Source organism: Phaethon aethereus (assembly GCF_964289735.1).
Source record: "Phaethon aethereus genome assembly, chromosome: 2".
NCBI lineage: Eukaryota > Metazoa > Chordata > Aves > Phaethontiformes > Phaethontidae > Phaethon > Phaethon aethereus.
In genome coordinates, this window is record NC_138582.1 from 95,607,734 (window position 1) to 95,751,912 (window position 144,179).

The following is a 144,179-nucleotide window of genomic DNA, read 5'->3' on the forward strand; positions in this document are numbered from 1 at the left end:
TAACGGCTTACTACAAGGCACGTTATTTGCACAGTTTCCTGTGGAGCACCCCCAGATGACACATGAGGTGACAAGAACAAGTTGCATGGTGTAACTAACACCATGGACTCATAGGAGAGCCAACAACTCAGTTACTTGCTGTTGACCCACCACACCAGGGAGGCCTGGGTGCGGTTTTCCCGATTTTGCCAACACGGTTGGTTGGGAGATGTAAGCCACGTCTGTGCCGTTGGCAGCCATCGTCAAGGGCTGCTCAGTTCCCGTGTGGGTTTGCCCACGTCCTTCACTCTCTGATGGCAAAGGCGTTCAACAAAGTAAGTTCGGAAAAGCGTGTGCCGGCAGCTTACAACGTTGCTCACGCGTGAGGTGGTGGCAGAGCGGGGCAACGGACTGGAACTGGCCGGAGGCCACGGAGGAGCGGGGCTCGGAGGGCCGTGGGGTCGGGACGAGGCGTGGTCGGGCGAGGAGACGGACGAGGGCGGCGGGGGGGGTGCCGAGGGAAGCGACGAGGGCTCCGCACGTGCGCGGGCCCCGTGTCCCCCCGCCCCCGCCCTCCACGCCCGCCTCTCCAAACTCCGCGGCCGTCCCGCGGCCCCCCGTTCCCCCTGGGCGCGGCCCCTCCCGCGCCCTGCGCCCGGGCGCGCGCCCCACCGCCCCCCGCGCGCCGCCGGGCTCAGCTGAGCAGACAATGGGAGATCAAAGAGGGGGGGGGGGGGGCGGGAGGAGGAGGATGGTGCCGGGGGCGGCTGGAGCCGAGGCGGAGTGGTTGCGTGTGGCTCTCTCTCTGCGCTCGATTAGTGTTCCTGGGGAGGGAGCGAGCGAGCGAGCGAGCGAGCCGGGGACGGAGGGGTGGGGGTGCGGGGCGCCGCCGCTGCCGTGCGCGAGTGCGTGTGTGAGTGAGTGTGTGTGTGTGCGTGTGTGCGCGCGCGAGTGCGTGCGTGCCTGCCTGCCGGGCCGTGCGAGAGGCAGCGCGAGGGCGAGGGAGCGAGCGCGAGCGAGCGAGTTGCGCAGCTGCCGTGCGCGCAGCCCCGCCGCCGCCGCCGCCGCCAGCAGCAGCAGCAGCAGCAGCAGCAGCAGCAGCGGCAGCACCTCACTGGCATTTAGCGAGCGGGGCTGCTAGTTGCGCTGGAGAGAGACGCGCAGGGAGGAGGAAGAAGAAGAGGAGGAGAAGAAGGAGGAGGAGGAGGAGGAGGAGGAGGAGGGGAAGAGGAGGAGGAGGGAGGGGGAGGAGGAGAAGAAGAAGAAGAAGAAGAAGACGAAGACGAGGAAGGAGAAGAGGAGGAGGCCACACGGACACCAACTGAAACAAAGTATTTCCAAACCAGCACCCAACTCCACCTTGTGAGGCTCCCCAGCATGGCTTCCGAGGAACTCTACGAGGTAACAGCCCCCGAGCGCCGGCCCTGCCCCCGGCCCCGCCGGCCACCCCACCCCACCCCACCCGCCTTTTTGTTGCTCTCGGGAGAGCCGGCGGTCTTGTCACCCACACTTGCTGCGGCTGCCCCTTCCCGCTGGGCCCAGCGCCTGCCTGTGGGCCCCCCCCCGCCCCGCCTGGCCCCCCGCCCCCCCTTCCCTCCCCAGTTTTGCTGGAGGAGGACGGAAATGTGACTGAAAGGAGGAGACGGCAAAGTGTTACCCGTGGCCTGCGCTCCCCCCACCCCCCCGCCCCACGTTCACACAACACTTTGACTCCAGAAGGAGAAGGGGGGGTGCTGGATGGCGGGGAGCGGCGCTGACAGCCGCGGCTCGCCCCGGGAGTGAGCCCGGCGGAGTGCGAGCCCGGCGGTGTGCAAAAATGTGTGCAAAGCCGAGTTATTGCATGTGTCCGGAGCGGCGCGGGGGGGGGGGGCGGGCAGAGGGGCTTTCCTCCTGGATTCTTGTCTCTACCAAAGTCCTGTGCGACCATTCTGTGCCTTGGCCATGCAGCAAGCTGCAGTGATGCAAAATATTAAAATTTAAACTCCTCGGCTCTTCGTGCTCTACCGATACGGTTAAGGTTGCGAGGGAAGCCAAAAAGATTCAAAGTTAAGGCTCTGACACACCATCCTTCACTCGGTGCTCGGGAGGTGGTCAGAGGGTGTGCTGACGGGAGAGGAAGGTTTTGGGGTGAAGAAGGGAATGAGGTGACAGCCTAACTTTGAATTTCCTGTCTTATGTGTGGCGATTTCACATCCTTGCCCTTAATTGAAAAGCATTATGGTTCTCTTGGATTTAACTTCCTTGTTTTTATTTTTACAAGAAGTCATCCCTGGGAGTGAAAAGCCGTTGTTGTTTTGGAGCCATTCTTGTCTTTTGGGTAGAGAAGCGGCCACCCAAAACCAAAAATGCTTTTATCTCATAGTTAGTATGCATCCAGGCAGTGTTCTATAAAAAAGTATTTATATCCAGAGGCTGGAAGGCTAAGGTCAAAAGGAGGCAGACAGCCTTCAGGACACTTGACAGAAGAAGATATCTTATTGTACTGTTGGTACATGTGTATCTCCCGTTAATGGAGTTACATCTGCACTGCTGTGGGTGAATAGACCCGTGAAAGGTGCCGCGAGTGGGCTTATATTATAAGCAAGTTGACTGCCGAGTGGAGGTGCTGAACCGATAGACTAGAAGACTGAAGGCCTGTATTCCCAAGACAGATAAATCATGGTTAATTGCTTTGGCAAGTTTCCCTATCCTCATAATGTGGCTTAAGCCAATCTTGAAGGGATCATCCGTGGAAGTAGGAGAGAAATTGAGGGGACGGCTCTGCGTGTGAAAGGATTGCCAAAAACTTGCTTTGACTTCGGAAAAAGTTCTGTCAGGTTTGTGGGGTTGAGTCCCTAGACTGTGCTGTGGCCAGTACTTGCTCTTTGTGTGTCGCTGTATTTGATCAAAGATGGACAATGGGATATCGGTTTTGATAGACATAAGAAATGACCAGAAAAATTCTAGTTGCTGAACATTGGACTGAGGTTAGGAGTGACCACTGCTCATTACTCTTCTTGGTTGTCTTAAGTTATGTTCAAAATGTTGACTTCTGCAAAAAGCTTGGTAGTCTGTTGAGCGTGGCCATCCTCACTGGGCGGGAGAGGTGTTCTATCCATTGGGTGAAAGCCTCTTTTGCAAAATGCCTGAAGTGATAAACTACTTTTTTAATTTTAAAAATCAGATACATTCTTTAATTGTGTAGATGCAAAGTTTATTTGAGATGCTGAAATTGTTAATGCTTTTGGACTCGGATGTCATCAAGCTGTCTCTTTTGCAATTTTTTTTTTTTCATAAATTGCTGTTCATTTCTGGCAAGTTTTGTCTTGTAATGAAATTTATAGCCATGCCTAAAAAATAATAAAATAATAATTTAAATATAGTGAACAGTAATTTGGGAACTATGTAACTGCAAGTTGACCTGAAATTTGGAGTATTAGGCAATTTAAACCCTTCTGTGAACTGCCCATGTTATTGACTGGGGATTTGCTTCTGTTTCATGGATATTTTCTTTGTAATTCATGCCATACAATATTATTTAAATCTGGTAATTGAAATCCAGTGCCATTTGTTATACTTTCATTTTTCCTTCTGAATCTTGATCTTGTGTCTTGATCAAAAAAAGTGTATAATCTACTTGAGATTGTTAGACAAAGTATGGATGCTAACTACTCCTGCTGATACGGTTCTTCCAAAATAGAAATGAGAAATCCTCTTATAAACAATAAAAATGAAGGTAAGTTCCATTTTTGGGGTTTTTTTTTAAGAAAAAAAATCTTTATGGATTCACTTGTTTGTGGGATGATTTTTTATTTTTACTCTGGATATCATCTCTGGAGAGAGGGAGCTGAACTGTAGGTCAGTGATTTGGAATTCAAAAATTGAAACCTTGAAATACACTAATGGGCTGGAAGGATGGCTTTGTCAGGCTGGCTGTGTGTCCTCTGTGTCATTTGTTCCCGAGCATTTTAGAGGTTATGGTAATGATTACCTACTTTTTTTGAGGGGGGAGAAGATCTGAAGAAAATATGAAACTTTTGTTGAAAAGTGTTGAAGAGACTCTTGTTTTCTAGATTGAAAGTGAAACAAGTAGTAATGTTGCCAACATAGTTTTTCTGTTTCTAAGTCTGATTCTTCAAGTGACAACATGTTAGTGAGGTGGACAGACTTGGAGAGACTGGTGAACAAGACAGATAAAGGAATACATAATAAAAAGTGCTGTCCAGGTTTTTTTCCCAAAAAATTTGTTTCAATAGGCGTTGACATCTTAACGGGATCTTTCTTTGTGGGTGTCTGCTGCTGTCTGCATTACTGTGACTTTTGGAAAGTCCTTTGTACAGCTGCTTGAACAAACAGTAGGGCTGATTTCTTTTACGCTGTGACAAGTTTGCTTTGCTTTCTTGGCTGATTCCCACCCGTTGGAGGGTTGTTGCTTATTCCCATCATCTTCACTGGAGTAATTAGGAGTAGGGTACCCACCTCATTTAGAAGGTTCATTTGGAAGCAAACTATGGTTGCTCTCTCCGCAGTCAAATCACTCGACCTCCTCTGGCAGACCCTTGCTGTGATGTCTGGTATTGAAGTCATCCTGAATTGTGGTTGGCATGACAGATTTGTTTGCTCAAATGTGGAACCGATCCCATAAAAGTATTCCCCAGGACAACTGTGTGTTAGCCAGCAGGTCAGAATTACCAAATGGTGTTTGCTAGACAAATACTAAAGCTGTGCTGAGTTTGGAAGAGTCTCTTTCTTATAAAATTTAATAACTTTCTTTGTACTAACTGTGGTAGAAATGTATTGAAGTTCTCTGCCTGTTGGAGGTTGCATCTAATCAAATGACCAAATGTTTCCATCTTTCCTCTGAGAATTACTGGTACAGCTGATGGTATACATGGCGCACTGGATCCATTTGGGTAACTCTAGTCAGTCTTGGGCCATGATTGCTACTCATATCAAAACATCTTTACTGGGTTTTACCAAGAAGGAAGCAAAACAGTTTGTATGAACTTTGCAAGTGCACCTGTGCATCAGTGTCTTTTCTTCACTCCGTATTTCACCTTGACATTGCTCGTAAACATAGCATTTTAAGGTGACTTAATCAATTTCCATTAAAATATTACAGGTTAACATATTTAAAGTATTGTAGTCCAAAATTATACATTTTTTGTATGTTTTATAGAATGGAAAATGTCTTTTTTTTTTTAATTCTTCAAGTGTCTTGCAAAATATATATGCATTTTTGTCATCCCAATGTCTAGTATTCTCAAGGTGATACTTCACTTCCAATGATGATTCGGTATTTTTTGTTTTATTTTTAGAACTAAAGCCTTTGACATTAAATTATACAGATACAGTGAAATAACAAACTGAAACTAATTTCAGGAGCTGAAATTCTATGGCCTGGCATTAGACTATACGTCAAGTTTGATCACCTAATATATAAGACCCAATGACACGTATTCCATGAAAATTTAAACTTTGTGTATACAGCAGTGGCCACAAGTCAAAAAAAGTGTTTCTGATCCTGTGGGCTGTTCTTCAACTACTGTGCTAGTTTTTTAAATGATAGAGTATAGAAAACTGAAGGAGAAATGCTGTCATTTCATTGAAAATTTGATACTGCCAGGGAATTACCCACCTAAACCCAAAGTTGTCTCAGAGCTCTAGTAACATTGCAGCGATCAGATCTTCATCATGTTTTGTGTGCATTTACTGGAAAGTTTAAACATTTGTTTTGCTTAAGGTAACTGAAAGGGTAAATCCATTAACTACAGTATGCAGCTTGGAGTGTGTTGTAATTTCTTATGGTATTTGATGAAAAATTCCTATTAACAACAACTCAGAATTGCCTGTTTGGGCAATAGCCATTTTTTCCCCATTGAAATGGGTTATTTTTATTCAACCTGTCTTGCAGGAAGTCCAAAATATCTTGGGATCTGTCTTCTGCTGCTTGTTTCTGATGTGCTGATTCCTAAGATCGTGGTTAAACATCAGTGACACTTGTTCATAAAGGGGGTCTTATGGTCATTGAGCTGTAATGCCTGAATCTTTCCGATTTTATTTTGACAACAAAAAGTGCAAATGTTATTGTCTATTTCAGAAGAGGTAAAAAGACTAAGACTTGCTTGACTGACCCTAGCCAACTACACAAGACTAGGATTTTACATCAGACTTGTTTGCGTTGCTTCCACCCCTTAGGAACTGTACATTTGACTTAAAATAGAGTTGGGGATTAGCTGTTCATCCCCCTTTGGTGACTTTCACTTCTTTAAACCAGAGTGCTAATGCAAGAGCACTGCACGATGGAGCCACCATGTTTAGCATGAGAAACTCGGCTCTTTCCATGTCCCTTGCCATGCTGCTTTTCACCAGCTTGAATTCTCTCTCATCTCCTCTCCCAGAGCTTTAGACAGAACCGAGGGGGCTTGGTGCCCCGTCTTCTGCTGTGGCGGTGGGGAAATGCTGGAGTCCCCAGGGGCTCCTCCGGCAGGCCCTGCCCTCTGCTGTGCCACTGGCCTGCAAGGCTCTGGTGGCTGCTCCTGGAGTTCAGATGCCCACGGCCAAAGGAGTGAAATTCTGCCTGGGTCCTGTGCAGGATAGCAAACGATTCACAGATAAGGAGATGGTTTAGCAGCTTTTATGCACAGAAGTGTTTTGTACATACATGTGCATGTAATAGGTATATTAAGGAAATAGGTTTTTTTGTTGGTGCGTTTTTTTGGGTTTGGGTTTGGTTTTTTTTGGTGTAACTTGCTTTGAATTGCCTGCGTCCATCAGGGGGAGAGATGCCCCATCCACAAAGTATGTGAGGGTCTGATAATTCTTACCTTTACAGTCTCTGTCTTTCACAGCAGACTCTGATTTTATTTCTTGAGTTTTTTGGTCAGTTGAGGATTCGCTAATGTGTTGCCAGCCACATTTAGAGGTACGGAATAATTACTTGCACCTTACAACACCATACTATCACAGAAGGTTGCTTCCACTATGCCAATGTTCAGTACCTCTCGAGTGAGGATAAATTGTTGGACACACAGGACTTAATGAGATACACCATAGCCCCTTGTTCCTCAGGAAGGTTGGTGTAGCTGGAACAGCGTCATTGGTGCTGTGTCCCTCTTTGACTTCTCAGTAGGTGCAGCTTCATTTCTTCCTGACTGCTGCAGCGTGTCTGACCTGTGCCAAAGTGGTGGAAAAAACAAGTTACTAACAGTTACAGTTTCATCTCTCTCTGATAAACACTCCACACTTGCAAAGACTGTAGTTGATACAAAACCTTGACAACCAGAATGACTTCTTAAATATGTTGGTAACTGGATGTGCAGATCTGTTGTATATAACTGATACGCAGGCCTATAGTGCCACTCTTACTCTTCTGTAGAAAACTCCAAATCTGGTGTTACTGGGCAATGTATTATTTTGGGGTATCTGTCGGAAGCATGAGCTCCACAGACTGTATTTGCAAGATGAAAGGGGATGCAAAAGTTAACTTCTGTGCCTTTGAGGTTCTGGATGGCATGTGATAACCTTATTTGTCGATAAATACGGGGTTGTTGTTTTTTTGTTTATTGTTGAATAAAACAATGATAACTTTCATATTAAATGTAGCATATGTTTTCTCTGACAGTATGTGGTTAGTCCAGAAATTATCTTAAAAATGAAAGTTCTGTATTTTTCATTATCAAATGTATTCTCCAAAGCTGTAGTATCTAGGAAGAGCTTTTATTTTTCTAATTTTAATATTTTTACACAAGAATTTTGTGTTCTTTGAAATAATTTCTTTGAACTTCTCTCCATATTACTTAGAGGAAAAGAAAATTGGCATGTTACTGATTCAGTACACTGTGAAGGCAAGAATATTTACTGTTTTCAGACACATCCTCAGAAGATTTACATGTGTCCTCAGTGGTGACCTGCTGTAGATTTTTTTTAAGGAATCTGTGAATACGTATGAATACGTAGAATGGATATAGATAAAAAACATTTTTAACCATAGATTTGCATTTTTTAATTCTTTTGAAGCCATTTTGCTAGCATAAAATGCAAAATAAAGCAACTATTTACTAAATATCTGTTTGTTTGCATTTGTTTTGTTGAATAATGAAACAAAGTAACTACTGTAGCTATCAGTTTTGTTGTGATTCTTCAGTGAGGCTTCACATTTTATAATTGCACTGCATAAAATAAATTAGTACAGCTCTGATCAAATCTTCCTTCTTGGCCATGTTACATCTGATGGTTTGTTTCTTTCTTTTTTTTTGGTGGGGAAAGATAAGGGATGTGTTTTAAGTGGCCTAACCACATTTGTAGTCGTGCCTTTCAAACTCTTCTGCCCCCACAGTTTCTGAAAGTTTCACAGCTTTTCAGTAAATTAAGTCTTAATGTTCAGTCTTTGCTCATTGTCATAGTAGCATCTGAAAAGTCAAAACCCATTTTTTTTTTGAATATGAGTTCCCTGGATGAACAGGGAAGGAAGGAGATGTACTTTTTTGCTTTCTCCTTTTTTTAAAAAAGTGACTTTGTGATTTGCATTTTGCAAAGACATTTAACTACCTCTCTAAGCATCTCCACTTCCTGTAAACCAGTGTTTTATTGAAATTTGCTTGGTGTAGGGAATAATACAGAGCTTGGCTTTAGTTGGAAGATGCCACAGTTTAAAGCAAGTTGTGTTGCGATGTATTTATCACAGAAAAACATTAGATGTGCATTTTGTAAGTATATATGTAGGGGAACTGTTGAGGTACATTCTTAAGAGAGTTGAAATGAATATACCTTAACTCCAAAATCCTTCCCCTACACCGTGATGTGTTGTGTATTGTATTCAGTGGCTATTCAGAAGTCTGTACTTTTTGAAGTTCTTCCCATAAAGTGCAGTTCTTCAGTGAAACAGCGTCTGTATATTGATAACATTTTTTTTACCAGTAACAATGTAGATATATGAAAGGTACAAAACAATTCAAAGTAACTTTGGGGAAGTTGGCTGGATTATAGTTTGGCTAGTTGCTGAATAAGGCTTGTTTGTTGTGATTTCAGCACCTGATTTTCCCCAGGTAAATGTATAAAATAGAGCTCATGCAAGCACAGTGTGACTCTTCCATCATATTTTAGTGGCTACATCACTTACAAGGTTAAAACTAATAGACCTGGGATTGTGTCTCTAAGAAATAATGAGAACGTAAGACTATTCGTACTGACACAAAAGATCCATTCAGTTCAGCATCCTGATTCCTATCACGGGTCCGTAATGTAGAGGGAAAAAATGGGAAAGGTGGCACAGTATCAATCATTGGGAGCTTTCGTGGCTGGTTTTGCTTGGACCAGGGCAGATTTCAGCCTTGGTTATAAAATGCCAGCAGCGTGACGTGAGGTCTCCAGATGCTCAGAGCCCACCTTCATTCCCTGCGCAGGGCTGCCGGCGGGTCGTGGCTGCAGGCGCGGGCAAAGGCGGGCACGTCTGTGGGAAGAGCGATGCCGTGCGCGTTTCTGTTGATCCTGGCAGGGCATGGTGTGAGCGGGAGTGCGGTAGGATTGCCAGCTCGCTCACTCATGTTAGCACAATTGTTCGTGGGGCTAAGCTTTCATCTGTTTCTCTTCAGACAATGTTTCTAAACGCTCGCTGGGGTCTTGTTCAAATGGTAGCGTCTAAGGTGTTTGAACAAGTCTTTTCCGAGTTATAACCGCTGAATACATTGACACCAACTCTGAGTGAAATCTAAAGGCATCGGCAGTGTACGCTCTAAATACCTGCAAAGTCTTCAGTGGAGACTTCATATGCTTAATGTCCGTATCCCAAGATAAGGTCTAGCTAACTGCTTTGTGTGAATTGTCTAATCTTTCCTAGTCTAGAAGATGTAGAGAGAGGAATTCAGCCACAGAATAAAAAAAAAAAAATAGTGCTTGCAATAATAATTCTAGGAATTAATCTCGTTATTTGAAATTAATACTATTTTGTGAGTGTAAGTATAAACCATAGTAGATTGTACTGGAGTATAATCTTTCTAAAATTAGGAAGATTGATAAAAAACTTTTCCTTGAAGAGAAAAAAACCCTGATTTTTTTCTCTGTAGACTTTTTGCTATACAGTAACTATACTGTAACTCTTAGATGGCCCCCTCATGTTTTCAAGGCTGGCACATTTTTTCTGACTTGTTTGGGTCACAGATAAGGACCAGACTTGATCTTTGATTAACAGTGCTTTCTAAGAACAAAGAAACAGAAAGAAAGTAAAAGTGATGATGTTTACATCAGACTGAGAATCTTGAACTTTTGTTCTTAGTGTACCTTTCTGTGGAATTAGATCATAAATATAGTTATTCTATATAGAAGTATTCAAAGCAACTCGACAGTCAGCTGAGTGAACATTTCCACCTAAACGATATCTAACGCTTCCTGAAAGTGATGCTGTAGAGCTGCTTCCCCTGGAAGACTGAGGTGCCCGTAGGAACATCTCACCACCGTCCGCTGCAGCTGAAGGAAAATCTTGATGTCCAAACATTCCCAAGGGCAACGAAAGTTTTAAATTAGTGCAATTTTAGAGGAGTCAATCAATTTTCACTTAACGATACAGTAAGGTCAGAAGTTTCAAAGTTAAAATTTAAACTGTCAGTGCACACCAGGTTGTTTATAGTGTATGTACGTGGCTAAAGAAAGTTAAAGCCCAGCTTACAAATTGTTTTCAAGTTTGTTCTTTCCTTTGTCTGTTCATATGCTCAGTGTTACGTACTTCATGTTTTGATTTGATTGTACAAAAGGGTATGTGTTGAATGGGAGAGTAAAGGACACTTGATCTCTATTTCGTTTTAATTTGGAAAAAACATTCATAAGAGTGCAATACAGGGGTCTAGGATGAGTTTATCATCATATGATCTTTGCAAGGTATGACTTCCAGAGAATTAACATTGGAAAAAGCTGTATTTTTCTCAAGGTCATTAAGGAGTGATGATCAATAACAACAAAGAATTTTTTCCCGGGTGGCGATGGCAAATAAGGTAGCGTCCTGTTTCAGAAGATCCATCAGTGTTTCAGATTCTATTTCACTCTTGTTAGAGGCATCCCTTTTGTATTAGGCAGCTCCTTAATTGATTTGTTTTTCCTCTCTCCTACCTGGTACTCATCAGATCTCCCGAGATTTGTGCTTATTTATGTAAACTGCCCAAGAATAAAATATTAGGTTCTGAATGAGAAGATGGAAATTATTGTATTTAAGGATGCTTCTTTGAGGTATAACATTTGTAGGAGTGTGAAAACTTGGAAGCCAGTGCATTCAAGCAGTTGATGATTTGACAGCTTATGTCCGTGACTACAGAAACCAAATGGATATGAAGGATTACTACTTCAGAAATCTTTAAAACCAGACAAAGATGGGATCTTGCTCATTTTTTCATCGACAGGATACAGGTGTCATAATTGTATGCAAACTGTGCCATGCTTCTCTACTTTCTTATCAGTAAAGATTTAATAACAGGGTTTTTTAGCTTTTATTGGATATTTTTTAAAATGCTTATTGAGATAGATCATTAAAACATCTTTTCTTTAAAACCAGTTCTTTACAAGGATCAATTTCTAGTTTAAGTTCAGTTTTGCCCTGAAACTGGTGCAATGCAGAACAAGCATATTGAATGAGATGGTGTTTTGGAGGTCATCTTTGCTGCCATTAGTGGCAAAACATGGATTTAGTGAGGAGATAGAATGAGTGCTAGGCCATCATATGGCTTCTGTCTCCATGAAGCTTAGGTCTTGATCCACCCATATTGACAGATGAAATTTGACTGTTATTCATTTATACCTATTCCTATGTTATTTTCCTCCATTTATCCAGATAAAATTGTTTGTTATGCTCTAGCTCTTTGTACTTTTGGATACTCATGAAAAGCAATGAATGATGGACAGCTGTCAGTTAAGTTACAGATAAAATAGCGTGGGGTAATTTTTTTTTTCAGTGCAAGTGAAGATCTTAGTTAATCATTCCTTACTGGTATTTGTCTGTAAAATGGGAAGTTACTGTCTTTATTACTGTTTGTTATTTGAATATATTCAACATTAATTGAATTATTCAATGTTAAAGTCCTTACTCAAGTAATGACAACCTAGTTTATTCTAAAGAATTTAGTCCTCTGCACTTGAACATATATATCTCTAAACAAAGCTATTAAATGTAACAAAACTGATTCCTGGCTTGCACACAATATAATTTGCTTTATTATGACATTCTTATTGTCAAGTAAAAATAATGTCCTTTGGCTTTTTTGCTTGTTCATGATGGATGTTTTCATAAATAATGGGAATTAATAAGAGTCATTATTCTAACCTGTATATATGTATATGGTTTTATTATTTCCATTAGTAAAATAATGCTTTAATTTGTCTCTTATTTTTCCTCTGTATACTTTTTATATTCACAAAGCTTGAACTAAGATGTGAATAGAAGTGATTAATTTGGGGGAAGGGATTTTAGATCTTTATATGCTAAATAAAGTCTTAAAGTATACTGAGACATAGTAAATTATGAGAAGGGGAAGAAGAAAGTAGTGATTGGACTGTGGAACCAATTTTATGTTCTGCTTTTCACTAAATTAATGCTTCCTTCTCCTTCATTTGTCCCTTTTGTCAAATGTTTGAGCTCTGCCTTCCTGGTATCTTCACAATACCCATCTCTCTCATCTTCAGTCAAACCACCAGAAAAATCTTTTTCCATCTGACTTGTTCTGAAAAAGGCACTTTCAGTGTGGAATTGGTTGACTATTGTTTGTAAAGTAAGGATGATTTTTATTTTTCTGAGCAAGAGGCTGGAACTTTGTTATGTAGTAGAAGGCAGGCACATCCTGCTAGAACCGCTTTATATTTTGTAGAAAGAAGGGTAGGCAGGGGTTGTTGGGGGAAAACAGAGGATCTCTTCATTAGGACACCTGAATGCTGTCTTCAAAAATGTAGTTCTCTCTTTCCTGTGTCATAGTTAGTCTAGTACTGAGCATATCACTCAGACTGAATATTTCAGATATGATTGCTAATCATTTGCTCATCTCCCTGACAAAGTTTGAATCCCGGAGCCAAAGCACAAGCTGAATAAGGCCTTTTTTCTCCCCGCCCCCCTCTTCCCCCAGGTAAATATTGTCAGAACATCTTAGAATAAAGTAGAGCAGGCTGATTGGGTCTTACAGAGAGAAGCTATGCTACAAGTACAAGCCACAGACAAACCTGTCTCCCTTTTATGTTGGGTTTTGTTTTGGTGGAGCTAACTGCAGAGAGATATTTAACTAGCATGCAGTGTTATCTTTGATATCCTCTGTAATCAGTGATGGGAGTCATCCAGAAGGCCATTCAGACCATCTAAGTGAAATTCCTCTAGAAGGTCATCAGACTTCATCCGCTTTCTCTAGATAGAGAGAAAAAGAAAAGCTAGTCGGGTTAATTTAGTCAGTTAAGTTAAATATACTTAAATGTGACCACCTAAGCACAGAGGGGTTTTTTTTCCTTTTTCTACTGTCTTCTGAACTTAATGCAGGATATGAATTTCATTCATTACAGGCCTTCCTTTGGGACTGTAAACTGTGTTAGTAGGTGAATGTTGTTAAGGGATTGTGCTGTTGAAGTATAAAGTGTTTAGGCACAGCACTGAGCTACTGTGGTGTAAGTTAAGGTTTGTTATCTGAGTGACAGTAGCTGATCAAGTTATGTTTATAAACTGTGATTATTGTATTTTTCTTCATTTTACATTAAATCTCAGAAGGTGTTTTGATGGCAGTACTTTATAATTGACGTCAGCAGGTCCTTCCTCCAACTGCTCAGCTTCCATTGAGCCACAACAGCAGCTTGGCAATGTGTTAAGAGGATTGGAAAATCGATCTGGCATAATCAAAAACAACCAAATAAAAAACCCTGGCTCCAGAAACGTTTATTTGGTTGAATCAGTTCCTCAGTCTGGTTCAGTGCAAGGCCATACACATACTTGCCAGGATGACGAAGCAGGTGTGGAAGGTCCTTGGAGCTGTTGAGCCACCCAATGATGTCCACAGAACAGTCTCAGTGAGCCCTGAGACTGGGGAATGCTGACAGCATTTGTGTCAGTTTTCCTCTCTTTCCCTTAACGTTTCTTTGAGTGGCGTGTTGTTTAAAAGTTAGTTTTGAAACATTGAAATATTAGGGAAGGAGGCTTTCTATTCCTTATCCACTTTCAACTGGGGGTCTAAGGGCTCTGTTCACTACAGCTTAAGCAAATTTAAGTGCTGCAGGCCTTGCTTGCCACCCCTGGCTCCTCCAGCAAGCCACTCGTTCTTCCCCCTGCCTTGCACCGGCACTGGTTTGTGTCGCTGGGTCAGGTGAATGTCCTTTAAGGAAGCCTGTCTAGCTGAAGGCTGTCCACAGCTTTTGTAGAAATAGTTTTCTGGCAGTTTTCTGACTGGCTCGGGTTGAAATCCAAGAGGTGCCACTTGAAGTAAAGGAGCAGGAATACATGGCATGGTTGAAGTGGGGGAGACAGGAGAAAAAATTGGGTGGATGTGGGGGGATGGTTGCAGCAATGGCTTGGCTCTGTTCAAAAAGAGAAAAGAATCCGTCAAATTGCGTGTTTAATCTTCAGCTGGATCTACTCGCTGGACGGACCTGCGGCGTGGCTGCGCAGCTTCTTGCCCTTGGCTTGCGCTGACTCACAGAGCGTGTCACAGAGTGCGTCGCTGGCCTGCACCGTGAGGTCATCCAGCGCCGTGCCGGGACGGGGTGAGCAGCGGCGCCCGGAGAGAGGGGCTGCCCCGAGGGGTGCGGTGCTGGCGTTCCTCTAGAGCAGAAGGCTCCGGGCTGGATAGTTTTAGTGGCTGGTTACACTGCCGTTTTGATGTGAAAATGCAAAAAAAAAAAAAGTGCTTGCAACAATTTGGGTTTCGGGTTGCTTCTTAGTGGAGCATAACTGCTACTTATTAACATTTCTCTGAATTTTACATTAAGCATAGCGCTTACAAAGCTTGCTGAAACTTTTTGTTACTTTTAGTGTGCAACACAAGTAGCGAACCTCCTGCAGCCGTGTAAGGTTGTTTTTCACCCGTCCACCTTGATTATATTATAAATATGCTCTGATGCTGTTCTGCAAGCCTGATCTGAAGACAGGGGTGACGTGCAAGCATAGTTAAAAGTATAATTTATTTCTAAGGATTCTGGTTAATCACTGAGTGGGCGGTGGGCAGGGAGTGGGATGGGACAGGATGTCTCCTCGTAGCTGAGCTCACTTTAAGCTACACTTCATTTAAAATGCTGATATTCGTAAAGATTGTTTTTAGCCCCTCCAATGGAATTAAAGTTCAAAGTATAAGTACCGTCAATACGTTTCGGGTAGAAAAACTTACACTTTAATTACTTTTGGTTTCAGTTTCACCGGCAGGAACAAGTTATTTTCACTTTGAATGTGTTTATGTGAAGGTGGGAAAACTGATAAGGGAAGTAAACTGTGTTGCTCTCTAAGTCCTTCTAATATATAAACAAAAACTGGTTAGGAAAGAATATCTGCTAATACTAAAGGCTACAAGGCTAGTGCAGTATTATGGGAGGATTTGGAAACATAGAGATAGTAATTGAGTGAGAATTTAGAAAACAGCTGAGTAGTTTAAGTGCCTGAAATCCAGTGTTATCAGTTCTGTGTGTGTGTAGGCACCTTATTTTGCTTATATTAAGCAAAAATATTGTCAATTATTTAGGTGTAGCTAATACTTAATTAAGAAATGTATTATTTCTAAATGTTAAATATGATGTAAAAAGGCTAGATTCAGCATTTCAAAGACAGTTTTCTTTTATTAGAAAGATTTAATGTACTTATTACCATTGTAGTCTGCATATGTATGCAGTTTGAAAACATAAAATAGATTAAAATATTTGTTATTTCAGAGGTGTAGCACACAAAAAGTAAGGTTCTGTGAATGTATGTTCAGATGACTCATTGTTTTAACAGGTGCATGTAGCAATAAGTGTAAAAGCTATACTTTGCTTCTAAACCAGTACAATTTAATGGCATTGCCATTGGCATTGATCCCTCATTTAGTTTAAAACAAATACAAATTATTAAATAAATAATTTAAAAGTACAAAACAAGATTATAGTCAGTTTAAAAAATGTGTTGATCACTGTGCCAGTTTTTATTGAGTGCCACACTTACTAATAGTAGAATCAAATTATAAAATCAGGCCATTATTATTGCCCCTTCCATTTTTTCCTCTGTGGTTCAGTTGTGACATTGTTTTAACAGCCAGCCTGGCCTATGCACTGGTTTTTTTTACACCCAGAAAGCAGGGATTAAAACATTGCATTCTATTTGTGATTTTTTGCAAGATAAAAAGCAGCTAAACCAAGTGTACGCTTAAGGATAGAAAGTTGCTTCATAAAGTTCTGTATGGTCTGAACTTTCTTTTTATAGAGATAAAGGCATATCTTCCTGGGATTTATGTGACAGAGGAGTCTTTCTTTAAATGTCTAGATGCAAAGAAACTATGCATTTTTATTTCAGAGTAATTACATTAGGTGATCATTTATAAAATTTTCCTGGAGTTTCTAACGTGTGCAGGTCATTCATCATACTTTTCTGAGAATCAGAAATTCTGTCCTGTTCAATTTTACTCTTCTGGCAAAGATTAAATGAGATATAAGATCACTTAGCTTCCGCCAAAACAGTCATCACAGATAGTCATCGTTACTTATTTGAATCTATTCTATCCAGTACAGGCCTTGCCAATAACAAACACTCACTTTTTCAAAAAGGGTGATTTCCTAAAAATAATGTAATACAGATTTTACTGAAAATATAAAGAAAACAATTTTGTCTGAAAGTCATATTACTTTAAAATAAAAATTACCCAGGGGATTTGTAACTCTTACAATAAACAGTCATTAGGGACAGGTATGAAACTGTCATAGCATAGTAAAGCAGAGGTGAAGATTCCACTGAATGAAGATTCAGAGAAAATGCCATGAGCAGTAGTGACTATTACCTGTCACAATGAAAAGACCGTCATAGTAGATTATATAGACACTAATCATAAATATTCTCTCAATGGGGTTAAGAACAATATGAAAATTGTCTAATTGAGAGTAAAAAATGCTAGTAGTGACATGTGTCTACTAGATAGGGACAACAGTAGTTGAGAAGGGACAGAAATACTACAAAAAATATTATTGTATGATCCTTTAAAAACCATGCTGTGAGTCAAAATATGGTTGTTCTCTGGCCAAAATCTGGATCTTGTGTTAACTGTTTACAGTGACTTACAAAAAATATTTCTTTATTCTAGTAGGAACAAACAAATTTAATTTTTTTATTTAGTCTACAGAGTTAGGATTTAAAACAAACCAACCAACCCAACCAACTGGAGATATCTAAAATATTTGGGTTCGTATTTTGTTTTTCTTTAATTTTAGTTGTTGTAGAAATGTAAATGAGATACAGTAGGCCAGGATATAACATAAATACTAGACTGGACACATTGAAAATGATCACAGAAAGAACTGTGGAAAGGTTGAAATGAGAATTGCTTAGCAGAAAATTGAAGAAAGCAGAGTCACTGCTTGCCCAACTGTTCATGACAATTAGAACTAGTCTGTATTTATTTCTTTATTCTGAGGCTGAAAGTTTGGGGTTGACAAAGATATTAATGTGTGTGTAGTAAGCTTTTGTAAGGCACCTGATGCAGTACTGCACAGTATTCTGATTTTTAACATCTAGCTCTTTGCTAAGTCAACACGGTGCATATTAAATACATATCAAACTGGTTAATTGACAGATCATAAAGTGGTAATAGATGAAGGAAGTTCATGTTGAATTTTATAGAAGATTTTCACAGCCCATTGCTTTGAGGATTTGGATAATGATCTGGAGAAGAATAGAATATAATCTCTGGTAAAATGCATACATGCAAAAAATTGATGGACTCATAACTGTGAAGGATGGTCTGCACTCAGTTAATGGGGATCATTTCAACATATGTTAGTATAGCTAAATATATCTGTCTAGACAGTAAGATCATAGATGTAGGATGGAGAGTACTACTTTGGAAAGTAGCAGTTCGGAGATAGGACACAGAGGCTAAAATGCACAGTGCAATCCCTTGGTGTGGATACAGGGGATCTCAAGTTGAATTAGGTGTGCTTTTATTTTGCTGTATAGCTCTAGTGAGATAATGTTAGAAAATTACAACCTGTTTGAGCTTAAGATGCAAAAGTACCCAAAACCTCGATAAACTTAAGAAGATTCAGAAAAACATGTCAAGGTCAATTAAAAACCTTAAAACAAGTAAGTGAACAAACCCTGGTGTATAGCAAGAGCCTGGAGAAGCTCAGCCTATTTAGTTTAGCAAAGGGAGCTCAAGAAGTAACTGATGGCCTGCAAGTACTTATATGGGGCAAAGATTTCAGAAGGAGCGGTCCTTTAGGTATAGTAGGCAATGGTATGACAAAATATAGAAGCTGAAAGCTGAACTCAGGTGTATTTCTTCTAAAAATATAATAAATTTAAAACTGAAGGCAGTTATCTATCGGAACAGTTTATTTAAGGATGTTCTGGACATGTCAGTGATAAAAAGCTGTGAGTTTTTCCAAAAAGTTGCCTTTAGCTCAAGTACAATATGATGGCCTGATGCAGGAATTTTGGAGTGCAATTATCTGTTATACAGGAAGGCAAGCTAAATGATCGTCGCTCAGTAAAATCTGTGAGTTTGGATAATACACAGGTCATCTACAAAACCTGACAAAGGTGTTTTCAGCATCAAAGGCAGCCTGTATGCAGTCATAATGTGCACCTGTATTTTTGAAGGGAAGGCTGAAAAGAGAGGGGAAGGGGAAGGTTGGGGATGTGTAGAGAGGATATAATAAAGAAGAGTTTGAATTTTATTTTACGCATACAGGGAAATTAAGGATGAGATTTTAAAAATCAAAATATATAATCAGCCAAGCAATACATACATCTTCTATTTAGCATTTTGAAGGCTTTTTACAGGATAATTGTGCGAATTAGCAACCAGCTGGGAACAATACCCTGCTATTTGTTAAAGGAGAGACAATGAAGTTCTTCTAGACAGGAAAGAATCTACATTGTTAACAGATGACCTGAAAGTTCAGCTCATTGAAAAGGCAAATATTTTGACCAGGAGAATAATTCTTCCTGTGGAGCAGTACAAGTTGCCGTGCTTAAGCCGAACAGCTATTTTTAACCATGTCACAGCTATTGGGCTTAGCCTTCAACTTACTTCATAAACAGTGTAAAAAAGACTAAAAAGGTCTTCTCTTTGATGAATGTGGAGGTGAATATGTCAGAAACCCTTTTTGTTGCAGTTTTTGTTTATTTTGTGCAATTTCTGTATTGGTTTTAACAGTTCAGATGTAGGTTTTTGTCTGTTGGTGTCATTATCTGCCACATTCTGTTTTATTAAACTCCAGAAGCACTGTTGCATTGGACTACCTGAGGGCAAAAGCTAGGGTTACAGGTGGAATGAAAGTTGCTATGATCAAGTGGAAAAAAAAGTTAAGGCTCTATATAAAATACTACTTTCTGTGGATGGCACAGATACAGTTTTCCAAAAGTTTGTTCTTAAACATTTCTGTGGTTTAAAAGATTTTATTCCAGTTTAATGTCAGTTTTACAGTAGAATTTGAGTTCAATATGTAGCTTTTCAACTTGTCTGTATTCTTTCAGATGTTGGACTTCAGCATTTAAAATCTTTATCAGAAAATCTTTAATTTGATTTCCTGAATTCTAGGGTTTTCTGGTTTCAATGGTGATTTTGTTTGCTATGATAAAAATCTCTAAATTACTTTAGTGCTTTCGAAGAGTTAAGTTGTGCCTAAATTATGTCTTTTGAGTTAAGATTCTTCAGTTCACAAAATAAGTTAGTAATGTAATTAAGATCTTATTGAAAAATACTTGAAGGAATGAAATGCTGTTTTCAAGACCTATGCTTATCTTAAATTTAACATATCTCCATTTTCAAAGGTGGTATGATAGAAAATGATATATCAAGGAAAATCTATTTTAACTCTAAAAGTGAGCATCCTTTAGTAGACAGGCTTATGTATCTAGGTGGTTCTTTGTTGCAATCTCTGGAGGTTATTTTGTGATATGCCTCTTAAGATTGTGTATCATTTATCTAAATTCCATATGATTTCTTTGGGCCATGCTATAGAGTTTATGCTTACTCTGTGTATGTACATAAGTGTGTACTGCATCCTTTTGGAACAAAACCAGCGTCTGTCTTGTAGTGTGGCTTTAGCTTCTCACAATTTTTGGGAAAGCATGACCAAAATAAGAGAAACAACTATGCATTGCACAGAGTGCAAAGCTCTATGAATTTGGTTTCTTTTCCACTTTTGCAATTCATGAGTATAGTCACTATCAATCTAAATGGTGAAATTTGGTCAGGCCTAATCTTGTCCTTCTTTCCACCACTTCCCAGCGCCCATGCTGATGGGTTTGTGGAAAAATGGAAGGCAGGCATGACGTACTAAATTTTGTGGTAACTTGCTTGATGATTTAATGGCAGGCTGAGAACACACCAGACTACCTTAGAGTATTATTCACAGAAATGAACTACTAACTGCCAAGCACACAAATGTTCCTTATGTTAGGGCACACTTTGGTAGTTCACCATAACTTTTAAAATAATTAATTTGACACTTTTTAGAAAGACTATTTGACTGATGCAAAAGAAGGTTGTACAATATAATTGAAACTATACCCAGTCTGCTCTGTGGTAAAGTTAACTGACAATGCATATGTGTTACCACAAAAAAAAGATATTTCAAGCTCAATTCCCACAAAATAATGAGAATTACTTTTGCTTGCATGATACAGACATGTGCGTATAAACAAACCACATTTAAAGTTAGCCCCTTGTTCATATTTACTTGATAAATCTGATAAAACTTGCACCCCTGCAAGGAAGAGGATTGTGACCTCTCTAGGGCAAGGGCTATATATGAGCATCTTTTCTTTTTTTTTTTTTTTCTTCATAGATTTTATACCACATCATAAAAAGGCTGTTATTTACGTCACAAATTCAAACACGCTAGATTGAGGAAATGCCAGATTTATGGTTGCCTGTGAGTTCTTAATTCTCTTTCTTTGTATGTAATTTGTGCACAGACTGGATCATGGGTCCTGTGGTCAGGGAAGAAACCCATTTGCAGTCGTAACTAAAAGAGAACTAGAAGGTGCACAGCTAATCTACCCTTTCCGATTAATTCAGTGGGAAGGCGTACTTCCCCTTTGGTGCATTGGGAAGCATAAGCCGTGAGCAAAAACCATGGTACTGACATGTTTAGGTTCTCCTCTTTGTCCTTATTCTCACGGACTAGAGATTCCCACGTATTTCCAAGGCAATTTATGTTGACATCCTGCCTTCCCCCCGCCTCCTCAGCTGGGTGTTCCCTCTACCAACACTGGCACTCGGGATTTCACACAGAGTCAGTTTAGGGAGTTTATTCATCTGAAAATTCTTCCCCTTCACAATGCCCCACTTTTTTTTTTTTTTCATCCTGTTTTGCTTAATAGGGTAAGTTTGAGGCCAGATTTGCTTCATGAACAGGTTCAGTTTAAATTTTGGCAACCCCATAAGGATTGCTTTAAGCAACTGTGGAAAAGAATCCTTGGACAGTCCAATCTGCTGAGTTTCAGAAGCTGCTGGCAACTTTGGAGGTGTCATAACTCCTCAAAAAGCCTGCCATTCTAAGGAAACTTTAAGTATAGCATTATTTCACTACCAGCTAACCTATAATGACATCTCTTTGAAGTAGCATGCAAAATTATATTAAAGGTATAATAACTTTGTAGTTGAAATACCAATGTTTTTGTATTTGTAGTTGGAAGCATCTAGATGGAATTGGTTCATTAAGTTGTATCTACTTAAAACAAAAATGCAAAGCTCCAATTCTCAATCTGGAAGGTAAAAACCAAACCTTCTAGAATTTTGTTGACTAAGACTGCCTGTTGTTTTATCAGAAAAGAGAGGGGAGTCAAATTTTGGTTTTCTTATAAAATGTGCTCTTATTCTTTGTTGTTCAATAGTTTTCTTAACCTGGAATGCATATGAGGAGCTGATGATTTTGCTGGGTTTTTTCCCCTTTCAAAAATGAGAAAAATGATGGGGTAGAGGGAGTGCTTCTAATGACCATTTCTCTGTTCCCATCAATAACTCTTCTGATTATCATCATCAGTATAAACATTGTATCCAGCTATATAGGTAAGGAGTCAATATTTTTTTCCATACCAACAGGCTTGTCATGCATAATAACAATTTTATTTTTCTTTGCCTACATGGATTCCAGTTAGTGCGTTCGACTCCATGTGCACAGGATCAATTTTCTGGGCTCTTGCCTACTTCCTAGAAGCCATTGCCCCTTGCCTTTTCCCACTTGAACTTAAGGGTACCAGTTTTTAAGAGAATAATATATTTCCTGTCCTTATAGCTTCTCTTGCTGTCTCTTATCAAGCTTAGAAAACAATAGCAACCTGCCTTCAACATACATATTTAGAGTTCTCCGTCCGCAGTAGCTTTGTCAATGGAAGAGCAAGTCCACCCCAAAGCATTCATCACTGCCCTCTACCTGGGGTTACTGCCCTCTCTGGTCTGCTAGCTGAGCTGCTCATGGGAGCTCTCCCTAATCCAATTCGGTCAAATTGAGCCATGTTAGGAAAGATTTGTTATTTAAATTACTTAAGCTGATCTAGCTTATTTTGACTGACATGTTTAGGGACTTCTTATATACACAGCTCAGGCAGAAGATTTGAGAAGTGGTAACTGTTAGCAAGATGTGATGATAAGCTGGGAATATAGGTGGCAAAGCACAGGTCTTTCCCAGCTATGACCAAACTGGTTGAGGTATGCTCATCTACAGCCTGAAATTTGGGAACCTGCTTTTCTTCATGGAGCACTATCAAGTTTTTTGGGATGTTCAAAAAGAGGAGACTGCTTAACACCAGTCCCTCTCTGAGTGCTCCCGTTAGCCTCAATTTCACCTGGAGCCACCTGGGGTATATTGGCCAGGAAGCTTTGCCTACTTTTGAATGACTCCTGCCAGCATTATTTCATAGTTGAACTGGAGTGCAGGTCTCCCTCTGGTGCCTACTTTGTAAAAGCACAAGATTTTATAATTGGGCTGAGCAATTGAAAACCAACTGTATGAAAAGAGAAAGGTCACTTTGTTGTCCTGGTAAGAACAGTTCTGAGAGTGCTGACAGTAACGTTAGACAGTAGACTACTTTTTTTCTCGTGGTACACAGTGCTAATCTACACATAAATTCAGAACTGTGTATTCACTGTCAGATGCAGCAGTGCTTGTCCTCTACACCTCTTCTAACAGTAAAATCTTCTGTTTGGCAGGTATATTTGTTAGTAGATATGTGGAAATAAAACCAGAGGATTTTTGTCATTTTCTAATCTTTTTCATTTCCTTGCCAATTCCTTTTAGCTGTTCATTTTGGAAATTACTTGACCACAAAAAATTGGTCTTTCTTACACAACTAGAAGTTTTCTGCCTTGATGGATTTCAAATTGTGATGATCAAGACGTTAGACATCAGAACATTTATAGGAACACACCAGCACACATGTCACCAACAAAATGATAAAAACTGGTGTCATCACTGAGGGAGTAATTTTTCATTTAAATCACCTTCCACCTCAGGACCTCTGCCCCCTTCAGAGCGCCACGTTTTACATAATTAGTACTACCATTGACAGCCATCTATGTACAATTTTTTCCATTCATATTCCTAAGAACACACAGCGCAAGTGTTTCTCAGAAATATCCCAGTTATGCCACACGTCAAAAGAACTCCGTGCGTTTTGGACATGGTACCTTTTGGTTGTACCTTGCTGACTTTGAGAATACCTTGACGACTCCTGGTATCAGCAGGTGCTTCTCAAACAACCAGAAGTGATGTGTATGACTCAATCCTGCATGTTGGTATTTCCAGAAATAACCCTGCTTTTAAAATGCCCAAAACAATTGTTTAGAAATACAGTTCCAGAGGAATACTGGTTAATGTTTCAGACACATGATTTTCTCATCCTTTGTTGTGAACCAACAAATATCTGAAAAGCTTCCCTGGTATGAGAAACAAAGCAACACAGAGGACTGATCTGGACTGCCCCAGCATGAGCAAGGTCAGGTTGGTGATTAGAAATGATAAGCTGAAGGCAGCCCCCCATCAGTTTACCTATTTGATACAGTCCTACAGAACAGCAGCCTAATCCTGCATTTGAAGCTTGCCTGGGGGCATCTCTGTGGACAATGTCCAGCACAACAACCTGCTCAGCTGAGGTTCAGGATACTTTGTTCTAAACCAGAGGAACAAGGAACGGTGTGGAACAGGAGTTCATTGTGGGGAGTCCCATCTTCTGGTGATGTCCGTTGCTGTCTGTGTGGGGGAGAAGCTGCTAGCCCTGAAAAGAAGCCAGGTGGTCTTCTGGCTCATTTTGTGCTTTACTGTTCTTTAGAAGACTGCAGAGGACGATGATCTTCAGGTTCTTTTGGGGTTCATATAGGGGTGGCGGGTTGTCGGCCTTTAGCGTCCCTATATTTCTCTACTCCTTTGATACAAAACTAATGTTTCCCCGTCTGAGTGTTAGGCTGTAGTTTTCATATGTATTAAGTAGGTACTGTGGCAGGAATGGTGTGGGGGGAGGCGACATTTGTTTTTTGGGGACTTTTTTCCAGTGAACTCTCTTCCATTGTGTTGGCTCGTCTGTTTTTATGGCTGAACATGAACCAGGTCCAGAAATTCAACTAAAACATAAATATTATCCTGGTCTGCTTCTCAGAAGAATTGGTTCTCCGAATGGGTACAATATGCATCTGCACAACAACTATGCCAGCACAGAGATGGGGGAGAAACAGAAGGGAACTTCAAGAAAAAGGTGTCTTTTTTTTTTTTTCCTCTCTTTTTTAATTTTAAAAAAAATTGTCAAAAAGAAGGCAGCAAGCATGGACAGGTAGCAGGTCACCCAACGGGTAACACTTTCCTGCAAGTTGCCATTAAAGGGCTTCTGTTCATTCTCAGTCAGATGAATTCTCAGCTTGAACATCTGGCTGTAACTGGTCTTTGTGTTGTCCTCTTCTCCCATATTTTTCTTATTTTTTTCATCGAAAACAAAACAAAGTGTTGAAGAAGCTCTTTCACACTCTCCCATTCGGCTTTCAAAAGGAACAAATTGGCTCTAAATGCTTTGTAATTGTGGTGCTGTCCAAAGCAGGTCAGCGACCTCCTCTAAGAGCAAATCAGAGTACTAGATTACCTTTTCACTGCTAGCACTTAGTACCTCCTTTAATTGTGCCCTTGAGTTTAGACATGCTCTCAAAGAAAGACAATCTAGATTCCAGTAGTAATAGATGTACATGGAGAGGTGGCAAAAGATTGCTTGCAAGGCTTTTTTTTTTTTCAGTATAAAAAATTGCTTTGTGCTGGAGGCTCAGTCAGGTGCTTTATAAGTCTTCTGAATCTTACTCCACCATTTGTTTCCCAGGAAAACTTCATTTCTTTGTGTAATTGTTTTGGCTTTAAGAATTTGTTTGCCTATAATCTTCCAAAGTGCCTTGGAATCAGAGAAGCCCTCTCAAGAGTACTGTATTCTCAAAATGCACTTAATGCTGTGGAGGAATATTGCTGTAAAAGGCTTCATCATCTTCATAATAAAATAAAGAAGGCACTAAAGATTACTGGAAGGTACCCAGATCTCTGTCAGTGCCAGATTATAGGAAGGTTTGATTAAATATAGTAGTCCATCTACCTGTTTACACCTGCACTACATCCTGAAGCTGGGAATCACAGCAAGGATTGTACTGCAAGGCAGATAATGAAAAACGTTCTTTTATGTTGAGAGCTCAAGTTCAGACCTTAGACTAGTTGCTGGGGGAGAAGATGTCCAGAAGAATAAGTTGAGCCACCATAAAGATACTTCAAAATATCCAACTGCTTTTCTTGAGAAAACCAATGCCTTTCTGGAAGGCAATACTTAAAGAAAATGATGATTTCAGTGCTGTCCAGTTCCACTTTAGGAATAAATCTTGTTTAGCCTGAGGGAAAAGCTAAATGATGGTGTAGTGCTGTTTTTCAAAATAGCCCTTTTCCTCATTTAATTTTTTCAGAATTGCTTAAATTATTTTTACATACGTCTTGAGCAGCTGAGTTTTGCATAGACGTCAGTGAAATCTGAGTGTTACTTGTAGTCTGAGCTTATCTACTAGACCACAGCCTTCACTGAGGCTTAAGCACATCCTTGATGCTTTGTGAGTCCTGACTGAGTTTAGCCAGGAGCTAGCATCTAGATTCTCAAACCATGGTACTGCTGAGCATCAGCCAGACAACTATCTTAAAAGCTATGCTTGCAGTGCTGTAGCCCACTTCTTCATCTGCAGTGTTTTTCCTGCTTTTCCATTTGGCCATTTTACTCCCACCTTGTACTCCAAGTCATTTTCAAATTTGTTATTACATACAGTGCTAACAAGCCACTTGCTTGTCTTTTTGATTAAACTACTGTCGTACAGTACTTTCTACGTGCAGCCTTTGTATCCTTTGTTCTAACGCTCACCTTCTTCTTGGCTTCTTTTGCAGTGTTCCTTCTTCCATTCTGCTTGAATCTTTATTCTCAAACATTGTTTTCTTAAGCCCTTATTAAAAAAAATACCATCTATTCTTCTGCCTTGAGAACTGAACGCAACGAGGGATGCAGAGTTGTATTTTAAGTAATGCTCTTTTTCAGAGTATACTCTTTATTCTTCCTTTCTTTTGACCCTCATGTCCTCTCTACCCTTTTCCTTCTCTTACTGTATTTTAAGTCTTTTTGGATCAAACTAAGTGCTTACCATGAGGATTTCAAGTTGTTTGGCAGGTGCCAAGCTGAGCATTTTTTTAGATTTCCTCTGGTATCACAGTAAGATCTGTTTCTGCCAGTTTTGATGCATTAGTGTTGCTTGTAGTCAGCAAAATATCTTGCAGACTGTGTTGGTGTGGTTGAACCTCAGCACTGCATGTAAAACTTGGTGGCTAAAACTGAATATATTTACCTTTGACCCTTTGCTCTCACACTAATCTTTAAATAGAAAAGCATATACTGTTGTCATTAGATCCATTGTACCTGGGTCTACCATTAAGGAGAATTTTTTTGGAAACAATTTGGAATAAAGTAAATGCTGGTGCCTTGCTAAGTAGTAGGATATCCACTTCTGTTTTCTAAAAGAATGCAAAACCAATCCTGCAACTTTTACTTACATGGAAAATGCATACTCAGGCAAACTATCCTGTAGACTGTGAAAATTTTTTTGGAAACAATTTTAAGATATATTAAAAATCTTTTTTGTTTATTTTTTCACATCTGAAACACGTATGTATGTAGGTTTTTAGGCCAGAAGCAGTTATAGAGGTGTACATGTATTGGATACACTTCATAATAATAGGTGAAAGGAGCATATGTTGATTCCCAGATCTGAAAATTTTATCTGAACGAATCCTCGTACACTGTACTTAGGGCTTCTCATGTTCCTTAACATACTTCCTTAATTAAGCTGTTTATTTCCTAGATTTAAATAGCTGTCCCCAGCTGTTGTACATTAACAGATCCCCACTGCTAGTCTAAAAAATTGGCTGAAACTGTTTTTTAAATTTAGAATTTGGTCTGAGTTTAATTTAGCCAATGTTTACTATTATAACTTCTTCTCTTCTTCTCTGGAGAGCAAGACTTAGGCAGTGAAGTAATAACATTTAACAGATACAGTAACTCTTGGGTATCTGTAAGAAAAAGAAATCTGAGGAATTTTTAAAAATCTCTTCTTGACAGAACATACAATAACAATATTATGCTAGATAAGCAAGTAAGGTATAGATGAATATAAAATTCTGAATATGTGATGATATGGCCAGATGTATTTTTAAATAAGTAATTAACTTTATTGAAAAACATACTTAAAATATGACACATCTGTTAAAGGCTGAACTTTCTATAACCTGCCAAGGTACAGAAAACTACAGAAAAGTATAAAATGCTGTGTATTTTGCTGCCAGAGAATTACATAACTGAATCAGTCATGGACTTAAGTAAACTTGAGTTTTAAGTACCTATTCCATTCTTAGCAATAGTAGCAAACATTTAATAGATGCACAGAGATACTTTCTTATTTTCAGCTTATTCAATCATCTCAATTAATTGAGGAAAAAAGCTAAGAAAGCATTTTGGATTTCAGAAATCAGTGTCTCATATATTCCTGTCTAAAAAGAATAGGTATGAGTTAAGATATTTTACTTCCAAAATCTTGAAGCATCAAACAAACCCAAGTTTAGCTACTGATTATTTTCTCAAAACAATTTATAATAAAATAATAGTGCATAACCTATTTTTAGTTAAATAATACTAACAAACAATCAGAAAGATAAGCTTCCTGCACTGTAGTTAAATTTTAGTTTACATCTAAATAAAAATTCATGTGAGTTATATATAAAACCCTGGGTATTCAGAGTTTCCTTATTTCTTTTAGGATTAAGAATGGTGCAATTCTTGACTGACTAAAAAATCATCTAAATCTTTTCACACCTTTATCATCACACTAATAAATGTGAGTGATCTATCATCCTGTTCAGCAAAACCCTCCAACTTTGGTTAAAAGATGGTATTTATCCTTTTGACTTAACAATACCAACCAATGAAAATGGGACTTTCTGTAAAATGCAGGATGCAGATTCTGTTAAAATGTAAGATTCAAGCAGGTGGAAAACCTTGAATTAAATCAGGATTAAAATCTGTGGTGTTCTTAGTTTTGTTTGTTCATTTTTTTCTTCCAATGAATTAATTCTGCTGCTCCCATGCCTCAGAGTTTATTCATTCTTGTTAAACCACCTATCTGGTGCAACAGATAGAAGGGTATACCCAGAAAGAAGAACCGAACAAACTGAATCATAAAGAACTTGTTCACAAAATTTAACGAAGGAGAGAAACAAAACTGGACCCTGAATCTTTGGAAGCTGAAGATATGGTTGAAGAGAATTGAGTGAAAATGAAAAGACCATTGAACTGAGCTGGAAAAAGCAACTCTCACTAAATTGATCTGATTCATTTCCGTTTTGTGTGTGTCCAGGGGAGTTAAAAAGAGCAGGAAAGAAGGTGGGAACAAATTGGAGTTAAAGTAAATTTGTTTAGTGGCTAGATGAAGAGAAGGATAGAGTGGGAAAAGTAAATTGAAAAAGCAGGTTGAGCAAGAGCTAGCTGAACTTTGTTCTAGCCCATTTGTAGCACCTGAAACATTCTTTTATTTTCTCCTTTACATTTGGCTTTCTGTTTGGTGTGATTTAGTTTATTTCTTATTCTCTGTGTGCAGTTGTTATTTTTTTCTGATAACCAACACTAAAAAAACCCCACCAAACTCATTCAGCTGACTTGAGAAAGCGAGGGTGGAGTTAACTAGCCAGCAAAGTGTAGGATGACTCACGAGTCAAGGGACTCCTGGTTTGAAAAGGTCCTCAATTACCGGGTGCTGGACCAGACAATCCAGACAATAGGAGATGAACAGCTTCCGAGGTGCATTTCCATTGCAGCTTTTAAGCTGAGCTGAGTGGGCACTCTATCGTTTCCCTTTTGACCCACCCCAAAGCAGTTTCCTGCCTTGTAGGAGTGCTGCTGCTGAGCTGATCTCTTGGTGCGGTAGTGTGGAGAGCTGGTGAGTTTTATACTGGGTGAGGGTACAGGGGGTAAAAGTTCCCTGGCTCTCCCTCTGAGATCAGATGAACCCAAGGGAAGGCTCTGGGACACTTAGGGGTGGGAAGAGTGGGACTGTACAGAAATACTTTAGTTGTGATGAAACTTTTCCTTGTAGGAAAGCCAGCGAAATGGCTAGGTAATGTCATGAAATGATCTTTGTAAGGCTTTGGCTTTATTTGCTGAATGGGTAGGAACGCTGTAGCACTTCATCGTTTAGTTAATCTTCAATGGGCTCGGTTATTAGGAGGCACTTGGTTGTGGGGAGGAGGAGAGGAAAAGAGAAGAGGGAAGATAAAAACCGGCTGTAAGACAGAATATATTGTGACAGTGGGACAAAATGTTCCATGACTCACTACAAGAAGTCTTTGGTCATTTTGGTATCTGCACAAGAACCGTGTGATTGATTATCACTGAGTGGTGCCATTTCTTCTTACAGTCATTGGGTTTATCAAATCTCATCAAGCAGAAGAAAGAGCTAATAATTCCAGGGAAGAACTGTGTTCAGTGGAAACTATCTGATGCCTGCAAAGGCCATCAAACCCAACAACAAGGTCTCCTGAGCTGGACCCAGCTATCGTTTTTGAAGAAGACCTTTCTCTGTTTCGGTTTAATTATCTAGTTACTGCCAAAGTTTTTGGTTTCAAAGTAATTAAAAAAACCTTTCTGATGCCTGATAACTGATAGAAAATAAAACAATAAAAGGAGAATAACCCAGTTATTCCCCAGAATGACTAGCTTTCCGTTGAATAAAGTAGTTAAACCGATTCTTCAGGAGCTGCAAAATCCCTATAATAGATATAAGGGATGGGGAAGAATAATAATGAAATTGTAACTGCCAGTTTCAGTGATAGTTTATCATTTACCTGCAACATAATACCGTACCTGTAAACAGCTGTAGACCTTCATTCTGTTCCATCAGATGGGAGCTAAAATTAATATTACGTTGGCATAAATTAACACTGGTGCCACAAAAAGCAGAAAAGTTCTCTTTCTGTGCCTGGCTGCTCCTTCCTGCCCCTGTGCGTGGCAAAGCTTTTGAGCAATAAGGGCGCAACATGATAGTGGAAACCAATTTAAGGTTAAAATTTTTTTTTTTTCTTTATAGGGACATTTTAAAGCTATCTGGCTCCTAGACTGGTTCATTGCGTAGCTAGAAAACACTGTGCTCATGTTGGGAGGAGGGTTAACGCATGTCCAAAGAGCAGGAACTGCTTAAATTGGCACCAGTGCACATACCAAAAGAAGACTACCTTGCATCATTGTGTTAGACACCACTGTCTCAGTTATGCTTGTATTTTTAATGTATTCTTATGGAAATGTGGGGGTTCTGTGTGGTTTGTTTTGTTTTAATTTAGAAGGCAAGCCTTTTGCGTTATCACATGTCTCTGGCACTGGTATCCTAGCTATGTGATTGCCTAAATATCACCTTGCTGTAGGGTATGGTTGAATTCCACTGCGGGTGTTAAATCTGGAGACTGTAGCAGGCGGTGTATGTATAGAATGTCTCATTTTGGTGTCGGGGATAATCTGGATCTTGCCTGTGTGGTGGCTTTCTGCTCTAAAAGTGTTACACGTTTTCAGGTTTCCTCTGCGTTGCTCTCTTGGAAGCTAAGTAACCTTCGAACATCAGGGGTCCTCACTGAAAGCATTTCTGTGAAGAGCTAGCTGAAACTTAGAGTTTCCAACACAGGGAAATTCTGTCAAACAGGATTTGTTTCGTTTTGGGGGGAACAACAGAGGACGGTGGGCCTTCTTCTTCATGGAAGGCAACTGAAATTAACTTTTTGACAGTAGAAATTCTTTTCTTGTCTTATCTTGTGAACGTCGAAGTTGGGCTGACTTTTGATATTTCAACCTGCATTTTCCCACTGTGGCGTATCGTCTTCAGGGTGTTGTCATTTAGGAACCTCAATATATTATTTACCTGAATGAACCAGGATCTTTGGCCAAGTTATTTCTCTCAAAATGCACCACGTCTCTCTTGTGCTTCCTGCACAGGCAGGTAGGAGGCATGCCTGCATAGTGTGAGGAAGGGCCTGTGATCTGCTGAAAAGAGTGGGGGCCTTAGGAGCTTGGAGAAGAGGCCATCATGTCAACTTTTTTAGGAAAAGGAAGTTAAATTGGTTTTGAATTACACTAAAGCAGAGTGCATTGAGTTGCTTTAAATAACATATTGAGATGTTCCAACTCGGATCAGAAAAAGAATGAAAAAGTATCTTATGATTTTGTTGATTGGAGAAAATAAAACTTTCAGGAGAATTGAAATTTCCCACGGAAACATTGATTTAATGAAAACTGCCTTACCAAGAAGAAAGTATTTCATTTGGAAAAATCCTGAAAACATTTAAATTTAATAAGTAGTTATCTTTATGTTGCCTATACTTTCCAAACTGCCTGTGTAGCCCCGACTCTGAGGTGTCACTAGTCTGAATGAAATAGTACATAAGGGCTGCTACCCCAGTTCAAGCACTTGATCTGCTGGTGGCCTTGGCTTTTCCAAAAAGCTGCTTTAGCCCATGTTGTCACTAAAGTATTAATCTTCATCTTTCTAGTTCTTAAAAATACTGAGTGGCTTTTGACCTAAGAGATGCTCTACTGGACTAGCCCAAAGATCCACCTAGGTAGTGTGCTGTCTTGGAATGACAGTAGTGAACAGCTAAAGAATAGTAAGACAGCACACTGTGATTCTTCCTTTGGCATACTCTTCTGCTTACTAGGAAGGAGCAATTTAAGAGCTTCCTGAGCTACAATTTGTGCTCAGTATTTAATAATCTATAATGGATCTACTGTTCATAAATTTGTCTAGTCCCTCCACTACGTGATGCGGCAGTATGTTCTGCAACTTCTTTTTATTTTTAAATAAAATCTAATATTCTTCCCCCCCCCCCCGCCACTAGGTATCTCCTCCTGTTTGTTGTGTTGTTTTGGGAAGTATAGGAAATATTTCCTATTCATGTTCTTATAATTTCCTAACCTCATTCATCTCTTCCCCAGACTGAAAAGTCAGTCTGTTTAGTTTTTCTTTCTTTAGAAACAGTTACAAGCTTTTGATAGTTCTTGTCACTTGAGATCATCTGATCTAAAAAAAAAAAAAGAGATGGAGACAACCGCACATGTGATGTAGATAGTATTTGGATTTATACCATGCAGTACATTCAAACAAACTTCAAAAAGTTCATTAATTGGGTTTTGGGGTTTTCCAGGTTGGAAAAAAGTCTGCTCCCCAGAGTTCAACATTTTCACGTTTGTGATGAGTTGACCTTAAATTTTAAATACAATCATCAGAATCTTAGTTTCAGTCAGAATCTTAGTTTCAGTTTAGGAAAGTTTTGAAGGATTTCTCATTAATTCTGGATATTCCCAATTTCATTCTTCAGAACTGACTCCAAACACTTTGATCAAGAAAATAACTTTTTTTTTAAACAAAGCTCTCTGAAGATTCTAATCTGGCAGATTAGATTAGATTCTAATCTAATCACATCTCTTGAATGTGAGATGACAAGTTAAAATGACATTGTGCCTACAGAACAAAAATTAAAACTTTTACATAACCCTTCTTGCATTTATGGTTCCTTGCAAAATTTGTTTATTTTGTTTTCTGGACTGGGATGGTTTCATTTTTACTTATCCTCTGTTTTACTTGCTAGAAAGCAAGACTTCTTTAAATAGCAATCAGGGTAGGGAATACATAGAAGAAGAGACAAAGTCCTAATCCTTTGTTTTGACACTTGTTGTACTTGATTACTATTGAAGACTTTGGGTAGAAAAGCTTTTGAAGGTGATGGACTTTTCAAAACTGTGATAGCATCCTCATGTAATTTAAGACATTTCAAAAACAAGGAGTGAAAGACGAACATGCAAGCAAGAAATTGAAGGTTTGAATTCACATACTTTCCAGTATTCTATAAAATGTAATTAATTTAGTTTTTAAGAATTTTTGATCATGCAATTAATTATCTTTAGCATGTATATACAATTTGTAATTATTTTCATGTGTATACACTCATTATTCAGTCTGTAAAGTAATCTCCAAAAATAATACACTCCTTCAGGTAAGATCCTCACCTCTGATTTTTTTTCACATTGAGGGACTTTGGGTTAAATATCCTTTGTGTTCATGATAAACCCATATACTCCCTGTACTACTGAACTGCAGCAATTTTCACCGTAATTCCCCATTCTCCTTATTCCAGAAAAACTCACCACTGCTGTATTTCCACTTACTTTTTTTTTTTGCGCTCTGTCCCACTTCTATCATGTCAGTGTATGATTACACAACAAACCAGCTGAAAACCAAAACATTTTTTGATGTGTTTATTTTTAGACAGATCCATTCACCAATTCATAACATTGCTACTTTCTGGAAAAGGAAGGAATCAGCTCTGTTTTTTACAGTAATAGAGCCAAGTTGTTCCAGATTCAACAGAATATGAAACAAAGGTGTTTGTTGTCATGGATTATAATTATGAGAACACGGAAAGTTTGGTGTGGGTTCTTTTTTGTTTTTTTTTTTATTAAGACCTTCTCTGTTAAGGGGGAAAAAAACCCCTAAATAAATCCTACATTCCCCCAGGGATGTAGTGCATTCATTACTAACATGCCTTTAAAAAAAACCCCAAAAACCAAACAAACCAAAACATTTTAAGAGGAAAGCACTTTTTAAAAGAAAAAAAACTTGAAGGAATTATCAAGGGATATTTAACTTTACCTAATGCTGAACTGTTTGTGTGATTTCAGATAAAAAAAATCTTTCTCACATTGATGGCATGATTAATCTCGCTCAATATAGTGAAAAGCATAGTCTTAAAATCAAAGTCTAAATTAATCAGTGATCTATATCTTGGTGACTGATTAGTAATAATTAAAATAGCAAGGAAAAACTGAACCTTTATGTTACTCAAGTAGCAAAGTCTGGAAGATGCAGGCTCATGAACTATATGACAAAGTACGGCAGTTTGGACAGAGTTTCCAGGAAATCCCTTTATAAAATCATTAGTGCTTTGGATTGCATCTAAATTTGTGCATTTGTTCTAGAGATTCAATTCTGTTCTCTGTAGTACCACTGCAATGGTAACAGTATCAATTAATTTAGTTTCATTTTTGAGTAAGTGTAGAGGTAAGACTGAATTCTGTGCTGAGTAGCATTAATTGTACTTTACTGTGCTAAAGTATTAAAAATGCTATCAAAAGCTATCACAAAAGACATTTAATAAGCAAGCATCTTTTTTAAAGGTATGTTTTAAAACATATTCAAGTTAACCACTAGCTATTTTGAATTTACAGGTGATACTGGACATTGCCAACAGATGACTAGATTAATTACCAGGACCTGAAAAAAGGGAAATTATCTATTTTTAAAGAAGATCCTGAATTCAAAAGATTTTCAAAAAACATGGCTATTTCTAGAAACAGATGGACTCTTGGCAAGGAGCTTGCAGCATAAATTCTTTGGATGCAGTAGAGGTATGCAGTAATAGTGCTAGGTATAAAGAAAATGTGTAGGGAGAAAGGAACTCTCACCTGTCCTCCAAAAGAAAGTGAAATATTTCTCCGAAAGAAAGTGAAATATTTCGATGTTACTGTAACTGTTCTTTGACAAAATAAGTATAATGCCATATTCTTGGAATTTGACGGCTTGCTTCTGAATAAATTATTTCTATTTTACATAGGCAGGGATTACCAAGGCTAGAAGTTTGGAAGACCCAACATGCTAGACCTTGCCTGAGCATTCCCTGAATTTGAGGACTTCTTTGTGCAAAGAAACCAACTGGCATTACTTCTGCAGGAAAGATGTTTTGTGAGGCAGTAACTGTTTTGGAAGGGTAACTCCACACTGTTGACACTGGGCTGTGATGACTGTTTCTCAGTGCAGGCAATCTGTAAATAATGCTTATGTTGCAATGTGAAGATAATGTGATGCGAATTTCTACATTCTTTTTGTGGCATTAGCTTGGATATCAGTTTTTTTCAATGGGGAAAGGGCAATAATGCTAAGATGTTATATATGAAAAAAGCTCTTAAGTAAAAAAGTGTTCACGCTTACAGTGCGTATTTAAACTGACTTTAAATATGAAAAGACATAGTGAAAGGGAAAATAGATGCTTGTATATTACATGCTTAAGTCTTGATTCTCCACGCATACATTGAATTTGTCTACTTCATAAACGAAGAGGTGTGACAGTAATTTATTCTCAACAGCCTATACAGTATAGAAATAATAATTTGAGATCCATCAATGAAATTGTACGTGGAACTAAGGCAAAAAGAAAGGTATGGGCTTCATTTAAAATATTTTCTATATAATAAAAAACCTGTTTATGAATAGTGACTGTACCACAAACAGCTGCATAGATTAAAGTGAACACAATGATTTTTAACAACAGTGTTATTTTGTAGGGTATTTTACCAATTATTTCAGTCTTGAAACTAGAGAAATGAGTAATGAATAATATGCCATTATAGTACAAAATCATGAGGAAAGTAATCCTCAAGGCATTATTTGGAGAGCAAACTACTATGTAGGATTAGGAGAAGAACTGCAAGCAGCAGCATCAGATTCAGACAGGAACAAACACAGGGAAAGGACTAAAAAGCAACTGAGGCTGAAGGAGATGGCATGAGAGATGGCGGTTTTTTTTCTTTTCCAAGAACTGCTTTTAAACAGATGAAGTGTTATCTCAGAAGTGACTATAGTGGGTGGGTGAGGGTGTACTAAAAGCCAATACAGTATCCGTATCTGGTGGAAAACACAGAAAAAGATGTTCTTCCTCTGCAGAACAGCACATGGTAGTTTACTTGCAATATTTTTGTAGTAATAATAGAAATTTGACAGATTATTTTGTCACATCTCTGCAGAGGGAAAGACTTGAATGCAAGTAGAGAAGAAAATTTGTGATAGTAGAAGGTAACTCTTGGTTCCTTTGTTCTTGAAGATGGACTTTAACAAGTTGTAGCACCGTGCCATTTCTGTCTAAATGAAGATTTCAGCCATGGTTCTAATTAGGAAAAAGCTCTGTCTTTCCACAGGCTTTCAAGAGCATTGGCAAAATCTGCAGAACAAATGGTTTAGGTTTCTTTAATACCTGCATGTGACCTTAAAGGCCACAGTTTTTAAGTGTTTTATCAAGAGTGCAATGGCTACTTCATGCTACAGCCAATTTTGAGACAATGTTTTCTGGACAAAAGTAATGGGCAAGAATAAGTGTTTTGACTAACAAATAACTTTTTAAATTTTATTACCTGATTCTGGAAACTGTGTGTAGTGTTCCTTATCTGACTTCATTCCAGAGGACAGTGAATAGAAGATTCTTCTGAAGAAGGTTTATGTATCTATATTACTTCAGAAATTCTTGTTAACCATGTAACAGAGAAGTTGCTGCTACTAAGCTTTTTTAAAAAAATCCGAATTATTCAAAAAAATAGTTTAACTACCTCAACAGAAGCTGCTGATAATGAAGCTGCCATTTTCCAAATCTAAAATACTTCACTTTTCATGCTGTTTGTTGTCAATGCCAAAGCGTGAGGGATTTTTAGATGGGACAATATGTTTTATCAGCCAGCATTAGGGTAATCACATTAATACCTAGTGTCTGTTACTTTTAGTATGCACAGATGAACTGATGGTGGGTAGGATCAGTAAATAACAGAGCTTAAGGCAGTGCATATATTCAAAAGGCAACAGAAGAAAATCTTACAGGCATCAGTCCCTTTGATTCAGGACTTGTAATATCAATACAATGTGTTAGGTTGAATGACTAGTGATTTGATGTTAAAAAGTATGTATTATGCCTAAAGCATTAAATAGGTTTTGGGAATATTTTAATACAAATTATGCCAGCAGGAAGTATATGTATGTTAAAAACAGTGATACATGGAGTCTAGTTTTATTTCTGATTAGCATGTTTGAAGGATGAAAGGGTGAGGCTTAGGAACTCCTTAAAGTTACAAATACTGGTAAAATAAAAAAGTCATTTTAACACATACCTTACTGCAAAACTTGTACTACTAATGTGCCATGTACAGGCCTAGTGAAAAGTTAATTATGTGCCAAAGATCACGAACTTATTTGTATGTACTCTGAAATTTTTTGTTAGGAAGGTACATACTGGAAGAACATTCTAAAACTTCCCTGTTTTTATGAATAAACTTTAAAACCTTGCAAGCTGGAAGAATCTCTGCCAAGCAGAGTTACGAGAAATCCCACAGCTTTATTTGTACCCTACAGCCCAGTTCCAAATGAAAATGGGAGAGTGGAGTCATGGAAGCTGCAGTAGTATGAAATAAGAAACAAGAAATTAGCTTTAGGCTAAAAGCTGGGGAGATGGAGGGACTTGAGACCTAAACCAGAGAAAAGTAGTTCGTCTACTAATAAATCGCATAGAGAAATAGAATGTCAGAACTAAGAGGCAGCTGTGCAGGATTGAGGTTGATTAATTAGGGGAAATTTCCGTATCGCCAGCTTTTTTAGATGGGATTGGATCAAGTATTGAGGGAAGTCATATTGCAGGGGGAGTGACTGGGGACCCATGCTCATACAGCATGTTCTTCTAGGACGTGTTGGAATTGAGGTAAGGAATACAGAAAGAGTAAATAATGTTCTTTACTATGATCTGGAATTATTTAGTGCGTTTTTCTGTATTTGAAAACAGAAATGCAATCATGGTCTTGTATCCAGAAGCTTGAATTATGTCTTGCTGAAATAAGCTTTTGGTGCTAGGGTGAGAGAAGCTTGGTAGGAGGCCGTAAGTGCATATTGTGCTTTCTCAGATGCAGTGATTCGAAAGAAAGGTGTCACTACTATCTTTATTTAGGCCAAGCACCTCAGGACCTCTAAGAGAAAAAAGGAAGAAGAGACTGCTACTAAATAAGCTTCTGAGAGCTTATACGAGGTCTGTGTCCCTTCTTGCTGAGGTTTGGTCAATTGATCTACAGTAGCAGACTCATGTCACTGTTCCCTTCTGCAAGCAGTGGGCTGCTGAAAAGCCTGGTTTGGTGTTGGTAGATAAAAGTGTTATTGTAGAATTAAGTGGAATTTAATAAATTAAGTACAGCATACCAAGTTTATTCTTCAACTGTTCTGTGATTTTCTTGCTCCTCTTTCTTGTTACAGTTCCCGTTTCTGAAGTTTGCTTAGCCATGATGAAGTGTTCTCTTAACACATTTTCTTGTGACCTACTCTCTCCTTACGACACTCTTTTTAGGTAAAATATTTTGAATCTTTATCAGTCACTTGTCTTTACAGAGTCTTTGTGATTGAGCACTGTTGAAGGTTCAGTTTCTCCTGCTTTGAAGGCAAAAGTGTATAGCCTTGATGCTTAATGTTGATGAATTCTTCATCTGCTACTCTCTATTATTCTAGCTGAAGGACAAAGTGACAATATTTCTGTTGGCCTTAGCTTTTAAGTAAATAGTAGTCAAGCTGTTGCAGCTCTTACTGTGAAATAGCTTTAATTTATTACTACATTTTCCCAAATTATCACACACGAAAATATCATCTTTGGGTGAAAGGTTTGTCTTTCATGTTGCTGGAGTTGCCAGTAATAAATATACATTACAGTTTTCTATATTTTTTCTTTGGGATACTGTTGGTTCCTCAAAGTTTGGGACCTGCACTTTTCATGACTGCATTGGAGAGATACCAGCAACAGCTTTTGTGCAAAACAGAAAATGTATAAGTGTGTCTTATCTCTTTGTAAATAAAAGGTTAGAACAGTTATGAACAGTGAGTTGATAAGAGTAAGATATTCTAACCATTTTTGCAATAGCTAGATAACTATAAGTAGGGTAAGGCAGTTGATAAATTCTGCAGTAGGCTGTAACTTGCATTACAACTTGCTATGATTATTTCTATGTAAATCATATCTGTAAATGTCTGTGATGATGACATTTTAGCATCAATCATCAGTAGTGACTTGTGAGGAAATAAATCAAGTAAGAGGCATAAAACTTCCTAAAGTGCCTTTTTAGGAGGTGACTGTGCAGCCAAGCATGCCACACACCACAGCTGTGATCCTCTGGAACTGTTGGCATTGATGAGAATGCGGTAATTAAATTATTTTGTCTATTGTCTTTGTAAGGCTATGGAAGGATAGAAGTCATAAAGTTGATGATAAATTACGAGCTTGACTGAGACAATTGTATTTTTATAGGCAACTTGATTAGAAATTTATACAGAGGGTGAATTAAAACTTTAATTATGACCTGCCGGCCAGTATATTAATTGAATGTTGCTGATAGCCACAAAGTTAGCTCTTGCATGACTTGTGCCCAGGAATCCTAAAAGAATGGACAGTCTTTGGTAGAAATAAAGCTTGGGGAAAAGAGAATTCTTAATATTTGCTTTAGCATGGTTACTTAATTTTTGGAAGGAGGGTTGAGATACACAGTTCTCTATTGCACTGCTAGCATGAAGGACCACCGGAAATGTATTAGCCCTTTACGTGACTCCTGTTCATACACATAAATGTGTTCCAACTTCACTGCACACACTGCTTCCTCAAAAGGAGGATGAGAGCGGCTGCGGGTTGTGAAGCGATGATCCGGTATGAGCTCATCCTGCTGGTCCTGATTGCCAGAAGACAGTTGAGTGGGTGAACTCTATATTGGCAGACCTTGGGCCAGATCAGGTATCATTCCTCATCCTGGAGCTGTCACGAAAGTAACACAAAAGCTGCATCATCTGCTGTAGCTAATTTGACAGAAAGGCAGTAATCTGCCCAGATCTGATCTGTGTTTTATTTTGTACACCTCTGGCTTCCAGAACAATATATATGTAATACAGTCATCACCATAGCGAGAGAGTCCTGTACCATATAGACACTCTGGCCAGTCGTGCCATAAGGATGCAACGGCTCAGTTTACAACAGTTCATCAACTGTTAATCCAATCACTCCGTCCTGCTAATCAAACCAATCCGTACCAGGAGCATGTGGTGGCAAGGTTACGTTTGCTCTCAGGCTAATGCGAATGGAGTACCATGGAGCTGCAGTGAAGATGAGCCGTGGGATTTATATGGTATCCTAGTATAATTTTTTAATGATGTTATTTGGACTTAAAACATACAATACTATGGTTTTGGTAGTCTGAACGTAGGTGTGTTAAGCTATTTTTAAAATTTAGCTCCCGGTGCTAACTGCAGTGAGCAATACTCTGAACTGGTGTTAAGTCATCCTACTGGAAATGGTGTATTTTCTAATAAAATGTGTACACTGAAGATTTTAGTGCACATTTTGCAGACCTTCAGGTGTATTTTGACATCCTTGTCAAATTTGTTTTTGAATAACTCTCTTCCCAAAAATACGTTCTCCTTTTACTTTAAGCAAAACTTGGCACTTTAACTGTTTCCATGTGTTGTATGCTGCTATGTATTTTGCATTTTTTATTTACAATAAGAAGTATTTGAATACTGCTTATCATTGACTTACGCAGTATTTCAATAAATAGAGGATATAGTCATTCATAAACATTGCTGATTGCTTATGGGTGGTCATTTCTGTCCCATTTGTACATGGAACAGTTTCCAAGACTTGCATTTATTCTGGCTTCAGTCTCTGAATCTGGGAATGTCTACAGTAGTAATTTGGGTCAATTGGAGAAAATCAGTAGAGTGAAGCAGTTGGTGCTGTGACCCTCACCTCTACATATTCTGCTCTGCAGCACTTTCATTTTGGACTAGATTTAGTGGAGCCTCTCGGGATCAAATATCCATGCCACAACGTGTGTTGAAACTGTTCATAGCTGTTATTTGCTTGGACCTCTGTGCCCCTTTAGGGGTTGAAGCGTGACAGGTAACACCATTGCATTGGTAGCACCATTTCCAGTTTATATTTCTCCATAAAGAATCCATATCACGTGTACAAAACCTGGTCTGTGAACAAAACCATTGCACAGTAAGCAGAAATTGTGTGGATGGGAGAAGGGTTTGCTTCTAAATTTCACTATTGCTCTGAACCAAAACACTGATGTAAACATAGCCGTCAGCTAACAGAACACGGCCTTCTCCTGTATTTTACAGACAACAGATAGAGTATGAAGTCAAATAGATTCTATTCTGTTAACTTTAAATTAATGTAGCCTGACATGAATGTGAGGACAGAGAGAGACATCATGGGAATGGAAAATGGATTTATGATAAACATGGCAGCACTTATTGAATAATTACATGCCTACTTATGTGTTTATTTTGCTCATTATGGTTTTTGTTCCTACCCTTGACAGCTGTACCTTTAGTTTAATCTCTTAAAATATTCTGTTAAATTAAAGTATGATCTTTTTTATATATGGAGAGAACATACATATATGTGTATATATATATATACACATACACACACAGAGTATGCCTCATATAGAGTTTGCAAATGTGCCCAAATTACAATGCTTTGGATGGAGAACATCCTCTTGAATTTCACCTTTACTTTGACTGACTGGAACTAAAGATCTTTCATCGTGGACTGGGATTGCGTGTCCTTCCTTCTGTCTGTAGCAGAAGGAAGAGGTTACTGTACCTCTCCTGCCCATAGGTGTTTGTTGTCCTCTGCTAGAAGTTGCAGTCCTCTTGGATGTGTCAGAACATGCCACGCATGTGTGGCTGCTCTCCAAACTAGTTATTTCAGGATGCCTACATTAGCTCAGGTATTCTTAATATCTAAACCAGGTCACTTTGGCAGAACTACATCAGGGAATAATTACCCAAGAAGTTGTGCTGACAGATGGGGAGGAGCTGTTGTCTCTGAGCACAGGACAGGGAGGAGCAGTTGCAGGGTTGCTGTTTTCACCTGGCACAGCTGTAGCCAAGCAGCACTTTGGCTTGCAACCTTACCTTGTTCTTGCTCTTTTTAAAAAAAGTGTAAATATGGTATGTTTTCTTAATAAAAGCAATTAAAATCAGAGTATCTGCTTCTTCAGGGAGAGAAAGCAAACATGAACTGATTCTCACCACATTCATGGAAAGAAGGGAAATTTACCATTTTACAGATGGGAAATCTCAGTTATAATTATGGTGTGCAGAATTACAATTTGGGCACTACACTGTTGGATTATACCTCTGAGCAGTGCGTTGTTTTTCTGTCATTTTTTTTCCTGGCTGAGTTTTTGAGTCTTATTGATCAATGCCCCATGTGGGGAAAGTGGTAACTTAGCATGCTAAAATAAACTAGGAGGCATTATCTTTTGCCACCCAGATAGTTTGCCTGGTATCTTTCCCTCACGCTTCTGTTATTTTTCCTTTTTATATAATTTTCCTTTTTCTTTTGTTTCTTGCACAACACTTGGAAACTAAACATTAGCAGAAAATCCTGACAGTAAAGAACCTTTTAATTACTAAAAATAAATATTACCCAGTGGCAGAAGGCATTGGACCCTGTAGAAATGGTAGTTGGCACAAACTAGTTGTCGCCAGCATTTCTGGCATGATCATGGCTAAGGATGTGGTCTTGCTCTTAGCCTGGCGCCTAGGGCCACTCTGCCAGTTTTTAACTCTCTTGACTAACTTGGCATAAGAACAGAAAAGCACCCGCTCAGCTCCAGGGTAACGTAGTGGAGGAGAAGCAGTACGGCCCATGTGGACGTTACCTTGCTGATCCAGCAGGTTAGCTGCATCATCAAAACGCACCGTAACTGATGTGTCAGGAAGTAGGAATGTAGACTTCTTCTCCCCACCCAGTCATGTTCTTTATTCAGTTTAATATTTGGATGTAGGTCATTAGTATCTTATAACATAAGACTTTGAGATTTCTTGCCTTACATTTCATGTCACGTCACCGCTGTGTGTCAAAGTAGAAATGGATGACTTGGGCACGCTTTCTTTTTCAGTAGGAAAAGGGAAGTACAAGTTTGTGGTCTGTTTTTGCTACGAAATCGAGTTTAAATATGTCACTAGTTCAGGATGAATATTCCTATTCCTGTTCTATACCCAAAGCCTCTGTACATTGTGGAAGCATTTCAGTTTCTTCTAACCAAATCTGGATGAGAAACACGTATGTAGCTGTTATCACCAGCAAAAGTATTGAAGCAGAATATTCCTGAGCAGTTTTTCAAGTGGTCCTAGGGGAATTAGACTAATCAAGCTGAGGCAATCCAGAAAGTCCCTCACTAGAGCTGTGATGCCACATGATAAATTGTGTATCACAGGTTAATTGCTATAATTTTTGTGTTGTAAATAAAATAGAAATAAGATGTCTTCAAGAAGTATTAAAGGGTTAGGAAAAAAGTCTCCTTTTAATCAAAAAGAGCAATGTCAAAATAGGCTTTGTTACAGGCTTGGACAATACAGATAAATGTAACGGTTTTCTTTATGCATTTCTGTTTGCTCTATAAATCATCGGGCTGGGAATGGATTTTTGCGTCTGCTGTTCTAGAGTTCATCTGTTATCTCTGCAAGGTATCTGGTTTTTTGGATGAGAGGGATGGCTTCCTACTTGAAAAGGGCATGTCCTTAATGGGTGGCCTTTCAGTATTGAAAGACGTTAGTAGGACTTTGTTGCCAGTAATTGATGCTGTTTGTTTCCTGATAGAAAATAAAAATACCTTGCTCGTAGTGGAGATCTTTCTCTGAGAACCATGTTTTTAAAATCTTTTTTAGAAGGTCAAGAGAGGGAGAGCATAAGCAAGACTAGCAGTAACTGCTTTTTTGACAGTACATCAAGTTTGATTCACGAGTTTGTTTCTATTTTTTAATTTAACATTTCTGGCTCAATACTTGGAGGTCTTTTTACTCAGTCTCTACTAAAAAAATTTCAAAGGCATATTTCTCCATAGTTACTTTCTTATTTGGGGTAGCATTTTTGCTAAGATGTTCTTAAATACAGTTTTGTGGAAAAACAATAACTTCACTTTGCTAGCTGCATGGTTTTTTAAGTCCCGTAACTTTACTAAAAAGTATAATAAGCAGAATAAAAATATTTTTAATGTATTTTGACAATTTAAATAATAATTGGACAATTTTGATTGTGTTGCTGTATAAAATGTATTGAACTGTACAACTGAGTAACAAGGTAACAGGGGAGCTAGTTTGTATTTGGTTTTTATTTGTGTGTTGTTGTTTTGGTTGCGTTTTTTTAACACCTATGCAAACTGAGCTGTGCAACATCCTAATGGCAGGACAGCATAGTACACCACCTGCAGGGTATCACATGAAGTTGTAGGATGTGTACTTATATTGCTGCTGAGATTATAATAATAGTAATCATCTAACCTCACTGTTGAAAACCAGGCAGTACATTATGATAACATGCCACATATAAAACTGAGTTGTGCTCTTAAGAGAATCTGTTGTCAACAGTCATATATTTGGTAATGAATCATATGCCATATATGTGTACCATATATATGTATACCACACATACCCGTATTTTCCTTCCATCCTTCCAAACCGTTCTGTAGATGTTCCATTCAGTTACTGCCACTCCAGTAAATGTTAGCGGTCCTCAGAGGTTCTCCTAGGTACATGTGATCTTAGCTTACACGTGTGGTCTTTGTTCATGAGGGGCTAGAAGTTAAATTAATAAGTGACAGTTCCATCCACCTCCCCACCCCCTGCCTTTTTTTTTTTTTTCTTTTTCTTTTTTTTTTTTAAATACCCAAGAGGAAGATAGAGATGGGGAAGAAAGCTGCACTGGTTCTATAACTGAAATGAAGTGGGCTGGAGGATTTACCAGAAGGATCACCCTGGATAGGAAAAATGAAATAAAAAGGGGAAATCCCGAGACTAGCCCTGCACTTACATCTCTTTTTCTGTAAGAGAATTCCCTTTCTGTAGGACTAGCATGATTAGCATGAGTTTTGGTGTGAGGCATGAGCCACTGTCCCTGCAGCTGCTGCTGTCTGCCCTGTCTGCGTTACCCCAGTGCCTGAATTCCTCTAGCCTGTGGGTCCCACGTGCAGTTGCAGCATGTGCATGCTTAATACTTGTGACATAAATATCATCTCTATTTGCAGTTAAGTGAGGCATGGTAATTTGTTCAAGTATGTGTCAAAGACTCTGGCCAAAACAAGTTCTCTGTTTTCACAAGAAGAACAGCCTCTCAAAAAAATCTTCTGTATTTGCCTCCATTTCTGAGCTGTACCATATTGTCCCTGGTAACTGAAGGATAGCTCACTGGAAGTAAGAAATCACAGAATCATTAAGGTTGGAAAAGACCTTTAAGATCATCAACCCAACCATCAACCCAACACCACCAAGTCCACTAAATCATATCCTGAAGTGCCATGTTGACACATTTTTTGAACACCTCCAGTGATGGTGACTCCACCACCTCCCTGGGCAGCCTGTTCCAATGCCTGGACCACTCTCTCAGTGAAGAAATTTTTCCTAATATCCGGTCTAAACCTCCCGTGGTACAACTTGAGGCCATTTCCTCTCGTCCTATCGCTAGTTACTTGGGAGAAGAGACCAACACCCACCTCACCACAACCCCCTTTCAGGTAGTTGTAGAGAGCAATAAGGTCTCCCCTCAGCCTCCTCTTCTCCAGACTAAACAACCCCAGTTCCCTCAGCCGCTCCTCATAAGACTTGTTCTCCAGACCCCTCACCAGCTTCGTTGCCCTTCTCTGGACACTGTCAAGCACCTCAACGTCCTTCTTGTAGTGAGGGGCCCAAAACTGAACACTGTATTCAAAGTGTAAAGATTCTCGCATATGCCTTATGCTAAGTAAGCAATTATTCAAACAGTGTCAAATTGATAAGTTTTGTAAGGTAAACACACTGTGTTTATACAGCATATTTAAACATGAACTCTATGTTCAGAGAGGGGAATCCTATCCACATTGAAGCTGGTGGTGAAACTTTGCTGGAGTCAGTGCTGATTGTTGACTGTAATGTGTCATATTCAGATTCTTGTGCATGCAAAATACTTACTGAAGAACAATTTTGGTATTTTAGAACATCTTTTATGAGACGGAAGTAACAATCTGAAGTTTAAAGAGAGTAATTTCCAGTCAGCAGTGAAAGACTGTAAGCTACAGAGCTGCAATACAGGATTACAGAACTACAAGAGTATTTTTAAATCTATCTGCTCTTAACAACTTATTTGCATGCAAGTTGCTCACTTGCGTTGTACATCTGCCCATGTCTAATGTTTAATTCTCCTTTTTAACAGGTAGAGAGAATTGTTGACAAGAGGAAAAACAAGAAGGGAAAAACAGAGTATTTGGTGCGATGGAAAGGATATGACAGTGAAGATGATACTTGGGAGCCAGAACAGCACCTTGTTAATTGTGAGGAATATATACATGAATTTAACAGACGCCACAATGAAAAGCAGAAAGAAAGCACATTAACCAGGACAAACAGGACCTCTCCAAATAATGCCAGAAAACAAATTTCTAGATCTACCAATAGTTCTTTTTCAAAGACATCTACTAAATCTTTAGTTATGGGTAAAGACCATGAGTCAAAAAATAATCAACTCTTTTCTGCGACCCAGAAGTTCCGGAAAAACAATTCACCGTCTCTTTCTGGAAGGAAAAATATGGACCTTGCGAAATCAGGTATTAAAATCCTAGTGCCCAAAAGTCCAATTAAGAGCCGGACAACAGTTGATGGCTTCCAGAATGAAAGCCCGGATAAAATGGACCATATAGAGCAGGATCAAGAAGACTCTGTAGCACCAGAAGTAGCAGCAGAAAAACCGGTGGGAGCTTTATTAGGACCTGGTGCAGAGCGTGCTAGGATGGGGAGCCGACCAAGGATACATCCATTAGTGCCACAATTACCAGTGCCAGTAACAGCCACAATTGCATCAGCATTAACAATAAATGGAAAAGGTATGTATACGAGTTGGTCATTTTTGTGTAGATTTTTTCATTTGACTGATCTTTTTCGCCGTTTAGAAGCACACAAATTACCCACTCTGTTTCAGCCATGTTGAATCAAGTCTGGGGAACTTCACAACTTTATTTTACATAACTATATGACTACAAAGCCATTTAGAATTTTGCCAGCTTTTGCTTTCCTCACAGAAATTCATTGGTATTTGTGTTTTCAGCATCACCATAAGATACATCTGTGTTGGCCTTGACATTGTGTGGTACACATATTCAGTGTACCATTTCCAGAGATTACATCTTTGCTTTAAGTTTATTTAAATAGGTGAAATTTCGTATGAGTATTAGAAACATAAATTATGGGAATAGATGAATGATGCGAGCAGGGATTCTTCATAACAGCTTACATACCTATTTTGTTACAAATATTGCCTGGAAAAAAAGCTGGGAGAATGATGTTGCTTAAAAAAACCCGAAGTTGATCAATTTTGTTTCAGTGAAAATTTGAGCCAGTTGTGGAGATACATATGCCTTCTGCTTGGATTGAATTCTGTCTTCATTATATTTTATCAATATTTTGTTGTTTATACCTCATTTGATACTGAACGCTTATTTAGGTTTGATGCCTGGCTCGCTAGTATCTCAGGAGATGACAGTTTATTCAACTTGTACTGTAAAATTTGTGATACCAAAGAAACCCAAACTGCTTTTGTGGGAGGAAGCTGTTTGTTCCCCTCACCCAGCTGCGACACTCGTTTAAGACTTCATGGTCCTCATTCTTGTGCCCCAAACCTTTGTTTTTCCCTGACAGACCCAGGTTGTGTAGTCAGAGGTGCTTTCATAAGCATGCTTTTGAGGCTAAATTTGCAAGTGTGATACTGCGTCCTCAAATAAAATGCAGCGGGTGAAATCTGCAGGTATGCTATTGATGACGGCTTGCTGGAAAAATTGCTTGAAATCCAAGGACAGGGCCTGCAGAAAAACACACTTAGAGACAAACTATATAGGCAAAAAAATGTGTTGAAGACTTTGGGAGAGTTTGTATTGGGTGCCCCACTGTTGCTTGCATTCTGATTTTTCTGGGGGGAGAAAAAAAAAATACAGCTGCAGTGAGAAAGGTTGAAAAGCAGTGGACAAGGGAGGAGTATGCTCCTGGAGCTGCGGTGTCAGGTCATGGACCAACCCATTTTGCTGCAGATGAACTAGGTAACCATGGTAATGTGCACACGGATGCCCGGAATATCTCCTCCTTTGCATGGGCTAAAGAAAGAATGTAAATCTCAGAGGATGTAAACACAGCTGGAGGGGAAAATGCAAGAGATGCCAGTATGTGATCTTTCTGAATAGGTGAGGTAGAGGAGTGTGTGTGCACGTGTGATGCTTTTGTGATATTTAGTATGTGTTTTGGAGTATGGTGTTCCTAGTGAAGTGATTGATAAGCGTTGCCTTCGGTGTCCTGGTTTTTTGCTTCACGGAGTTCAGAAAAAAGATTGGGACACAAAGGACCTTCTTGGTAGATCAGTAACCACAAATGATTAAGTAATTCTGGTAATAGTGGTACAGCTAGGGCCCAGTTACAGGGCATCAAGCGAACGTGGAAAGACCTGCACAGGAATGGTAGTGACACGTAAAATATTACCTGAGGTGCACTTATCTGTTTCTTTGAGGCGTTAAAATTTCCTCAACTGCCACCACCTCCTTCAGCTCTTCTTAGACATTTGTCTGGGCAACTGACATTGAAAGCTGCCAACTGCCCCTAGGGACGATGGCAGTAGGAGATTTTCCTCACACTTAACGTTTCCACAAGATCTGAAGGTGTAGATCAAAAAAAGGAGAGCCAAGGAGATAGTCACAAAATGTCTTTGTCCAAAAATACACAATGTGTTCCCACCTTCTGTCTGCTGCTGGAGGGATGTCGGTACAAGTGCATTAACTGAGGCTTTCCCTCTCTGTCCTGATCACCAATCCCCAGGCTGAGCTGTGCAGTCTGCTGGGCAAGAGATGCTGAATACCCACGCGTGTTGTGGCGTTGCCGGCAGCTGCGCTCACCTGCAACGATTTCGGGGGTAACACCCAAATCGTGCAGTAGTTCTCTGATTACAAAACTTGGAAACAGAGTTACAAAAGAAAAAATACTTTGCATTTATATCTGACGTCGGTCTCTTTTCCTAGCTTTTTAGGATTTCTTGGACAGATGTCGTTCTCACGGAAGCCCAGGCTGCAGCTCAGCCATTCTGCATGGCCAGAGTGGACCGATATTTAGAGACACGCCAAGAGAGGCAGCCCTGTCTCCTAGAGCTAGCCCGGCCTTGGAGCTTCCTCAGCTGACACATTCTCTGTCTCTTCATTAAAGCTGCGCTCTTCTCCTTGCTGTTTTTATTTTTAACTTCACACTGCCGTTCATTAAAGAAGGAGTGAATTGATGCTTCCCTCCCTCCCCTGCATGGGGCTGCCGCAGTTCAGGATCCCGTTTCGCTCCTTACTCAGGAAATTCCTTGTGTCTTAAATGGACACCTCATCACGTTTTCAACACCACCTCGGGAATCGCATATCATGACGGGTATTCATTGCACAGACACGCCGTCAAATTCGTACCCTCGTCTTCATATGCACCAGACCTGACGTATTAATAATACAGATGATAGCTCTGGCATTTGGAGCACTCTTTCCAAACTTCCCACCTCCTCCACATATACCTTCTGTTAATTTTAAGAGTTCCTACTTCCACATGGAAGATGCTGTCAGGAAGACAAAAGTGTGTTTTGAAAAATAATTTTTCCACTTGAGTTGGTTTAGGAATTTTTTATCAAAACATTTTTGTCGGAAGAACCCAGTTAGTCAAAACAGAAATCACTAATTGGAAAGCGTAATTTTGAAAGATTGTCGAAAAATACATATTCCACTTCAAAAAAATTTTAGACAACTTTTTAAATTAAAGCTGATTTAAATTTTGATTTTTTTAAGTAATATTGGTAAAATAATTTAAAATTTTAATATGAAAACAGTGTTCCTAATTTTGAGATTATTGCTATGACTACTTTTGAATTGTGTGGCTCGTGTTGGTTTTTTAGTCCTAGTTCAGGATGATGAAACTCTTCAGCGCTTGGTCTCTTCTTTTTTTTCCCCAGCCTTGAATTTTTTTTTTTTTTTTCAAATTTCATTTATAATATCAGTATATACCAGGAAGAAACCTTGTATGCATAGGAAAATCCCATGACTGCAATTACTAGGAAACACTGGTATTTTGTAGTACCTAGTCCTGCTTTTCATGAGACAAACTGCCATGATGCAGTTCTTGTTCTAAAGTTCCTACAGTCTCAAAAAAGGCAACTAGCAAATATTTATACAAATATGCAGGGGTACCAGGGGAATAAAAGAACAGTAATGTTTGCTCTGGGAGTTGGTGGTTTCAGCACACTAAAATCTAGTTCCTATCCAAAGTATATTTTTTAACAAAGGAAACCATTGTATTGAATGCTCATATTTTAAAGGCTTGGCCTTGAAAACAGACTTGATGGAGTAATATACTACTGTAAGTGTAAGAAGGGTGATATATGGAAGAAGTGGGAATGGGTCACTGAATGAATGTTGCTATGGTTCTGGTTTTTGAAATATTTTTCAAAATATTTCAAATATTTTCTGGAAATATGTGGTGGTCATCAGTTGTTACTAAAAGTTAACAGAAGTGATCCTAAAATGGATGAATGAAACAGAAAAATGCCACCAAAGAATTGAAATGTAGAAAAGATGTTAATGGCACCTCCAAGCAATGCATATTGCTCAAAACTAGGCAAGACAAAAGGTGGCCTCATGTCTAACAATAGGTTCTGATACCTTTAAAGTTTTTGAAAGCTTCCTTTATCAAAATTGAGCTAAAGAATAGCTTTGAAATTTTATTGCAAATCTTTTTAGGCATAGTACACTCATAATATCCAGGGAAGTTCTATTTAATAGAGTACACAAAAAGTGAAACTGTAAAAGGAGTCTAATCTGTCAGTCACGCAAGGCTAGAGAGTTGTCTTGCAATTTCGGAAAGGACTAAAAGACTGGATTGATTGTTAACCTACTGCACAACTTGACCGTAAACCAGATGAATACCATTGCTTGTCAAACTCTAGTTTTTGTTTGTTTTTTTCTGGGTTACGCTATAGTTACTACAGTTTTGATTCAGGTAACAATGTCCAACATGTGGATATAATTGATAATTAATGCCACAAGAAGGGAGATTTTGGGCAGAAGGGCGTGCAAAGCTCTAAGTATTAAATGAGGAAGAAAAGCACATATAACTGCATATGTTGTTAGAATAAGGCAGGCTGGTGGCTGGCGTACGGGAAGTGAAAAAATACAAGAAATAACAGTGAATCACATCGCTTGATAGACAGACAAGCACCACCAGTGTGCACAGTGGCATTAGCATCTCCCTCCTTGCACATATTAGTTCAGACTAATAACTTGCAGGAGCAGCAGGCTCTCTGACAATACAAAGATCATTGCACTATATCACCCTACAAGGAACAAGGGTGTCAGCTGATTTTTCAGTTGGATAACGGTGCTGGTTTTATCTCCAAACAATGGTATAGGCACCAAAGAAAAGCCAGGCATCAGGAAAAAAAATCATAGAAGAGTTTGTGTTGGAAGGGACCTTTAAAGGGCATCTAGTCCAACCCCCTTGAATTGAGCAGGGACATTTTCAAGTAGACCAGGTTGCTCAGAGCCCCGTCCAACCTGACCTTGAATGCTTCCAGGGATGAGGCATCAACCACCTCCCTGGGCAAGCTGTGCCAGGGTATCACCACCCTCCCTGTGAACAATTTCATCCTTAGATCTAGTCTAAATCTGCCCTCTTTTAGTTTAAAACCATTACCCCTTGTCCTATTGCAACAAGCCTTGCATCTTTCTTGTAAGCCCCCTTTAAGTACTGGAAGGCTGCAGTAAGGTCTCCTTGGAGCCTTCAGGCTGAACAACCCCAACTCCCTCAGCCTGTCCTCATAGGAAAGGTGTTCCATCCCTCTGATCATTTTGATGGCCCTCCTCTGAGTCCTCTCCAACAGGTCCATGTATTTCCTGTGCTGATGGCTCCAGAGCTGGATGCAAAACTCCAGGTGGGGTCTCGCCAGAGCAGAGTAGAGGGGCTAAATCCCCTCCCTTGACCTGCTGGCCACACTACTTTGGATGCAGCCCAGGATACGGTTGGCCTTCTGGGCTGCGAGCGCACGTTGCCGGCTCATGTCCAGCTTTTCATCCCCCAGTACCCCCAAGTCCTTCTTGGCAGGGCTGCTCTCAATCCTTTCATTCCCTGGCTGGTGTTGATACCAGGGGTTGCCCTGACCCAGGTGCAGGACCCTGCACTTGGCCTTGTTGAACCTCATGAGGTTCACATGGGCCCATTCCTCAAGCTTGTCCAGATCCTTCTGGATGGCATCCTGTCCCTCAGGTGTGTCGATGGCACCACTCAGCTTGGTGTCATCTGCAAACTTGCTGAGGGTGCACTTGATCCCACTGTCTGTCATTGGTGAAGATATTAGAGAGTACTGGTCCCAGTACGGACCCCTGAGGGACACCACTCATCACCGATCTCCATCTGGACATTGAGTCATTGACCACTACCCTCTGGATGCGACCATAAAACCAATTCCTCATCCACCAAACAGTCCACCCATCAAATCCGTATCTCTACAATTTAGAGAGGAGGATGTTGTGGGGGACCGTGTCAAGGGCCTTACAAAAGTCCAGATAGATGACATCTGTATCTCTTCCCTTGCCCACTGTTGTAGTCACTCCATCATAGAAGGCCACTAGGTTGGTCAGGTAGGACTTGCCATTGCTGAAGCCATGCTGGCTGTCTCGAATCACTTCCTTGTCCTTCATGTGCCTTAGCATAACTTCTAGGAGGATCTGCTCCATGATCTTCCCAGGCACTGAGGTGAGGCTAATAGGTTGGTAGTTCCCAGGGTCCTCCTTTCTATGTTTTTTTAAAAGGGTGCAACGTTTCACTTTTTCCAGTCACCAGGGACTTCACCTGACTGCCATGACTTTTCAAATATCATGGAGAGGGGCTTGGCAGCTACATCAGCCAGTTCCCTCAGGACTCTGGGATGCATCTTAACATGTCTCATAGACTTGTGCATGTTCAGATTCCTCAGGTGGTCTTGAACCTGATGTTCTCTTACAGTGGGAGGAACTTTGCTCCTCCAGTCCCTGTCTTGCAGTCCATCCACTCGAGCGGTGTGGGAAGAGACACTGCCAGTGAAGACTGAGGCAAAGAAGTGATTGAATACCTCAGCCTTCTCCTCATCCGTTGTTGCCAGTTTGCCAGTCTTGCTCATCAGGGAGGTTATGCTTTCTTTGAATTTCCTTTTCTGGCTGACATACCTGTAGAGGCCCTTCCTATTATTCTTTGCATCCCTTGCCAAGTTCAGCTCCAGCCGCGCCTTGGCCTTCCTGACCCCATCCCTACACAACTGGGCAGCATCCCTGTACTCATCACGGGATACCTGTCCCTGCTTCCACTGCCTGTGCGTTTCCTTCTTGCCTTTTAGTTTGCCCAGCAGGTCTCCACTCAGCCATGCTGGTCTCTTGCCTCCCTTTCCTCATTTCTTATACCTGGGGATCGAGAGCTCTTGCACTCTGTGGAAAGCATCCTTAAAGATCTGCCAGCTCTGTTCTGCTCCCTTGTCCCCGAGGGCAGTTTCCCAGGGGGTCCTATTGACTAAGTCCTTGAAGAGCTGGAATTTTGCTTTCGTAAAATCAGGGTCCTGACTTTACTCTTCAGCTGCCCCATATCCCTCAGGACTGCGAACTCCACCAGTGCATGATCACTGCAGCCCAGGCTGCCTCCAATCTTGACTTCACCAATTAGCTCACATGCACTGGTGACCAACAGGTCCAGTATGGCATCCCCTACTGGTAGGGCTGTCTGTTACCTGGCACAGGAAGTTATCCTCCATGCACTCCAGGCGTCTTCTGGATTGCCTACAGCTTGATGTGCTACTTTTCCAGCAGATACCAGGATGGTTGAAGTCCCCCAACAGGACAAGAGTCTGCTGAAATTGAGTTCTGTTCGTTACCTATTCTCTCCCTTGCCCAAAGCAGCTTATGTGGTTAAAAACCACATATTTAGAAAACCAAAAATCCACGCTAGCACCCAAGAAAAACGGTGTCCGTTGTTTGGTTAAGTGTCTTGATAGCTTTAGGCTCAAGAGGAGCCAAGCAGGCATAGAAGTGCTTATGGAGGCAACCGGAACTGGGGAGAAATGTACGTTCTCAATACCATACCAAGCCAAGCTGAAAGTTCAGCTGCTCCCTGTTCCTTAGGGTGAGGGGAGCTCACTCAGTTCCCTCCCAAATTTTCCCAGTTACTTTCTTACCTCTCCCGCTGTGTGCCTGGGTGTTAGGCTTTACATGAGGAACAGCCCACTGTCACCAGCACAACTCATTAGGCCACCCTCAGAGTCCCATGGGAACAGCATAGCAGTTGACAGAGGTGTGTTGGTGTGAACCATGTTAATTGTCCAGGTGGACCACAAGCTATGCATATAACCTTCTCAAAAAGAATAAGAGGAGAGTTGCAGAAGTTCATTCCTGTGTGAATTAGAATGGACAGTACAACTGAAGGAAAGCTGGGGTGTTGTGTTACAGCTTTTTGGATTTCTTTTTAAGCATCCTGGAAGGATAGAAGCAGCTTTGAGCCCTCCTTTTGTTTGTTTTTGTTTTGATTAAGTAGTAAATTGTGGTTCCAAAAAAAGCCGTAAGACAGGAACTTCCTTTTTCAGTGTCCATTGCATTTGGACGGTGGCTTGATCTCTGCTGAGTGATCTGGAAAACAACCAAGTATTTTATTAGTGCAAACAAAAGCCTATGAAATGGGTTAAAGTCCTTTATAAAGCCTGCCTAACTTCTGAAATTACTGGTTAAACTTCTTTGTCAAATGCAGCAGTGTGTAATTTTGTATCTTCTATTGTGTAGAAGAGGAAAGAATGAAACAGTTTTCATTTAGCCAATATTAAAGACACCTTTGTTGATTTTTTCTTCAAAAGTTGTATTGCATTTAGATCTTATTCCTTAAGAGTTCACATTATTACTTCCCTTATGCACTGTATTGCAACATTTTAACCTACCATCAAATTTTCCATCTGTATTACGAAGTCATTTTCAAGTTCTTCAGCTTCTTTACTCTTGACTAAAACAATATTCTGAATTGTTGCAAGTGTCTTGTTTATCTGTATTTTCTGGCATAGTATAAATGCAAGTGTTAAGTAATGTGGTAGACTAGATGGTCTGTATTATGTGGAAATTGGTCTGTTATCCCGTGCTGTTCTGGTTTTTGTCTCCCCCCTGGCCCGTTGCTTGTACAGTTTCTGGTACAGATTATTGTTACTTTAACGTGGTGCTTCAGGATTGAGAATTCCTTGTGAAAATCTCTCCTCTTCAGGGCCGTATTGGTTTGTGTCAATAGATTATCGTAATAATAAATTGGGATTTAAGTGCAGGGTTTGCTTGAGTTTTAAGGCTGTTTTCCTGAGAACATAAGGCATAAGTGACTGGTTTCTTCCTTTTTCTGCCTTCTGCCATCCTCCACTGCTTAGAACCGAGATGCCTCAGTTGGATGCTACATTGGTGTAGACTTTTGATTCAGCTAAGCTGGTGTAAAAGGTAGCTACATTGAAAAGTGTGGTCCCATTCCTTTCCCCGGCTTCCCCAACCCCCGGTTATAAATATGGCCTAACCAACTGCTCCTTTATGGACAGGCTTATTTTATCAGCCTTCTGGAAGTGACAGTGAGGGAGAGGATGTTTCCCTGGGGAGAGAGAGAAGAGACATGCTTTTTCCTTGTTTTAATTCTGTCCCTGAAAAACCTTTAATGGGAACTCTGGATAAAATTTATTTAAAAAGAAAGGGGCGTGTGGGGAAGAAAGCTCTCAAGAAATACTCAGTTTGGACATAAAATCCTCAACCTAAGTGGATAGAAAAACTCCTGTTGTTTTCACTGAATTTGGTATTACACCTGCAGGCCCACTGGTAAACATAAAGCTCTTAGCTGTGCAGTCCTTCTGACGTTGCATCAGTTTACATGGACTGAGGATCTGGAGTCTAAGTCTGTCTTGACTACTCAGATGGGGTCAATAGTGATCAGCCATTACGTCCTCCTACAGTACTTGTACCAACATGAGACAAAAGTAATTTCTGAGGACACGTTTGTCATATCTGCTGTGTCAAAACTTAGGAAAAATCAAGCACAATGAAGCAAAGGCTCTGTTTACACGGCTCACTTTCAACCTACTTTGCATACGTCTACGCAGAGAAAATGTGGTGAAGATCAGACTGAATGATAGAACAAAAGTGTTGAGTTCCAATTTTTTTTTTCTTCCACCATTGCCAAAATTACAGAACTTCAGAACAGCTTTTGATAATACAGCAGCAATGTGAATCGCAATCAGAAATACTCAGGCAGTGCCTTTTGCAGTTGTGCCTGGCAGAGTCACCAGCAACTTCTGTTGTCTCTTGCTGTTCCACCTTTTGAAAAGTTACATCTCCTGTCTCTGATAAAGCTGTGAAGTGGATAGAATGTATGTTTGCTAAGGAAACTGTCATTATGAATCTGTGTTGTCTTGGAAAGAAGATTAATCTTAATAGGCTGATACAAAAATCCATCAAAACCAGACCAAAACAATGGTAATATGGTTCAGGGAAGATTTGCCTAAATCACATTATCTACTTAAAATAAAAAGTCAACAAAACATCCTCATAGGGAGGCTGTTACAGGTGGGATAAAATATCATAGAATTAGTAGAGAAACTGTTTCAGTTTTTTTCCATCAATGCTTGTGAAAGAGAGAAAATTGTTAGTTTCAAGGACGTGCAAACCTGAGATGATTTTTTTTTTTTAAGCCAGCTGCTTGGCTAACAGCTGGAAGCAGCTTTACATTTTACAGGTGATTGCAAAAATTTCCTTTTTTATACTGAGAACTAATGAAATAGCCAGATCTTATATTTCCATGGGATAGCTATACTTCCTACCCAGCCAGAGAAGCTGCAGTACTCAAACTGGCATAATCATGATCCAAAATTACTGCTGTGAATTATTGGTAATAAGACAGCAAAGTACTATTATTTAAAAGAAAATAAATACAGAAGCCGTGTATTTGTGATACTGTATGCATTTTTCAAATAAAAAACATCTAAATTATCTGCTGTACATACCATTTATATTGTAAACATATTTAAGAACACAGACTACAATGCATTAGGCCACAAATTATGAAACAGTTAATTCTGCTCTAGTAATTGTTTTCTTAATTTTGCAATCTTAGAATGCATAAAAAAGCTGTTGTTTTTTATTTAGTAAGTATTTTTAATTTACAATGCTCTAAAGTTTATTATATTTTAGATGCCTTTAAGAAACAAAGGCAAATCACAAACTTTAGTGCTTTGAACTAGAATATTCTATATTTGAACACATCTGAAAACTGGGAAGTTCTGAGATTTAATGTGGATGAACAGGAGGAAAGAGAGCATCTTACTATTATATTGCATTCTTTGAACATCTCAGTGAAACATGGATAAAGGAGTACAGATTGTCATTTATTTTCTTTGAAAATATTCCTTGAAAGAGGCAAGTAAAGAAAGTAAGTAGTTGTGCTTCAAAGTGCTGCTAAGAAACTGGCTGGGAAGATGGAACAGAGAGTAGGCTTAATGGGTCATTGTAGTTGTGTCAGAAGTTAAACAGTGGGTTGTCATAAGATTCTGTAGTAGGATCGCTGCTTGTTTATATTTATTAGTGATCTTTTAAAAAAATGCAGTGAGCAGAAAAGGTACAAAACTTGCAGAGAAACACTTAGTTATTTATTCCTTAAGACAGAAGAAAATAGAAACTTCAGAGGGACATATCTAAAGCGGGAGGCTAACTCCAGGAAGACTTGGCCAAATATAGGACTAAAGCAGCTCTCAAGGTTCCTCTGTCACACACTTTTCTCATTATTTTTCAGTCAAGCTTGGTGTATAATGAATCTGTAGGTAGTATGTGCTGGCTGGCATAGTGTCTTCCATGCGTTAGCACTGCTGTCCCTCAGATTTCAACTCGGATTGCTGTATCATTTTTAAGACAGGCTAGAATGAGAGGGAGTGCAGACATTGCCTGGCTGCCTTCTCAGGCTAGTTCCATGTGAAAGGTGTCCAAGTGGACCTCCAATGTATACACATTGAATCTAGACCAAGCCATTGATGAAAGCCGGTACAAGAAGAACAAAGAGGATACAAAATAATAATAATTAAAAAATCGTGTATCTGAAGGGAATACTGAAAAGATTTTAGAGAAGAAATGCATTATAGACATGATGAAATAATGACTGATGTAGTTGGAAATTTCTATTCTGGAATTGAATGAATAAGACAAGGGGACATCTAAAGAAATCAAAGGGTGTCAAATTCAAAACAAAAAGATAATAGCTTTTGATATAGCTTCCATTTATTCCTGAGAACTGTTTGCTAAAACATATTTGAGTCCAAGAGAAAAAGAGATAATGACCATTTAAAAGAATTATAGGCATTTATAAGGATAATGGGAATAAACTGTATTTATAGGAATGGTATAGTTTTACAAACAATGTAAGGTCTCTTGCTTTAGAAGTAAGGAAACGTTTTGTGACATACCTGAAAATTGTAATTCATGGATTTTTATACCTCTTTCTGCATTTTTAGCCATTATTACTTATGGAATATTTCACTCAACTATTTATAAAATTACTTTTATACTGTGCAGACATTCAGAGATTCTGATTGTTGCCCTGTTAGGATATTAGGATAGCCATTGGAAAAGCAGTAAGAAAGTAGAGGTCTGATCTGGTTCCTGCTGAGGTCCTTACTGTGAAGCACCTTTCTCTATTCTAGATCCATCTATGACATCCTTTAAAAAATGTTTAGAGAACTGTATAAAACAATCATTTGGGAAAAAAAAAAACAACTCACAAAGTTTAGATGCTTTAAGTAAAGAATACTGATTTTCATTCCCCTTTTTTTGTTTTGGGATTGTTGGCTCAAAACCCCCGCCAGTGTAAACAGATTTGTTATGTTGTAGTCTCCCCTCATTTCTTGGTTTTCTGGACAGATTTCACATTCAGTGGGCACTTTTGAGAAATACAGAAATGAGTTGAAACCGACTGTAAATGCAAAGGTAATTCTTATTTACCAGGCATAACATTTCATTGACATACGTAATTTAAAAATAATTTTCAGCGTACAGAAAGAATATCCTGCTGGGGCTTCTCTTAAAGGCGGTGATTGTGTGAAGATGTATTTGTGGTAGTGCAGTGCAACACCCTTTCACCAAGGAATTAAAAGATAGGGTTTTTTTCTTATATTAACACAAGCAGAAAAACTTAATGGGGTAATAATGGGTATTTCAAACAATTTACTGTGTGTTTTGTGTTTTTCTGTTTTAATTTCTGAATACAAAGGATGATGTATTATTCTGTGTTCTTTAGAGAATCATCTATTTTTACTGTGGTTTTACTTGTGCATGTGTAGGCAATTAGCTTGAAAACCTGTTTTATATATTTAAAAGTTTATACAAAACACAAGTTACATCTTTGATTACTATTATTGAAAGTGAGTGTGACATTTTGTTTTCTTGTTTCTTTTCTTTGCATGTTGACAGTGCCTTTTGTTCCATTAGCTTTATTGGGTCCTGTATAGTCAGTTAGACTGGGGGGATGTTTTTAGAAATGACCTTTCTGGGCACAAACAGTGGAGCAGCACAAAAAACTTTTTAAATTCGTGAGAGGGAGAAAAAAGAAATTTAGACATATTGCTTATCTCATGTCCTTGTAGGAAGTGGAAAATTTTCCTTTAAAAATAAAGGTAAAAATAAATAAAAAATCTTACCATTAATTAAAAAATGTATATTTTGTAATAACTATACAGTGTGAGAATGTGTTTTCTCAAATGAACATGTAGTGTAAGATAGTGATGATAGTAAATGGAGTGGCTGCCCAAGCTATGGGTCAGGATCCAGGACCTATTCTGGAATAATTACTTGGAAAAGAGGGTTTTCTGAACTTGATTTAGTTCTACTTGATGTTTCTGCTGTTAAGAATCAGAGGAAATGTTTATTTCAAAGGTTTTATTTCTCTTTCTGAAATGCTAGATTCAACAACCCTTTAGATGCTGTAAAGTAAAAAAAAATTAACAAGCATAGTATGTTCAATCAGCTTTGAAAGCAATGGGTAAAATTTGTCAAGCATTAGTGCCTTTAAGACACATGACAAATCAATGGTGTGCTTTTTTTTTCCCAGCTGATAGTTTAGATACCTATTGTGTTTACTGATTTCATGGGGAAGTGCTGATGCTCTACATTTTTGGAAATCAGATTTCTTTTGATTTGCATTTCCACATAGAGATGTAGCTAGCTAACATTACAGGTTGAGCTCTAAGTCTTCTGGTAAAGTAATCCAAGCTGAAACAATCAGTGTCCCTCACTGATCTTTATTTTTCAGCTTGCTGTGAAACTTTGAGGAAGGAAACAGACTTGTTAACAATGGTGTGTTAAGATATTTTCTCCTTTCTTTCCGTCACCGGAAGTATTTAAAAACCATGTGGACGTGGCACTTCAGAACATGGTTTAGTGGCCATGGTGGTGTTGGGTTGGTGGTTGGACTTGGTGATCTTAAAGGTCTTTTCCAAACTTAATGATTCTGTGTAATTCTGTGGTTTTTCTCATCTTCAGTTTTACTGTGGCACAGTGGTCATCTTCAAGAAAGCATTATTCCTCTTGTTATATTGTGTCATAGTTAAGGGTTCCCTGTTACTGTTTTGTTGGCCTAGTCCAGTTTGAAATGTCGTGTTATAATTGAATAAGGTATATTAGCAGATTAGTGATTGATGCATGAAATGTTAAGGAGCACTCTTATGCATATCAATCATGCACAATTTTTTAAACAATAATAAACAAATAATAAAAGACATAATTGCGATTGTGTGAGCTTACTTTGGAGAAGACAGTGAATTCTTATAATAGAGTTGCACCTATTCCCAGCTTTTAAAAACTTATTTTGTTTTTCTATTTTCAAATTCCTTGTATGAAGTCTGGTACCAAATTAATTTATGTCATATTCGTTTTAGATTGTGGCAGATGATATTTAGGCCCCAGTGAAAGTAATACATCTCTCTAGATTCTTTTCAGTTAAAGTGTAATATGAAGAAAGTATTACTGCACTATTGTGTATTATAAATTACAAACCCAGTAGGGTAATGTAATACAAATAGGCCATATGCTTACATATGTTCAGGTTAGAAAGGGTGGGGGTAATACGAAATAAAATTTATTTCAGGATGAACCTGTATAGAAGTCACTTAGTGGGTCTGTTGTTGACCTGGCATTAACATCTCTATACTTCTGTAATTTTGTGTAATATTTTAATATTTAGCCAGCGTGAGAATTAGCTATGCTATGATCTTCTAACAACTTAGCTAAACTCGATGATCACATTTTCAAAGGTTTCATCCTTTTATGTGTTGATTTTTTTAAAGATTTTTTTAATACACTTAAATATTAGCTTGTCTTCCTACTATATGTACTTCATGTGTTCTTTGGATAGGCCTCATATTCTTTGAAGACTCCAAAAAGAAAAATCCATTATACTGAGGCAATTTTTGATGGGTTGTAATTACAGTTTGACTGTGTATTTTTATCTCTAAAGCACTTGCCCCCCCCCCCCCCCCCCAGTTGTATGTGTCGTTGGTGTCTCTGTCCCCAGGCTGAGCCCTGCTGTGGTCCTCGCCCCCTCGCTAAGGTGCCGTACCTGCTCTGCCCCTCCCCAGGGAGGAGGGAGCTGCACAGCAGTGAGTTTTGGCAGCACCGTGACAGGGTTAGGGAGGGCTCTTGGGGAGACTGTTGGAGCCTTTGGATGAAAACTGAGATACTCCAGCATCCCTGGCAATCCTCAGCAGTTAAAGAGGGTTTCTGTTGGTTGCAGGGTGATCGTTGTGTGGTTTTACAGACCTTGTTTGGAGGTCAGTAAGGTCCTTGGTATATGTCCAGTTTTCACAGATACTCTTGTAATTCTGCTCTAATTGTACTGTGGCTTCACTTCGGAGGAGTAAAAACTCTTCATAGGTTGGTGAGGTTAGGTGGGTAAATTGGTTTGGTGCTTGGGTTTTTTTACATTTAGATTTTGTGGAAATTGCCATGAGATCCTGGAACTGCTCTGCCCAATGTTTGTTGTACCTCAAATCAGTCTCCTTTACATCAGTTAGATAATGTGGAATGACTGTTTTGATCAAATCAACAAATTAAATACAGTACCATTGAAGTGATAAAATTGGTATCGTTTAGGCATTTAGTTGATTGGCATAAAATGAATTCATGTAGTTCAAAAATGTGGTGTAACAAGCGGAAGAATTATGAAGAAAAACACACAATTGAAATTTTGTTCACAATACATCTACATTCATAGAAAGAAACTTTTGTCTAGAGTTAGTTAGGTAAAGCCCATCAAGAGGAAAGGATGAGAATGGGAGTGTACTCTGTTCTTCTCTTAATGGGCAAAGTGAAGCCTTCTTCCACATCTGAATTTTCATAACCATGGTGAATTGTAAGCTCCCTAGTTTGCACAGGCTTCCTAGCTAGCTTTTATTCTCATCAGGGAGCAACTAAAAGACTAAAGCCAAAAAGTGGCTACCTTCATTTCAGTATTTCTCAGATATAGCAGGTAAGGGGGTGAGGGAGTAAATGATTTTTAAAAGTATTAGTATCTCATGAGATGCACATTCAGAATTCGGCGTTTTTTAGGAAAAAGGTAAGAGAGGTGCAGAGAGGTTCTTTCTTGCTAGCTAGTTTGCTAGGTTTTCACCTAGTGTTGAGCTGCTAGTTGGCTGGATTTCCATAGGGTTAGTTGTGGGAGAACCAGGCAAAGGAGGAAGACTGAAGCTTGGCAGCTCCTTCATATCAAGCTATCAGAGCTTAGGTTTCTCAGTCATCATCTCAGCTACACACTCCCAAAAGGGGAAAGAGAACACAAAATCAGACTGGCTGGCAATGATTGGAATTCGTCTGGGCATCCACTTCAGTATGAAAAACTGAACAGGAAAAACTACACAAACATGAAAAATTGAAGTTTCAACTTTGCTCGGCAGCCTCAAATGATATTTCCGTACCTGTTAAGTCTTTTCAGCATCCTGGATGGAACAGAGAGGGGAAAAGTAGTGATGCAGGCTAATCTCCAGGGCACTTGAGTTAAGCAAAATCATCCAAATAATAATGGCCCAGATTCTTCTAAAATAATAATTACACATTTAAACAAAACCTAAGTTTTGCTTTTTTACTCTTATCCATGTTCAGGCACAACAAAGTAAAGTGAGAGTAAGTAATTCATAAGAAATGGAGTATTCACATTTACCTACTCAATTTACCTTTATAAATATAAGAAGAGAAAGAGGATATAATAATTTTTTCCGAATAAAACTATGATTTTTTTATACTTTTATCATTCTTTATCATGAGAACTTTGGGTACAAGTCTCCCTGAGATGCAGTTAATTTGGCAAAAGATACGATTTCTTTTTTCTTCCAGCATCTTTAACTGCACATAGTAGTTGATCCCAACAAGCAGGTCATGGGTGGAGTTGGGATCCAGAAGGATCCATCTCTGAAGTCTGCTGTCCTTTCCCAAAGGAGATGGAGAACCATGTAGGCGGCAAGTGCGGTCCAAGTCCTGGAGTCCTTCCCTTCCCCTGCCTCCCAGGGGTGCAGGCTTGCAGCCCCTACCCGTGCTCCCTGCGGCAGCGGTGTGCCCTGCCTCGCAGCAGCAGCTCTCCCAGACCCGTCCCCTCTCCAGCAACGCTTTAGCGGTCTCGGGTGGTGTGTGCAGGAGCAGCTGTTACCGGTGGAAGATATAGGCAGGGCTATTTATGTGGAGAGGGAGAGGAGGGGGAAGGACCTGCTTACACAGCGTGGAAGGCTGATCTTGGGTGGGGGTGCGTTGAAAAGCAGCTGGAAACACTGGCAGGAGGGGAAGGGACCTTAAAAGTTGGATGTGAATGCAGTGACTGCTGAATTTGGACCACCCTGGTACAGTGCATAACATACAAATTCCTTGAGTTAGTTACTAGTATTCTTTCAGCGTGCTCTTAAGTTAAAAACAATAGCAGTAAATTGTTAAATTATTGGAAAATACTAGGACCATCCACGTTCTTCATGCAGAAAATTCTAAAATGGCTTTAGTTTGTGGGAGTTCTTTAAATTTTAATTATGTGTTGTATAAGGCTGTAATGAGAGGATGACTCAGTTTTGGTGTACTGCATTGTACTATTGTGTGCTAAATGAACCTCTGTACTTCAACAGACTTGGATATATATGACTTCCCTATTAAAAGGAAACCCTGTAGTGTCTATTAAAGGTGGCACACAGTGGTCTCAGAGTTGAGGTGCGGAGTAGGAAGGGTCAGGGGAGGGGATTGGTAGTATTTGGCTTCCTTCTAAATTATGTTTTGTCTGTATGTAGTGACAACGTTTTCTTGAATATGATATCCTTCCACGAGTCTTTGTAGTGGTTGCTTAGGTTTTGCAGTGAATGGAGATTAAAGGTCATGATTCAGGAGGAATTGCATAAAAACATAATATGAAAGCTATCAGCAATGCCATGCAGAATCCTACAACACAGTGACTGCATGGCAGTATTACTAATGTACTTTATGACAGCATTTCTTGCCTCTTGTTTTCCTTTGTATAAGTAAAAAAAGTTGCATTAGGCACTTCTGATTAACCTTAGGTCATGAAGTTTGTTCATCAGCATGGAGACTGCAATTTGTAATTTTTTTCCCCCACAGTTGGAATGGGGTTTTTTGGGTGTATTTTTATAACATTTAAGTCAAAAGACACTGAGGTCATCTAGTCTGCGCTCCAGTGTATTACAAGTCATTACATTTCATCACTTACTGCTATATCCTGAGTTAGCTTGAGTTAGCCTAGGGTATTACCAGACTCTGGAGACTAAATTTTTGTTTGTCATTTAATGCTGAATAGCAGGGAGTTGATTAGAAAAAATATGCTCAAATGAAAATACTTGTTTTGTGTGTCATGTTCTGCATAACGTCTTGAGAGGATGCCATCTGCTTCTGAATAAATAAATAAACTGGATTCCTATTAAAAGAGCTTGCTTGCAGAAAAGCAGCTTATGTTTCAGCCATGTACACATAGCCTAGCCCTGGTAATGTGCCCTCCAAACACTTCCTTCTGGCAACCTCTGCTCTTCCCACCAAGACCCATGCAGATTGTTATGCCTCCCTGATCGCCTGAGTGTGCTGACAATGAAAAACTGTGTAAACTGGTTATTAAAACTTCTCTTGAAGTCATCCTGCTAAAGGACTTGCTTTCACTATTAGCAATTTCTCTTCCTCGGTTGAGAAGGGTGCTAAAGGAAGAATAGAGATGGGCTCAGATGATTCCTTGCTAAACCTCTGCAGCGTAAGCTCTGGACTTTCTCTTGCATGTGAAAGTTGAGTTGACATAAGGGGCTTTAGGAATACGAGAGAAGTACAGAGGGGGTTTTTTTGTTGTTCCTCTTCTTAACAAAAAAGGGTTGGGGTTGTTTTGTTTTGCTGTGGTCTTTTTGTGGGTTTTTTTGTTTGGGTTTGGGGTTTTTTTTTTTTGGTTGGTTGGGTTTTTTGGGGTTTTTTGTTTGTTTGTTTGTTTGTTTTTTCCAATTGCCCATAGAGTACCATATGACAAGAGAGACTTTTGAATTTTCTATGTGTCAAGCTGAGCTGTAGCCTGGAAAAATTCAATGTGAATAGATTTTTAAGATAGAAGGTCTCACAAACACATGATGTTCTTTTTCTTGCATTGTCTATGAAGTTCTGCAAAAGTAAGGAAAATATTTTAGAGTTAAAATTTTTGGAAGTTGGTTTCAGGAACGCCCTCAGGTTCCCTGTTCCGAACCCTTGCAACGATGCGAAAAGTCCTGTCAAAAAGAATGGATTTTTCTCTGTAAAAAGTGTTTCGTTTGTTTTTCCTGTGTCTTGCTATATAGTGCCTTCTGCCTTCTCCAGTTTCATTCTGTCTGTTGAATGCAGCAGCTTCAAAATCTTCAGTCTATGCTGCTTTTTTGAGGGGAAGGAGGAGTACAGCCACAGGTGTCTGGCAGGCAACCTAGCCCAAGCCATTCCCCCCATTTACTACTGTGGTTAAACATTAAGTAGAAGTGCTTCCTACACCTGCTTGCACAATGTCTTTTTTCCCTTCTGTCTTGTCCCTCTTATCACTCCATGGTTTTGGCTGCTTGTCCTGTCCATATCCTTTGCTTTATGCCAGCCCACTTACAGGGATTGAGCAGGGGCTGAAACCAGCAGGCATCGGGCAGAGTAGGGTCTTTAAACTGGCACTGCTACTTACAGAAGCTTGCCCTAGACATATTTTTGAAAGACTTTTTTTCGGCTTTTTTTCACTGCTAAAAACGTCTGGTAAAGTAGTGGAGAGTAGTAAAGAGCTGGTTTCTTCACTGAACAAAAGCCCTTATTATAATGAGTAGCGATGCAGAGGTAACTCTGAGGTCCCCTAATTAATGATCTCTTGGGTGCTTATAACTCCTACGCTATATACCAATCTGCTACCCCCCTCATAGGAAGCAGGCAGTGTCACTAAGCAGCTTCAAATACAGGCAGTATGTAATCTGTGAACATAAAAACCTCTGAACCAAGTTTTATACCCGTAGAAAGATTGCTTTATGTCTCAACTAAGCTAATACGGAGTCATCTTCACTCTTCGCGTTGGCAGCTATGTCCCTGTGCATGCTACGAATGGAAGTAACTGACTCGAAACTTTGCTTCAGCCAGGAAGTTTATAATTCAGAGCCAGCAAAATGTGGCCTGTGCCATTAGTTAGTATGACTTTTTGGAACTGCCTGATGAAGAAAGATGCCTTTTGACTTCATTAGACTAATGTGATAGTAGGTCACAGAAAGCTAGAAGCTAAACAAAATTTAAAAGGTAGAATTTAACAGAAAAATATACCCCTATTCTTTACTCAGCTCTACAATAAGAATGATTACCAAGATCTAGCAGGTAGTCCAATGAATAGAATACACTGGGTTATATTTAGTTATTCCAAAAAATTGTGTGATTCAGTCTTGTGCTTAAAGTCCTATTTTTTTTCTTCTTCTCATCAGATGTTCAGATATCCTCTTGAAGGTTGCTCAGGGCTTGTTTAGAGTATCTCCAAGGATGGAGATTCCACACCTTTTGGGGATGCTTGTTCCAGTGCTTGCATTGTGAACATTTTTTTTTACCTAATAACTAAACTGAATTTCCCTCGTTACAACCTGTTTCCATTGCCCCTCATCCTTTAGCGTGCACCTAATCTGGCTCTGCTTCTGGCTCTGCTTCTGTACAGCCACACATCAGGTAGTTAAACACAACACAAGTAGGATCATTAGCTCTCATTAGGTGCTTCTGTCTAATGTGTCAGGCCAGCCTTCGTAGAATGTGGGAACTAAAATCTGAATAGTTTTTGCTTTTCTTGTTGACTTGCATCACTGGAAATCTGATTCTGGGGGAAGAGGGAATTTCTCCCATCGACCTCATCAAATAGTCAAATCAAGTTTGTAAACTGTATTCAACCTTGTTGTTGTTCAGTAATAGTTAGTTTGAATAATTTGATTTATTTGGACCTGTAGCCTCGTTGTTACAAACTTGGAGAATTTGAGAGATCAATAGGGGTCCTCAAGTAGACACTGTTACAGCTGGGAATGCTGTGGTGTGTGTTCATAGAATCATAGAGTCTCTGGGTTGAAAGGGACTTTTTCAGGTCATCTAGTCCAACCTCCCCGCAATGAGCAGGAGTTGCTTTAAATCTCTTGGAAAGTTAAGGTCCCCATTGGCTCTGTCTTTAGTAGTATGGATTTCTATCAACAGCTTCAAACTAGCAACTTGGTATGTGTTTATAGTAAGCCTGTTACTCGAACACTTTTTCTTCATTTAGAAATACCTAACATCTTAAGCTTAAGAGCTGTGTAGAATAGCATGTCACTGAAGCAATAAATATTGGCCTTTGTTCAAATTACAATAGCACTGAAACCAGGACTATGTGTGTGGAAAGCAGATTTTTTTTTTTTTAAACCTCAGGGATGTTGTTAGGGCTACAGCCTAGACTAAAAGAGATGTTGATCAGCTTAGTCTATCCTTGTACTGAGGAAGAATTGAGAAAGTGTTTGTTTTCCCTGACAGGGATTGTATAACTTGTTCTTAAAATACAGCTGTAATGGAGATTAAACCATCTCTAACTCACCTGTCATGCTGCTTTGATTAGAAAAGTCCCTTCCTTTTCCTTCCCCTGTGTATTTTAATTGATACAGGTTAAGCTGATGCCATTCAGTAGTGATTCTTCCAATGACCAATTCATATTTGACTTGCACATACTGCAGAACAGCTGTCATCTCTGTACTTACTTCTTCTTACAGACTGAAAAGACCCTATTCCTTTCATGTTTCTTCATATGTCTTGTTTTTAAATCACTTCTTGTTATTGATCAACCGTGGCTAGTCCAAAGTAATTCTCTTTAGGTACGGTACCCAAACCTGGATTTTTTCAGCAGATACTTCTCAAGTACTTACTAGACTGTATCATCTCTTTGCACATGTAAAGTTTCCTTACCAGTTTGCCTCAGAATTGGGCTTTGCCCTTCTTTCTGACATCACGTGTTGTATACTGTATACTGTATAACTGTTGTATACTTAGTGATTGATTGTAACCCAATTAACTTTTCTGTGTTCTGCTTCATAGCCTGTTATTCCACATTTTTAGTGCATGTTTTATTTTTCTTCCATACAAGTAAAAATTCACTTTTCTGTGTCTGCTGTCTTCCAAATTCAGCAATGTGGTTTAGAAATGTGATCCTCCCCTTCTGAAAGCTTGCAGTCCTTTCCGTTTGATGTAATCTGTTCATTTCAGAAGTATAATGTCTCTTCCATTATCCAAGTCTTGAACAAAAATACTGACTAGAATTGGGCCCAAGGCAGACCTTTGTACTTGAAAAGTATTTTTAGTTTGATAGCGTACGAATAATATATTTCTGGATTTTTTTTCCAACTATTCATATGCCTTGCTTCTCTCATCTCTGAGTGGTTATTACCCTTAGACAATAATTTCTTATCTTGTTATGCCATCAGTGCCAAGAGCATTTACTCCATCTTTTTTTTTTTTTTCCCCTCCCTATCACTAAGTCATCTACTTGATTTCAAGCAACTTGTAGAGCAGGAGCCAAAATTTTGTTGAAAAAATAACAGCAGTGGTCCAAGTATATTTACAGGTGGAAGTGTAATACTTAAGTGTTGGGGTTCTTTTTGCTTCAGCTCTCCCCACCATCTATTCATACAACCTCTGCCCCAGTAACCCTCATGATCTGTCATAGCATACGTTTTTCCGCTTGTTTAGCTATGGTTATCTTCTGAGATTTCCTAACCTTGTTTTGCTGTTTCTCAAACTTAGAGGTGATGTTAGCACCCATGAGACTTTCTCGATCCTGCAGTCTTCCTTATTTTACCCTTGTGAAACTAGAAAGGTGCGGTGAGATTGCTGGGTTGTGGTTTTGGTTTTTCTGATTGGCACCAGAAAGGCCCAGCGTTCCACTGCCTCGGTGCGAGATCGGGCTGCGCTCGCTGTCCAACCTTCGTCTTCTGTAGGGAGGAGTAGTGCCTGTGGGCTGTTAAGTTGTGGCCCCCTCTCCCAGAGAAGATCTTCTCTGCATGTCCTCTAGGTGGGCTGCCTGTGGTTGCACCCTCTGAACTGCCCCAGGTAAGATTTGTCCATCCCGCTATCAAGCGTGACCTTGGGCTGCTTTAATGTGACTGCCTTGCGTGTGCATCAGGTTTTGTAAATCAAAGTGTGCGCTGTTCCTGAATCAGTTACAAATTTGAAATGTTTTGCCTATCAGATTTTAAAGATCACTCTGGGGATTAGCAGCCCAAGTATGTGTGTAGATGTTTTCTTTACAATGTATTTGCTGCTCCGTCTGGTCTATTTGCAACACAGCAAATTCACTTCTATCTTCCTTTTAAACAATCTTTCTCCACCTTTTTTTTTTTTTTTTTTCCTGATTTTCCTTTTGGTAGCATTAGCTACATGTTTTGACCAAGGAACCTCTGTAATTATAGTTACTTTAAGTATTGATTCTGGAGGAGGAGTGATTTGCAGTGCATTTCTTTTCCATGGGAATCCTTCCCGGTGTTTATAGTGCACCGGCTCTTTTATTGCACAGTGACTTGCAGTTTCAGTAGTTGACACTGCTGAATCAGTTGCACTTTCTGTTTCATTTTTAGCTCCAGACTTTCCAAAAAGTTATGCACTACTTGTTTGAATAATTTGGGTTTATGCTTGTTCCTGCTCATACCACAGTCTCATTGCTTTATTTTCCCACGTCTTTCCCATTCTTTGGGTTGTGACTTTGTAGGAGAAAACAGGCGGTTTCTCATGTTTTGTGTTTGTTTCGGGTAGTGATCCTCATCCTTTTTTTAAAACAGTGCCATAGTTATTTTAATCTCTTTTTCTCTGTCAAGGTAGATTATTTAAAAGTGCATAAGAGGTGAAGTCACTAATTATAAATTGGCAGAGCTTCAACAAAGTGAATTTCTGCTGAGAACTTTTCCTGTCTGGGCTCTGTCTTTCTGTTGCAGATATAAGAAACAGCATGTGTTTCCTAAAAACCAACCTGTCTTTACATGCTTTTCACTTTAAGGCTGTTACAGTGATTTTTGCTGTAAGCAATGAAGCATTGAGACTTCCTTGAAAACCTTTGACTCTTACTGGTTTTAAACATACTCTAGAAAGCTGACAAATCTAGCCTGTGTTGGGTTTTTCTTGTTTGCAAGGTAAATATGACCTTGACCTTTTTAAGAACCAACTTCACAGGGTCACCACTCAGAAGGATTAGAATATTTTAGTTAAATTTAATGACAAATTATCTGTGTTTAAGAAAAGTAGTTAGTAGGTTTTGTCCTGTACTTTTCATTTTCTTTTCATCAAGATACCAGTGAAGACCACCTGATTTCAAATGTTTGTGCAACAGCGTGGCAAAGAAAAATGCACACTCCAAATTTAAATACAGTCTGCAGTTCATGGGTTATCACAGTATATTTACAAGGATCTTTTTAGTTCTCGAAGAGGTAACATTTTGCCAGAAGAAAGAGGCAATATACCTTCAAGAACAATATATCTTTCTAAGGGATAGCAGTTGCTGTAGTCTGGAAAGTCTGGAGTGTAGAGTAATACCTTTGATATCAGACAGTGACAGGAAAGGTATCCTGGCTCACTGTGCCAAGGAGAAACTTAGTGTACAGACTGACCAGAAATACTTAATTTAGGACCTTTTGCGGTTGCACGCAATTGCAGCTTTGCTTTTGCTTTTGCCAGTGGCAAATCATAACTACTGCTGTGTGACGGCTGTAGTGGGATAGCTCCCTCCTAGCGCACCTGTGAGGGAATGGCATAACCTAATTCTCAAATGCGGATTTTCTAAGGAGAAGTCTTTGTATATTTATTTGATAGTGTAATTTGTGGTGATGTGTACATAGAGCGCTGGAAGTGTGTTATGGATGATGCGGAGAATGAACTTCAGTGTGTCTAACATGAAGTTTGTCTAATATTACCTGCCCCATAAAACTCCCAACACTGATGCCCAATTCTGTAACCACTCCGGTGCATCAGAGACTCCTGCCTTGTAAATTCACAGATCAGCATTGCTACTTAGGTAATACATATCCAAACTAGTTGGGAATTTTTGTGGTGTATAAGTAATTAATAATTGGGGGTTGGCGTGTTATTATGTCTGAGTTAGACGAAATCCTTGTCAAGGTTTTTGGTTTGGTTTTTTTTTTCGTTTTTTTATTGTCAGTACAACAGGCTTTTGCCCACAGAAGGTACTGGTCAGACTCTAGGCTCAAGTGTTTTCTTTTTTTGCCTAAATTAGGGAGAATTCATATTTTGTTCCTGGAGTTTGCTGCTCTGAATTAATAACATGACTAAATCTAAGAGGTAATAATCTCCATAGCTCTACCTTAAATTTAAGACTCTACAGAATTTGATAAATTTGTTTTGTTTTGTTTTGTTTTGTTTTTCTGCATGTTATTAAAGGTCAGGATAATAAGATCCCCCGGAGACTGTGTTTGTAAGTACATGGAAAATCTCTGCTTCTCAACTACTCTGCTGTCTGGTCATGGCAGAGACCTAAGCTCAGTGTGAAGTCATTAAGGCAGCTCTTTAGGCTGGTAGGACATGCTGCAAAAGTACCAGGTTGAGCTAAATCCTTAAGTTTTATGAAGACAGTTATGCTTGGTGAAGAGTAATTTTGTTTGTGCACATTAAAGGGTTCTTGCTGCCTCTTCTAGTCTTCTCATGGTTTTCTCATGTGATTCTTGCAAAATTCAGTCCGGTGGGAGAAAGGCTCAGCAGCAAATCATTGAATGATTTGTGGGCTACAAAATGTAGAGTGTTCTAAAAAGGGATTCTGACCACTGTTTTTGAGAGCATCTCATCAATGCTTTCTCATGATACATCTGAAATTACTTTTCTAGACCTAGTTCCAGTATGTAATATAAATAAAATAGATGGGTCCAGCTGGGAGGTAGAGCTGTCTTGTTTGTATTACAGAATATAAAGTTGGTAATTTTATAAACTTCTTCCAGTGACCTGCAATAATGGGTGATTAATTGTGGCATTCCTGAGATTCAGATTTTTGGCTTAAAAGAACCAAATGCCAAGGCCATGGTGCTCTTTCAGTATCACATAGCTTATCTTCTGTTATGGGGACATATGGATTTGTTCTTTCTTACAGAGGTTTTTGCTCATTTCCAGTATAAGCATTTATTAAATTCACTGGCAGGTGTTTGATTTTTTTATAATTAAAGTTGGCATAATTCTGGTCGTTAATTGCTTTATAACTGTTTGGATAGTTTACCATACACCGATCTTTCCGTGAAGGAGCTAATATATCTTCAAAGCTCTATTTTGTGTTTTTAATAAAAAGTTGCATTTCACTTGTGAAGACATGCAGATGTGTTTTAAGGGCTTTTGGGAATATTTTTTTTCTTTAAAGTCAGTTTATTTTTTTGCAGTAGAGGCAGATACCACGATACTGTCCTATGCTATTGCTACTGAAACAAAAAAGCCCTTACCCAGCACCTCAACACTAAGTTCAGATTTATACTTTTTATTTCTCTCTATGTTATCTTTACTCTTTCTGTCCTCTTGTTTTAGCTTTTCAGTGCAAATCCCATAGAAGGTTTTGGTTTTTTTGATACTAATAGGTTTCTTAGCTTATTGGTTGCTTTATTGGTTGCTTTCCTGGTTCTTGCCCTCACTGTGTAACACACTTTTTCAGTTGCTGTGAGGTGAAAAGGCATAGGAAACAGTAGCAATAAAAATTAAATCCACAAAAAACTTGTTACTCTTTAATTTCTAGCTTACTTGAAAGGTTTTAAACAGTAAAATCTGTAAGATGACAAGGAGCATTTAATAAGAGCGCCACAGGCTTCAGCGAGTAGAAATTCAGTAAAATGTCTCCTACTTTGAAAGCTTATTCTCCCAAATCTACTCAAGTTTGCTCAGCAGAAGATACTTGGGTTTCACCTGATGATTGCTGTTCCACAGCCTCCTTTTTTTGCAAGTTAATTTTAGCACGAAGTCCTACAGAAGGATGTAATTTTAGCGTGAAGTCCTACAGAAGGATGTTCTTCACTTTGCTTGTTTGGTCGTGGTTCCATCTTTAAAATATTTAGATTTCTGTAGGATGTCAGTATTTGTGGTTGGTTTAGGGACTATATCTGTTTTTTTCCTCCTACAACTATTGTTAGACATTTTAAATTGTGAAACAGATTAACAGCTAAAAGACAAATATTTTAAAGTTTAGAGGGTATTTATTTTCTTTGTCTGTGTATCTTTCTCTCAAAACATTGTACGTTGTTATAAACCAAAGGAATTCCATAGACAAACACTCCGACCAAATGTGTTTGCCTGAAATACCCTCGATTCTGTTACATTAATTTTATTGCAGTTGTTACAAGCACACCAGAAGTAATATTTCATCTATTCTCCACTGCTGTAGTGGTTAGGACTGCCATAATGTTGATGCTGCCATGATGTTGATATTCTTACTCTCTCACCTCATAAGGTTACGGTCTGGCTAGAGAGTTCCAAGTTGCACTGGCCTTTTTTGCTCTAAGTTTCATGTTGATGTTCATGGACTACTCTTAAATGTGGGGGGGGGTTTAATTATTATTTTATTTATTTATGAAACTTCAGCACTTGGAACTTTCAACAGGGATGCGAATACTTGCTTTGAATGACTGATTTTCACAATATGTCAGGTTTGGGATAAATGTATATTTGCAGAGAAATGTCTTGTGTGCTTCTGGTGGTTTATGTCCGATTATATTTCACTTTTGCTATTTTATGGTAATACTCAAGAGTATGTACTTTGTCACATTTTTTAAAAGAAAATAGGTCTTAATGTGGTTACACTGGTAAATTAACCAAGAAGTGAGTCTTTGCCAAGTGATAAAAGCAACTTTTGAAATATAGGTTATAGATATAAATTAGATAAGCCAATGTTAAATTCTTTTGATGACATTTAATACTAAAATCCACACAGTAAAAGAATCAATTACACTGGCAAAAAAATAACAAAAACGGAATTAAACAATAATTGATTCTCTTGAATGATAAATGCAGCTTTCCTAAGCAGATGAGATTTTCTAAGAACGATTTTCTGTGCAAATTAACCTCTTTTACTACGATAGGGAAAGAAATTTTAAACCAAAAAAAAAAAAAAAGAGTGTAGATGGAATTTTTGGTGTGTGTATGTTCACACAGGCTACCTTTCACTGGACAGCAATATCTAACAGGTAGATTTCCATTGAAAATGTAACAGGGAGTCATTGTTATATGCCACATTTGTGGGTGTTGGATTTGGTTTTAGCCATCTTTCTTGAAGCATTTATGCTTTGGGACAGTGGTGAGACTTTTATTGGCTTGAGATTTTAGGCTTTTGGGAAAAGGAGGGGCAAAAACCTCAGGCTCTCCACCTATCGTGCAAACTTAAACACATTACCAGAAGAATAAAGGAAAGGAAAAGTAAAGGAAAAAGTCAACAGCAGAAAGTTCTGTGGTGAATATGGGGCTTGCATCAGAGGGAATTGTAGGGAAGGTATGTCTGGGGTGTCAGGGGTTCCCGTATCCCGGCAAGGTCATACCTTGTTCAGCAGTTTGCTTTCTGAATACCTTAATGGTCAAAGAAAGCGAGCGATCACTTGCTTCTCACATGAGCCTTTGCGCAACGAGTTGCAGCTTAACGCGGCTTTGGCCTTTGTGTCAGAGAGGTGCTTTTGCCTTCACCTTAAAATCCGCTCAGCCCTGGCCACCTTGTAACTCTTCCTTAAAATGTTTGACTGTGTGCATACTTGGCTCCGTTCTTTCTCCGTTGCATTCCCTGAAGATCGCCTACATTGAGCGTAGCCCGGCTTGGGAGCGAAGGGAACCGCGCCTGCAGATGTTCCCTACGCACGAAATGCTAGCAGCCGAGGAAGCAGTCTCCTCGGCGTAGAAGTATGGCACTCGCTAGCTAGACTTCTTTAAAAAGACTTTTTTTTTTTTTTTTTTTTAATTTTTGAGGGGACTGGGTTTTGTGGCCGGCTCCCCTTGTGCCGGGCGGGCTGTGCCGGCTGGAGCAGGGGCAGCCGAGGCTCTCTCCGAGCAGCCTAGGTGGGGAAGGGGCTGCTCGCCAAACTACAACCAGCTGTGGCTGCCTCTGGTGGCACGCTGCTAGGGACTTGCTGCTTCAACTCCCCCCACACACACACCTTCTTCCTTCTTGATGAATTTCATCAGCCTTTTCTACCTTGCTGTGACGTAACCCTGTGCCTCGCTGCCACAGAGCGACGCCGTGCCCTTGCCGCATCCTTGCTGTGGCTGTTGGGCGAGGAACCCACCACCAGCAGCTGCAATCCGGCAGCAAGCCAGAAGCACTGCCAGGGTGGAAGACCCTCCTGCAACTCTTGTTCAGCTGCTGAGCGCTCGTTTGGCTCACTGTGATGTTTCCCTGACAAAGTATTGCTTGATTTAGGTGGGGGGGGGAGGAGGAACCTGAAGCCTGTCAAGAGGGAACTGGCTCTGCTTTGGCTGAGACTTACAGAAAACTTAGTTTCCCCTTCCCACCCAACCCCCCAATATGCTTTGGATGATCAGGTAACTTTTTCAGCATTCAGAAGTAATATAATAACACTGGGCAATGCTGGACAAAACAGGCAGTCGCTAAACCATTGTAAGTCCAAGAAAGGGAAAAAATCTCCTCCTAAAGTAACTGCTGTCATCCCCCCTCAATAAAAGCAGTACGCCAGGGAAACATGGTACTCTTGAACTCTTTATGTCCACTCTTGCTATTGTTTTATCAGATATTCCTGGCTTCCCTACATCAGGAGAAAGGTGATTTTACTATGATCCGCACTTAAATGCCAATAATATCGGAGAAGTCAGGCTGGCTTTACTTCTCCTGCTGCAACTCTGCCAAATTCTAGCTTTAACACCAAGCATTGCAGAAGGTCATCTCAGAGAATGACTCCTAGAGTTGGCCATAAACTCCCTTGGGCAGTCCAAAAGGTATTGCACAGTTTATCCAATAATAGCACCCATATTTAATTTAGATAGTATTTTGGTTCTGCTGAAACCAAGGAGATTAGCAGTTTCCCCTGATGAATGACTGTTCATGTTCCTTACCCTTGGAGAAAAGGGAATTGTCATTTTTAATCTCATCATTTAGAAGTTTAGCCTCTTACGACAGGCTATTTTTCTCATCGTTATTTTGAAACTGTTAGAAGGCTATCATTTCTTGTACCCGGTCATAGAATCCAGTCTCCTGGTTTGGAATTATTTTACAAATAATGTATAGAACAGGAGTAAATTTCTTATCAGAGAGGTCATTGCAGAAATGGTCAGTTCAGAACGCAGACTGCAATCCATAGGAGTATTCTTACAAAGACCTTACATAGCGTGAGACCCTAAGCTTTATGGCAGAGGTACAGATACGTCTTGGAGCTGTGGTTGTGGCTCCCCAGACGAATATTTAGGCATTCCACAGAAGAGGATTTTTCTCCCCCAGGGTTCATTCAAGGACACAGGCAGATTGCTCCCCATCAGAAAGAAAAGCAGCAGTTAGCTAAGAATCTGGCTGTCGTTGTCCACAGTTTGCTAATCTGCATCTGATACCATCGGTCCATACCTTGTCTTTGTATTCCGGCCAGTTGAAGAGCAAGTGCCTTCGGGTCAGGACAAAAAGGCAAAAATGCTACACAATGTGATCACATATGCATCCCGGAATACTAGGAAATAGGGCTGGAGGAGACCTTTGTCATCTAATCCATCCTCCTCCCCCCAGACTGCTCTGCAGATGCTGTTGTTGATTCAGTCAAATGGTTTTCAGGTGCAAGGGATCCATCAGGGTCACTGGGAGACACCTGTAGCTCTGTGGTTAAAGAATGTGCCAGCTAGTAAAAAGGCTGGTAGCTGTTGTGTCACACTGTGCAGAAAGAAAAGCAAGGAACTGCAAAATGGAGGTAGGGGCTCTCTGAGGGTCATCTGGTGGTGCAGGAGCAGTTTTAGGTGGTGTGATAAAGTCAGAATGCCATCTGCTTTTGTATATGCCCTTGGGATGTCAGAAGTGTTGATAATGCTAGCTAGTCAAGGATGCAGGGGAAAAGAGTTTTAATGAGGGAAATTTTCAGTGAAAATAATTCACATGTCTTTGTGGAGATGCTTGGTTTTCTGTTGAGCCTTTTTTCCCTGTGAGGACTACGAAATGGGGGAATCTTGTTTAGCTTTCAGAGTCTGGGTTGGACGTGCTCGTTGAGGTATTTAGCTGTATCAGAAAGGTAGAAGACACATCTTGGGCATATGATAAGGTGGAATCGCAGCGCAGGGCAGCAGACGTATGTTATTTTAAATGGACCATACTTCACCTTTTTTGCTTATGGGTCCTGGCTGTGTAGTATGACCGTACGGGGCGATCGGCACTAGCTCACTAGTGAGCCGGTGTGGGACAAATGCTTTGGGGTTTGTAGAGGAATCCTGACTGGGAGAGGGATTATTCTTCAGTGCTTTTGGAAGGAAAATAACTGCGAGAAGTTGTTGTTTCCAATTGCCTTGTGACCACTGACACGCAGAGTTTTTTAAGCTGCTAACGCAGAGTGAAATCACTGACAGACCCTTTCAGACAGTGATCTTGAAACAGCACAGACCTGAATCCAAGCCATTGGTTTCTCCTCTACCACATAAGGGAAACATCTTTCCAATCTTAGAATGTAAGATTAAATCATTTCTGGCTTTCAGCTAAACACATGTGGAACTAAAATTATGATTAATTTTAAATCGACCTGTAGGATGTAGTGCTGGGTTTGTTCTGCTTCAATTTTAACCTTCCTCAAGGAGAATCTAGTGAGTTAGACGCTGTATTAGTGTTTGCAAGCTTTATTATGTTTCTTATTTACCCTTGCTACAAGTAACCTGTATATTTAGGTTCATACAGCAAAAGAATTAAAGCTACTGCATTAGCTCTGGTAATAAATGTTATAATTACGTTACTCCTGAAAGGATATGGGCAACTTTTTTTTTTTTTTAACAATAGAAATTGTGACAAAAGAAGAGCTTAGAACAAGGAAGAGCAGAATCCTATTTACAAATGAGTCCAATTTATTACATACACATCTGACTCTATTTTGAAGCAGCATTTTTATTTTGGTTCAGAACAGTTTGAAAGTTGTTATACAGAATGTTTCAGGGTAAATCTGAAAACAAAAGAACAACCTGTTTAAGTTTTTTGTTGTGTCTCCAGTTCACCCTCTCAGCCAAAATCCATTATTTGCCCACTTCTTCTCTTGATTGCTTCCTACTTAATGGTCATCATCATATTTATTTTTCATGTTTTACAGGGAACATATATAAGCTAGATGAAAAGGAAGGGTGAATTTTAAACCTTAAACCTTAATGTTTTAAGCCTTAACTAGCCTGAAAGAAAGGGGAAGGCTTTGCTTGCCGGCTGGTACACGCACAGTGACGTGTCGGGAAAGACCTGTCTTTGGAAGGAGCAGTCATGAGAGAACCGCCCAGAGTGGCACGGTGTGCGTCTTTCTCTGAAAACAAAGCTGTTTTCGTGGGCTGGTAATGATAGGTAACACGTCATGGCATGTAGAAGGAATGTGTTTTGACATGAAGTCTCCTATTTACTGTCACTATTAGTTTAGAAAAAACAACTTTCCCAACAGCTTTAGATGCTATATTGGTTGCACTGTTTTCTGTGTCCTTCAAAAGGCTGACAAAGTCAGCAACTGAACGATCCCAAATCTGCTTTTTGAGTACATATTGTGCTAATATAATTCTCAGAGATGTCGGGGCACTCTCTAACAGCGTTTTCCAGGGGCTTACTGGAGCATTTGTTAGACTCATTTGTGGAGCCTCAGCTTGGATGTTAGTTTCCTTTCCTATTCCATGCAGTTTACTCTAGAATTTATTGTAGTCAAAACTCATGGGACTGTCCTGGACCCAGCAGGCAGGGAAGGCCCCGCTTGTGAAGAGGAGGTGATGAACAGTTGCGCTTCTCTGACTGTCCCTGTTCGTCCTTCATCCCCCGGCAGACTGGCAGCCTCAGCGGATGTGTGGCTGTACCTCCCACCTCCCACTCTAGCTCATGTCTCAGCGGGACGTCCTGTCTGCTTCTGATGCCTTTTTTTTTTTTTTTATCTTTTTTCCCCGTGACAACTTTTCTCATAGCTTTGCTCTCTAGGTAAGCATTGATGAACCACAAATTGGTGGTAGCAATGAAGTTGTGCTGTATTTCACTTGCAGATACCAGCAACAGTTTTTCTCATGATTTTTCTATTTGGGAAAATTTAAGGAGTTTACATCACAGGCTGTTTTCCACAGTGTAAATAAACTAGTCCACAGATCTGCTCTAAAGTACAAGTCAGCTCATGCTTGCAAAAGTAGTTCATAATCTCAATATTTATTGAAATATTGTAAGATAGATTCACAGCAGGTTGTTGTTTGGGGTTTTTTTAAATGCTTTAGATTGTAGAGCATTGAAGAGTATGTAGCACTGCAGTGATACCTGTTCTCTGATTATTTCGATTCTGACAGTTTCCTGTGCGGATAAATCAGTAGCGTTGGAGTTTATTTTGCAATACTGGGGCTTGATCTCATAATTAAAAGGTTTGCATGAGGAAATACCTACTCTTCTCTGTACCTGTTATTTGCTAGTCAGTATATGCTTTAAACTTGAGAGTAGTGTGTTGCCATTCTCCTTAGACGTGCTTTTCGTGTTACCCTCAGTTATCCTGTCCTCTCCTCCCACCGCCCTCTTCCCACACATTTTTGCTCCCTGCTTGGTCAGCAGCAGCACTCGGGAACTGATCAAGCTGAAAGCTAACCCAGTGCACCCTGCAAAAATGTTTGGCTTGCTCCTGCTGTTAAATTAATTTTGTCAGTTTTTGTGGTTTTTTTTGGCACGTCTTCATTTGTTTATGTCAGACTCATGTCTCGCTACTTAGTCATAAGTTGATATTTCTGTCCAAATATGAGCCCAGAGTAGGAAAACACTAATACTTTTTCCTAGATATTCTGCTGTAGTTGAACTACATTTAATGTTTTTTGTAAATTTGGGTCAGGATTCCAGTTGTCTTACTTAAGACTGGGAAGGGAAAGTCAAAGTGGGGTAAAAACATTGATGGTGGTAAATAGTTTTAAACTGGAATTTGGTTTAACTTTGGAAGGTCTCATGGAATTGTTCATCAGATGTATCAGTAGAGGGAGGGAAGGCATTAAGGAACCCACTTGCCCTGTTTCTGGGTTAGACAGAAATACCTGTGATGAATGACTTGTTTCTGGTCTTGCAGATTGCCCAGGGAAGAACCAGGGCAGTGAAGGGAAACCAATCTTAATTCTCATGTTAAGTAAACTAGATTGGTACTTAAGTACCAGTAAGTAACTCAGTATGCGCTGCTTGCTGAGATCACAGGGCATGTGATGTCATGGAAGGTCCTTGGCTGATTTTCCTGAACTTGACAGCTAAATGGAGTGCCAGTCTGCTGGCAAGAACAGTCGAGCCCAAGGACAGACGTGCGGCAGACTTCTTCCTCCTTGTAGCAGGGGTGAACTTGGTTAATACGTTTGCAGTGTTGGTCTGATTTGAGCCAGCATATCATCGTGCTGCTGCTTCCTCGTAGTCTCTCATCTAGTTTGGAAAAAAAGAAAAAACAACCAAACAAAAACCACCCAAGCCCCACAAACACCACATTCATTCTTCTAGAAATTTCAGTAAGCATATGATTTTAAGAATTAGTGAAAAAGGTGATCCCACTGCAGTACTTCTGTTAATTGTAATGATTCAAAAGAACACCTTGAAGATAAATTCCTTTGAGATCTCCATATTATTTTAACTGAGCTGGGGGAGGCAAATATCTGATGGTGTGGTATTTTCTGTGATGTAGCCATACTGGAGAAGTTACCTACCATAGTAATTAAAAATGGACAAGGTGTTTGGGTTTGTAAATCACCAATATGTTGATGTATAGATAACAGAATAGAAAACTATAAATGACACCTTTTGTTTCAGTTAACTGTTTACTTTATGGCAATGTAGTAGTGATACGGCAACATATTCTGAGATTGAATGGAGATGCAGAGTTTATTATAACTCTGTATATCAAACTCCCAATGACAGAGAATGTTACTGTTCTTATCATACAACAACCCTGAAATTTTTGTTGTTACTAACTTCCACTTTTTGGCATCAATAGAAACTTTTATGTTTTAGGACCTTGTAAAGTAAAATTAATTCTAGATAGAAAATGTTTACTTTGTGATGTATTTCTGACTTTATATCACTAGGAATCATACTATGTATACAGCTTCAATGCTGAGGAAAATATGGTTGCTCCTGTGAGATATTACTTTAAAATCCTAAAATTTATGTTAGATTTAAGTGTGCATGGTAGGGAGGCTTTTGACACATGTTTTGTAATGGTATGAAACTGCAAAATATTGGTAAAATATATGGCAAGTAATGAGGGAAATCTTGTAAGATGATGAAATTTCTCTGCAGTATCCAGTATGGCTCTCTTGAATATTGCTTTGGATCCCCAGTAGGTTTTAATTGGAAGGGTGCTTTTGAAACATGACTTTAAGATGTCTTGTTTATAAACAGAAATAAACTGCAGAGGTTTAAGTCTTCTCTTTTTCCCCAACTCTTTTTCTGACACTACATCAATACAAGTTTTATTACTCAAGGTACCTTCCAAATTTGTTAGTCTTTAAGCAAGGAAGTCTCGGAGTAGTTTCACTTACTATGATACATTTCCTATATAGACTATCACGTTTGTCTGTTTCTGTTTTTTTTACTGTAAGTCAGCAATCTTGCCATGTTCAAGCCTTTTAGTCTGTCATTTGTTATACGTACAATCTATTCATACTCTTAAAAATCTTTTCTGGTTTCTTACGGCATGCTGGTTTCCCCACTAATATTTTAATTGACTCTGTAACTTACATGACATTTCATTCTTTTATTTTTGGTCTTTTCTGTCTCTCTCTCTTTTTAATCACTGGAAAAATAATTTGTGTTTAGCATCTGTAACTATGACAACTTTAGAGTTTTACTTTGCATTTCTAATACCCGTTCTTTATCTGTTTTAGCATCTCCCTGTATTCTTCCCAGTGTTCTTTACTTCCTATTTTCTTGTAAGTATAGCATATTCTATTTTTCCCCTCAGTTCCTATTGACCTGTTTAACCATGTGGAGTTAATTGAAGCTACATCTCACTCCTGAAGAAAATAATTCAATTACTGTATAAATTTAGTTGCATTTATACACACTCTCCTTATGACTGGGGTGTCTTGCTATTTGTCTAAAACGTATTTAATGCCATATCTTTTTACATAAAGCACTTATCTAAAATTGTGCAACATTCATCTTGGTAGAAATTAAATTTCAATTCCATTTGCTGATATTGTCCTGGTTTTATTTTCTTTATTCTGTCTGTTTAGTGATTGGAATCTGACTTGAACAGGTGGCTCCCTGGCAGGCTTCAGGAAACAACCAGTTGTGTAATTCATCTATCATTTTGTCTCATCTATGACATGTTTTAAATGGTTTTCAAATTAAAATTGAGCTTACAATTGTGACTAGTTATGTACTAGTCCCATTATTTGTGTGTATGTGATCTTCACTTTACTTAGTAGTAAGCCTTCTGTCTTTCTGTTCTGCCTTCTGTAGTAACTTCCTCTGATATTTTTTGCTTCTATGTGTGTTCTTAATGGATTGTTTCCTAAGGCAAGATTCAATATTTTAGGAGTCTGCTGTATCTAAAGATGTTCAGAGCCTGTCACCCATGAACCACCTCTTAGTAAATGTAATTTCGAGCACAGCGTTATGAACTTCCCGCTGAATATCTGAGGCTCCAGTGCTGGCCTTGGAATTGCAACAATTACCAAGCCCAAAATTCAAGTGGAGACTTGTATTTATTTTTTTCCCCGGATTTCTCAAATTACCAGGTTGTGGACTCAAGCCCTTCCATGCACTTGCAGTGATAATATTTTTAAAAGTCTACAGATCGACTCTTGAACTATGATCACACCAGTATGACTGCTCTGAAGTGCTCCTACCTCCATCTCCACGTGGTAAAAAAAGAAAAACCAACTTTCCTATTGCCAGCTACACAAGCTACAAAATTCTCTCTGAGGCCACTGCACACCTTGATTTAAAGCACAAGATATGATATACTATGTTCTTGGGTTTGTGTAGCAACAGGCATTATTGTACCTAACTAAGCCTCCCTTGTTTTTGGCATGGTTGATAGTAGTTGCTAAGTCCTGCTCTCTGAGAGGGATCTTCACTGGTTTGTCTTTTTTAAACTTGTTCTGAAATTTGCCTTAAACTACATGGGTTCGTTTTTTTCCTCTGCCACATCTGTGACTTCCTAATTTCTTCAATTTTTTTTTCTTCAAACTTTCAGCCTCTTAATATTAGTCTTCATAATCTCTTAGAAGCTGTGCTTTCATATTAATATATTGATGCTGCTGAAACAATATGTCCCACTTAAATATCATAGTGCTTATTCCGTTACTTCCTTAGCTGTCTTTTCTGACTAGCAATAGTATCCATATTGCTACTTGTACTTTAATCGAGATACATATAATTTCTGGAAAGAAGAAAAAAATCCAGTACTTTATAAAAGCAGATTTTTACAGGGGGAGGCAGGTTTTGGGGATTAGGACCACCTGTGACTAATAATCCTGGCTCCTATACTGGCTTGCTCTGTAGCCTGAAGGAAGCCACTTTAGCAGCTCTTTCTATGTACGGCAGCATGTGTTAACTACTTAATTAGTGCTTTATGGAGTTACCAGTTTAGGTTTTTTGTCTGTGAGATTTTTCCCTTTGATACACTGTTCTACTTCATTGACTGTTGTCTTATTTATGGAAGCCTAAGGTCATAAAGCGAAGCTGATTGCTTTCCTCAGCAATATGAAGAGTGCGCACGCAAACGCTACCCGTGCACGCACGATCCATCCTGCCGTGTAAGGGCAGCTCCCTGCCTCCAGTTCCTCTCAGCTGCTGGCTGAGACTGGAGCGTTGCCTTCTCTGTTTGCTGCTTTCAGCTGTGGTTATTTTCTTATGATTTACCCTGGGCATGTTTTTTTATTTGCTTGTTTACCACTATATTCTCGATTTTCAAAACTTGATGAAAACAGGTTCTTATGGTGGACATTTTCCCAAGACTTATGGCCGCGTTCAAGACCTTTGCTATCTCTGCAAGTCCCACAACTTGGTGAACCATACTATTTCTACTGGGGTCAAGCTGCTTATGATGTGAAGACAAATGCCTCCTGTGTTTTCTAGTAGTTGCCTGCAGTGATACAGGGCAAAGTCTAACTGAGGGAGAATATCATATAAGTTTTCCTCATGCAAAGCATCTGATCCAAGTCTTTTACTCTCAGTAGTCTCCTACTGTTGACTTTAGGACTTTCTCTGGCTGTTCTTTTTTGTTTTGTTGTTGTTTGTTTGTTTAAAAATTATTAATATAGGAAGAAAAAAGAATTGTGGATATTCTCCATGAATTCTCCAGTTCAGGCATGTCCTCACAGACCCAGTGATCCTAGCTAGTGTTGCTAAAACAAACAGGAGAGATCAAGTTCAGCTTGAGAGCACAGGTTGTATTTACTTACTGTTTCCATCATGCCTTATTTCAGCTGTTGCCAGTAGATCATATTTGGGATTTATTCCTCTCCAACAATATAAAAGGACAAATTTGGCAAGGTCTTACACTATTCTGAATCACTTTTTTAGTTCAGAGAAGATGCTCTGAACCTGATGCAGCATGGGATATGCAAAGATACCTTTCATCATCCTGCTTTTAGTGGAGGCTTATTTTCCCAGAATACTGGGAAAACTAGAGGAGAGATTGCCTCTAGAACAACTTGTAAGTGCCTCTTTACATGTGGTGTAAATAGCACTTCCATGCTTTGCCTAAAAGAAAGCAGGGTCTTTAAGAAAGCTACTTGGCTCAAATCCTTGACTCTCCAGTGGAGACTACTTTCCGTTGAGTATCTCTGAATCAAATGAAAGAACCTGCTTGGCACACGCATTTCTGAATGCATGTACTCCAATGGTACCCAAAAGTGAAGGTACCTCAAGTGAAGACTCAAGAGTCTCTTCCTTTGTGCTTCTCCTTCCCACCCCAGCCAGTTATTTCTGTCAAGGTCAGTAATTTCTGGTAAGGGGGTGCTGCTGCCGAGCAGGTTGCCCATGTTAGTAGCAGCCAGCAATGTTCTGTATCCCAGGCTACCCAAGTATAGGGTATAGCTGGCCGTGCTAAGGCACCCAGCTGCATGCACCTGTGTACTGGAAGATGGCCTCTGTGCTGCAAGCTCCTACGGCTTCAGGTCATCTATTCATTGGCCACCTCTTCATGAACCCGTTGCTGAATGTCCCACAGGAGGTCAAGACATCTTCTATTAATGACAGATGTCAGGGAGCAGCTGGAAAGGCACGTAGCTCCTTGAGAGGTAGATGGGTAAAAACAGAGATGCTTCTTCAAAGCAGGGATGCTCACTCTGGATACTCTCCTGTAAAGCTCAATACATACACATCAGTGTCCTGAACCTCTGACAGGCCTCTAGCCCCGTTGGCGTGCTGCTTCTTGGCATTTCAGTGCCAGGTGTTTCTGTGGGCAGCTGTGAATGGAGCCCTTGCAAATTCTGGTATTTGAAGCTTCATCTAAGTGATAGGAATGAAATGTCAATACTTACTGACATATTTTCAAAAAGAAGGTAGATGAAAGTATTCTGCCAACATAGCAGTGCTATACCCATCTATCTAAATCTCATTAATAATTTAGCTAAAATGTTTTAGAAAGTTTTTGTGTCATTACAAGAATTAGGTCATGCGTACATGGCATGTATATGTTTGTGTCTATACAGGAAACTGCCTGGGATGTCTTTTGGCAGTATCTGTTCCAGGCTAGCCTTACATTAGGGCACTCATATTCCACAGGAAGAGAACCATTTTTTAGATCACTTTGGGGATTGGATTAAACTGCAATGAAGTGCTCTTAATATAGAATGTGTTCACCTTAGGATTTAGTGTGAAATAGCTGGGTATACTTCAAGTTTAAACCTCAGCCTATTTTGCGATAGCTTTCCTCTATAAATGAGCCCCGAGAGATGTCCTTACTTAGCTCTCAAATTTGAGAGCATTGCGAATGAATGCTGCGGTATCATAACCTGCAGCTCCAAGAATATCAAAGGATGAAGTAGGCAAGTTCTTCCTTATGAAATGTTTCCAGTGTTAAAAGGCCTCAAAAAGGAGTCTGTAACCTGGGGAAGGTTTTTCATATTTGTATTTATTTGTGAGAAAAAGAAAGACGTCTAACTCTTTGATTCTCCCACCAAATACTTTGGTGCATGCTACTGTGAAACATGGCTGGGATTTTTTAACTGGAGTAATATCAGAGGGGCGTGGGAAATTTTTTTCTTTTTTTTTTTTTCCTTACAGCCACCTTGAATAAGAGCTAAAACGGTGAGAATGATCATGTGCACTGTTCTCTGTTTGTCAGTAGTATCCAGATTATAGATTCAGTGGAAGAAAAATCACTCTGAAATGAGTCTTAAACTGAACTGGAAGGGGAGAAGAGAGCAATCGTAATTTATCTTGATGCCATGATAAAGGAAAAAAAGGATTTGCTCATCTGAGGAATGTTTATTTATATATTTCCACTGAAATAATAAGAAAGGAGATGTATTTGGAAAGCCTTTTGCAGTTGTTAGGAGAGGGGCATTTTTTTCCACTGTAAGACAGCATGTAGAATTTTTACTTAATACCTTATGCATAATAGGTATAACCTTATGCATGTTTGGTCAACCATTGGAACAGGCTGCCCAGGGAGGTGGTGGAGTCACCATCACTGGAGGTGTTCAAAAAAGATGTGGACGTGGCACTTCAGGACATGATTTAGTGGGCATGGTGGTGTTGGGTTGATGGTTGGACTTGATGATCTTAAAGGTCTTTTCCAACGTTAATGATTCCCCTGTCCTCTTGCTGCCGGGCAGAAGGAGAGGACCTAAGAGATGAAGGGAAATGGAAGCAGGTCCCTCCTCGGAGAGGTTGGCGAATTCCCTCCGGGCCTCCCTCACCGTCCCAGCTGCCCTTACACAACAGGTATGAGGCTCTGGAATGTGAGGGACAGGAACATGAGGACCCTGATGAAGGTCCGTCCAAGGGGGTGCCTAGGGTGAGTGAACCAGCCCCACGCATCAAGATGTCCTCTGTTAAGAAAAAAAGGAGGGTGATTGTCGTAGGCGACTCCCTTCTGAGGGGTACAGAGGGCCCAATATGTTGACCAGACCCAACTCACAGGGCAGTCTGCTGCCTCTCTGGGGCCTGGGTGAGAGACGTGACCAGGAAACTCCCTGGTCTGGTTCGGCCCACTGATTACTACCCGCTGTTGGTCATGCAGGTTGGCAACGATGAGGTTGTGCTAAGAAGCCCAAAGGCAGTCAAAAAGGACTTGAGAGCACTGGGGCGACTGGTCAATGGAGCGGGAGCACAGGTAGTGTTTTCACCAATCCCTTCAGTGACAGCGAAGAATGCTGAAAGGAACAGGAAAGCACACCTGGTCAACACATGGCTCAGGGGCTGGTGCCGTCGTCAGAATTTTGGGTTTTTTGACCACGGGGCAGTTTACACGGCACCGGGACTGCTCGCAGCTGATGGAGTGCAACTGACGCCAAGGGGCAAAAGGATTCTTGCTCATGAGCTGGCAGGCCTCATTGAGAGGGCTTTAAACTAGATTTGGAGGAGGGAGGGGATAAAACCGGGCTCACTAGAGTTGAACCTAGGGGTAGGTTCAACGTGCCAGAGTTGAAATCAATAGCCTAGCTCAGGTGCCTCTACACCAATGCACGCAGCATGGGCACCAAACAGGAGGAGCTGGAAGCCATTGTGCAGCGTGACAGCTATGACGTAGTTGCCATCACAGAAACATGGTGGGATGCTTCTCATGACTGGAGTGCTGCAATGGATGGCTATAAGCTCTTCTGAAGGGATAGGCAGGGAAGGAGAGGCGGTGGGGTGGCTCTGTATGTTAGAGAGTGTTTTGATTGCATAGAAATCGAAGATTGTGAAGACCAAGTAGAGTGCTTGTGGGTAAGGATGAGGGGGAAGGCCAATGAGGCAGATATCCTGCTGGGAGTCTGTTACAGACCACCCAACCAGGATGAAGAGACAGATGAGACATTCTATAAGCGACTGGCGGAGGTCTCGCATTCGCTGGCCCTTGTTCTTGTGGGGGACTTCAACCTACCGGACATCTGCTGGAAGTATAACACAGCAGAGAGGAAACAATCTGGGAGGTTCCTGGAGTGTGTGGAGGATAACTTCCTGACACAGCTCGTGAGTGAGCCCACCAGGGGAGGTGCCTTACTGGACCTGCTGTTTACAAACAGAGAAGGACTGGTGAGAGATGTGGTGGTCGGAGGCCGTCTTGGGCTTAGCGACCACGACATGATAGAATTCTCAGTTGTGAGTGAAGTAAGGAGAGGGGTCAGCAAAACTGCTATCATGGACTTGCGGAGGGCAGACTTTGGCCTGTTCAGGTCACTGGTTGACAGAGTCCCTTGGGAGACAGCCCTGAAGGACAAAGGGGTCCTGGAAGGCTGGACAGTCTTCAAGAAGGAAATCCTAAAGGCGCAGGAGCAGGCGGTCCCCATGTGCCGTAAGAAGAGCTGGCGGGGAAGCAACCGGCCTGGCTGAACAGGGAGATTTTGCTGGGACTCAGGGAAAAGAGGAGAGTTTATCACCTCTGGAAGAAGGGGAAGGCAACTCACGAAGAGTACAAGGATCTCGTTAGGTCAAGCAGGGACAAAATTAGAAAGGCAAAAGCCCAGCTAGAGCTCAGTCTGGCCACAGTCATAAAGGATAATAAAAAATGTTTTTACAAATATATTAACAACAAAAAGAGAGGCAAGGAGAATCTCCATCCCCTACTGGATATGGCGGGGAACATTGTCTCCAAGGACGAGGACAAGGCTGAGGTACTTAATGCCTCCTTTGCCTCAGTCTTTAACAGCCAGTCCAGGTATCCGCAGGGTATTCAGCCCCCTGAGCTGGAAGATGGGGATGGAGAGCACAATGTACTCCTCATAACCCAGGAGGAAGCAGTCAAGGACATGCTAAACCACCTGGACACCCACAAGTCTATGGGGCCTGATGGCATCCACCTGAGAGTACTGAGAGAGCTGGCAGAGGAGCTTGCCAAGCCACTTTCCATCATTTTTCAGCAGTTCTGGTTAACAGGGGACGTCCCAGAAGACTGGAGGCTTGCCAATGTGACGCCCGTCTACAAGAAAGGCCAGAAGGAGGATCCTGGGAACTACAGGCCTGTCAGCCTGACCTCTGTACCGGTGAAGATTATGGAGCGGTTGGTCTTGAGAGTGCTCACAGGGCACCTGCAGGACAACCAAGGGCTCAGGCCCAGCCAGCATGGGTTCATGAAAGGCAGGTCCTGCTTGACCAACCCGATCTCCTTCTATGACCAGGTGACCCGCCTAGTGGATGAGGGAAAGACTGTGGACGTTGTCTACCTGGACTTTAGTAAAGCCTTTGACAGCGTCTCCCACAGCATTCTCCTGGAGAAACTGGCGGCTCATGGCTTAGACAGGTTTATTCTTCGCTGGGTGAGGAACTGGCTGGATGGCCGAGCCCAGAGAGTTGTGGTGAACGGCGTTAAATCTGGCTGGCGGCCGGTCACAAGCGGTGTTCCCCAGGGCTCGGTTCTGGGGCTGGTCTTGTTCAATATCTTTATCGATGATCTGGATGAGGGGATCAAGTGCTCCCTCACTAAGTTTGCAGATGACACCAAGTTGGGTGGGAGTGTTGATCTGCTGGAGGGTAGGAGGGCTCTGCAGAGGGATCTGGACAGGCTGGATCGATGGGCAGAGGCCAACTGTATGAGGTTTAATAAGGCCAAGTGCAGGGTCCTGCACTTTGGCCACAACAACCCCATGCAACGCTACAGGCTTGGGGAGGAGTGGCTGGAGAGCAGCCCGGCGGAAAGGGACCTGGGGGTGCTGGTTGACAGCCGGCTGAACATGAGCCGGCAGTGTGCCCAGGTGGCCAAGAAGGCCAACAGCGTCCTGGCCTGTATCAGGAATAGTGTGGCCAGCAGGAGTAGGGAAGTGATTGTGCCCCTGTACTCGGCACTGGTGAGGCCACACCTTGAATCCTGTGTTCAGTTTTGGGTCCCTCACTACAAGAAGGATGTTGAGGTGCTGGAGCGTGTCCAGAGAAGGGCAACGAAGCTGGTGAGGGGTCTGGAGCACAAGTCTTATGAGGAGCGGCTGAGGGAACTGGGGTTGTTTAGTCTGGAGAAGAGGAGGCTGAGGGGAGACCTTATCGCTCTCTACAACTACCTGAAAGAGCGTTGTGGTGAGGTGGGTGTTGGTCTCTTCTCCCAAGTAACTAGTGATAGGACAAGAGGAAATGGCCTCAAGTTGCACCAGGGGAGGTTTAGATTGGATATTAGGAAAAACTTCTTCACTGAGAGAGTGGTCAGGCATTGGAACAGGCTGCCCAGGGAGGGGGTGGAGTCACCATCTCTGGAAGTGTTCAAAAAACGTGTGGATGTGGCGCTTCAGGACATGGTTTAGGGAACATGGTGGCGCTGGATTAATGGTTGGACTTGATGATCTTGAAGGTCCTTTCCAACCTAGTGATTTTGTGATTCCATGAAAAATGCTGAGGTCCTTTTCAAAGGTAGTAAAACTTAATGGAGAGCTTTGTTGCCAAATTGAATATTATTAATGTTAGCCTTGTTTTTATGGGCATGGTCTTAACAAGTGTTAGGTCTTGTATTTTGTTATTCTCATCTTTTTAAAGTATGTAAAGTTTCTTTTATTTCTGCTTATATGACTTAAAATAGTCAGACTAAAGTAAACCTATTTAACTTGAGGGTGGAGAAACCCCATTTTCTACTGTAACGATTGCCCACTTTCAGTAGTAGAATTTTATCTTGATTTGTTGTATTTTTGGTTGGCATTACAAGCTTCTTTTCCTAGGTGCTTATGCTCTGAGAAGGGAAGACATTCCAAAACAAAAATAATTAAATAGCCTGTGGCATATGTCCAATGCAACCAGTAATGCTGCAGTCTTCCTAACAGTATTGTTGTAAACATGAAAATATATTTGATGGATGCTGTAAGTAATCAAAGAAACAGAAGGAAAAAAAATTGCTACTATAGACCGTATTACTCTAGATGTGACATGGCAGCCAAGATAAAAATTGGTGTAGGATTGAAAAACTCTTAATCGAGTAGGGAAATATTACCAAGGAGATATGTGTGTGTGTTTCTCTTTTCATGTTAATTTTGTCCACAACAACAGTGTCCCGTAAGAAAGATAGATTTTTATAGGAGCAATGTTTCAAAGTGGCATTTAAAATTAACACCTATACAAAATATAAGGGAAAGAGGAATTAAGGGCATGAGAAAGTGGCGTGCTTGCTTTTTTTTTTTTTTTTTTTTAAGGAGTTGAAGATAGATATTGACAACCAAGCCTGCCAGTAAACAGTCCACTGCAGGACTGTTTACTGCTGAGTTGTAGTCACCTATTGCTGATGTTTCAGCAAGTACTGCCACAACAATTTGCCTGTTAGTCTGCTTAAAACTGACGTTCTTTGTGTATGGAAGGGTGACACGGGCAAAAACAACAGAAGGTGGCTGAAGAATAGCCAGTGGTTCCCTATGTAACTAATTCCTGGAAACAGAATCAAGAAGTGGTTCAGTTTATTTGAAAAGATAAAGTTAGTGGACACACGCACGCACGCACCAGAAAGCGTTTTGAGGAGGTTCCCCTGCGGCTGATGTTGAGTGGCGGTGACCAGCAGCCCATAACTTGAAGTATGACCATTTCCCCACCCTTTTCCCCTCCCGGGTGCCTTTGGGGATGCCTGTTCTAATGCTGGGGTACATGCAGGTTATTACTGGTAGCACAGCTGGTTGGGTGCTGCATCAATATAACGACATATCCGGGAAGGGTTAAATAAGTGTATCTTTCTTTCAGAAATGACCTATACCTTCTGAACACTCTTTCAGAAACACCAAGCAAAACAGTATTTTAGGTGAAATGTACAATAAATTCAGGATTTTTTTCTTTCTGCAAATATTTATAGTGATGTTTCAAAAAAAGCTGGAGCATTTTTTTGATTCCAAAATGTGAGTACTGTAAATACGTAGACAAAAAATGGGCACATATCTGTCTTTTTTTAGGACCCTCATTTTAAATTTCTATAATCTGTGCCAATACACTGCAATTCTAAGAAATATTTGCTGTGTAATTGTTGAAGCAGGCGTGGAAAAATTACTGAAATCTGTTAAATATTATGTTTGCATTGCAGTATCACTGTCTAGGGTTGGTGTCTCTTGTGAAATATTTGATGTAGTGCAGAGTTAAGACTGGAAAAGCTTAACAGTGTTTACAGTTAGAGCTTGCTAGTACATATGAACGTGTAGCAAAACACTACTGTTTGTAGGCAAAAAAAGAGAACATGAGGCAAACTGCACTGGACAACTGGTATGAAGTCTTGCGGATTATATACAGGGGACTATAAAGCAGTGAAAGTATAGAAGGGACTTTGGAAAAAATACAGCTTGTAGCACTGATAATTTTTGGTTGTTTTTTTTTTCTTCCCTCAGTCTGTTTTGAAGATATTTTTCCCTCTCTGGTGCTTGAGTTGTAATCAGCTACAGTTACAGTGTTCTTTTTGCAGTTAACACTTTAAGAAATTGTTGGTGTTTGTTCATTTGCTTACTCAGGTGGGATGCTTCTTATTAACCATTCTGTCGCTTAGCGTAGGTGAGGATGTGGTTGGCGCGTGAGGGTCCCTGAAGCTCCTTGGGAGCATGGCTGACATACATGAAAATACTGAGTGATTTCGTGATTAAACTGAGAGATTGCTTTCGGCGCAGATGAATGCCAAGCAACGAGGAGAGGACAAAACAGACTTTTACGCAAAACTATGCGTATAGCAAAACATAGAACCCTGCCTGGACAATGACAGGTTCCTGACTGCGTGTTACTGCTCAGGAAAAGGGCATTGGGTTTGTTTTGGGTAGTTTTCTGCAAAAACCTGCCTTAGTGCCAGTTAAAAAAAAAAGAAAAAATAGTTAGAAATCATTGTGGAAAAGAAGTAGAGGATGAAAGAGAAGGCTCGAATATGCCACGTTATAAGTCCCCGTCTTGAATGCTGTATGCCAGCTTGTTCCAAGATTTAGTAGACGAGGAAGAGGCATGGAGAAGGTGTGGGCTGGCTTCTGGAAGAAGAAAGGGTAAATAAGATTGGGACTAATCAATCTGGAGAAGGGATGTGATGAAGGGGATGAAGAAAGTAAAGATGTATGTTGCAGAACTTAAATGCAAAAAGATACTTTGGAAGACAAAACCATAGTGGTTTCAATAGTAAATTGGACACTCCCATGGGGAGTACGGATTTAATTATATGGGTTTGGGTGCATCCTATGGTTCTGGGCATGCAAATTTTAGGAATCCCTAAATTTCTCGTTGCTGGAGTTGGGGAAAATACCCAGACAGCATTGTTCGCAGCTCCCCATCTTCTACTTGTTCCTTAGATATCTGTGCTAAGCCTTTCAGAAACAGCATACTCGGTCAGACAAACCTTTGAATTGACTACTGGCTCTAGTACGTGCCTGCTGGAAAAGAAGTGTGCGGAAGAGGCTTGGCTATCGCTAGAGCACCTCTTTGGATGCGTCCCCAGGGTTGTTGCAGAGAGGGGAGTGTTTGTACTCAAGGCTGGCTGTGTAAGCTAAACTGAACTTCTCCCTCTCAGGAGAGGTGGCTTTTTTCTCTCTTTTGCCAGTGAAATGGGGATGGTGATACCTTGCTGTTCTTCTCCTTTTCCAACTTCTGTATTTTGTGTCTGTCTTCCTTTTGAATAAGACCAGTTCCTTTCTTATCTGTTGCCCATAGCTGCCTTTTTTTATCCCCCCTCTAAGAGCAGCTGCATGAAAATGGTGACTGTTACCAGGTTTTGATCAGCAGCTGCAAAACCAAGGAGTCCTCTTAATTTCCTGCTGCATCTGTATGGTGAAGCTTTGCAGTAGTAGTATGTCCTCACCTCTGAGAAGATCACATTACATTAATTAACAGTTTGCAGTTGGAAGGTTTTTTTGTAACTATAAGAGCTCTTTGTTTACCTCTTAAACAAACATAGTTCTGCATTAGTTACATCCAGGGTAAATTGTCTTTTTTCCAAGCCCTTGTTGGTTTTGGAAGGCTCAGTTTGAAGGGAGCGGGCTGTGGTGTTTTGTTTGTCTTCGATACGCTATCTCCATTAACGTATTAAAACGCAGAACTGCTTTTGGTGTGTTAGGAAATCTATATTTTAAAATTGTAAAATATAACTGTAATTAACCTGAAAATAAGTAACCTCAATGCAAAATTTTCATGTGAGGAAATCAATGGCCATACAGTTGCCATGTCTGGTACTTTTTTTAATTTTCATCCTCATTTGCTGCAACACGTGTGCAAGACTGTCCAGTGATGTAACCTTTGCCTGTTATTTTTTTTGTATATATATATATAATGACGTACTGCTTTACGTCTCTGAGTTGTCTCTTCACTTTTGAGGACTGAACACCAAAAGAAAATGCTATGCTTTAAGGTGTAGAAGGTCACAAACTTACAGCGATAATGACAAACACTAACGAACATATTTTAACCCTGTCAGTGCTGTTTTCTGATCCCTACCAGCTGGCCAAATCTCCCTGCGCAGAGGTGCGGTTTCTAAAGCCAATGGGGTTTTGATTCCAGTCTAAGGATCTTAAAAGTGTGTTTAGAAGGTTGGATGTAGGAGACATCTTGTACTGAACTGCAGCTGTCCCTTGTTTGTGGTTTGAAACTGCAACTTTTGAGGAGTGCAGAGAGAGTTTATATCAAAACTCAGGAGGTCTCTTGCCAATTCAATAAGCATGAAAAGTGGCGTGTGGTGGTTACGGCTTGGTGGGTCTTGCTGAAAGTTTTGTCTCTCAAAGTGTGTAATCACTGGCTCTTACATTTCACAAGTAATTTTCTGGTATTTGAGTACGTCTTTGGAAGTATGAGTCGTGGGAAAAGATCTACTTAAAGCTTACACAAGTTTACTGACTTCTTTTGGCTTAGTCTAGTCTATTGTACTCTCTTGGGTCTCCACTTTTTTCACTACGGCTAGGACAGAAGCCATAAAATCTTATATCAGTCTTTAGAAATCAGAGGTGATTTCAGTTGTTTTAATTTACCTTTCCTATGGAAAAACAAACCACTGTGGCCAGGGATACCATTTCATCTTCTGTTGCTAATGAAATATGGGGCAACAGTGGTGTTCCTGCAAATTCCCTTTGAAGGGACCTCTTTAAAAGGAATTTAATCAACATAGTGTGGTTTACAAGGAAAAAGTATCGAAAGCGTCCCTTATCAATTTTGTATTTGGTATGCATCACATTTGCATTTATTCTGCTGAAATGAAAAAAAAAGGTATTTGATAAGCCATGAAACATTTATGAATAAATGTGAAACTTCTGTGACAATATAAAACATTAGTTTTCAATTTCATTTTGTTCACTTCTGTTGTCTCTGAGAGTGATCACAAACTGAATTCAGTTTCTTACTCTTCACTTTAAGCAGTTGAAAAATCTTGTCGTCTTTAACTTCTTCACAAAAAGTGATATGGAAAGAGGATTAAATCATTAATACAACAAGACAGACTTTAAAAAGTAAAAAAACTTTATTGTGTAGCTCCTTTCACAGACAACTTGCCTCATTAATCGTAACAGATTTAAAATCAAAGATTGATTTATTTTAAAATATTTGATATAAAGACTTCACCTACATCCGAAGGCAGTTTTTGAAATACAAGTAGAAAAGTGTGTAATATTCTAAATTTTAATTTCTTTAGTCTTTCTCTTAATATCTCTTATACTTCATACAGGTCAAAGTAAGCAATGTTCAAATACAGTTAAAATGTGGAGATATAGGATATTCCAGTTATTTAGGTGAGCCTGTTTAGTGTCTTCAATGGCCCCACAAGTGTTTGAAGTATCTTGGTTTTTAAAAAAAAAAAAAAAAAATCATAGCATTGGGTATTATTAGAACTGTAAAGATAGAGCTTCTTCAGAAAGATTATGACGAATTAAGCAAGATCCATCAATGGCATTTAAATAACAACTTACTTTTATGTGTTTAAGACAGCACACGCATGGATGTTCTGAAGTACTTGTTTGTGAGACTTGCTGTGCGTTTCCAGCCGATTGTAACGAAGTCTCAGACCTCAGTTTTCAGGAAAAAGCTTTCAAAACTTTCCTATCTTGGCCTGTAACACATTTTTCCAACACTTTAACCCTGCCTCCCCCCACACATACTCCATTACTTTAATCTGACAAATTTTATGGACATTTTGTATGGAGACTTTAACATACAGATGGATTATAGATCCAAGATGTTATCTTATTTTTCTCTTATGAATGCTAATTATTTGGTGTTATGTTTCTAATGTGGAGTACAGAAAAACCTGTTCCTTCTGTGTCATGAGGAATGGCCTGTTTACTTTCATACCTTCAAATTCTGTCTAGTTAAGTGACTGGGAACAAGACCAGAAAGAAATAATGCTCTATTTGCCAATTCTAATAGCAAAAATTGTTTAGACTTGAGAAATATCTCATTGTCTATGAATCCATTAAAATATCCATCACTGCATGGGTCTTGTTTCCTCTCACAGAAATACAGTCTGTATTTCTTCATTTCCATTTTCCTTTTAAAGTCTATTATCCTTTATATGATCTTGTCACTCGAAGTTCTTTATTTGGCTTATTGTAAGTGTAATTTTCTTCTGTATGTTAACTTCTCCTGGTGTTTGAAACAAAAGGTTTCTGCTTTCTCTTTGCAATCTTGATGCTGTTAGATGACTTAAAAGATGTTGGAAAGGGAGAAAGCAGAGCGTTAACCCACTGAAGTGCATTGGTATTAGGAAAGTTAAATAAACCTTTCCCATCCTTCTAAAAATAAGTATATGATGATTGATCTGTTTGGCTTGTTTAAAATGTATTTTGTCACAACTGTAAAATGAATTTATTGGATCCCGTTGTCACTTTAATTTTGCTCTGTGCACGGTGTCTATATCTGTAACATTTCAGTAGCTTCCAGGGGACTGAGTTTCACATTTACTCTGTGTTCTTAATATGACTAGCGTGTTTTCATGCTAATAGGGATTGTGAAACTGCTGAGCTAATAAAACATAATTAATAGAATGTTATTGTTTAAACTATTTCCAGGTACATCCACCTTTATGGAAGCATTAGCAGCCAATGGTACAACCAACATACAGACATCTGTAACAGGAGTGACAGCCAGCAAACGAAGGTTTATTGATGACAGGAGAGATCAACCTTTTGATAAAAGGCTACGTTTCAGCGTGAGACAAACGGAGAGTGCGTACCGGTACAGAGACATTGTTGTCAGGAAACAAGATGGATTCACTCACATTTTGCTATCAACAAAATCATCTGAAAATAATTCACTAAATCCAGAGGTCAGAACAATTCTGATTTTGGGCGGGGGGGGGAGGGTGCTTGGGGGAATTCTAAGTCGTTGCCTCATTTATGCCTCTTATTCAGGCACACATGTACACAAAACAAGGCTCAGGTTGTTGTTTGCAAGATGTTAAACATACAACTGACTTCAAGTGTACTTAAGTTGTGTTCAAGGACTATCTTATCTGAACATGTAGATATACTGTCTTCTGTAAGACGTGTCGATTTACGAAGTGCAACTTGAATTAAAGTTCTTTTTTTCTGAACTGGTTGCATATGCCATCTGCTGTCCAAATTACAGAAATGCTGAATGAGTGCTTTAGTTGCAGATAACATCTAATAGATCTTTTCTTAATGATTTCATTATTTTAGTCTAATTACATTTTTGAAATTCAAAGCTTCTAATACTTTTTTTACTTTATTATTTTTTGGATAATGAAAAAAGTTAACTTTTCTAGCATGATGGTTGAGTGGATCCTAAGGAAAAAACTTAAAATGTCAAAGATCTTGTGGAGGGAGGAGAACAATATGCTACTTTTTAATGGTGGAATAAAAAGATTCTAATGAGTTTTTGTCTTTTCAGGTAATGAAGGAAGTCCAAAGTGCACTGAACACAGCAGCTGCAGATGACAGTAAACTTGTGCTGTTCAGTGCAGTTGGTAGCATTTTCTGCTGTGGTCTTGATTTTATTTATTTTATACGACGTTTAACAGACGATAGAAAAAAGGAAAGCACTAAGATGGCAGAAGCTATTAGGTATGTAAGATTGTCTTCAGTCATGTGAGTGGGTATTCATCATGTAGTCTGGCTTGTTTTATCTTTTTTATTTCAGAAGTCTCTAATTCAACACGAACTCAGACACATTCACCTGTTATGTGATATAGTGTGCAGCACTTCTTTATACTCCCTGTCCCTTTCTATTTGGGTTGTCATTTCATGCATCACTATTTTTCCTACTAAAATTTAACTTACGAAGACTGGTAGTATGGCAATACTCCTCCAGTTGAAACCAATTAAAAGGCTTAAACAGCCATAGGGTTTCAGGAAAACAAATTTAACACGCACAAGATGTGGATTGAATGAGTAACTTACTATAGTACATTCAGACCAGTGGAATGATGGATATTTGAGAGGACTAGATTAATAATACTAGTGACCATAATCCCAATGCTAGGTACCAAACTCAACGTTTAAACAAAATGAGCTGAACTACTACAAACTAGGAGAATATATATGGAAAAAAGTGGATCTTAGAGATATGTTTTAACAGTACAAACAAGTAGTTTCTCATTTGAACACCAGTTTTGAGGACGTGGGCTCTTGTATGCTTCCAGAGTGTCTATATTCCTTCAGAGACCTATGTTCTGTTGTCGTTATCAATATTCATGTCCCTAAAAAAGGCCTCGTAACATGTAAAGCCTGTTTCACTGGAGGCACCGTTGCCTTATAGAGGTGATAGTAGTGGGGTTTTTTTCCAAAGGAAATTTTTCAATCGTTCTATGTAAAAGTTGCTCATGCAGTTACTTCAGATGCAGCCAGGGGACGGAGGCTCTTAACACCAAGTTTCTGTCACTAGTTTAATTCAGGCCCTTTCAGAAGCCAGATTTGTCACCTATTCGTCATTGTTAATAAAATGGATAAAGGTAACTTGAACTGCCCCTTCAAATATAATAATGGTATTTTTCATATATATGCTAGAGATGGTAATATTGAGACATGATTAAAATTATCTTAAGTCCCTGGATGGGATGTTTGTGTGATGGCTTGCATAAGACTGTTCCAGGAATTTTTGTGCATTCATCTATTTCTGTTCACTAGAATGAGTGAAGCAGCAGCATGATAACCTTTAGTGATGGATGCAATGTAGTACAAATGTCCTGTTTCACAGAAATATAAAAACAAGCAATGCAGATAAAGAGGAAACTTTAAAATTACCACTCAGTCCCCCTTTTAAAAATTTTGATTAAAAATCCCGTATTTCAGCATCTAATACTGGAATGAAAAATCGTCTGTCATTGAGAGCAAAGGAGTGCTTTACAAGTGCTGACAACTGTATGTTATATATTGTATTCGAATCAGAATTTGTCAAGTACTTGAAGTAAATATGGACAACCCCTTCACTATATGTTGTTGCTGTTAACTGAGAGATGCCTGCACCTCAACTTCGAGGTTTTAGAAGTCTCTACTTGGTCAAATGTGTGTGTACACACACACGTATGTACACACACGCTTACTCTTTCCCAAGAGGCTTTTGAAGGCATTTGCTGTTTGAGAACAGAGAAGTATGTATGCTTTGTGGGTGTTGGAATGAATTGTCGTTTTGTGTTGATAACGAGGATGAGAATATGCATTTGTGACTTAATAGCATAGCACCCATACCATTATGGCCAACCAAGAGAGGGATGAGGAGGGGGAAGTTTGCAGGTGTGAGGCATGTGAAACAGAGCTCTACTATTCGTGGCTTGTTCATAATTTAAAAAGGCAGATTTATTTCTTAAGAAAAGCTCTCGCCCTGAAGTCCAGAAATATTCCTTAAGGAAACTCACTAATGCTTTGCCGATCTTCACTTATACCTATATACCTTATACCTTCACTTAAAACTATGGATAGATATCTTGTACGTAAACACAGTGATGACCAAGCAGTGCTGTAACCACAGTTTTGGTGCCCAGAGGTGAGGTGCAACTGCAGCCTCATCTGAGAGGGCTGTGAGGCGTGTGAATGTACCACAAGCACCATATCAGCTGGTGCTTAGGAGGGGTGTTAAATCCGCATCTGCCCAATTACTGTGCTTTGTTGGGCTGGGAGAAATGCTAGGCTTTCACAGAATAAGAGAACAGTTGAGGTTGGAAGGGACCTTTGGAGGTCATCTTGTTCAGCCTGCCCCTGCTCAAGCAGAGTTGCCTAGAGGAAGCTGCCCAGGACCATGTCCAGGCAGGGTTTTTGAATATCTCCAAGGATGGAGAGTCCATGACCTTGCTGGCCACCAGTCACCCTTACCGTAAGAAAGTGTTTGCTGGTGTTCAGAGGGAACCTCCTGTGTTTCAGTTTGTGCCCACTGCCTCTGGTCCTATCACTGGGCACCACTGGAAAGAGCCTGGCTCCATCCTCTTTGCATCTTCCCTTCAGTTGTTTATACACATTGACGAGACTGAGATCCCCCTGAGCCTTTTCTTCTCCAGGCTGAACAGCCCCAGCTCTCTCAGCCTTTCCTCACATGAGAGATGCTCCAGTCCCATAGTCATCTTTGCTAGACCATATTCAGTAGCTCCACATCTCTCTTTCACTGGGGAGCCCATAACTGGACACCAATGCTGAGCAGAGGAGAAGGATCACCCCCCACAACCTGCTGGCAATGTTCCACCTAATGCAGCCCAGGATACCGTGAGTCTTCTTTGTCACAAGGGCACATTGCTGGCTCAAGTTCAACTTGGTGCCCACCAGGACCCCTAGGTCCTTTTCTGCCAAGCTGCTTTCCAGTTTGGCTTCCAGCATATACTGGTGTCTGGGGTTGTTCTTCCCAGGGTGCAGGACTTTGCACTTCCCCTTGTGGAACTGCATGAGGTTCCTGTCAGCCCATTTCTGCAGCCAGTCAAGGTCCATCTGGATGGGCAGCACGACCCTCTAGTGTATCATCCCAGTATCATCAGCAAACTTGCCAAGGGTACACTCTGCCCCATCACACAGATGATGAATGAAGCTGTTGAACGGTACTGGGTCCACCCAGCACTGCCCCCCCTGGGGTGCAACACTAATTACTGACCTCCAACTAGACTTTGTGCTACTGATCACCACCCTCTGGGCCAGCCATTCCGACATTTTTCAGTCCACCTCACCATCTGCTCATCCAACTCATACATCAAGAGCTTGTCTATGAGAGTCTTACGGGAGACAGTGCTGAAAGCCTCACTCTGAAGTGTAGGTAGACAACATCCACTGCTCTCCCCTCATCCCCCACGCTAGCCGCCTCACGGTGGAAGGTTATCAAGTTGGTTTTGAAAGTGATGTTATTGTGGAGATTAATTATTACCGAGTTTTGAAGGGCTGGTGTATTTACTCTCTATATATGTAGTGAGTGCATGTTTCTGTTTCTCTTCAGGAATTTTGTGAATACTTTTATTCAGTTTAAGAAGCCTATAATTGTAGCAGTTAATGGCCCAGCCATTGGACTTGGAGCATCTATATTGCCTCTGTGTGACGTGGTTTGGGCTAACGAGAAGGCTTGGTTTCAGACACCATACACTACTTTTGGACAAAGTCCAGATGGATGTTCATCCCTTACATTCCCCCGGATAATGGGCCTGGCTTCTGTAAGTAGTTTGCAGGGTAGGGGCTGACAGCTTCACAATGCAGTTGTGATAATTTATCCAGAGTGATTTCAAGACTTTACCTTTGTGTGTTGTCTTTATTTTTTCTTTCTCATGAAAACCTTTCATGAGAAACCAGTATTTATAGCTTCTCTGCTTCATGCTGTTACAACTTAGTCTTCACCTGCGTGCACAGAACAGAAAAGCAGGCACAGGACCTAATCCCAAGTCATGGGCACCCTTAACCCCGACGGTGGCACAAGGGTTACGTCCTGCATAGCAGGACACACCTTCCCTGCTGATGCCTTGTGAGGACCAGCCACCAGTGTCTTGCATTCAGGACAGCATGAGGGTGTAGCGGAGAACGGGCTGGTCTGCACCCAGTGTTGTTACATAGCACAGCACTGTGTCACCAACTGTTTAGCAGTCTCATGCTAGTATATGCAACATAAGTAATTCAGCTTTCATGCACTCATTGCTCTCAAGAAGTCGTGTCGAACTTCCCCACTTTGTAGATATCTGCTGATGTTTAACACTAGTCTGTTATGCAAGAAATACTTTGTGTGAAGGAACTGGGTTTTTTTTTTTCCAGTCTTGCACTTGATCTACAGTACTGCTGGATTGAAAAAAAACCAACGAAAACCAACCAAACAAAAAAAAAACACCAAAAAAGCAACACTGTTGCTGAAAACATAAGCCATGTATTACTTGGTATCCTTTTTCTGGCTTTCCAATTAGATGAAAGACTCAAATGTAACAAAAAGCTATCTAAAAATCTCTTCCCTACATTATATTCATGTTGCTTACTATTTGTTGTGCTGTGTTCTTTGAAAACTGTTAGACCTATGTCCCATTCCAATCTGAAGTTGAATAGTAACAGTATGAAACAAGTACTTATAGTTACACCTGTTTTTTGTAAATTACTGTTTATTATAAAAGCCATTTTTTCCCCGTAGGTATTTATTGTTTTTAAAAATACAGATTTTGATATACTAAAAGCATCAGTTTGAACAGATCTAATGACTAATTTAATGTGATGTCTGGATTTAGTTATTAGAAGGGAACAGAAAAGGTAACTGAAATAGATTAACAGCTATAAAAGTATCTTTAATATTTTGGCATGTTTCAAACTACTGATTGTTCCTTTCCCTTTTTATTTGGCCATCCATCCATTCATCCATCCATTCCATCCATTCCTGTCCTTTAGAGACTTGTGGTTGTTACTTCTTGTTTCTTTAGAAGTTGTACCAAAAAACACAAGAAGCTCTTCCCTAGTATGTTCTTTCATATGTGCTTGTGAATGCTCTCATTTTTCAATATGAAGACTTAAATCGAAAGCTTCCAGTGATAACAACTCCTCCACAATATTCAGTGTAAAAGGTGGCGGGGGGAAAAGTCTACTGCTTTCCTACTATCCTTGACCCTCTGCAGTACAGCAATGTCAATGCTGTACGGGACAAAGTTGAACTTCAAGCAGCAGATTCTGTGGAATATATTCAGAATCTATACTGAAAACTTTGATAAAGTAGCATGCTCCCCACCTATAAAAGGGAGAGAGAAGTCAGCAGAAAGAAGAGACACTATGAGTGAGATGAGAAACATTCAGGGGGGAAAAGATTAAAATACTGTTCGAAAGAAAGAATTAAGGCCTCTGTATGCATCATAAAATTTCCTACGTATGTATTAATTCAGCAATATTAGTCCCACACTTAACCCTCGTGAGTCACAATTCAGTGCATTCTTTTTATTACCAGCAGTAAAAATTTTCAATTGCAAGATTGTTGGATGTATCCTCCCTACTGAGTCAGTCTTGGCCAGTTAGCAGGTCTGGTATGGAGGGTTTGTTTTTCCTACAGAACGTGTTCAACAGAGGTCATTTTTACAGGAAATCTGAAGCCCAGACCTTGGGATTCAAAACTGATACTGTACTGGAAATACCAAGAATTTTAGAAGGATTCAATTTTGGTTTTGATATTTGAAAATAATCTGTAATAGAAATTAAGGTGATGTCTGTTTGGGGGGATGAGTTACCGTGTCTCTGCTGTGGAGTTCTTGGTCTGGTTTCTGGTCCTGGATATAAAGCACAGGAGCGGCATGGTCAAGCTTTACATGCCAGGTTTCCCTGTCAGTCTCCAGCATGCTTAGCAGTATTTCTTATGCTTTTCTGTCAGTCATGAGGGATATGGGTTTCCACAGGGCCTGTAGTCAACATCACAGCCAGGGTCTTGAGTGTTACAGAGACCAGCTGCCTCCTGATTGTAGTGCGAAAGAGTTGAGGTGCTCCATGGCAGCTAGCGCCTGTGGGCTTGTGCGAAAGGTTCCCCGTGAGCCTCAGAGCACTCGCTGTAAAAGAGAGACCAGAGGCTGTCCCAGTGAAGTTCCTCTCTGGAAGGAGAAAGACAGACCAAGTGGAAAATGAAGGTGGTTGATAAGAATCTCATATGAATAAAATATTTTTATCATCCTCATTTTATTCCTGTATTATATTTCTTGGAAAGTAACTACCAAGCGTGTTAATTTTCACAGCAGATGCAAGGCATCGTTATTTGATTAAAACTTGTTTAGTAGTGGGTCTCTGGCATATGCTGTGTATAGATCAAAAGTGAAGATGCCAGAGTGAAACATTCCACTTCAAAACCTGTCAACGGAGAACACTAATGGGAGTGCTCATTTCATGTGAGGTTTTCAGCTAATGCTGTGTTACAGCTGGTAGAAATGAGATAACTGCAGCATTAGCATATGTGGTTTTCATGTTCAGGAGAACTCAGCAGTTGTTACTGAGTTCCGGGGTGGGGGAACGATTATTAAGGTTTTCTAGCATTTATTTTTGTTACCAAAGATACATGTGAAGAATATGACACCTGACCACCTGACTGACTTAAACTTCTGACTTTACTAACTCCTGGTTAGACTGACTTCATATTTTGTTCTTTGATAATAAATGTTAAGTATCTTTTTAAATTATTTTGGAAGAATTTTTTTCCCCCCATATCTCCTTAGGAAAATGATTCCTGGTTTTAGACAAACTTGTGGTTTTTTTGGCTAGCATTTGAGGTTAGTATCTGGAAAATTAGAAGGTAGAGTTGTGATAGTTAATGAACCTTGTAGATTTGATTTTGCTTTCACAGCAGGTAGAACAATAGGAGTATATAATTCACAGCTTTATTTTGAGACTTGTTTTTTTTTAAACTACTATATACGTGAACCACAATTTTTCATATTAACTTAGGACAGATGTGCTGATAATAAATTTTATGTAAAAGAACCTAGGAAACATCTCTCTTTTTACATGCCTAATGGTCAACCAAACTGCCAGTAGTATTTCATTACAAAGGAGCAAGCAGTAGACCTCTCAGTTTTCAAATTTCTTCACGGGTAAAATGGCAATACAAGGAACATTACCTACAGTAATAGATAACTTGAGATCCTGAACTGAAGGTTGTTGTAATAATTACTAAAATTTCCAGTATTGGAGAACATTAAAAAACCTCAGAATTTTGTCCTCAGAAAACCTGTTGCATTTGGGTGTTTTATAACAGCCTTATTTCCCACATTCAAAGAGTCCAATGATGTCTTTGTTGCATTTTCAATGTAAATTAGTCATTGAGAAACAGTAAAACTCTTTTTTTTGAGGTTTACAATTACTCTTTTTAATCTTCATTGGTTTGTTTTCGTGCAGGTGTAACTGCAAACAAAAAGTTTATCTATGTAAGAAAGGTAGAATTAAAGCATAAGCATAAACAGTGTTGGGATGAAGTTTTAATGGGGAAGCTAACAAATAGTGAAGCGTATGATAACAGGAAATCAAAAAATTTCACAGAACTATAGATCGCCTAATTGCATAGAATGTAATCCTCAATACCTTTAAACTATGTGTACAAGATCTTTTAAACTCTGGCTTGTGTGAGGTTTTTTAATAAGACTGCTAAATCAGCTTTTGAAAGGATTTAATCAGCTCAATATTGAACTCCTGAATCAAACGGGAATGTTTACCTTCTATGAGTTTGATCAGAAATTGGAATACATCTTGATAACTTCAGTAGGTTTTAGAGGTCAAACTCTGTAAGATAATTAAGCCATTTTAAATGTTGCATCATAAGTGAAATACTGCTGAAGACTTTCGAGAAGTGCCAAAAATAAACCATATATTTAGGTTTCAAACACTTTCAGTACTAAAAAAACTTTTTATTTGCAAAATATTTAACTGTTCTTTTCTACCAAGGCTGGCAGTGCCTAAAAGGTCTACTACCAAAACTGGGTTAGCTTTATAATTTACAGATAACGTAGATTTTTAGGAAAGATTTCACTGCTGCAACTAGCATTATTATAAAGGGCAAGCTGATGTATTCATTGCTGTTTTACAGACCTGCCAGGCATTATTACCTGTTACCATGTATACAGTTAATCAAGTCAGCAATACTGCAAAAAAAGCTAGAGCTAATGACCATCCATGAATGGGAAATGACAAAAGACATTTTCACATTTAATCCTTAATCATAGGGACCTCTGTATTTTTTATAACTACTAATGTAGTATAGTGAAAAACATTGACAAGCTATCTGTAGGCAAATCTTTTTTCTTTATTAATTAAAAGTTGGAAGAGCTATAATAAAACTAGTTCAAATAGTGCAGGCATTTTCCTTATTTGTTTTGAACATTTTTCCTTTAATGAGTTTTGTCTCATTACATTTCATACCAGAAGTAACTTTTTATCCCTTCAGGCCAATGAAATGTTGTTCAGTGGAAGGAAGCTGACTGCACAGGAAGCTTGTGCCAAAGGACTCGTCTCTCAAGTGTTTTGGCCGGGAACATTCACACAAGAAGTAATGGTTCGAATTAAGGAACTTGTCACATGTAATGCAGTTGTAAGTTTCCTTGATTTTCTTACAATACATGTTTATGATTAGATTAATAAGACTTAGACTACATCATTATGTCCTTCTAAAAAAAGACCTTTTTCATGAAACAAGGACTGCATTTTAGTATAGCAGTGTCCTTTAACACATTCTTATGTAGCTTTTTGTTTCTGGGTTTTTGAGGATTTTTTTTTTTTAAGTTTGCATCTGACTCTTCTTTATCATATGCCATAGTACATTGTGGCATAGTACATTGTCGTTAAGAACACTAAAACAGCATTGGACTCTTTACAATATATTTTCGTTTTAACATAGTTGCGTAAGTCCGTCCAACTTACCTTGATTAACAGTGTAAACGGTTGCCCTAAGAACTGCACAGAAATACAGAAATCTGAAGTTGTAATTTACCATCTCGAGTTGTAATTTAAATTACTAAGGAAATAAATGCAGTCTTTGACATTATGTTGAACTTACAGTTTTACGAGTAACACCCACCTAGTGCATTTGTGGTTGAGTGCACTACCAGCAGTTGCACAAGATAGCTAAAACTACCAGTATTTGAGGCTTTCTTACAAGAAGAGATGCAGAACAAATTATTATCCAATTAAATGTTGGATTTTGAAACAGATTAATAGTTTTCCAAATGGAAAAGCAAACAAGATTTTTTTCAGTCTATTTTACATGCTCAAGAGATTCCAGGTCTGCCTGGTTATTAGAGCAGTTCTGGATAATAGAGTTATGATTAGCCTTCACCAAAATGGAGTTGGAGTTTTCTCTAGTTACCAGTATAAAACCATACATACATTCATAGTTATGATTGCAGGATTTTCATTATTTCTACATTTTTGTGAAATTGTAAATTGTGTTGGTACAGGGTAAAGGAAATCCTGTGTGATGCTATGAGAAATATTTCTTGGGGTCATAGCATGTCCATGAATTGACAAGCTTAAGTTCATAGTAAACTTCAAGCTTTGTCCATGTAAACCTGTAAGTGCACATGTTGCTCAGTTCTCATGTAGTACTAACCCAGCTCCTTTTTTTTTTATTTTTGGCCTAGGTACTTGAAGAATCCAAAGCTTTAGTACGTAGTATCATGAAGGTGGACTTAGAACAGGCAAATGAAAAGGAGTGTGAAGTTTTGAAGAAAATCTGGGGCTCCGCACAAGGGATGGACTCAATGTTAAAATATCTGCAGAAGAAAATTGATGAGTTCTGATGAGATGCCCATTGACACTGGAATTGTATTTCTTGGACATCAGGGCAAACCAAATATGCCCATTTAAAAAAAAACAAAACAAAACTATAAACTCACCCCTTGCTCAGCTTGGGAACAGGAGTGGACCCCCCTCCCCTTTTCATGTTAAAGGGTTTAAAAAGTACTGTATCACTTAAATTTGAACAAAACTCCTTTCTCCCCGATTGTTACATATAGATATATATACACACACACAAAAGTGTGTGTGCATATATATGTCTTTTTTTATATATATATATATTAAAAATGTAATATGTGTGTGAGAGTGTGTATGTAGACACACACACACAAGCTAAAAAAATTATAGAGTGCACTACCAAACATCTCTTTAAAGGCTCTAGTTTTTGTTATCTTTGGCTAGTACTGTATCAAATAGAATGGATTAAAAAGTGAATGGTGTTGCATTATTTTCTGTGTGGCAGGGAAGTCTGGAATAATGATTTTCTTTTTCATTAGAATACAGAAATGAAACGGGTATTAGCCAGCCCTTACTTTCACTGCCCAATGAGTCAGCTAAGATACAAGGCATTGTCTCAGAAGAAGGTTGAAATACCTCAAGTAATGGAACATTCTAAAATTTTTGGGAATGAAACCATATTAAGATTAAATCATACATATCCCCAAAAACAGAGTGTGCTCAGGATTAATGCTAAGAAAACACTCTGTCCTTTTTTGGGGGGAGGTATAGAAGGGTGGGAGGAAGGGGGCAGGAATATGTTTAATTCTTACCCAGATAGCATGAAGAAACCACTGTCTCTTGGGGAAGGGGAAGGAGGGGAAGGGGGAGGGAGATGGAAGGGGGAAGGAAGGAAGGAGAGAAAAAAACAAAAAAAGCTTGTTTTGCAGTATTAGTGAATCACTGAATATCTTTCTTATGTATGAATATTCTAAGTTATAAGTTAGTTTTAGTGGGTTTTTAAATAGTCTCTCTGGGGTTTTTTTGTTGTTTTTAAATAACTACATAAGTGCTTCTGTTGCTGGGTGAGAATACTACTTTATATACAAGTTTGGGTTTTGTTTTTGGTTCTTTTTTTCCTATTTGCTGGTTTAATTGATGTATTACACCAAAAATGCATTTTATGTTCATAAATTTTAGGTTCACTTAGAATATATTATTTAATAAGTTAAAATTCTTTTGGCACACTATTAAGTAAAAAAAACTTTTTAAAAAAACTACCTTATATTAGATGTTTAATGTTCTTTGTCTATGCTTTTTTATTATTTTAAATATACACTATATACAGTATGGTGTAAAAGAGTGCCCTGTGTAAATAGACCTATTTTGCATTCCTTTCAGGAGTGGTTATTGATTCCTGACTGCAGATATCTATTATTACTTGGGTATCTGTGCTTGCAATCTTATTGAATGTATTATGAAGAATGACAAAGAAATCAAACCTTATTTTTGTACAGTTTTGAAGTTTTTACTTGGAACTGACCCACCTCCCCTTCCCAGTGGAGAGCTGTACAGTGTGTAAATCTGCCTTTACCTTGGATTGGTACAGTATTTTTGCATCTGTGGGACCTACTTTTTTGTTCTAGTAGTTTGAACTATATATAAACTGTACAATCTGTAAAGTTTTTATAGAATAAATATTCAGCTGTGAAAACTGGTTAAATAAAACTAATATTTCTTAACACATTTTAAAGGTGGTTCTCATGTAGTTGTTTTTTTCAGAGACATTTCAGTTCTGATTTTAGAGAGTTGCTGAAACAAATCTTGCAAATTAAAGACTTCACTGTTTATGGTTTATTTTGTTACACTTCTACAAGCTCTTAACAATTTCCCTCAAATAAGGAGTTGAAAATTAATTTATAGTTGTAAACTATGTAGAAGTTTTCTCTTAGAGGAGGTGGATGGGTGAAGAAGACATACTCTTAATTATTTTGTTACAGTTCTAAAAGAACATTCAGTAAATGTTTCTTTACAGTCTCTTAAAAATGTGTCACTTTCCCTACAATGCTGTGGTAAAGTGAGAATTTCTTAGCTGGATTTCACTTTAATGAAAGGGAGAAAAGATATCTTACCTACAGTTCTGTAATGTTAAGCCTTCTGGAGTTCAACTCAAATTTATATAAAGATCCCTTTTCTGTTTTCTGGCATCTGTAAGAAGTATTTGGGCATAGATTTCAGCTGCAGGATTAGTTATGCTTTCCTTAAACATGAAAGAACTTCAACATAACAGAGGACTGCATCTAGAGATATTTAGAAGAACTAAATCAGTTGAAGGTGCAGTCAATTCAAATGGAAAAATATTTCTACTTGGATTATTTTTTGTGTTACTACCTGTTATAGAGGCTGTTACGCTGCCTACAACTTGCATATTAATATGTAAGTTCTCAACCATGTAAATTCCTGTCTTTGACTGGAAAGCATCCTTAGTTCAGAGCAATTCATACACACTATCAGTGTCACTGTGCAACTTCCCCAGCTTTGTTAAAAGGAGTAACTAACTTTACACTATTTAAAAAATTAGGCTCTCATTCATAAATAATGTATACATTTTATCTATATATGGGACTAGAGGGATACTGCTTCTTTAGGAAAATACTGTGCAGTTATTTTTAGTATAGGTCAGGAAAGATCCTTTGATGTGTGTGAAAGTACAGTTTAGTCTTTGCAAAACCATAACAGAACAAAGACAAGAAAATTATAGACTTCTATAATCTCAGGAAGGCCTGGGAGATCATGAAAACTGATTGACTTAGGACACTTTAAAATGAGTGTTTTCAAGGCTTTGCTTCACAGAAGAGGCAGGTCTTTGTCTAGCCTGGTTCATTGCTGATGCTTGGATTGTTCTACATGATTTTGCAGTACTGCATAGCTAAACTAACCTGAAGCATCAGATTTAGCCTCTGATGATTAAATGCAACTGTAGCCACAAAGGTTTGACTGGGCCCAGGGAGAAGCACAGGAAGGCTGCTGAAACTAGCATTACTTAAAAGGCACCTCAGTTGGTGTTGCAGCCTCAAAAAAGCAGCAGTACTTCAAAATGGCTTTTCCATATCTATTCTAATAGCGATGTGTCAACAACTTGTACCTGAAGCCTTTTGGAGCATCATGAATTGTTGGCCCCAGGTGCAATGCAAGACCATGGAAACAGTATCTTTCTGAATGATGCCTGAGAGAACTTCCATGTGGCTGCTTTTTTTTTTTAATAAGGAAGAAATTCTCTTCTTCAGGCATGAAGGCAAATCACAACAGCTGTTTGGGTGTCAGAAGTCTAGTGAGGGGCTAGCAGAATTACGAATAATGGTATTGGAACATAAAATTTAGCTAACTTTAGCCTTGCTCAGTCTCCTTGTCAAGACTGTCTGCTATCTTGATTGCACCACTGTGGTAACAATCCACTTAATTCCTTACAGAGCGTAGAGACACACTGTAAGGCAACCATCAACATTGGTGCCAAAACTAAGTAGCACAGGAGCTTTCATAATGCAGTGTAGGAATCTCTCTATGACATTCTAGTTCTCTTCCCAAAATGTCTCAGGCATTGGCAACTGGACTGCATTGAGGCCATAGGGTACGCTTTTCCTGCAAAAGGTCCATCACATTAAAGTTTATTTTTGGAACTAAATAAGAGAACTTTTCTGCTGGTCAGGAAACCCTACCAGAGAGCCATGGGTTGAATGTATTTGGAACTGTTTGAAAGCCACCTACGTACGCTTAACCCCACCTTCTGCTGAAATGTTGCGTTGGAACAAAAAAAGAAAGCAAAGCAAGGTTTTAGCTCTCAGGTAAGCTAACCTACAACAAACGGTATTCTAGGATAATGTGAAGAGCTGAACTCACCTATAGGTCTTTTCCTTGTTCAAACTTCATAATTTGCATGAATCCAGGATTTGAAGCAGTTTCCTTCAGTGAGTCCTTCACTGGATTGCCAACATTGCTTAAAAGCCACCTCCCTGTGCTTGAGAAGCTGCACCTTTATAATTCTGAAAACAAGGCTCAGGGGAATTAAATGAACTTTTTAGGTGAAATTCATTTCTTAAAGTCAGGCATACTTGAAAAGAATAGAAAACCACATAATGCTGAGCTATAAACTCCTTAACTTCACACTGATGTATTTCATACTTTACCCAAACAGCATCTAAAATAGGACTGCAAGCATCAGTTTGCAGCACACAAAACATTTCTGGCCAAGTGGACAGGAGATATTTTCTTCAATAAATGGACCCAATACTCTACCTAGGTTTGTTGGTGGAAATTGAGGCACTTCACATTAATCCCAGTATTAATCCCACATTAATGACCAGTATGCTTCTGGAAGGAGGAGATACCTCTTAACTCGATTACAGTTTGCCATATGATTTTCCATCCTAAGGAACTACCAGCAGCTGCCAACACTCAGGCTGTCTTACAGACCTGCAGCACAGGCTGAGTTGGCAATCTTAATTCATGCAGCATGGAAGCTCAGTTATACTTCAGATGGCACACAGCTGAATTTTCCTCTCCAAGGGAAAAAGTGTCAGGAGGAGAGCCCCTGTATAACACAAGATCACCATGGTCCTGTTCTGTACAGCCCCTCAGATTTCTCTAGAGAATACTTCTCTCACAGGTGTCTGCATGTTTGTTTTCTTACTCTTGAGGAACATGACTGGCAGATTAAGTCACACACCAGACTTACAAACAAACAAATTTAATTATCTCAACAGGTACTCACAGGATGAAGAGTGGTTTGATGTGCAAGGATTCTGAAGTGCAATACAAAATGAGAAGATGGTGATGGAGTTCTTTTGGTCCTTCACATCCCTCCTGCACAGGCTAAAAGACAACAAATAAGGGGAATCAGAAACTATCAAGACATAGCAGGTAAGAACTTAGAGAAGCTGCAGGAGATACAATTGGCAAGAACACCAGGTGGACATACACCTGTTCAATACATCAGTGTGGAGCACATTATCAGTACCTATGCCTAAACTTATGCAGACTACGTGCCTCACACTTGCAGGCCCTGATCCTCATGGGGGAACTTCAGCCACCCTAATACCTGATGGAGGGACAACACAGAGAAGGGAAGGCTCAGGGGGATATTATCAATGTGTATGAAGACCTGAATGGAAGGTGCAAAGAGGATGGAGACAGGCTCTTTTCAGTGGTGTCCAGTGACAGGACCAGAGGCATTGGGCACAAACTGGTGAAAGGCTACCTCTGAACATCAGGAAACATTTTCTTACTGTAAGGGTGATCAAGCACTGGCACAAGTTGCCCAGGGAGGTTGTGGAGTCTCCCTCCTTGGAGATATTCAAAAACCTTCCAAACATGGTCCTGGGCAACCTGCTCCAGGTGGCCCTGCTTGAGCCAGGGGTTTGGGACTAGATGACCTCCAGAAGTCCCTTCCAACCTCAATCAATCTGATTTTCTGAGGGGAAAAAAAAAACCACCACAAAACAAAACAAACCCATTTGCATTTGTTTTCCAACTATCCAGTCATCACAAAAACATCTGCTAAGCCAGGAATAAGAGAGACACATCTACAGAAGTCATGTTGCATTATATGACATAAAGATGACAAAATAACATAGTTTTCTTTCCATGTTCAAATGTCAGAAAAGAGGCACTTCACCATATTTCTTCCCTTTCTTCTCTCCACCACTCCACCCCCATCCCAGGCTCTATACTCAGAAAGAATGCTGGGGATTTATGCTGGAAGCCTGATAAGCCCTGAACTTCTGTGCTGGAAGTATTGTTTCGGATGCTAAATAGCAGTTAACAAAATTAAAACAATCCAAAACTGGGAGGTTTTAAACTGCATGACCCCTTGAATCAAGGGGATCAAAATAAGGAAGCAAAGGGAAGTCACCTTGTCCACCAGTTTTTCTGCTTGTTTCTTGGCAGGCTTCTCAAGACCAATCATGCCAAAATAGGAGTCTGCAAACTTAACTTTGTAATCTCAAGAGCTGGGCTGTAATGTCCACAGACGTATTTGTGAGGCCAGCATTATATTGTGCCTAGGAATAACTGAAGTCACACTTTCATTTTTGAATGTTTCTGAAGGAATTACATGTTCATTCATACTGACAGAAAATTGTATTCTGGCTATAAATGAAACAAATCCATGCATCCAAGGGAAGGGAGAGGAAAAAAGTCAGGTCTTCCCATCAATTTTCTTGAAAGGATATAAACCACAACAGCCAGTCTGATGGAGAAACCAGGGGCAACAACTCCACAATCTTTTGGACATTTTGGACAATCTATTTCAGCTCATGAGAACAGATGTATTTTCTCCCAGAATCACAAGCATCTGAAAGTATTGATATTAGTCTGTGAGGCAGCAGAATTATTTCTAATTCCTTCAACAGATGATCATAGTGATCTTCTAATGATGTAAAGCAGGAAATTTGGAGACCTCATACAACCCAGCTCTGAAGTAGAATAAGCACTTAAAAAGTAGTTCAGATCCCTGGTGCTTCTGAAAAGTCCTGGCACATGAAAATAGGCTATTGCACTTAATCCTTAAAAAGATGCAGCCCCAGGGTCTACAGTTCAGGTTCCCCTACAATGGCTACCCGCAGCATCACTACCCACCGTTCACATATGAGTGACAGTAGTTTTTCACATTCACTCAATTCTTTTATATTCTGCTACAGATTTAGGCATTCTGGCTCAGCAAATAGATTTTTCACAGACGTTAAATGGTTTAAACATAACTGGTCAAAAACATAGTTTGCAATTAAAAAAAAAAGTAATAAGCACACAAGAATGTTATTAATGAGATACCTCAAAACCTGAAAATATGTGAGGAGTTTCTGGAAATCTCTGGTTAGCCAATATTAAAATGCCATTCAGTTCCCTCACTACACTTCCTAAGAGCAGAACAGGTCCACCCAATGTTCATGTGTTTAGTTAATTCTTTGGGAGTAAAACTTGCTGAACAAGAAATGTGGCACATCCACCTCTAGACAGTTAACACAGAGAGGCATTAAAACAGCAATTTTGCCAGTGAACTGATTATCACCAATTTTTAGCATGTCACTCTTTTTCAATTTCCCCTCTCGTAAACTGGTTTTGATTACTGAACTTTAAAAAGCAAATAAACAAGTAATACAGCAGTCTGTAACATTAGTATATTATATTACATATAATAATATATATACATAATTAAACAAATAAGCCACATAAAAATTGTCCAGTAGTTTGAGAGAGGTTGGTTGGCTGAAACTAAACGTAATTTTCCCAGTGTCTAGAAAAAGACATGGACAGAGTCCCTGACTTTACATTCAAAGACTTCAGAAATCTTCAGCAGAGTTTTGTAGCCCAAAAAGTTGGTTTGAACCCAGGAAATTCCCTTATGGAAAGTTTCTGGCCAGCAATCCACAATAACTTTGACATGCCATCATTATTTCCCAGTCTCTGACATTCTGGTGCTCCTCTACGTTCATACTGATGAAGAGCAACTGTAACCTGAGAAGAGCTCCAGCACTAACAGCAAGGACCCAGTGCACGTTCCCCAGAAACGTTATCACTCAAGACACAGCAGCCCAGCAGTACAAGGCACAAGCAAGATAAGTGCTGGATTTTCTCTCGGACCACCGCCTCACAACAAACTGAAACCGCTTGCACAGACAAAGGAGAATGAGAGCATCCCACCCAGAACCTACATGAAATGCACAAAAGAGAGGCACAGCTCCTCTGCAAGGATGACAGCTGAGATTAAGGATCATTTACAGCTGTTTTTCCTATCATGCACAACAGTAGCTCTGTTTGAAGAGCTGTGCAAAGGCGTCCGTGCACCATGCCTGGACCGCTGCCATATTTGACCCTGCAAATCACTGATGATTAGACAGCAGAGTACAGCATTGCTAAGATTACAGACTTGCCCCATTTCTCGGCTAGGTCCACACACTATCACCACCTCACAGGCTTTCTCATGAAGGAAGCTGCGATCCCAGCTCACACCAGCAACATGAAACTGCATGTCCCAGCATGCTCTCCCTGATAACTAAAGCTGTCCACATCTACGTCTAGCCAAAGCAGCAGACTGGGAAGAAGCGGAAAGGAGTTATCCAGGAGCCTGTCAGAAGCAGTGGCTTGTTCCTCCTGGAGACTGTGAGGCCAGAGGCAACAGCACAGTAAACACTGTGTTACCCGAGGGCCTTCAAACCATGGGTACCTCACCATACTTGCAGTCCAAAAGCTGCTGGGTAGCCAGCACTTTCTTTTTGATTGGTGTTTTGTGGAGGGGGATCAAAATACTTCAAAAAGCATTCACCGACTGCTAGCCACTGCCACAGAAATGGTGTGGCCAGAAATGAGGAACAATGCAAAAGCCAAAGTCTCGCAGCTTTCAGGTTAGATGTATATTTAGGAGTTCTGTGTTAAACCATAGAATTAAAAAACCCTGAGCACTGCAGGTCTCCTAGCAGCAAGACCTGGCTTTGTTGTTTGGGGCCAGCAAGGATTTGATCCCAAGGAGCGACACACTTGCCTGTTGCTGCCTCTGGAAAGATCACATTTGTCAGAGAGCCAGAGAGGCTCTGCGACTTTGCGTCTCTGTGGGAACCCCTGAGGGGAAAATTAGGGTCTCCTCAGAACTGACAGGAAAATTTAAGACTTCCTCGAAGAAGAAAAGAAACAAGGCAGAAGAAATCCAAGGGAAGAAGTGGAACTATTCCTAACAATCATGATAATTGCAGTTTTGTAAGTTAGGCTGGCTAGGTGCCCAGAACTGGTAAACAACCCCAAACCAGTTTAACTGACAAGCATATTACAGTTTGCATAGCCCTGGAACAAAGCAAAATTACCTCCAACTTTTCAAAAATCTTAGCTACAGATTTTTTTGTTTGTGTAAATTAATAAATGCTTTATGCTCTAAGAGAGTGGTGAAGTTTGATATTTCTGACACTAACCATGAGGTTTAGACACATAGCTGTCAGTAAACATCAATGGGAAATAAATTTTGCTTAGATCTAAATTTTAAAAATCCCTTATTTAAAATATATTTATAATACGTAAACAGCTGATTGTATACACACAATGCATAATTACATACAAATTACATATAAATACACATGCAGTCTTCACATGTATATTCTGCATGAACAACTTGCCAAATAAGTTCACAAGGTTTTGCCGATCATAAGAATTTTAAGCACATTTTATCAGTAAACTTTTTTGTTTCTTTTAAATATGTTTTACTAATAAGTCACCCAATTACCTTTGTCCTGTCGCACTGACCCAACATTGTTCCAGCATAATTTCTGAATTCAACACTTGTGAAGATCAGAAGTGTTCATAAAAATACAAAACAAGGCCTGCTGGCATGGCTTCAGGAGCTTCACTTTAAAGGTTCTTGGTCCAAGACTATATATGATGGTGAAACTTTCACAAGCAATTCTGTGAGCTCTGGAGAAAGATATCTTGATGTCCTCTGCTGTAAACAAAAAAACTTTTTTCTTCTTCTTTTAAACAGAAGATGGAACAGTGCAATGATTTTGCACTCTTATTTAATCTGCTTTTCCTGCTTAGAAAGAGTTAGTCTGAAGGGTAGTTTTCTTTCTTTAGCAGAACTATGCATCGCCTGATCAAATTACATGGAAATACAAAATTATAAAAAATGGCATCCCTCAGATTTACTAAGGGAAGGGGCAGGAGCCACATGGAACAGGAGCCCCTCAAAGGCTTGTGCACCTTCACACTTCAGGCTTCACCCCTCTCTGCTGTGTTACCCTTACGCAACAGCAACCTTGAAGCAGAACTTCACCGACGCTCAGAATAGCTTTTGACAAGGACATGTAAAACCATGTTCACCATCTGAAGAGGTCAGCAATACCTGTAAAAGGAACACAGGCACTGGAGGAAGCCTGGCACCCTTCTAGCTTGACTCTACCCTGAGCTGCTACCATACAGCATTACAGATCTCAAGGTATATAGGCTCCTAATCTTCCATTCACACATACATTAAGCAGGCCATGAGCATTGTCAGCTACAATCTACCCAAAATTATAAGTTTAGTAAGTTTATCATTAAGTTTATCTTAATGATCATTTTGTATCAGGAGAGAATAAGCAGTCCCTTGGGATCCAGTTCTGTTTCTTGTTGGGCCTTTTTGATTTGCTAGTTTCTCAGCCCTTGGTGCTAGCTCCCCACATACTCGGAATCATATAAATCGCAATTTGTATCTGATCTGCATCTTTTCTAATAAAAAGAAAGCCTATTTCTCTCCTAGCATTACGTCAGTATTCCTCTTTGAAGTCCCATGAAGCTGCATCCAATTCATACCAGAGTACAAAAATGACTGGAGCACAGCAATATTTTGGTCACCTTCATTCAAACCCTTTAGTCTCTTTTGCTGTTATCCATCTTTCCCACAAATCCAACTTGATGCCTACTAACACAATGCACAGCACACTGGCTTGAGACTCGCTGTTTATGCTACTCTTGACGCTTCTCTTTTCCCTGCCCCCTACCATCTCAGTGCTTTATTCTTCTGACTTGTGCCAAACACTGAAGTCACGCTCTTGAGTTTCCAGTTTACTCACACCCCTAGCTCTTTTTCCTATTCTATAGCTGCCTCCTCCCTTTCCTCATAAACATTATCAGGTTTGAATAACTCAGTCTTTTTCATACCTGCCATGTATTTACATCATGGACAACTTTAGTTTATTCCCCCCGCCAAAACCTGGCAGCTTACACTGCTCCGTCCTTGTGCATTTGCACATCATCTGGGAAAATGTGGACTTCGCAGGGACACGGGGGTTAAGAAATATGAAGCTTATTTTGGCTCTGTTGTGATTCCGACTCCTAGCAGCCAAGTTGCCTCTTTTAAAACGTCATTTTTCAACAAAACCCACAGGCTTTAAGACTTTAATTCATCCCAAAACTACATGCAGATGAGCAGGCTCCAGCCAGCTCTCACTTGCCATGAAGCCAGCATGCTAATAGAGTTCCATCTTTGCTTTCAAAAACCTCATGACAGGCTAATTAATTTAATAGTCCAGTTTTCTCTTTGGTTGGCTTCAGTTGTCTTCCCAGAAAGCTTCCCCCAGCTCTTTACACTATCTTGAAACTGATTTTCACTATCTCAAACCGTTACTGTTCTTGACAGTCTGTCTCAGGATTTTCCATGTACCAACCTTTTCCATCACCAAGGCAAGCCAGACACTATTGGGAAAGAAGAAGAAAAAATAGGGAGCAACAGATCCTTTTGCTAATTCCCCAATACTTCCAAAACCTGGTAAATAGGACGTTATTCTGCTGGCAATAACACCCTCAGAACCGCTACAGGCACACAGTTCAACAGGCTACATGTCTAACCACAGTACCATGGGACAAGGACAAACTTTCTGAACCTTGTTTAAGAACAACCAATCAAGTTTAAAAGCATTAGCTTGGGTGAAACACTCCACAATGCATTTCTCTCTTCTCTAACCTCCCTTTCCTACTAATAGCAAAATCTTTTGTGCAACTTTACCACTTCTCTCCATTTTTTTTTTTTAATGGAAGCACTAGAAGACAGAGATAGTTTCTTTACGCATTAGTAGAGCACATGACATAATGCTGCTAGCAGACTATGGCATTTCATATTCAGTGTTAGAACTGGTTAGAATCTCAGTGAAGTGCTCAGGAGTGGCACTGTTTCCCTCTAAATGTGCTACTACCAATACTGAATCCTTCAGTAAGAACATTTGGGAACTTCATGCAGGAAGGTTTTAGACAGCAGGAGTAAAGTTCATCCCCTCTGTAATAAAACTGACTGTAGTAATTTTCAAACTACCTGGTGAAACAATCTGTGGAGCTTAAATTAAAAAAAAGCACGCTGAAGATCAGTGAAGTCAAGAGAAACTTTAAGTCCACAAGAAGGCTGCTACTTATTTCTACTTCTAAATGGAAGCAGGATTCTTTGAAAAAATCTGACTCAATATGACCCCACTCAGGGTTACACAGAACAGCTCAGAGCTGATGAGAGGACACAGCTCTAGTGGCCACCACCACCAGACGATGCCATCCACAATGCTACTTAGTTATATGCCAGCATACTTGCAGGTAGTTTAAGAAAAAAATTTAAATGTCTTTCATAGGCATTTATCAAGAGGGGTTTTTTTTCTTGCCATAGCTGCACAAGGGCAAGAAAACAAAATTACAATGCTGATCAGCTTCTTGATTTTGGCACAGATGCTGGTATTTGTAGATCTTCTCTTAGAATAGGGCGATATCTTGTTTGAGTGCGAATGGAATAGATCTAAATATGCTTAGAGGTATTTGGCACAGTAAGCTACTTGTTCATTAGGAAGAAAAAAAGCATGTTTTTACCAAATTCAGGACACTATGAAAGAACCTGGGAGTTCTCTATTTGCACTGAAATCAACCATCTTAACACATTCTGTCCTCTTCGGCCCACAAGACTTACCAATTTTAGAGAAAAACAAATCAGATCCTCAACTTAGTCTTAAAATACTGTATTTTTTTCTATATTACTATCTAAAAGATCAAAGGCAAAACTTCTCATGTTTAGACTCAGTCCAAGAACCATTTCTAAATTCTAGTTTTGTTCTTTATCCACTTTGGCTTTTTTGTTGAAATTGAATTCAGAGGGAAATAGGGGGCACTTGTGGTGGGTTGGCCTTGGCTGGAGGCCAGGTGCCCACCAAAGCTGCTGTATCACTGCCCTCCTGAGCTGAGCAGGGGAGAGAAAATAGAACAAGAAGCTCATGAGAGACCACTCACCAATTACTGTCACAAGCAAAACAGACTCGACTTGGGCAAATTTGTTTAATTTATTGCCAATCAAAATCAGAGTACAGATAATGAGAAATAAAACCAAATCTTAAAAACACCTTCCCCTACCCCTCCCTTCTTCCAGGGCTCAACTTTGCTCCCAATTTCTCTACCACCTCCTCTCCAAGCAGCACCAGGGGAACAGGGAATGGGGGTTGTGGTCAGTTCATCACATGTTGTTTTCTGCCACTCCTTCCTCCTCAGAGGAAGGACTTGCACCCTTCCTCTGCTCCAGCATGGGGTCTCTCCCACAGGAGATAGTCCTCCATGAACTTCTCCAGCGCAAGTCCTTCCCACAGGCTGCAGTTCTTCAACTGCTCCAGCCTGGGTCCCTTCCCCAGGGTGCTGTCCTTCAGGAACAGACTGCTCCAGCCTGGGTCCTCCACAGGGTCACAAGTCCTGCCAGAAAACCTGCTCCAGCCTGGGCTCATCTCTCCACAGGGCCACAGGTCCTGCCAGGAGCCTGCTCCAGTGCGGGCTTCCCACAGGGTCACAGCCTCCTTCAGGCATCCACCTGCTCCAGTGTGGGGTCCTCCATGGGCTGCAGGTGAAGATCTGCTCCAGCATGGACCTCTATGGGCTGCAGAAGGACAGCCTGCCTCACCATGGTCTTCACCACAGGCTGCAAGGGAATCTCTGCTCCAGTGCCTGGAGCAACTCCTGCCCCTCCTTCTTCACTGACTTTGGTGCCTACAGAGCTGTTCCTCTGACATATTCTCACACCTCTCTAGCTGCAAATGCTGCGTGCCTTTTTTGGGGGTTTTTTTCCCCTTCTTAACTCTGTTATCCCAGAGGTGCCACCACCATTGCTGATGGGCTTGGGCTTGGCCTTGGCCAGCAGTGGGTTCATCTTGGAGCCGGCTGGCACTGGCTCTGTTGGACACAGGGAAAGCCTCTAGCAGCTTCTCACAGAAGCCACCCCTGCAACCCTCACCATTACCAAAACCTTGCCACGCAAACCCAATACAGCGCCACAGCCATTTTATAGTAGTAGCTGTATGAGCTGGCACACTTTAGGAACCTGAGGTGCTTCTACCACGTCATCACAATTTACAGGGACAAGCACCTATGACATTTTGGACAAAATCTGGCTCATGAAGCAATTTCTATGCTATTGTAAAAGTCTCAGCCAAACATCTGTCCTATGTTACCACTGCAGTTTTTGACCCCTTAACTTTGTTTCCAAATCACATTTTTTTGGTCTTTCAGAAAATGGCAGGTATTCCTGAAATGACTGATCTCTGAGGGAAAAAACCACAAAAAACAAGCACCATCTTGGAGGTATACCATTTGTGAGTTAAAGAGGAGAAGGAGCTCTCAGTGCTGAGGGCTGTCTGGATGATGGTTGGCAGATTACTCTTCCAGAAGAGAGGCCAAGAACTCCACAGCGTATATTCCCTGGAAGCAAATCCTGCTTGCTCATCTACACAGGCTGTGGCAACTGCTGGCCAGGGAGAACACTGAGCAGGCCCCCTGCCTGCAGCAAAGCCCATCTCCGTGGTGGATTTCTCAGTTTCAGCACAGTGAACAATTTTAGAAACAGATGCCAGTAAATCCAGGAGTACTTGAACTTTCTGAACTAACCCAGCAACACATACTGGAGTAAGAAAAGAAAAAGCGAGCTGCTCCAGACTACTAAGAACTAAAGCAGACCTGGATAGGGCAGACCTACCTTCTGACAGGTATGAAGAAAGGTATTTTCTTCACAAGCTCCCCTCTCTAGAGGTTCTCTGCATGTAATTCACTTGATCAAGCCATGCATTAAAAAAAGAGCAGGGAGAACAGCACCTGGATCTTAAAAAGTCTCATATTTAGTTGAAACTTAGCAGCAACTGCACTTTCAGCCCTGAAGGAGAAAAAGTCAGCATAGTTTGTCATTCACAAAAGAAACTAATCTATAGAATAAAAATGGGCTTTTCCATCCAGTCTACCAACACCAGTGAAGAATTTTGCATACAGCATGTGCATGTCATGGCTACACTCCAAGCTGCCCGTTCCATAGGAGCTATATAGAGAGGTTCCCACGGCCAACAATACCTTGGGGATTTAAAAGGAAGCTACAAGAATTCTTCACTATTTAAAAATGCACTCACTTCAAGGAAAGGCACAAAAGAGAGAGGTTCCCATGCAAAGTAACATGGGTTGGGCTGGAAGCCCTTTTGGAGCCACATCTTATTGAAACTGTCTTCAATCCCTGCTGAATCTTGTCCCTCTAAATCTTCATGCAAGGCATGGGGCGTTGAGTTCACTCTCATTTAATTAGGCTTAATGTCTAAATGTCATGAGCATTGCTTGGGGAATAGCAAAGGAAACCTGGCAGCCAGAAGTTGAGAAAAAGGGAAGAAAAAATTAAGTCTCTGACCCTTTGAGAAAGCAGGGAACCAAACAAGCATCCTACTCATCCTGCAAAGTTTAAGGGACTCTATCAACAGGGGTCAAAACCAGGCTCCTAAAACTCATGCATAATCCCCAAAATAAAGTTCTGGCTGCTTCCCGCTAAATGCATCAATTTCTGCCTAGATCACATAGAACTGGCATGCTTATAATGGAAGCCATAATTAATAGCGTTTCAACAAAACAATATATGGGAATTTAGCCATATCTCTGCTCAGTTGAAAGGGATGTCCTACAGCTAAACATCTCAGCCTTCCTCTTGGGAAGAACAGAACAACGACTCTTGCTGCAGAATAACATATTCCAGGCAATTACAAGAGCTTGAGACCTCAAAGCCACACTCTGAGCATGACTGGAACATAAATAGATTAGCAACTGCTAAGGATAGCTTTCCTCCCGATTTGGAGGCTTTTAATGATGCACAACCATTCCTTTAACAAGAAAAGCCATTTCACATATTTAGAAATATCCCAAATGCTTCATGCTACCCTTAGATACTCTTCATCCTTCTGTTCTCTACAATGCTGCTGACTAAATGGAGTCACGTTTTCCAGCACATTACAGCCTTGCCTAGCAGAGTAAACCCCATACCACTTCCTTCACTTACATCATCCTTCCAAGGCAGGTAGAAGAAAGATAGGACTTGTTTTGCCCTAGAGCCCTGGTCAAAACCGCTTCTCTCTGATCAGCAGTCTTCAGAGTAAACCGGATGTGGCAAGAAACAATTCTAGGTTCTGAAGTAAATTCTGTGAACACTAAATGATAACTCTCTCGAAGTGCTTTACAAAGAAAGTAGCACCCCTAAGTCTGTTGCATTGAATGCAAGAGCAGCACAGAATTGCAAAGTTATTTGTAGAAGGTCACCCAGCAATTTGTTATCAGAGATACAAGTAAAACCCAGATGTCTCTATCTCAGTTCTTCAGGCAACCTTGCCTTTCTATCTCAAACTGTCCCCCTCAAAAAAAAAAAAAACCACACAACCCCAAACCACCATTTCCATCTGAGCAGGGCGAGCTAGAATCTGAAGGTATACTGTAGTCCTTCACACTGTCCACCAGCTAGTCTAGGTAGCTCACTACTCAGCTTGCTGACTTTTCTGGGTCTCTGTTCTGAGCACAAATATGCTTTGCAGGACTGGGTATCCAGCCTGAAGGCCATTAATGCCTATAAGTAGGCATCACAATGTTCTGTTTTTACAGATCTTCAAAACTCTTCTACAAGTCTTCAAAATCATGTAGGCACGCTTAAGTTAGATCTGTAAAAGCAGTGGTACCTACATGATTTTGAAGACTTAATTCATGGACCTTGCAAACCCATGCTGATCACATGAATACCTTTAACCTTCAGGCCAAGACATCCATTACTCTGAGTTGCTAAGTGCCCACTATTCCTACTGACCTTTAAAATCAGCACAGGTACAGAGGTTCCACATGTCTCAGACTATGACTCCATTGTATTTAACACAAGAGATATGAGTCACAACATCCTGTACAGTAGTACAAATTTCATGTGACATGTGGAACACACAACCACCTTTCTGTCAAATCAGTCACAAGTACCTGATATGGCATGTATGACAACTATGGGAAAACAAACAATAACAACTGTCATAAAGCTTATAAGAATATATGAGCACATTTAAGTAAGTTTATGGGGCTACCACATCTTGTTCTGACAATAGGAGCTCTAAAATAAAGCTCTCTCTATACTCTTTAGTATCCAACTGAAAAACAGGCTCAATACAAATGCATCACTGCTCAGTTTTGTGCCTGCCCTGCCAAAGCTGACTATTCAAACTCTTAGTTTGCTTCAATAACAAAGAAGAAACCTCTCTTCATGAATTGTAATCGGTGTTGTCCCAATGGCATTGTGGTGCCTAGTTCAGTAAGGCTTTTATCCCAGTGCCAAATTACAAACGCTTTTGAAAATTGCAGTGTAATAGCACTAGCTTCCTGTAAAGCCTTAAGCTATATCCTTTTAAAAATGCATACTCGGTTTGGTAGCACTGAAGAAAGGTACAAACTTCAACAGTGACAAAGATTAGAAATACTTGTCTTCATGCTAAATCAATAAGCATCCTATTTTTCACCTGAAATCACGTAATAAAACTTAGTCCCCTTGCCTTCTCTGCAACCCTAATGGCATATGATGCAGAAAAGACTGTTAGTATCTAGTGAACCTAGACATCTGGCTTAGACGTTAACAACAATAATATTAGTATCAATGTTATCTTTTTTTCTTTTTGACAGTGGCGGGACAGAACAGCATATAACACTGCTTAGGATATTCTTCAATTACCCAGGTAAAATATGTCCATACTCTAATAACTAAAGCCCACTAAATTGTACTAATAAAGCCAGCTAAAAAAACCCCTTGGCATAGCCAAGGCACCCTCCACCTTGGTCTCTGGAAAGCTGAAAACTGCTCAAGTCACTTTAGCTCCCCCCTTTTTGCTCCTGTATATGGCTGCATTAAATCAAGTATTTTTAACCAGTGCTGGAAGCTATTTCCAAGGGTGAAACAGAGGCCACTCATTTATGAAGACTTGCCTTAGTTTATGGCATATATTTCTTAAATTCTTGTTAATATTCAGAAAGTGGTTATTTAATAGCCCACTAATTGAATTAGTCTCTGGTTTTAGTCTTTAAGCTCTATTCTGCAAATAGAAATGATGAAGAGAAACAGTTCAAGCACGTTGCAGTATAGCTACCACATTAAGAAATACTAAAGACAGAGTCAATTGCATGCATTAATCTTCAATTAAAAGCATCAGAGGAACTATAATCGAGTAGCTAGAGTACTAGACTAGCTACGAAAAGCCACCCATTTGTATGCACCTCCCATGAGACGGGGAAAAGAAATACCCCTCTAAGTTCTCGTTTTCCTTTTTACTTTTTGTCTGCCTTAGCATTTATTTTTGTAGTAGTTGTAGCAGGGGCACTCTCTATGTGTGTAAAACCCCCCCACTGGCTCTGCAGCATTGGGTGAGCAGCCAAATGGCTAACTGCAATTAACATCAAGCAACCAATTTCCAAGACACTTAATCTTTTCTGTAACACTCTCAGAAACCTTACAGATAAACCAAAAAGAGGTGGCCCGTGGCAAAGAATGATAGAAGCACACAAATTATTTCCAATGAAAACATTATAGTCCATCTTTGAGCAGTCTCCCTCACTCCCATGACTGCTATGCAATTCCCAGGCTGATAACATATGAACCTGTTTTCTTGTTGGCTTTTTTCCAGACATCCAACTTTACATCTTGGCTAGCCTCTCCAAAATGGATATTCCCCCGTAAACAGCAGCATGATGCAGCCAAAACAAAGCTTATGGTTCTCCTTCCATTAAGCCCTATTACCTCCGTTTCAAGCAGCCTTAGATTAGCACTCACTTCTGTCTCTCTTGCATTCCCCAGATCTAAGCTATGCCAATCTTGCTGCTTTCCCTCTGCAACCGCAGCATCTCTAGAATCCATTCTGATAGTGAAAGTTCTTTTTCTCATCCGTATCTCCAAGTTTCTCAGTCCCCTATGGTAATAAGACACTAGCAGACACCAAATACTACCACCACTGTTACGCTCCCATTCTTGCCATTTTGGGAGACATACCTTTATTTCTCCAGGCAGGTTCCTGACTCAGTCAGCATTTGCAAATATATTGTATTTAGAGTGATTTTACACAACACTCAGTATCCAACTGCATTAGCTTTTATATCCCCTTTGTCAACACAAACATTTGCTCTCTATTTGTTCCACACCCACCCATTTCTGAACACACATATCCACTTACTCAAACATGTGGCTGGAAAAGCACATGATCTTTGCAGCCCATTCACAGCTGGTTCTACTACCTCCCAGTAACCTCTCAACAAAATTCCCTTTCTTTCCACCAGCTGAGAGGCAGGAATGCACAGCTCAGTAGAAGGGCTGAGGTTAAAGCAGAGCAGTTCCCTAGGCCTCAAGGAGTGTCTTATCACTGTCTATCAGCATACCAGGACAACAAAAACCTCGACTCCTCATGCAACCAGCTTGCCCCAGGCTTGTCTCTGCATTCTGGTATTTGGCTCTCCTTCCCCATGGTAGATAAAACACTCCCCAGAGGCAAAACTTCTTAGTAAGCGCTCAGCCCTTTGATCTCAAAAGCAGCTGGTGCACAGCTGCTCCCCGTTACTTTTGCAGCTCTCAGGAACCTTTTGGATTTTCCTGTCCTTTCTCACAGGAAGGCACAAAGGGCAAGAACACCACCAGCAGCCATCTTTCATTCTCACACAACAACTTTTATTTCTCTCATGTGCTCTTCGCTCCTAACCTGTTCCCCAAGCATGTGAGCAATGCCGTTCTGCTCCTTCTCTCAGGAAGAGTCTTCCCCATGTCTGGGGAGACTCGGTCTGTCCTTACAGACAGGTAGGGCACAGGCTGCTGTCCCCGATTCCAGGAAAATCTTCCCTCAGGTCACAGTTGTTTGCAGGTGGCATGAAAGCAGCCAGTTCCACTCCAGTTTCTCTTCTGTGCAACTACAAAGCCCGGCAAGCCCAGGAAAGCCTGCCTCCTAAGGGGGAGGCACACCATCAGACCTTGCTAGGAAAGCATGGATCTGGTTAATGCAGTATCATCTCAGACAGTTTAAGAACAGACCAACTGCAGAGACTATTAACAGCACAAGGTTTTCAATGATACTTTGTATAGGTTTAAAGCAAATAGAGAAAAGCCAGAAACCAACTCAGCATCTCAAATAAGTTGCAAGATCCAGAGACAGGATTTTAATCCCTTCTTTAGGTGGAAAAGACATTTGAAGCAACCACCAGAAGACAACTAGGTATTGTAGGAAGCAGCATAGCCAAATGACTCAGCCTGTAACACTGAGCTTTGAGAAGTATTTACAGTCCCTTGCCTATGTAGATAGGAGGCAAACGGAACCATTGACCAATCTGATGAGATTTCCCTAGATATCCATAAAAAGATTACCCTTAATACTCACATGCTGGGGAGAACTGATAGGGCCAAAACGCCTGCTTCTCAGCTCGCCTTCCAGAATTGTCTCAGTGAAACTATCACTGTGTACCCACCAGCGCTTCTGCAGCAGCTACTTCAACAATGATCCCAAGGTGCTCTGCAACCTGGTGCCAATTAGAAAAATCATTTCACCTGGTCTTACTAGCTGCCATTTCAGAGCCAAGGCCAATAGCTGCTGCACTCCTGCTGGGAGTATGAAGCATATGTGTAAGACTTCATTCCTTTCTCTCAGTTAATAAGGGAAGCAAATCCACCAATACAAGATTTTTACTTACGGATAGCAGTTGGGTTTTTTCCCCAAGCAGTATACATTACATTTGTTTGTGTGCATGTATACACATTGTGAGGGAAAAGTTAGTTTTATAGAACCTAAGAGAAAGATGAACACATTCGCTGGAGCAGCTACAAACTTCATCCAACTTTTCATAAAGATTTAAGATTTTTAACTTTGTATTAGAACTTTTGCTGCAATTGTAACTTCCAGGAAAAGCCCAAGCTTTTAACAGACTTTCTGATCAAGGGAAAAAAGGGAAGACACTTCTGGTTACTAGTCTCTTTTGTGAAAGTTGACACAGGCATAATCCCTCAATAGACACTTTCAAAAGCAAACTGTAGCCAACAACTGAAGGTATCTGCACTGATGCATAGTGATGAAACATGTTTGAGCCAGTCATGTTAAATATTTACTAGTCAAGTGTCAAGCCACGAAATTCCCCAGACCCTTGTCCATTCAGTTTGTGATCATGTAAGTCCATGTCTGTACATGTGACAAGGTGGCTCGTCCGCTCCTGGTAACCTACTAGAAACATCTCATGGCAGGAAAATTTTGAAAAACAACGTAATGATTTAGAAAACTGTCTGCTGATTTGTGAAACATGTAACAAAACTTGAGCAAAAGGGGTTATGCTTAGTGAAGGTGTATGACAAATAAATACCATCCAGTACATCATCCAGGATGATCCTCCTCACTGAAGAGAGCCAATAAGCAGATTAAAAAAGCAAGCTCAACTGCTTCCCCTGGGCCTTCTCCTTTTCTTTTTTCCTTTCTACTCACCCTGATTGGGGATCTTGGTGTTTCCACTACAGCTATGCCCTAACTTCTACTACCAATCTCTTGCTCCATCAAGCAAACAACTTCCACTTTAGCACTCCACTGGTACTTTAATGATACATACCCACTCCATGAAACAAAAACCAAGTAACATCCATTGCCTCCTCCCCCTCAAACCACCCTCCAACCTTTGATGGATTTCAACAGGTGTTAACCTGGGTTCTTCACAGCTGCCTATGCTTTCAGCATTACTGCTTATTGTTAACAAAACCTGTTTCAGTTCAACTGCATTGTTTGAGGACATGTCCACAGTGTTCTTCCCAGACTCACGTCTGCAATAATGTGACAGCGAAATCTTAGCTCCATGAGTTGTCCTGTAAGCAAGAACCACAAGCTACTTTTAAAAGTAGAGATTTGGTGGGGGTGGGAGTTGTGTCTGTAGAGATCAATTAAGAAAGCAAGCAGCAGCCTTTTGCATCACTGTTAAAAATCAACATCTGATAACCAACTGTGACCTGCGAAATCCAAAAAACCGGTCAGTAAGCATTTACTTTTTCCATGTTCAGTGGGTGCTCCTCCCACTGCCATGTACCTCCTTTCTCCTCACCTTTGTTCTCCTTCCCCCTACCAAATTATGGAGAACTCATCCCCCTTTTTTTCTTTTATTTGCTAGCATGTAGGCTGAAATGTCTTAAACATGAATTTGAAGGTTTTACAGATCTTTAATGTAAAGAAAGAAAACACTAAATCCCAAAATGAACTTTCCCCCCAAATAATTTAGCTAGCAATCTGTAGAACTAACTTTCAAATTCCAAAATTACTTCTGGATAAAAGGAAACCACCTACAGTCAACTCCGAAGAACTTGAACTCTCAAAACCGTATCTTTTTCTTAAAGCTAGAATTGTTAAGTCTTTCAGAAGGCACTGTGTGACAGTGAAGAAACAAAAATCCATTCCTTCCATTGTAGGTCATCCTTTAAGGGCTATCAATAATGGAAAAACATATACAGCCTCTTGGTACTTAACTTATTACCTAATTACTTTTATAAGAACTATCTTACTGTTTCTATACAGTAACGTGGGAATATTAGAAAGCTTATTCTGTAGACATAGCTTTATGGAGGGCAATCATCATTAGTTCCTACAGCCATCTGAAGCCAGTAGTCCAGATTTCTAAAAATGACAAAGTTGTACAAGTTCTCTCCTCCCTTGTGGAAGCCATGTTCATTTTCTCTCCAGGAAACAGGGCTGTCTGCAAAACCATGCACAGTTAAGGTCAGCCAATATGCCAGTTTTGGTTCACCAAAATAGCAACTGCAGGGAAGAAGACAAGATAATCAATAATTATAGTGGAATAGGCAGCATGTTCAAGTATACACATTAAAAAAAAAAAAATCAAAGACACAGGCACTTCAGTGAAAACTTGTCATTAACAGTTAAAAAATCTGCTTTATTTATAGGTTGTATATGTAATATAGAACTATGTAACATGTATAACAATGTAATAGTTATATATTATATAAATAATAAATAAATTAAAAAGAAAAACTTCTATCGGAAAACAAGAAGTGAAATAAGATTGACTCTGAATTATTCCTACCACACTTTTAGACATGGCAAACCTGGAAGTTACAGCAATTAGAAAAAGTTCTAAGCATGCATTTTCTTTCAGAATATAAAACATTTACTGAGAATACTTGCTATCAGGGCAAAAAAGACATAGGAGGAAGAAACATAGTCAGGCTACGCCTGACCCATACTTTTACCACCAGAAAGGAAATGGATCACAAATAATCAAAGCCAAACATTATCCACTGCTCTTTAAAGCAAAGAATAAAAGCCAAGGAAATTTGTGTTCCAACCCTAGCCTAGGGAGGCTTTCTGCATGAGATTTGAAAATTACTCAGAGTAGCGATCATGTTCCAGATGAAACAACAGCAATATTGTTGTGAGTCAGTGCTACAATCATTAGCACTTCAAGAATTGTCTCATACATGGAGCAAGGAGCTTCCAGAATCTGCTATCAGTAGCATTAATATGCAATACAGACAGACACCACACTGATCCATGATACAGTAGTATCATGTAGTTTGGTATTAAGTTAGAACTACAGCTATCCTGGTCACCACTATCCAGCGTCCTGTGTCTGTATAACACTTGATTCAAAAAACTCACTATAATTTATTGTAAGGCATAACACCTTGAAGTACCTTGTGATTCTCTTTTTGGTATCATAAAGGGATTTAAATCATATTTTCCATCAGTAGTTAAAAATACTATATCAGAGAAATTTGAGGGCATTTGATTTTCATAGACCAGGGGAATTTGAAAAATATCGAGCTCAGTAGAGCCACTGTTTCTTAGAAATTAAGATAAACAGCAAAGTCATTACTAGAATACAGGACAGGCATTCTTAAATTTGGAGTACCCAAAACTGTTTATTGCCTTTTTTTTTTTAAATACCAACGTTAAGCTTCCAGCTCATTCCCTAGTTAAAAAAGTCTTCATTTTGTATATTTTGCTATTTACCTCCAACAGCACTACTGAAAAGAAGTATTTAAAAGTGATTCTGAAAATTAAAAAGTGTTAAGAGTACAAATGTTTTAGTAATGTACTCCTGTCAGCCCTTACCATAGCTGCTCCAATAACTGAATTATCTTCTCGGGAATTATAAAGCCTGTGATTGTACACAAAAAAGCTTTTTCCACCATTGTGTTGGGCTGAGGACAGCAATAGGTTGATAAGAAGCTAGATGATTTGTTGTCTCTGGAAAAAAAAAAACCCAACATCAAAACAACTAAAATAAATATACGTTAAATCTTCTACAGTAAGTCTTAGTAATCAAAACTTTTGTACTAACAGGAAGTACCTATGTCTACCATCTAAATTAATACTGAAACAACTAATGGCCAGGCAATTAATACGCAAGATGTCATGGTGCTGTAAGTTAACCTTAGTAAGCACCTGAACACTGCACAGCCACTCACTCACTGCTCCCTAGCGGGATGGGGGAAGAGAATCGGAAGGGTAAAAGTAAGAAAACACGTGGGTCGGGATAAAGACAACTTAATAGGTAAAGCAAAAATTGCACATGAAAGCAAAGCAAACTAAGGAATTAATTTTCTACTTCCCATTGTCAGGCAGATGTTTAGCAGCCTCCAGAAGAGCACGGCTTCATCATATGTAACTGTGACTTGGGAAGACAAACACTGTAACTCCAAACGTTTCCCCTCCTTCTTTCCCCCAGATTTTATGGCTGAACATGCCACCATATGGATGGGATATCCCTCTAGGCAGTTGGGATCTGCTGTTGTGGCTGCATTACCTCCCAATCTACTCGCTGGCAGGGCAGCATGAGAAACAGGAAAGACCTTGATGCTGTGTAAGCACTGCTCAGCAATAGCTAAAAGATCCCTGTGCTATCAACACTGTTTTTGTCATAAATCCAAAACACAGCACCACAAAAGCTCCAGTACACATGGGTACCCCCAAAAACACAGAGAAGTTATTCAAGACTTAGAACAAACACTTAAGTGCATAACAGGCTTCCCACAGAGAATGAATCTTTCTTAATTCTTATTTAGCTCTTCCTTAAAATAACTTGTGGCTTTCCTTACTTGAAATGTATTTAAAGATCAAACAAATTCAAATACTTACAAGCTAACTTGATTCAAGACAGCACCTAGCCATTCGAACAGTTCCTCTGTACTGCAGGACTCATCAGTCTTTCCTTGCAGTTCGTTACTTTGTATCACAGGGCACTGCAAGTCCCTTAAGGTGCTGAATGTTACTTTTGGCTTCAGGGCCCGTATTTGGTTTTTTGAAAAGTATGACATCAATGTTGATCCCTCTGCACCTTAACAACACAACACCACAAAGAGCTGTTACAAAACTACTAAACAAAAGGAGCACTGAATACATGAAACCTTTGCATATGCATACAAGAAAATGCAGTGTGTAAACTGCTTACATGCTGTTATCTTTGGCAAAAGCCATAGAATCTTCAACTTCCCTATCTTCTTGGAAATAAAACAGTGCAAGGTCCAGCAACTCAGTATAGATCAGTACAATTACTATTTAACTAGAAAGTATAGATTTGTCAATAGAAAATTCAAGCAGAATTAACCAGGCAAGTAATAAAACAAAATGAACTCATTAGAAAGAGGAATTTAGAGTGCTCCTGAAAAGGAACACATGAAAGGGAGCAGGAACACATGTTAACTGCTCCCCAAGACAAAGTTGCCTGCAAATGCACCCACACCTATACTCATGAGGACAGAGAACATTTTGCCTTACTAGCATTTTGCCTTACTAGTGTCCATAGGCATATTTCCTCCATGCTCATGCACAGGTATTTGCTGCTGTAGGAGGGTGACATGTGCCTTATACCATTAGGTCATCTCTAGAAATTCCTTGAGCATTGCACCATAAGAGGGATAATACATGTGGTAGATGTATGCAAAGATGACACATCTCCAAGACTGGATAAAGGGAACTAAGCTCAGATGAATTCAGGCAGTATTCCCTCCAAAACCACAGTGTCTAGAGGGATCCCAGCATCACCAGTTCACTAAGAACTGCCTCCTAGAGACATCATGGCTTCTAGAATCATGAACAACTCCAATGGAATAAATTCCTGCAGATCTCAGGAATACTTTGCAAAAAGCTATAGTGTCATTTAAATGCTCTTGGAACATGCCTTCACAACTGCAGAAGTTTCCCTTTTCATTGTCCTAAAAGGCATACAGTCTTCTATTCAACATGTCAAGTTAGTGGATCTCTTCATTCTCTCAGCAGAGGACAAAAACATGTAGGAATCCTTGCGAGGTCTGATCCCATCACTAAAGACCACATACTTGATTTCCTAGGTGTGATGGCAAATTTAATTTAGGATCCAAAAGGTTTTGCGGAAAAATTCTTAATTTACAGTAAATTGAGAAATCATCTTCAGATAAGGCATATTTGGAAAGTCAAGTAGTCATCAAGACTAGAGGCTCTCCTACCCACCCGGCTAAGGTGGCTGCTATCCCAGAACACTGTTTTCCCTGGATAGTGGAAAAATAAGCAGGTGACTACAGGTTTGAGAAGATTTCTCCATGATGTCAAGAGGAATTCTACGATAGTCTGGGGGCAAGGATTGAAGCGAGAAGGAAGGGGGGAGGATAAAGAAATCAAACTATACCACAAATCTCACTTTACTAGGATCAGAAAAGAAAAAAACAAACAGTGGTAAGTCTTCAAATGCAGTACGGCTATAACAGTTATATGTACCTTGATGAACTTGTGGGAAAGGCCATGTTTCCTCAACTCTAGTAAGTGATCCAAAACAGCAGGTAAAATTCTAAAAACTCAATGTAGACTAAAAACCTAACCTAACCAAGCATGTTGCAAATTAAGAGATATTAACCAACTTCCTTTTTGAAGCAGTAAGATGATTGACACAGAATCAATTCTCCTAAACTTGAAATTCCAGATAATGTATTCTATTTTCATGAAGTAACAATAGGCCTCTAGGTGCCCAAGAAATAATACCTTATTCATGAGAAGTCTGAAGCCCAGAATAGCATTTAAATAACCGCAGGAAAGGCATGTATGAACAGAAGACATTCAAGAACAGGATAGAGTTCAGTGTGGAATACAATATCCAAGACTTGCTATCAAAAATTGTGGACTGCCTAAACTCCATCAGCCATATTTATCTCACCAATGACAATCACACAGGGAAGTAGGGCTAACCTGATCCTTTTTAGTCATCCTTAAAAAAAGGCTGTCCAAGTACCAAAGGGCACAGCAAGAAAGACAGGAAGCCGCCGAATTCTTATTAATTTAGTATTCTTATACAGATATATTTAAGTCTGAGGTATGTTAGAATAGATGATCTTCCTTCAGCTTGTATTTCCTATTGGCATTTGTTAGGCTAACAGGTTCACGCAATGTATAATATTGCCCTAGAATTCTTGGTCAGATATAAAAAAATTATACATTTTAAATGTCTGCTCCATATGGGCATGTCAGCTATAGTCCTAACTTCAAGGAATCTCAAAGACTACAATCAAGACTCCAAGAGAACAATTGCTCTAGCTACAGCATAGCTTTCCATGTCAACAACAACCAGGCACAGTGTCAAAGTTTTTTTGAAGCCAGTGAATTTCAGCCACTAAACATTTTAAATTGTCATAGAAGTTAGAGCAGTAGAAGAGAGAAGAAAAGATTGTTTTGCCTCTGTCATTAAACACATGAGACACTCCATATACCCTTTTTCTGTTCCTCTTGGTGCCAGAACCATTAAGTAGGAAAAATGGGTATGAAAACAAAAAAATCTGCTTTTGGAAAGTGACATGAATGTTTATAGGTTTGCAGCAGTGCTGGCCATAGCAAGAAACACGTTATCAGCAGGAGGGCTGAAAGCAGAATGTGCACGGAGGACACTGATTCTCTCAACAAAATACAGCCCTCTCTTCCCTTCCAGAAGAATCTACATGATGTCTCATGTCTATTAATAAAAAACTATAAAAGTTTTAATTTTTGTCAGTACTAAGGAACTAAGAGTCTTTTGTGTGTTTATAAGCACAAGACTCCTGCACAGAAAGGCAGTCAGTTTTAACTCCATATTCAGGAAATGATTTTTGGGTCAGGTGAGGAAAAGGAATGCTACTCCTCCTGAATGCCACTACACTGGCAGCAACAAACAGAAGAAACACACCAGCCCTAGAGGCATTTTGCTCTCTGCCCAGGGTCAATAAATCCAAGCAAGCTGATCCTGAAGATCTGCCACCTTAGTCAGATTTATGTCACCATTTATGGTAGCAACAGTCTTCACTGCGACTCTTTCCCAAAGACTACAAGGATGGGAATTGCAAGCCTTTAAACAATTTCTGTATGACAAACAAGGAGGATCCTTGTCATATGATTAGTGTTTAAAAAGGGGGAGGGGAAACACAAAGGACTAAAGTGAAACACGGGGACACTGCTAAAGGAGCTTATAAGCAGCTTCAATTTCTCAGATCAGTAACTCCCTCTAAGACTCGGTCTTGACGAGCCAGGCAAGAGTGACAATGTAAAGAGCCAGCAGGAAAGCATTCTCAAGGACCTTTCTAACATCACTTCTCACTAGTGTGGAGACATCTTCGTGACTCAAAGCAGAACCATGCTAAAAGTTACATGGCTATGATGAAGAAAAACATTTTTTTTTTCTCAGTATAGACTCCTGCAGCTTTTGTCAATTCCATGCAAATGCTACATATCCCTAGATACACCTTGTTCTGAAGTAATAAAAGCAACTGAGGGCTTTGGAAAATTACTCTCAGAGGAAGAACAATACTTAAATCCCAGAAGATAAATCAGTGTAATCATAAAAAAGTAGGTAAATGAATTCTAGAAGAAAGATGATTTGAGACCATGCAATTTCTTATAACAACCTCAAACAAGTGCTTGAGAATAAAATGATAAGAGAGCAGACTGTGTATCAGTGTACACAGCAGATGACAGAAATAGGGACTCCGTACATGTCCTGTAACTACTGATGAAACAAGTTTCCCATTTCAAATACTACACCAAATCAAATATGTCACTTATCTGTATTAATAATTTTTTAAAGTATATTAATAATGGTTATATATGTCACAGATTTATAAAGAAGAGGCAGTGCTATCGAATAGGCAAAGTTATGCCAGAAAGCCTGGGCAACATAGAAATAAGGAAACGAAGCAACTAATGTATCTCCTATGAATCACTGTTGTGTTCCTGAACTGAAATGTTCTGTGTAGGCAGTAACACACACCCCACCCCCACTCCCCAAACAAATAACCAAAACAAACAAAAAAACCCACACAAACACACTTTAATCTAACTTTCCCCTCCACTAAAAACGCATTTGGACTATCAGTAGAAAAGAACAGTAAATGAAAAATATTTGGACTTCATGTCAGTTACATTTTAGTTTTACATTCAGTTCTTATTACCTGTATTATACCAAGCCAGTAGGAAGTCAAATTCTAAAGGTTTCTTTTCTTTCAAGGCCCAAAGCACTCTGTTATATTTCTTGCTGTCAGGGTGAAAGCCGGAATCAGTCAAGTCAATAGTTATAACTGCAAAAATGCACAAAAGCAATACTTACTCAATTGAAATAAATTTTCATATTAAATTAATTAAGAACTAAAAGAACACAAAGAAACCAAAGAACATTAAACTTCCTTTTCACATATATGGCATCCTTATAAAGTATTTCATTATGCAAATATGACTCCCTGTTATGTAAATAAATATTCACCTCCTGCTGTCTTTATTTTGATATAATCTGGAACTGCCTTCTAGTGACTGGAGGGACAGATTCCTTTTCTAATGGCAGTGACAGAAGTCCCAGAACAGTGCCTTAAAAATATCTTGGTAATTAGGCAAGCTATTACACTAAAAACGCTAGAGTTTCTAACATCAAAAGCCACGTATATGGCAATGACACTTTTTCAACTGTTTTTTTCCTAGATGAATTGGTCCCAGGCTAAAAGTTACATCTATTTTTCAGACGGAAATTTCATCATACAACTTACTTGACAAACTGAATAGTAAAATGATGTCCCATTTTGCCAAAATTCTTATTATACATAACAAGTCTCCCCTTCTAAAGTTTTATGTAACTGCCTATCGACTACTGCAGGTTCTAATACATTGGAGATGGCACAGTATTCACAGGGTTTTTTTAATTAACCAAAAAAAGTCAACAGAAATCACACTCAGTATGTCTCCTCTCCAGCTGTTAAAAAATTACAACATTTTCCAAGTACTTAGTATATGGAGACTATAATTTTAAATGTGTCAAATGTAATACAATTTCTCCCTTTCAAGCAAGCAGTCTTGGCTGAGGCATTTCACTGGGTGGTTGTTTTTTTTTTTTGTATAGTGTGCAAATTTTAAGCTCTACCTTAATTAGTTTAGTATTTTCTGATTTAAATCAGAAGGCATAGATACCGTGCAGAGTATACAAAAATTCTTGAGTCCTACATCACTCCAGTATAAACAACACAATGAAAAACCCAGAATTTAAAAATTTTATAGAATACCCAAAAGATCACATATTTGTTTCCTTATATTATTTGGAAAAAGTATTTTTTCTCTTCATGCAGTCCTTATATCTGCCTCTGGAAAAATATGACCTAGACAACAACTAATGTTAAGGAAAGGGAAGTTTCAGCATTGCTCTTTTAACATCCTAACAAGGTGCTTCACAGATCTGAAATAAGCACTGTTAATATAAATAATACTTACTATATCTCATTACTTTTTTGCCAGAATACTGAGAAGGGCACCCCTGCAGTCCAAGTTCCTCATAAGTATCCTTATCCACTGACAGAATTAGTTTTCCTATAAATAAAACAAACTTTAATACAAATAATCTTCTACTTAGTCCCTTTTGAAGTCTTCCGAGAACTGTATACCTAACACAATGTTAGCTTTGGATCAACGGTATTACTAATATATTCCAGACTCCTTAGTTCCAGTTAAGTGGATTACCAGATTAACACTTAAAAAAAAAGTTATAACTCAGTTACTCTTTTTTTTTTATTGAACTAGAATGAGAAATGTGTAATATTATTCCCAAGATAGTCATAGCTTTTTTACTGTACTACCTTACTTCATTTCCTCAGTCCTTCTTCCGCTTGTCCCCTAGCATTTGCTGTGTCATTGGTTGAACACTACGTTACACTAGGGCCCGATTTAGCAGTCGCCCATGCGCTGCTTAACTACACATACAAAAACAGTTCCTCCAACTCCAGTGGGACTACTCACATTGAGTAAAATATGCTTATTAGTGATGAGCAGATATGTGCTGAAACAACTCCACTTCCATATTCACAAACCAAATCTCGCAGTTGCCACTTGGTACAGAATTTCACACAACAGATCTCTACTACAGTCTTTTGATTCTACTGTACAAGTAACAGGATAATACAGAATACAAACAAACAAGGCTGCTGCTGAAGATTTCAGATGGTGACATCACAGGGAAATGTAACACTGCTGCTGCATTAATTGTGCATAGCTTGTAATAACTGTATCATACTCACTCAATCACTACCAAGGATCCATTTTGCTAGAACTGCACTAACAGAGCACGTAAAAGAATTCCTCCTCTGAAGAATCTGAATTTACCTATGCCCTGATGGGCAACTGTCATATTACAGCATCTCAGGCTAGAGGGCTGATATAATAGAAACACAAATTGGTCTATCTGATATATTGTTAAACGGAAATAAGATGACATATTTGAAGCCCAAAAGAGCTTCATTATTTTCTCTGCCTGTAAAATCCCACCTGAGATGGAACATTCTGTCATAAAACTGTGATGGAACGGCAACAGAGTGTTTTAACACATCACATAATTCTCAAAGAATTAACACTGAATATTTAAGAAGTGTTCCTAAGCAGTGCCAGTAATTTTAATTTTTGGTACAAATTCTGTCTTTAAGACAGAATTCTCTTAAAGACAGAATTTAAATTCTGTCTTTAAGAAACAAGAAGTTGGAATGCAGTATTTTCACAAAAACAATCCTCTGGAGCAATTGCAATTACAGCTGAAGCACGGACAATCTGATACTATAGATAACTGAGGATTTTTTTTTTTTTTAATTTCCTTTAGATTAAATAAATTATTTAAGAGCATGAATGAAAAAAGAAGTTAAAATAAGTATTTTTCCAATTCAAATGTGTTTCTAACAAACTTGGCCAGTACAAAAAGCATTAAATTTTCCAGCTTGCATCATTCCAAATAAAAAAAAAGGCAACCCAAGACCATAATCAATACGTATATATTACTGAAAACAAAACATACCATTTGGTAGCAGAGCTGCAGTATTATCTTGATCAATTTTTGTGTTATAGGTAAGTGCGTAGCATGAACCTTTAATAGTAAAGCAGAAAGCCATGAGATTACAATCTCTGAAGACAGACATGACAATATTAAAGATTTACCTCAAAATAATCAAACGTGCCAAATACCATTTGAATCACTCTAAACCCTTGTGTCTTCATCAACTAACTTTCTTCCACCTTCTCAAGCAAAATAGCGTTTTGTTATTATTTTTATAAGCCTTGGACTAGCACTGTTTTAAAGGACCTGTAATACAGATAACATTAACAATACGCTCCAATATGACAACACTTTCTTTCCACCTGTGATCTTCCCCACTCAGCAAAATGGAAACCCCCATTCTTCTCCAGATACATTTCTATTGTTAGTTCACATGAAGACAAGGTGGAAGATGCTCACAATACTAAATATATTTTGTAGCATTATCTGTCACAACCAATTTTGTTCTTAAAAATACAAGAGTCAGATCCTGTAAACTTGGTGTACAAACATCATACTGCTTCCATAAAACTACTGTCATAAAAGCCATTAATGAGACTAAAGGAAATAAGAAAAAGAGTCCCACATTTAGAAAGTAATGGATCTCATTCTCCTGTTTCACCCATATGTTGTCTTCTCTCCTCTCTTTTCAGCTTAAAGTTTTTTTTCTCCCTGACAATCACCTGAAGGGCACAACATTTATCATGAGCCAAATGAGCAGGGCCTGCTCAACAAAAACAACATGCTCTGAGTTCACAATAGCAACTTGACCGGGCAGAGGCTACATCTTTCTCCACGTCCTCTTTGCTCTTACTGTGTAAGGACGAGCCACGGCAGCTCCATTAGCAAAAAAAACCCCAAAACCAAACACTACCCTCCCCTTTCCTCCAAAAAGTGTACTTTTTCCTCTTTTTCTCTTGCCTGCTGTGGAACACAGCTAACACATCTCTGTGTTAAAATACAAAGGCATCGGAAAGGGAGAAGGGAGCTGATTTCTGCAGGAACCTGCATAAAGATGAGATGTACAAGATAAACAGGTCTGAGGATACATGGAAGCCCTCTTGATAGCTGGCTTGCAGAATTAAGATGGAATAGGGAGAAATGAAGAGGGAACAGTCATAGCAGTTTTGGACCCATTGGGTGTAAACAAATGCTGACACACCACAAAGCAGAAAAAAGCAGATAAAGAAATTAATACAGAATTTTCTTAGCATTTTTTTCCCTTCCTTTAAAATACTTTTCAGAATAAATAATAATAAATGGATTTTACTGTGTTATGAAAAATATGCACTATTACTGCATCTGTCATGTTCTGATTACCTCCTTACCTTTCTTGACAAAAGCATCAATAAATTCGTGAGCGACGAATTCATGAACTGACAAATTCCTCACCACGTAGTACTCTCCAACATCCGCAACAGTACTTTTCAGCACTTCAGGTAATATGCCACATTCAGGGATCAAAAAAGACACCTATTAGGAACATATTTGTAACATAAATCATAACCTAAAAATCTGTTCTGGAAGAAAACCAAGAAAAAAAAAAAAAATCTTCTTTTCAAATAAATCAGTATGTTACACCAAAATGAGATGAAGAAAAAATAATTTCAAGTTATTGTCTTCAAAATCTATCGATTTGCAAAAAGTCTCCAAGTACAGCAAAGACATCATTTGTTTTTTGCATTTTACGCACTATACAATAGCATTTGAGGTGTTACATAAAGGCTTGATTTTACACAGCATGACTTAACTCACGATCTTGTTTCACGTCATTATAAATTTAGCTTAAGTCACACTAGAACTTTTCCTTCAGCCCTTGCTGCAGGAAGCAGTTATAACTAAAGATGTAAACTAAGCATTTATGCAACCTCAGTGGAAATGCAAAGACCAAAGTAGAGTTTAAACTAGCTTTTGAATCAACGCATTCTCCTCTCTAGAATATTTTGGAGGTCAGGAGAGTGAACAGACCGTCAGAACAAACCTTGAAGATGGGCTTACGATTTTCAAAAAAGTCATTAGGCATACATTACAGCTACAACTTCTGTAGCAGGTTTCTAATTTAAGTTAGGAGATTGATTTTTCAAAATGGATGAGCACCTAGCTTTTCTTACTAAACTCAGCACTCAAGTCTTTTGGTGCAACTGCCTACCTTTAATTTTTCTTCTGTTTAAAACCTTTCCTGTACATGTTTCACAGATCAAGAGAACACTTAAGTCTGGGAGATCAAGGCAAACAAGGTTACTAATGAGCAATACCAAGCTTCCCAATAATCATGCACAGGCAGTATAAACGTTCATCCCTCTGCTCCTTCCCACGCCACTCCTCCAAAAAAACTTTTTTCTGAAACAAAGGAGCTCACAGAGAACAGGTACATATCTCCCTTTGCACCCATACACAAGAGAAGTAAACTGAGAGATGGGCTACCTGCCTGACAAGTAGGAAGCTTTCAGCAAAAGGGTCTAACTGACAGTTGCAACAGGCAAAGAAAGGAGAGCGAGCTGGCAACTACTGGCCTTTGCAACATTAAGTCGCCCAAAACAATGAAGCACTTATTAATAATGGCACGACATGGTACTTTGGCTGAAGGAGGGACGACATGAAAGAGGACTTTCAGAGTACACCTGCAGCCAGGCTTCAGCTGCACCATTCCTCAGTGCTAAGGGACCCCCTCAGTCCCTCGCTGCTTGGACTAGGAATTTGGGGGTGCCACCCCCTGTGTTACTTGCCAGGCAGCACAGAGAAAACATTGCCACCTCTTCCACCGGGTCACCCCTCTTCTTTTCTAGTTCGGGTCCGCATCATCTTTCACTTTTTGAGGCGCTGCATGCTGTGCAAGACCGCCAAGCCAGCGGAGGCAAATTTTTATTATTATTCCACGCGCCTCCCACCCCCGCCCCCCGAAAGAGGCGTGCAGGCCACCTTTGACAACGAGGGGAACCTTCCAGAAAACAACGTGGTGCGAGATGAAGCACCGGCAAAGCGCCCCGCTAACGGCCGACAGGCAGAACCACCGGGACCCTTCCGCCGGCGGCGAGGGACGCTGTGGTCTCGCCGGGCAGGCGCGGAAGCCTCCGGCCGCCTGTTCCCCCGGCAGGGCCCCGCACCGCCTCAGGCGGGACAGCCGCGCCGTCTTGAGCCCGCTCCTCGCGCCCACCAGCGGCAACGCCCGCCCCTCCTCCCC

At 39.8% G+C, this 144,179-nt stretch overlaps 2 protein-coding genes across 2 annotated transcripts in view; one reads left to right on the forward strand and one right to left on the reverse strand.

The window, feature by feature from the left end:
• The first annotated feature begins 1,294 nt into the window (after positions 1 to 1,294).
• CDYL (chromodomain Y like) lies at positions 1,295 to 109,331 on the forward strand. The gene is made up of 8 exons (XM_081996614.1): positions 1,295 to 1,380; positions 46,756 to 47,422; positions 83,129 to 83,173; positions 98,306 to 98,562; positions 99,147 to 99,319; positions 102,663 to 102,873; positions 107,592 to 107,735; positions 108,784 to 109,331. Exons 1-8 carry the CDS (start codon positions 1,357 to 1,359, stop codon positions 108,940 to 108,942), a joined length of 1,680 nt encoding a protein of 559 aa, XP_081852740.1. The 5' UTR covers positions 1,295 to 1,356; the 3' UTR covers positions 108,943 to 109,331.
• Positions 109,332 to 131,070: 21,739 nt separating this feature from the next.
• The window catches only part of RPP40 (ribonuclease P/MRP subunit p40), a 13,420-nt gene continuing 311 nt past the window's right edge, over positions 131,071 to 144,179 (reverse strand). The window contains exons 2-8 of the mRNA XM_081996899.1: positions 142,327 to 142,471; positions 140,981 to 141,049; positions 139,417 to 139,512; positions 138,117 to 138,242; positions 133,813 to 134,011; positions 132,787 to 132,921; positions 131,071 to 131,469 (exon numbers count right to left, since the gene is read on the reverse strand). Of these exons, the coding sequence (XP_081853025.1) occupies positions 131,271 to 131,469; positions 132,787 to 132,921; positions 133,813 to 134,011; positions 138,117 to 138,242; positions 139,417 to 139,512; positions 140,981 to 141,049; positions 142,327 to 142,471 (969 nt within the window). The 3' untranslated portion in view covers positions 131,071 to 131,270. The remainder of the gene's footprint in view (positions 131,470 to 132,786; positions 132,922 to 133,812; positions 134,012 to 138,116; positions 138,243 to 139,416; positions 139,513 to 140,980; positions 141,050 to 142,326; positions 142,472 to 144,179) is intronic.

Coding starts and splice junctions, on each gene's coding strand:
- CDYL (XM_081996614.1), top strand. CDS start 1,357: ATGGCTTCCGAGGAACTCTACGAG. Junction 47,423..83,128: donor ATTAACAATAAATGGAAAAG/GTATGTATACGA, acceptor TATCTGTTTTAG/CATCTCCCTGTATTCTTCCC. Junction 99,320..102,662: donor AAGATGGCAGAAGCTATTAG/GTATGTAAGATT, acceptor GTTTCTCTTCAG/GAATTTTGTGAATACTTTTA.